This window comes from Xenopus laevis, chromosome 5L (genome assembly GCF_017654675.1).
Source record: "Xenopus laevis strain J_2021 chromosome 5L, Xenopus_laevis_v10.1, whole genome shotgun sequence".
In the NCBI taxonomy this organism is placed as follows: domain Eukaryota; kingdom Metazoa; phylum Chordata; class Amphibia; order Anura; family Pipidae; genus Xenopus; species Xenopus laevis.
The window spans coordinates 1999506-2104115 of record NC_054379.1 but is presented as its reverse complement, the minus strand read 5'-3'; the positions used below and the strand labels follow the sequence as shown (position 1 = coordinate 2104115).

General features: G+C 39.0%; 3 protein-coding genes across 4 annotated transcripts in view; 2 read left to right on the top strand and 1 right to left on the bottom strand.

Moving 5' to 3' along the window:
• The window catches only part of chgb.L (chromogranin B L homeolog), a 34798-nt gene extending 12149 nt beyond the window's left edge, over positions 1 to 22649 (top strand). Inside the window, exons 2-5 of the mRNA XM_018262496.2 lie at positions 10075 to 10124; positions 16444 to 16537; positions 19489 to 21155; positions 22238 to 22649. Coding sequence (XP_018117985.1) covers positions 10075 to 10124; positions 16444 to 16537; positions 19489 to 21155; positions 22238 to 22321 — 1895 coding nt within the window. The 3' untranslated portion in view covers positions 22322 to 22649. The remainder of the gene's footprint in view (positions 1 to 10074; positions 10125 to 16443; positions 16538 to 19488; positions 21156 to 22237) is intronic.
• A 3258-nt stretch (positions 22650 to 25907) lies between these two features.
• trmt6.L (tRNA methyltransferase 6 L homeolog) lies at positions 25908 to 59858 on the bottom strand. The gene is given in 11 exon segments (NM_001096672.1): positions 25908 to 26252; positions 27595 to 27681; positions 29043 to 29145; positions 31918 to 32003; positions 42009 to 42373; positions 45958 to 46082; positions 47661 to 47744; positions 49076 to 49167; positions 54302 to 54411; positions 55514 to 55638; positions 59685 to 59858. Coding segments are annotated over 11 exon segments (1449 nt in total). The 5' UTR covers positions 59789 to 59858; the 3' UTR covers positions 25908 to 26084.
• A 245-nt stretch (positions 59859 to 60103) lies between these two features.
• mcm8.L (minichromosome maintenance 8 homologous recombination repair factor L homeolog) lies at positions 60104 to 97370 on the top strand. Of its 2 annotated transcripts, none has more exons than XM_041562313.1 (19): positions 60104 to 60237; positions 62185 to 62353; positions 67626 to 67712; positions 69627 to 69709; positions 71633 to 71779; positions 72988 to 73091; positions 73181 to 73379; positions 75092 to 75177; positions 80638 to 80789; positions 82417 to 82615; positions 83839 to 83869; positions 84064 to 84204; positions 86221 to 86362; positions 88073 to 88268; positions 89975 to 90191; positions 92050 to 92259; positions 93486 to 93562; positions 95120 to 95309; positions 97003 to 97370. In XM_041562313.1, the coding sequence occupies exons 2-19, from the start codon at positions 62218 to 62220 to the stop codon at positions 97093 to 97095; spliced, it is 2490 nt and encodes an 829-aa protein (XP_041418247.1). In that variant the 5' UTR covers positions 60104 to 60237; positions 62185 to 62217; the 3' UTR covers positions 97096 to 97370.
• The last annotated feature ends 7240 nt before the right edge of the window (positions 97371 to 104610 follow it).

The window sequence follows — 104610 nt, the reverse complement described above, 5'->3', positions numbered from 1 at the left end:
AGCTGCTGCTGTGACAGAGAACACACGTCCCCCCATCCCCTGACACCCCCAGTTTAACACTCTCCACTGGTATTTTATGAATGTTTATTTCAAGCACAAATACAAACATTTATTTTCATGACGCCGTCCCTTTAAAGGGTGATTCCGAGGTTATTTAAGGAAAATGTATCAGAAAAATCCAGAAAAAGCCTCGGAGGTTGAATTTGGGAAGAGGCGTTGGAAGCGAAGCTTTACTGCTCGTTACAGACGCAATGTATTGTGGGAAATGATTTAGCAATTAGCAGAGAAATTCCCTGGGAACAAACGCTCGGAGCAAATAAAAACCAGAATAAAAACAACGAAATAAAACTGAAATATTTCCAGCGTTTTTCTCTTTTCTACATGAGACGAAAGCTCTGCCCCCCCCCACGCTGTTATTTCTTATCATTTGTACAGGGGGGGCAATGTCCCTCCATTGCACTTTTATTGCTTTTCTCTATTTCCAAATAACAACCCCCCCCCTGAAACTGTTCCTTCTGAATCTCCTGCAAATGAATCTTATTTCACCCTCCCGACTCCATTCATTAAAGTTCAAGAGACAAGTCATTCCTGATAATGGGACTGGGGGGGGGGTGCCCATAATAAATTAGACACTGAAAGCAGCCCCCCCTCACTCTTAATACAAGTAGGGGCTTCTCAGTCTCTTATACTCAACACACTTGTTTTGCAGAGGGAAATGTGGGGGTACATTCAGGGTTAGACGGGGCCAGTGGGACACCAGGAAAAAAACCTGGGGGACCCCCCTACAGACCCAAATCCACTTCTGTTGGGCAACTGTGGGCTCTGATCCCGCACCCCCCCAAGCAGCCCCCTGATGGGCCTCAGACACCCCAGTCCAACATTGCCCATAGCAGGGAGTGGGATTCACCTTCTACCTCCCATTACAACCCCTAGGGGCAGATTTATCAAAAGTCAAGGTAAAAATTTTAATTACAAAAATTCGAATTTTGAGCTATTTTTTGTGTACTTCAACTAGGGAATAGTCCAAATTCGATTCAAATTTGAAAAAAAATCCAAAATACCAAATATCAAAATGTATCATGTACTGCCTCTTTAAAAATTCAGCTTCGCCCATTCGCCATCTAAAACCTGCCGAATTGCTGTTTTAGCCTATGGGAGACCTCCTAGGCCCTATTTGGAGGGAAAAATTCAATCAAATTCTCTATTACTTCGATTTATACGATTCAAATTCAGCCAAATATAGAACTGTTCGATCAAAAATGGACCTATTCAACCAAAAAAAACCCTTAAACTTAGACTTAATTTCGGTTGGTCGTTTTGAATTCAAAGTCTTTCAAATTCAACCCTTGATAAATATGCTCCCTAATGTTGGGCACTCTTCATTTTATACAATGAACATCTATAGCGTAACTAGGCAGCGTTTGTGATAAAACAATGTAGAAAATGTAGATGTAACAATGTAGTCACATTTCCTAATGAACTGCCTGTCCGGTCACGCGGGAGCTGACAATTTCATTAAGTGCCGCGTAACAGGGTGTTGTCTGCTCCTGCACATGATACAAACTGGCCCAGAGGGGAGGCAGAGAGAGAACACACACATTCTGTTTGTTTTACCTTTATATTTCTACTGATGTCACAATAGAAACCTGTCAGTTTCCTGCCAAATTAAATGAGTTGTTCACATTTGAGTTAACTGTTAGTCTGATGTAGAGAGGGATATTTTGAGACAATTTGTAATTGGTTTTCATTTTTTATTATTTGTGGTTTTTGAGTTATTTAGCTTTTTATTCAGCAATTCTCCAGTTTGCAATTTCAGCCATTAGGTTGCTAGGATCCAAATTCCCCTAGCAACCATGCATTGATTTGAATAAGAGACTGGAATATGAATAGGAGAGGCCTGAATAGAAAGAGGAGGAATAAAAAGTAGCAATAACAATACATTTGTAGCCGTACAGAGCATTTGTTTTTTAGATGGGGTCAGTGACCCCCATTTGCAAAGAGTCAGAAGAGAAGGCAGCATTGTTTCCCGGAATTCCAGTGTCACTGTGGTTGCAAAGGGGCTTTATGTAATTGAACTGCACCCATACCTCCCAACATTTGAAAAAATAGAAAGAGGGACAAAAAGATTTTGACCACACCCATTTTATAGCCACACCCCTAAATACCATGTCCATTTTTATGGCCACACCCCTAAATACCATGTCCATTTTTATGGCCACACCCCTAAATACCATGTCCATTTTTATGGCCACACCCATAAATACCATGTCCATTTTATAGCCACACCCCTAAATACCATGTCCATTTTATAGCCACACCCCTAAATACCATGTCCATTTTTATGGCCACGCCCCTATATACCATGTCCATTTTACAAAATTTGTCTGGCTATGAAACATTTGAACACATTTCTTGAGGATTTAGGATCAGGTTTTATGTGTTTTTACAGTTTTGGTAATAAAGGTGAAATTGCTCTTTAAGCTGCTCCGTTCTCAGTTCCCCCAGGAGACCTGCTTATCTTATTGGTTACAATTGTATCTCAGTGCAGCTGCTGAGTATTCTGGGCTCTCTGACAAAAGCCTCTTATTTATTTACATTTCAGAAACTTTGTATCTTTTTTTACTCAAGTTTTTTTTATTTGAAAAAAAAATTGTTGTTCTTGATTTCAATAGCATAGCGAAAAACGTGATCACGTTAATTCATGGAAGAAAACTTGAACACAATGACAATCACATTCTTCCATTTAATTTGCCTGTTTTTTTAAAAAAAAACTCAAGAAATAAATGACATGGGGGTGTATTTACTAAAACTTGAATTTATTTAATTTTTTAATTAAACATTAAAGTCCCATCCACGAATTGAACTCCTTTATCAAAGAATCCGCTCGGAAAATTTGGTGCGGGAAAAGCCTCGACAAAATCGTGCGACAATTTGAATGGCACGCGTTTTTTGAATTTGACACTCAAATCGTATGACTTTTTCACCCAAAAACCTTGGCTTTTTTTGGATTATCAAACAAAAAGCAGCGCAGATGACGATGACAAGAAACAAATTGTAGAAGGGACGTCTGCCATTGACTATGACCTCCACAGGTTTGACACGGAGTATTTTTGGATTCAGATTTTTAGCAGCTTGGGGGTATAATAAATCTCTTAAAATTCAAGTTTTCCCCATAAAAACTCAAGCTTGATAAACAGGCCCCTGAATGTTGCAAATACTCCTCTCATTGGGTTTAGCTGCGGAATACTTTCATTTGAACGTTCCGATTGATAAATTCAGACTTGTGTTTTTTTCACTGCGATTTACTCAAATAGCAGAAAACCAGCCAAACCAGAGTGTTTTAAGGGCAAATCAACCATTTATGAACCTCTTGTGTAAAATAAATGTATTTCTCCGTGAGCGGCCATGACACCTTTGTAGCACAGCCCCCTGTTTTAGTCACATGACTTCATGGGAAATAAATTGAATTCATTGACTTGAGGTTGAGGTTCGTTCAGGAGGTTCTCCCATGTGTCTTGTGTCTATTGAGAACATTGAATTATTGAGAAACAAACCCCACATATTTGCATCCAATATAAAATGGTACATACAGTAATTGTAGAATTCTACTTGTGCCACTTTCACTAAAAATTTCGCAGAAGTGATTGAGTAATGAAAGGTTCCAGGATTTAATAATACGACGGGGGTCGGAGCTGAAGGCCGGCGGCACATTGACATTTCGGGGCCAATTCACCGAGCTCGAGTGAAGGATTCGAAGTAAAAAAACGTCGAATTTCGAGTAGTTTTTTGTGCTCCTCGACTATCGAATTGGCGTAAATAGATTGATTCGAATAGATCGAGCGCAAAACCGCTGCGACTATTCGCCCATTCGATAGTCGAAGTACTGGATTGAGCGCAAAAACGCTGCGACTATTCACCATTCGATAGTCGAAGTACTGTCTCTTTTAAAAATACTTCGACTGCCTACTTCGCCACCTAAAACCTACCGAATTGCTTTAAAAGCCTGTGGGAAAGTCCCATAGGCTTGTTTTCCAAGTTTTTGATCGAATAAAAATCCTTCGAGCGAATATTTGATCGAGCGCCTATTGGCCTGGTGAATATTCGCCAATTCGACTATTCGCCAGCGCGTAAATTCGCCCAAATTGCCTATTTGATTCTATTTGGTTCTATTCCCCAGTCGAATTTCGAGGGATTTAACCCCTCGAAATTCGACCCTTGATGAATTTGCCCCTAAGACAAATTAAACCTCAGTGACTATTGTGACCCACGTTATTTTATTCTCTCTGTGATTCTCACCAGGTCACTTCTCCTGCCCCAATGGAATGTACTATTTAGTCTTTATTCAATAGTCGTCTCTCGTAGGCAAGAGGGAAATACATTCCTATTAGTGGAAACATATTTGTGGGGATAAGGGAAATACTGTGTGTTATTCACTTGATGAAACATAAATGTAGAGAAATGGATATATTCTACTTTATTTACTTTCTCTGTATGAGAAGCTTTTTTTTTGGCCCTATTAAAGGAGAACTAAACCTTAACAAGGAAGTAGCCTCGAACATTAATTTTTAAAACTCTGTACCAACCCCGACAACTAATGCCCTTTAGCAGTAAAGATCTGTGTCTCCAAAGATGCCCCAGTAGCTCCCCATCTTCTTTTCTGCTGATTCACTGATTCACATGCTCTGTGCTGCTGTCACTTACTGAGCTTAGGGACCCACTCACAATATACAGTACACATAGAATAGAAATGTCACAATATAAGGCTGATTAGTAATTAATACACATAATTACTACATGGCAGCACAGAAACCAGTGCAATTAGCATCAGAATTGAATAATCTGCAAACCTGTAGCATCAGCTTATATTACAGACTAAACTTAACTTCTCAACTGCCACCCAGAGCATACTGAGCATGTGCAGTGTCACTGACACCCCTAACAGATATCAAGATGGTGAACTCCTTTGCCTGAATCATTACTGTTATAGACATACTGAATAATTCAATAATAGTTCAATAAATAAAATATGCCATTTCTAGCTATCTTTGTTATTAGTGTTTAATAATCTGATTATAAGTAATAGTCATGACTCATGCGGAAGCACTGTCTGAATGGAGCATGGAGAGCTAATGCTATTATTAATATAATACTAATTATAGCTAAATATAATATACTGGGGCCGGGTGATGTCAGAACTACTGGAACTGTAATACACTGCTCAGAGACTGCTCAGCAGGAAGTGACTTTATCTTAAACCAGATTGACTGGGAAAAGGGTGTTGTGACGAGGAGGTGTTTAAGCTGAGATATGTTTTATATGTCAGACAAGGACAAGGAAAAGCTAATACTGAACAGAGAAAATAAAGACTTGATTGGCTTAACAGTGATTTTGGCACAGGACAACATCTCCAGCGTAAAGGAGTTGTTCATCTTTATTTATTTATTCATCAAAGGTCAAGTTCTGTTTTCTAGAAAACTCGGTTTCACAAAAAAACTGGAAAAAAACCCTAACATTTTTCTAGATTTATTATGCCCCAAAGCTGCTAAAAGCCCAAATCTGAAAATACTCCAGCTAAAACCTTAACCCCCTTGATTAACTTTTAGGATGATATAGAGAGTGATTTTCTGAGACAATTTGCAATGGTTTTTTTGTTTTTTATTGTGGTTTTTGAGTTATTACCCTAGCGACCGTGCAATAGAAATGATGTCTTGTCTACAAACTGAGAAAACTGTTAAGAAAAAAACCAAGGTTGATGTGGGAGAGGCAAGAGATACCAGGAAAACAGTTGGAAGGAACATTGGCTCAGAGACAAGTGGGAAAGTAGAGAAATGAGGAGCCGGAAGCCGTGAAAAGCTCGGGAGGGAATTATCACAATGTTTTGTTTCCCAGGAAACCGTTATTATTATTATTATTATTATTATAAGGGTCAAGTTATCCCCCTGTCGATTCAAACGGCTTTGAACATTATTTTATCTCAACTTCCTTAATTGTAAGATTCCATCTTGTAATGTTTATGTCTAGAGCTTGGACTTCTCAGTGATCCCGTGATATTCGGAGATAAAGGGCAAGAGCACTCGCTGGATGGCGGCACATTTACTAAAGAGCAAATTGTGTTTTTCTGATGAATTTTCGGCTAAAAAGACACTTTGCAGCAACAATTATTAAAAGTTGAGCAAAACACACTTCACTAGAGCAGGGCCGGAACTAGGGGTAGGCAGAGTATGCATGTGCCAAGGGCACAAGGTTGGGGGGGCGCCCGGCACGTACCTTTAACTTCTGCCTACCCCAGTCTGGTCTTAAAGGACAAGGAAAGGCAAAATTCTCCCTTCATTTACTGCTGTGGATAGGAATTGTCAGACAGTCCCTAACTGCTCTGCAGGGAAACAATCATACTTATGGACAGCAGGGGGAGCCCCCGCCTTACTTCCCAGCCATGCAGAACTCAAGCAGCTTTGTTTATAACGATCCCTAAGCCGCCCAGACCACACTGAGCATGTGCACAGTCTTGGTCTTGCAAAGATGTATAACTAAGTTACAAGATGGTGACCCCCTGTGGCCAACTTTGAAAGCATAAATTATTTGTTTGATTAGACTTGTGGTGCAGTAAGTTCATGTTTATGTTTAGTATAAAAAATACAGCATTTCTGGCCTTATTCTATTTTACACTTTCCTTGTCCTTTAAGTCCTGTTTTTTGTGCACATGCGCATGCCTAAGTGAGGGTGGCGTGTGCTGCGATGTCTCCTTCAGCATGCATGCGCCCATCAGCGCACATGCGCCATTACACGGCTGTCAGCGTTGACGCGCCAGCTGAGTGAAGGGGGTGATGCGGTTGGGTTGCCCGAGGCGCCCGGCTGGTTTGTCCCGGTCCTGCACTAGAGAATTACATTGTCGCTTGTTTTGCCAGGGAAATTTTCTACAGTGAACGATCATAAATCCACTAATTTATCAAAGTGTGAAAATTTCAATTCGTTACTCTTTTCACCAAAATCTATTTCTCCAGATTCTGACAAATGAATACAATCAAGCTCCACCCTCAACATTATTATGTCCTGTTTCCCAAAAAGTCCTAAGCAAAAGGCAAAACGCTGGTGTTTTTTCATATTTAAAGTGGGATTCTGTTTACAAGTTGTAACTCTTACAAATTCCTTATTTACACTTTTGTTATGAAATGTTCTCGTCAGTGATTAGGGTTTCCACCTGGCAATATATCTAATAATAAAGAACATCCGAGACGTAATGAGCATTTTCGTAAATATGTTTATTCATCATGAAATTACGTCTGAAATGTTATTTCATGGTGGAGGCTTCCAAAACGAAAATTTGCACGTAAGTAAATGTGCCCCATGGTGTCAGGTAGAAAGTGGGTTTGGGTCGGAGGAACCCATCCGGTTTTTATCCAGGTGTCCCGCCGGTCCAGTCTGAGACTTTCAGCGCTGTTATGATACATCACATAGCGGTTGCATCTTGCACGCAGGTAAGGGATCTGTTATCCAGAATAATTGACCACTGGTCGTAAGAATGGGATTTTTTTAAATTAGACTTCAGATTCAGTTTGGCCAACTTGGTCAAATTGTTTGTGGTGGATTCTGTATTCAGCCAAATCCTGATATTTTGTATCCTTATCTGAACAATTTATGTGTAACTTCCTAATGTATTGCCCATGATGAATACTTGTCACTGACCTAACAGAATATATGCTGTGCCTTTCCAGCTTTCATTTGTATTTGGCCTGACGAAGGGGCCTTGTTGCTCTGAAAGCTTGCAATCTATATTTATTGATAGCCAATATAGGAATCACTTCTACAGTATTTTGTATTTGTTTGTTTTTGTTTGTTATTCTTGCTACTGGTAAACACAGTACCACCGTTTTTATTTTTTTGTTTTGTGCACCCTTGGGGAAATACGAAGAAAAAAAACGAAACTTTAGTGCCTTTCCGAACTGTTTAACTGACAGATTTCATGGAATCCGGAGACAAAATGAAAAGGATGAAAATAATAAGATGCTGTAGTAGTTCCATTGTTACTGGTTTTCCAATCGATTAGAGTGAAAGAGTTGTTGATATGGGAAATAACAAAGGACAGGGGGAATGTGCTGGATCATAAGAGAGAATGAGCAGAAACCAGAGAAATATACGAGCCCATCAGTCAACATGTGAGATTGTGGCAGGGAAGTCTCAGCAAATAATTCAATCTCCTCAGATAATGAAAAGAGGTCTCTGGGAACAGGGGCCGAGAATGGGAAAATCAAGAGCATGGAGACGTCACGGATACAGTTTGATTTAAACAATCCTCTGAGCTTGTATTTCAACAGACAGAGACAAACATAGAGACAAACACAGGGAGAAGCACAAAGAGAACAGAGACAAACACAGAAAGAAACAGAGACAAACACATGGAAAACACAGAGACAAACATAGAGAAACAGAGACAAACATAGAGAAACACAGAGACAAACACAGGGAGAAACAGAGACAAACACATGGAAAACACAGGGACAATCATAGAGAAACACAGAAACAAACACAGAGAAACACAGAGACAAACATAGAGAAACAGAAACGAACACATGGAAAACACAGAGACAATCATAGAGAAACAGAGACAAACAGAGAAACACAGGGAGAAGCACAGAGACAAACACAGGGAGAAGCACAGAGACAAACACAGGGAGAAACAGAAACGAACACATGGAAAACACAGAGACAATCATAGAGAAGCAGAGACAAACATAGAGAAACACAGAGACAAACACAGGGAGAAGCACAGAGACAAACACAGGGAGAAACAGAAACGAACACATGGAAAACACAGAGACAATCATAGAGAAACAGAGACAAACATAGAGAAACACAGGGAGAAGCACAGAGACAAACACAGGAAGAAGCACAGAGACAAACACTGCTGCAGGTCAGGGATTGTACAGGAAGAAAACAAGACAAAAACAACAGATAAATTGGCCTCCATCTATTGGGACATCCCTTCCAGGCGGACATTGAATATATTGAATATGTATATTACCTTATACCTTTACATTTGTTCACCTTTAAAGGAGAAACAAACCCTTAATATAAAAAAAACCTACCCTACATAGACCCTCCTCCCCGGCCTAGCTGCTACCCTGGGCAAATGCCCCTTTCTCTTTACTTACCCCTCGGTGCAGATTCAGGCATCGGAGTCCATGGGCGCCATCTTCAGCCGCTTCAGTAATCTTTGAAATGAAACCGGCACTTCTGCAATTTTCGTGAGTTTCAGCGCATGCGCACTTGCTGCGAAAATTGCTCCAACTGCGCATGTGCCACTCCGTCTGTCTCATTCCGAAGATTACTGAAGCGGCTGAAGATGGCGCCCGTGAACTCCGCTGGACAGAATCTGCACCGAGGGCTAAGTAAAGAGACAGGGGCATTTGCCAGGGGTAGCAGCTAGTCTGGGGGGGAGGAAGGAGCGGGGTCTATGTAGCGTAGGGGGGTATGGTTTATTTCATTAAGGGTTTGTTTCTCCTTTAAATGTAAACAACCCCTTTAAGTTTGCCTCCATGATTTTTGCCCTAAACAGATCACATGTGCATGGTGCCTAATGCAGTGTCATTTGCTTAAATCAAAATGCAACATTTCCCCCCACAATTCCAACAAAATTGCAAGTCTGTCTGTTCCTATTGGTGCAGCCCATAATGAGAAGCCCACAATTACCTCTACCCCAGAGGCGGCAAGATCTCCGCTGTTCCTCTGCACCAATAGGATCTGCGGGTGCAATGGCTGTTGGTGCCAAAAGTGCGGGTGCAAATATCTGAATGGGATCACTATGCACAACTGCACCCACTTTATATGACACTTATAATATATCAGCACAATTGCAGCTGACGTCTTACATATCCCTTATGTGGCCATTGCTTATTCTCTATAGAGAAGGTGCTGCCTCTCAGTATTAACATTAATATCAATTGTATGATTGGGAAATAGCAGGTTACTTGTATAAACATTGCCACTACATTCTATGCAAATGTCTAAAACACAAAGAATAAATGTTCCCTTAATTCTGCCCATAGAGTAACATTGTGTTTCCTTTTCCCCCCACAGTGTGTGCCGCAGCCCCCCTGGATAAAGGAGAGGAGCACCCCGAGGAGTTGGTACGTCCTCACATCTTCTTTCTCTCGCTTTTATTTAGAACTTCAAAATATTGATTTCAATTTACTGTGGTTATTGGATTTGTGTCTCCTTGTTCTGCAGAGGATTTCATTCTGGTTCATTGGAAAGAAGCAGATTATTTTTACTCCAAAACGTTAATTCTAGTTCTCCTAGTTGTAAGTCTCTATATCCAGAGTTAATGAGCTCCTCTCAGCCCTTTCCATTCTCCATTCTTCTCTGCTCTTTAACTGATTCCTTTTCTAGCAGATTTATTTGTTGAATTGCCAGTGTGGGCCCTTTATTAGTCTGGGCTCCTTCTACCAACGCCGATGTATAAAAGGCTTAATGTGAATGTAAATACAAGTTAGAACGGTCCTGCTCTTGTACACTGTCCCTTTGTTTAATATGAGGAACTGAGACGGACATTTGTCTTGTTTTAATTGAGAAAAAAAATCTGTGGTTTTGTCATTAAACTGGATAAACAGAGAAATTGAAAGTGGTTTCTGTTTCCAACATCCTGGTTCTTGCAAGTAATTGTGGGAGGAGAAAAAGGCCATTTATCAGATTTCCATTGTACAGATCCCCCTGCAGAAGAGGTAAAGCTATAGTACAGGGTATTTTGTTGATCCGGTGAAATCACTTTTGGGGAAGGTAACAAAATGCCTTAAAATGCCCAATGGGCAATAGCATTCGGGGCATTAAGTCAACCATGGTTAAATTGCTGATTGCACATTAATGAAATTGCTGCTCATTTAAATCATTGGATCACATACAAATACTTGCCAGTGTGTTTTTGTGCTATTTGATGTTATTTTAATGATGTCAGCGGTTGCCACCCTTTGTCCAGCTCAGTACTAGCCAATGATCTATGGGGTGGGACCAAGAGGGGGTGGGGCTATGCAGTAGAGGGGCAGAGCAATGGTGTAAATGGGGGTGTGGCATAAAGGGGGCAGGTCATGGTGAGTAGGCAGGGTTACACAGGTGTTGGGGTCAGTGGAATAGAGAGGGTACAAGAAGCCACAGATTGGGGCAGATAGGAGACGACTAGAGATTCCACATTTTAAAATGTATATTGGTCTCTGCTTTGGCAGGTATTGTACTGGCTGGTCAGATGAAATACCAACAAGGTGGAATCCCTAAATGACTGTTACTGTTCTCTGGGCTAATGTTTCTGTCTCTAGAAAAAACTGTAGAGAACTGATTAACTTACCAGGAGGAGACTTAGTAATATAGTAACATGGGAAGTGAGGTTGAAAAAAGACACACGTCCATCAAGTCCAACCGTAAGTCTATATATAACCTGCCAAGATAGGGCAGAAGTGGCAGTTAAGGGCCAGTGGGAACATCCTGAAGAAGAGACCAGAAAAATTCCTATCCGGAGTAGGGCAGAGGGGCATAAAGCGTATGTAGGGCAGAGGGGCATAAAGCGTATGTAGGGCTGCTAGGACTGGAAGGTGGTGGAAGGTCCTGGAAAGGGATGTGTCTATGGCAACTTGCATTGTATTTTTCACTAGTGGAAAACTTTACATGGCTGTGATGTGTCTGTCTGAAAAATGAATGTGTATAAAACAACGATGTGATAGCCTGTAGGAATGTGAGTATAAAATGCCCTGCTAATAAATCACATCTTCTTTTACGAATTGGTTTAGACTCCTGAACTTTAAGTGTAAGCTCTAGGGATTAGTCTTACAAGGGGGCCTATTTAGAGTCCTGCCAGTTTTAGTATTACTGTGTGCAACTCCTTTACAGAGGTTTTGGGAATGGGGTATAAAAAGTTTTGACTTTCAGGTCAGTTTGAGCCCGTAAGGCCCCCATACACAGGCCGATAAAAGCGGCCAACGGGCCGAGTCGGCAGCTTATTGGCCCATTTGTGGGACCATACGACGGGTGTCCCCAATCAATATGTGGCCAAAGGTCGGGCAGATGCCGATCAGGCAGGTTAAAAAATCCCGTTGGATTGCGGCCGCAACTTTTTGTTGATGTGGTCCAGAGATCTGACCGCCCGTTTGGCCTCCATTCTGGTCCAATATCGCCCACTTCAATGTGGGCATATTGGGGAGAGACCCCCTGTGTATGGCCACCTTAAGCGCCTTTGCACCCATCTACCCAGTAGTTTGTACATTGCGTGTATTTGTGCAACAACAGGCTGAACTGGAACAAGGTGCAAGGAGTGTGTATAGGCAATTAGGCATTTGGTACCTTTGTCATTGTGTGAGTGTTAACAAGTGCCGAGGACTCACACACAGTAACTGGACCAAGCCCTCGTCTATCTTTATATCAGGACTAGAATATTTGATTAACGGCTCTTGTAAATTTTCCCAAACTTCATTTCCTGGCTCCTAAAAGCTGAGATTAGCAATAACCCACTTTAGCTGATAATAACTCGCTCAGGCTTCTTTCCAATTAATTATGGAAACGTTATTAGGCATATGCCTTCATTAGCATTTTATCAGTCCGTTCCATCGTTAATACTCCTGCCAATTAGATAATTCAATTGAAAAAGCCAGGCTTCATGAAATCTAGAGAATATATATTCTCAGTTATATTCCCAAAGTGGGATATGGGGGTGCTTATGGATAATCCTTAAACCATATCAAGATAATATTGATTGTATAATTTATAAATATATATATAGTGATTGCTTTTATACATAACATATAGATGGCATCTACTGGCCAGCTGTTTGGCAGAAAGGATCTCATTGGTTGCTATGGGTTACTAGACCTGGGAAACTCCCTGGTTTTTACAGTGAGTGAGTGGTTTGGAGTCTATTAAAGGAACCATCTTTAAGACTAACAACCTGTTTTCTTTTAGTTCAGTTGCATTGCAAGTAGAACCCTAATCATAATAGTTTCATGGGCTGGTTATTATAGATTGTTCTAGTTTTATTTCAGCAGGCCACTCAAAACTAAGCCTTTCCTGTAGGTGAAAGGAAACAAAATATAACCATTACTAGTACCGGAGTTACTAGTCCTTATTCTGTAGGAAAAGAGAAATGAAGAATTTCAGCACTTTCCTCTTGACTATTTACCTACTCCCATTCTTAGAAATCCTTCTCAACCTTTGCCACTAACTCTTGGGCATATAAAATGGCACAAAAGGAGAGGAGCACTTTTTGGAAACCATGTGATGAATTTTTGTATTCTTTGTTTTTTGGTTCTGAAGGAATGCTGAACATAGAACCAAAGGCAATACATAGAAGAGGGGGATAAACAAGACTAGGGCTGGAGAGAGTTGAGTAAGAGTAAGAGTTGAGTATGAGTAAGAAGCAACACTAACAAGGCAGAAGAAAGTCTCTCGAACAAGGAAAGAACAAGATTCAATGAGAAATGGTGCCCAAGAGGCAACCAGAGAAACACTGTGTAATCTTTGTGTAATCGGTGCTTTACATTGGACATTATGGACAGTTCCTCAGGTGCCCAAGCTTTTCTTACCTTCCCAATCACCAATTCTTGAGACAATATTTGCCTTCCTGTGCATAATGTAACAGCCCTTGCTGGTGCAGAGAACGTCATTGGTAATACAGGTATAGGATCTATTAGATGGAATTCTTGGGGTTTTCCATCATTTGGATCTCCATAACTTGTCTACTAAATTATCATTATTTGCTTTAAATTATATAATTTTATTAATATAATGCGGAAACCTGTTAATCAGAAAGCTACAAATCACGGGAAGGCCGACTCCCATAGACTCCATTTTAATCAAAAAATGAACACTTTTAAAACTGATTTCCTTTTTCTCTGTAATAATAAAATAGCAGCTTGTTCTAAGATATGAATATGTATCACAGGCAAAACAATCCTGTGAAGTTTATGCATTGTTTAGATTATTTTTTAGGAGACCAGGCATGCAGATCCGAATGAAAGAAATTCCACTTATCCAGAAAACCTGAGAATTTTGGATAAAAGGTCCCATTCCTGTATTTGTTTCATTCTGAGCTTTCTGGAAAACCATTTTCCAAATAAGGAAATCCGTGCCTCTATAGTAGAACCCCCATTTTAATGGTATGGGAATCACTATCCAGAAACCCATTATACAGAAAGCTCCAAATTATGGTATGCCCATTCTCCCATAGAGGAAAAATTCAGACTCTCTCCATTCATTTCCATGGGTTTTTTAAAGGTGTATTTATCAAAGGATGAATGTGAAAGTTCACTATTTTATAAATACACCTTTAAAAATCCCATAGAAATGAATGGAGAGAGTCGGTATTTGACACTAGCTGGCTGTGGCATCTTAAACTTCACTCTTTGATAAATATACCCCATAGATAATAATCCAAATTTTTAAAAAATAATTTCCTTTTTCCGTGTAAAAATAAACTAAGATATAATTAATCCTTATTGCAGGCAAAACCAGCCTATTGGGTGATTTTCTAGTAGACTTAAGATATGAAGATCCGTTATCTGGGAATCCCCAGGTCCCAAGCATTCTGGATAACCTGTCCCCTAACCAGCCTATTGGCTTTATTTCATGTTTATATGATTTTCTAGTAGACTTAAGACCTGGTATGAAGATCCAAATTACAGAAAAATCCATTATCCAGAAAGCCCCAGGTCCCGAGCATTCTCGATAACAGGTCCCATACCTCTACCTTGTACTTGATCCCAACTAAGATATAATTAATCCTTATTTAAGCAAAACCAGACTATTGGGTTTATTTGATGTTTATATGATTTTCTAGTAGACTTAAGGAATGAAGAAAAATTACAGAAAGATCTATTATCCAAAAAACCTCAGGTCCTGAGCAGTCTGGATAACAGGTCCCATATCTGTATATAATGGTGGGACCACAAGAAAAGGGATACTTTTGGGGAAACATAAAATCAGGGGATGAAACCTTGAAGTTCCACTGTTTGGGGCATCTTTTTTGTGGAACCCACTGCCCTCCAGCTGCTGACTCATTCCAAGCCGCACCATCTCTTGCTTCTGACTCATTTGAGAAGCAAATATATTTCTCTGAATGGATTGTGTATGAATCATGGAGAGGGACAATCTATGTGCAACTTCTTGAGCGGATTAGCATTGATTGGGCACCATGATCTGTGATGGATGAAACTGGTTTATAGGATACTAACTGATTGGCATTGAGGTTCTTATTCTCCAGGGACAATGGATTGATGGTCACAGCTCACATTCTATTTGATGGCTACAGCAGGATGGTTGGTTATTATTAGCACTTTAAGCCAAGATTATGGGTCAGAATGAATCACATTACTGTGTTGTATCCAGATCATATTGAAGCCCAGCGTGAGGAATGGAAATGTTAATTAATAGCACAGAGGGGTGGAAGGAAGGGGCTGGAAACAGAACGACTCCTGGAAATAAAACCAAATCAAGATGAAAGTGACAACATTGTGGCCAATTGCCCGGCCTGCTTTTAGAAGACACAAAGATCTGTTTTCTGTAAATGTTCAGATTATGACAAGTCATTGGCAGAGAGTGATCTATATATAAAAGGTTTTGTTTTTTCGTTGCAGGTTCTGAATATAATGTATTTCCCTATCATTTCTACCTTGGCATTTTTATTGTTGTTAATGTTGATTAGGAGCAATGCACCAAATTGTGATACTGCTGCAATCAGACAGACACCCAAGTGTAACCATTGAGCAAGTAGAGTATACAATAATACATACATTGGTTTGTATTCCTTCTCTCTGTTGTAGGCTTGGAATAACGTTACACTGAGTTAGTATGGGGGAATTAATAAAAGCTACATGACATATATAAATGTATTAGGGCAAAGGCTCTACTGGGCCCTTCACCATAGCATCAGCAGAAAGATCCACATCTCTGGCGAAGTCCCCAAATGAGCTTATCTTGCATGAAAACATTTCACATCCCTGGATGTAATAATCCCATTTTAATAGGGGCCTGTACCGATATGTCTGGAAATGGCCAAATCTAGGTGACCATGTGGTCTTCGCAAAAAGGCATTTTCCAGCCTACCCAATACTTACCTGGTCAATTCTATTTCTTAGCCAGATATTGGTCAGACAAGTCCTATAAACTTTTGAGGTGGTCCTAAAATGACAGCCTATAGTGGTTGGTGCATTGTTGTAAACGTTGTCAGGACAAGGATGGCTCATGCTACCTTCTGTTTTATCAGCTATAGGCTATGTTAAAAGTAATTTGCTATGGGGGTTAATGTGCTGGTCCTTCTAGACCAACAGGCCACAAGTAGAGCTAATTTTATTGGATAAGTTGAAGAAGACATTTGTGGCATTTTATGAATAGTAAAACCAGAGTTTCCTATATATAATATAGGTCCATAAATATAGGTCCATAAAGTGAGTTTCTACCTCTTGTTTTTTACAGGTAACACGGTGTATAGTGGAAGTGCTCTCCAATGCTTTGGCAAAACCTAATGCACCACCAATCGACCCAGAATGCAGAGAAATCCTGAAGAAAAGTAAGTTTACAGTGTAGTTTAGCTCTACATGGGAGTGCAGGTCTTGGGTCTTTACTCATTTGTGTGTGATGGTGCTGGGTGCAGTTCTTCTGATGGTATGATACATGAGCACCAACAAGGGGATTGTCCTGGAGCATTAGAGTAGGGTATTAAGGTCAGCCTTCATTGTGCATCACATGGCAAATATTAGTTTTTTTTAACGGAAGGAGAACATGACAATGGGTTGACCCTGTTCATATAGATGACCAGAAACTTTAGGACCTCTTCTCAAGCAATATAATCAGGCAGTTATGTAATAGGAAGGGGGTATTATTGAGAATCGACAAACATAAACCAGTGACACAATTTCTGGGAAAATTTTCCTTGTTGTGTCGGTTTACTCAATTCCACTTCACATTTTTCAAAAAAAAGAATTGTGTAGGGGTAATGATACCAAGAAGCACAGAAAAACTGCTGCTCAAGTGTCCTTTAATCACCACACGACATGTTTCGAGCTTAAAGGCTCTTTTTCAAGTGTGAGCAGCAGTTTTTCTGTGCTTCTTGGTATCATTACCCCTACACAATTCTTTTTTCCTGATTTAAGCTCTGGATGGGAGCAAGGGTGTAAGATACCTGAAATTCATTCGACTAAGGGCGATATTACACCAGTTTCTTTCAAACATTTTTCAAACCCGGCTACTGTATATTTCCAGAATGTGGGTATTAACAATGTGGGAAAGAAAGAAAGAAAGAATTGCCATATCTGTAAATTTAGGTGGAAGCTGCTTAATTTGGATCCAACATGAGTATATTTTAGGGCAATCTCACACATTGTAGGTAAAATTGCCTCTTGGCTGACCACATCTCCAACAATTATCAGTGGGATTGGGGTACACTTTGTACATTTTGGACACTTTGCTTGTATAAGAGCCGCTGCTTCATACATAAATTAAATAATGTAATAAATTCGGCAAAAAAAAGAAGTTGAGTTCAGCTAAATTCAGATATTGTACAAAAAGAATCTTTGACCTGGCATGCTGACATTCTGGAATTCTTGTGATCTAGGTTGTCACAATGTAGTTTGTAACATAAATAGCAATGTCCAGGGGTTACTGACAAGCCTATCACTGGTTTTATATCCCCCCAAAAGTCAAGACTGAAGTGATCCTGCACAGAGGACATCATTTCTATGGGGCATCACAACTTATGTGACATTCTTATGGTTCTTCTTACTCCTTTCCCTTTCAGAGACCCTCTTTAGTTTATAGTGCAGGACTCCAATGTTCTCCTTGGTCCTAAGGCTGAATTCACACTGAGCTGGGAGACGGGGCAAGGCTCTGATTGGCTTACAGATCTCCAGCCCACCTCTTCACCAATTCACAAAAAGGAATAAGTCTGACACTGGAAACCAAATAGGGGATTAGGAATGGTTTGCAGAAATGTGAAGGAGAAAGAATCGTGAGTCCAGGTTCAAACTGTTCAATAGCCTGAGGTTTTTTGCACTTTGCCCAATGTAGGTCAAATCTGGCGCCCAGTGATAAATGGCACACACCTAAATTCAATGTGTTTAAGTCAGTTTGTCTCCACCTGAAGAACAGACAACATCTCTTCAGTGCTTATATTAAAAGCTAAGTCCACCTTGGTATGAACTATTAGTAGAGATGCCCTGGATTGACCAATTTAGGATTCAGCCGAATCGTGAATCCTTTGTGAAAGATTTGGCCGCATACTGAACTGAATCTGAATCCTAAATTGCATATGTAAATTAGGGAAATGAGGGGGAAAGAAAATTTTGACTTCCTTGTGATGAAAAGTCACATGAATTTTATTGATTCAGTTTAGCCAGGCACTTGAATTTGGCCAAATACTGCTGGAAAAGACTGAATCTTGGCCGAATCCCAAATCGAATCCTGGTTTCAATGCAAAACTAACTATTAGTACCAAGTACAGTAATATCTCAAGATATCATTAGTCTTTATTTTTATTCTTTATGTTTTTGAAATGACTTTTAATATTTTGGTTTGCAGCTCTCCAATTAGGAATGTAAATCTAGGCTTGGACGATTGTTGGGAGTCAATGACCCCTGGCAACGTGTAGTATTGTAAAATTTAGAGCAGGGAGAGTCTTGTACTTAAAGTTAACCGTTCATTTGAGCTGAACTGTTCATTTGACTCTGGATACCTTGTCTGAAGGAAAGATGAATTTCCAATTAGCAAAGTTATTGTCTTTGCAATTTATCTCTTATTCTCCAATGGAGTCAGTCAGATTTTCTGGCATTGAAAGCCCCATAGGATCTTTGAGAGACTCCAGAGTCTCCTTAGATACCGTGACGACTGCGTCTCCACTTCTCCTTCATTAGAGCATTTGAGCTATGATTTATGTTACGTGTGCCTACAATTGGTTTAAGTTGGAGCATCAATTATTCATGGAGGCCAGATAATGAAATGGTTTTTACACAGAACGTTAATACTTTTCAGATTCAGAGACAATGCATTTTAATCTAATGATCGATGGAGCATCAGTCATAAAAATGATTAATGAAGCTTCAGCCCTCAAATAAAACATAATCTGGAAATAAAAAGCTATGCCTGAGAGAACTCAAACAACTAGGAGGTAATGAAAAATAAGTGGGATTATTAACGCGTGCAGATACTTGTATGGCTTGCCCTTTACAGAGCAGTAGGGTAGAAATATCAATGTCATTATTTATAGTCATAGCAATCTCCTGACAGGTAAAACTTAACACCTCGAAAGAAGGAGTTGACCTGCCCAGAGGATGTCTGTTCTATGGGGTTTGCTATGCTTGGATAACTAATAGTATAGTTATTAGACACAAGCACAGATGGTATCATCAGTCTGGCTAAGCAAGGAAGAACATGAAAACACATGGGTAGATGGATATATAGTGGGTTTGAGAATAGCATGGATCATTATTAGCTTTGTGTCTTACATTTTAAGTATTTCTTCCTCAGGCAGCAGACACAATCAGGATGAAAAGGATAATGATGTGAAGCAATATGAAACCAGAAACCTGAAGAATGTGGCCATTACGGATGGTCACCATCATAAAACCAGTGAAGAAGCCAAACCAGAAAATCAGGAAACCAAATTTCCAGAGGAAGAAAAGAAATGGCACCACACAGAGAATGAAAGTCAAGAAGAAAATGAGAAAAGAGAGACAAACAATGAAGAAGACACTGGGCATTCCAAAGAAAGAGACTTTATAGATGAGGCATTAGAACGAATACATCACAAAGAGCACATTCAAAGCGAAGAAGTAAGTAAAGAAGATAGAGAACAAGCCGAAACTTCAAATGAAAATAGGCACGATATTACTGATGAGAAAGTACATGAAGCAGCCAAAGGTTTAGAAGAGGCTTCTGAGGAAAATTCAAGACATTCAGAAGACATTATGAAGACACATCATGACAATTCGAAAGAACACGTTACACAACCTGAGAAACATCATCTGAGCCATTCCTACGAAGAATCCAAAGAATCTGATGAAAGTGAAGGTGAAGAGGAGAGACGTTACAAACCAAATCATGACATGTTTGGACAAAGATTTCTTGGTTATGAGGAAAAGAGGAGTCACCATACAAAGCAAATAGATTCCAGTGAACGAACTGAGGGTGAAGAGAAAAGACATAACACTCTAAATGCTTTCGAAGATCGTGTGAAGAAGAATCATTATGAAGCCAAAGGCCACAATGACATTCAGAGTTCAGAAGAATCAAAGGAGAAGATTCATTTGCACAGAGGAAGTGAAGAGGTAAGAGACCAAAGTTATGACAGTGAAGACAACAGTAAAGAATATAAAAGACATCCCAATACAGAAGAGGAAAGGCATTATGAGGAAAAGAAGCGTTGGCCAATAGAAAAAAGTGAGGAAGACAAGTTGAATTATGAACATAGCCAAGAGGACAGTGAAGAAAATATTGAGAAGCGGCATGCCAAAGACAGGAAACTAAAGGAAGAACTCTTTGAGAAACTGAGACGCCATCTGCTAGAAGGTTCAGATGAACAACCATATACCCATGAAAGAAAAGCAGAAGACAAGAAACGTTATGTGAGTGAAGCAATGGCTGAAGTGAAAAGAAACTACCCAGAGCAAGACGAGGAGAAAATAAATCAGCATTACAATGATGAACGGAGAAGCCATCGCTATGGCAACAATAAAGATGATTTTGAGGAGTCAAATAACTTTGACAATCAAAAATACAAACGTCACCACCCTGAATATGAGAGAAGAATAAACCGTTATGGCTTCCCAGATGAGATCAAATGGAAAAACCGGTTTTACGATAAGGAGGACGACCAAACCTACGACAGTGAGGAAGAAAACAAGAACAACTTGCAAAACAAAAATGTCTTTCCAGAGTTCAGTGACTACGACTGGTGGGGGAAAAAGCAGCTGCTGGACGGTACGAATCATGGATATGCCGAGAAAAGGAGTTCTCCCAAAATGCACAAGTTTGACATGAAGAGACAGTACGACAGAATGGACGAGCTTGCCCAACTTCTGAATTACAAGAAGAAATCTGTGGAGTTTCCAGACTTTTATGACTCTGAAGAGATAAAGAAGAGGAATCTTAATGACAGGGGAAGTCTTGGTCAGAGGCCCTTAACGGAAGAAGAGGTAGATATTCACTTTACAGATAAAGTAGATTCATCTCAATTGCTCTTCATAAAATAGGTTTGACTGCCGTATTGCACTTCCACAACTTTGTTACCCAAACATTATATATTTACAGAGTAACACCTGAAGATTTTGAATTAAATTTAATAATGTTTGCTAACAAAATGTATTTATACACCATAAAAAGGAACATGGCCAAAGGCTGAATACTTTTACTTAACGAGGGTACTTTAACTTCTCTTACCCCTTCTCAACCTAATTGTGATTGTTTCTGTGCTTTGTTGCTCTTCAAGTCCTACCACCTCAAAAATATTTTTGTCTAAAATTATACACATGTATGGCACCAAAACCTTCTCGGATATTAAAGGACCATCAATTTTTTTTTTTTTTTTTTTAAATTTGTTAGTATACAACGAAAAAAACCCACAAAGACATATTAAACTTTTAAATTGTAAGTCTTTATTAAGAAATAACTTACCGAAACTCGGCTTGCACTCCTCTTCAGAAAAGGCGATTCATCATGCGGTAATCGATTTCTCTTCCCTGACTTCCTTATATGAGATAGCCAGGGAGGAGAAATAGAGTGCCGCATGATTGATTGATTGTCGCCGTTTTGCCTTTTCTGAAGAGGAGCGGAAGCGGAGTAAGTTATTTCTTAATAGCAATTTAAAAGTTTAATGAGTCTTTGTGTTTTTTTGTGTTCTATACTAACGAGTTTTATTTAAAAAATTGATGTTAGTGATCCTTTAAGAACTTGAACTTCCTGCAGCTCCCGTCTTAAAATATCCTTGTTCTTTCCATGATTATGATGTCTGGAAAGAAACAAGTTCTGGATAAAATGTTCATTTTATTTCCTATAAACAAATTTGCTTCCTGAAAACTTTTGGCCTCATGAGGTTTCATAGACAGAGAAGGGGTGAATATTTAATCCCATATATATAGGGAATAGAGTACCCCTTTTATAGTATTGTTACTAAGGAGTTTCACCAAGGAACATGGCCAACGGCTGAGCACTTTTACACATTGAAGGTACTTAGACTCTTTTTTTATACTTAACAATAATGTATTTTCTTGTTTTTCAGGAAAAAGATCTAGAAAATCTGGCAATTATGGACCTGGAGCTGCAAAAGATAGCGGAGAAGCTGAGCAACAGCCGGCAAGGCTGAACTATAAAGGAACTCTGTAAAATCCCTGTAGCCGGAAACTAAGCTGTAGTTCAGAAACATTCCCAGATTTTTTCGTCACTGCCTCTTTAAACAGAAACCCCCTCACTTAGTCGATACATACAGAATGGAATTCACTGTCCGGTTATGTTACTGTTGAGGAAGCTGTTTGGAGTATAATCTATGCTACTAATATCAAGTGAGCATGAAATCTAGCATCAATTCATATCTGTTCAAGAGACATTTTAATGCTTGTGGATATTTTTGTGGTATTGTACGTTAATACATTTCTTGTTAAGGATTTGAAATAATAAAAAGCAAATAAATCTTGGCCAATGCAGTCCTTCATTTTATTCCGGTTGATATACAGTACAGGTATAGGGTCCGTTATTCAGAAAGCCCTGAATTACAGAAAGGACATCCTGCGTAGACTCCAGTTTAATTAAATATTTACATTTTTAAAAATGATTTCCTTTTTCTCTGTAGTAATAAAACAGTACCTTGTACTTTATCCTAAGATATTATGAATCTTTATTGGAGCCAAAACAATCCTTCTGGGTTTAAATAATGTTTAAATGATTTTTGAGAAGACTTAAGATATGGAGATCCGATCCTTATCCGGAAAAACCCCAGGTCCCGAGCATTCGGAATAACAGATCCCATACCTGTATTTAAAGATATTTCTAGCACAAGGAAGCCTATGGGGACAGATTTAGTGAAGGCTGAGAAATGAGGGGTCATATACAAAGACCCCAGACAGAACTTCAAGTTGGACTTTTTAGGCCGAGCTCAGCATCAGTGGTTACAGCCGAGCCCTGTCCATTCTGCCTGCCCTATGGTAACTACAGGGTTCCATTGTGGCCATAATTGCTACAGGTAGGGTGCAGGGGATGCCTAGGTGCCCCCACCATCCCTCATGAACACAACTGACTAATGCAGTCACCATTGTATTGATGGTGGGGCCCAAGATCTCTGTCCTCCAAAACAGAGCACAGAAACTTGCAGCAATTCATTTTGGATGGAATGCAGGGTGCCCATTGCAAAAGAAAATGGTGGATTGCACCTGTTTTTACCACTTTGCACCCTGACTTCCACTTCCTAAATGACCCCCATTGCACTTAAAATGGTCTCGTAAGTGAAAAATGTAGAGTTAATGCTCTTGGTATAGGTGTACACTGTATACAGGGCCGCCATCAGGGGGGGACAGGGGGGACAAGCGTACCGGGCCCGGGCATGAAGGGGGGCCCGGCAGCGCTGCATTTTTTTTAAGATCCGGGCCCCCCTTACGAGCGCCCGAGCCGTACGTCTTGCCTCTTCAGTGCCGAATGCGGAAGTGCCGAAAAGCCGAAGCCGATGCGACGAAAAGACCCGAAGTCACGGAAAAAGCCGAAGTCCCGAAGTCACGAAGCGCCGAAAAGACCCGAAGTCACGAAAACAGCCGAAGCCGAAGTCCTGAAGCGGTGAAAAGACCCGAAGTCACGAAAGGAGGCGAAGTTGAAGTACTGAAGCCATGAGTTCAATTCTACTGAACACCAGTTTGTGTTTTTTTTTTTTTAATCCCCTGGCCACCAATGTATTATTTTAATATTCTATAGGCCCCTGCCACCAATCTTTTTTTAAAACTTTTGTTTTTGGGGCCCCAATTTTTTTTTTAACTCGTAAGGGGCCCCTTGCCACCATTGTTTTTTTTTGGGTTTTTTTTTTAAAAAAAAATTAATTTTCTTTTTGGTGGCCCCAAATTTTTTTAACTTGTAAGGGGGCCCCTGCCACCAGTTTTTTTTTTTTTTCAAAAAAAAATTATTTTTTTTTTAAATTTTTTTTGGGGCCCCAATTTGTTTTTAACTTGTAAGGGGGCCCCTGCCACCATTTTTTTTTTTTTCAAAAAAATTTTTTTTTCTCCAAATTTTTTTTTTGGGGCCCCAATTTGTTTTTAACTTATAAGGGGGCCCCTGCCGCCAATGTTTTTTTTTTTTTTCAAAAAAAAATTAATTTTTTTTCAAATTTTTTTTGGGGCCCCAATTTGTTTTTAACTTAGAAGGGGGCCCCTGCCACCAATGTTTGTTTATTTTTTAGTTTTTTTTACATTTTTTTTTTGTTGGGGCCCCAAGTTTTTTTTAACAGGGGGCCCCTGCCACCAATGTTTTTTTAAAAAAAAAAATGTTAATTTTTTTTTTTTTGGGGCCCCAATTTTTTTTATAAGGGGGCCCTGACCATCAATAGCTTTTTACAACTTGTGTGGGGGGGGGTTACTTTTTTAGCGCTGATGTCTGTGTGGTCTTTTAACTGCGATGTGGACGGGATATGGGGCGGAGCTTGGTCGTCAGTGTGGGCGGGGCCCAGGGGGCCCCAAAAATTTTGTTGTACGGGGCCCCGTGATTTCTAATGGCGGCCCTGACTGTATATACTGGTTTCCCTATTATTTACTATTTATTTAGGGTAAGTATTGCAATTATTTCTCCTAAGCTGTCTTTGAGGAACACAATTTCCCACCCCTTTTACCCAAGTCCACTGAGGTTTGTTTTGTTTTAAGTTATGAGCCATTCTCTGTTACCAGTTCATTCAGCCCTGAGATTAATGCATAAATAAAAAAAAAAGAAATAAAATTGTTGTTAAAAGTTCTGTCTGGAAGGGAAACTTGGACTGGCTACATCAATTACTATTAGAGTCACTGGTAATCCCATCGGGTCCAATATGCATAAAACCAGCACATTTTCTGTTCTACATAAAAATGGCTTCACTTATTGAAAGTGTATACATATGCAAAGACCCTCGACCAAATGATGGAGCCACTCGTTAGCACTCACCCAAGTTGGGCGCCTGATGTACGAAGCATTAATGGCTGCAATTCAAGTGATCCGATTAAAGGAAGGTCTGAGCAGGAGCAGATACTCAAGAGTAACAGTAAGAAAACTCAGTTTGTGCTCAGAGTAACGGCAGCAGAGCATTATAGAGTAATCCATCTGAAAGCAGTTTCTAACATCTGGAAAGATATGGAGCTATTCTCATTTTAATAAAATGATTATGGCTTTAAGGTTTGTGATATCAAATGTGAACCTTCTCCTTCAGTTGAGAGAAGCACATGGAGATGTGAAATTCACAAGAGCTGCAGGGCAGAAAGGTTGACACCCTTGGTTTTTAAAAGATTTGGTGCTCCTAAATCTAGACCCAGTAATCCCTTGGTAGCACCAAACATTCAAAAGCTCCCTCTATCAACACAGGTGATACGAATCCATCAAGAACTAGAACAGAACTCCTTTTAGTGCGGATTATACTGGACTCTCCATCCACCAGAAACAATAAGCGATCATCTGGGGCAACAAGTGTGACCACCAGAAAATATCATATAATGTGCCTTTACTCCCAATACCAGTGTTTGGTATTTCTTGATATAAAAAAACAGAAATATGAAAGCAATAAGCATGGAATCCATTAGTCATATCTACACAGCCCAATGAGGATCTTGGAACAGATCGCAGGCTCAGTGCCCTTATCTTTGGCCGTTATGCTGAACAATTAATTCCATTGAGATTTACAAATGATTGAAAATAGCACAGTTGTTGTTAAACGAGAAACGAAAAAGCCTCTACTGTGACGGTAACAGTTTATTTTTATGAACACAAATGAAAGCCAAATGCTTGATTATGTGACATGTAAATGTCAACTGAAATATAGATCTATACATAGTTTAATGTACAAAGAAACAAGTGAACCGTTGGCTCTGCAGAAATGACTCCGGGAGACCATGATGGGACCAGTCGTACTAACGTTAACTCTCCTCTTCCTCAACTTTCATTTTTTTGGCTGCAGGTTCTTCACTCTTCTCTTGAGTGTTGATATTTGGCTTTGCAGGATCCATTGCTACTGTGGTTCCATGAAGTATGTACCCTCCTCCACCGCTCATCACCAGCTTGGGGTGACTTCTGCCTGGCAAAACCTAATGAAAAGAAACCATTACTATTGGTGAGAAAAACAAAGAAATATCCTGTGGAACCTTAGAAGACCAAGTGGTTAACATGTAGATAGAGTTAGAGGAACCTGCAGCCAGAACTGCAAAAGCTCATTTTCTCCTCCTTCATGTTAAACAATAGAACTGATCAGATAAACATCATAAGATGCTTCCAGCTGCAAGGAAATTAACTTTTACTTTGAGGGACAAAGGCATAAATTATTTGACACACTTTCCAGCAATGAAACTATCCATATTAACGTATTTTTGGCTCTGAGGAAGCTCACATTAGGGGATTGAAACGCTGGGACTAACCCAATAAATATCTTTATTTATGCTCTGCAAATCCTAAAATTGTGGTGGGACTTGTTTTTGTAAAAGGACTTCTCCTTACCTGTGACATGCTCCATGTCTACCAAATGCAATGGCCCTGGTGTTACCATGAAAGTAACGTTGAACAAATAAATGGAGCATTTGCAGGACAAATGGTGAAAAAATGGATAACATATATATACAGTATATATTATATATACAGGTATTGGACCTCTTATCCGGAATTCTTCAGACCTAGGGTTTTCCAGATAATGTATCTTTCTCTGTAGTTTGGATTTTCAGTTCTATAATTTGGTTCCTTAAATCTACTAGAAAATCATATAAACATGAAATAAAGCCAATAGGCTGGTTTTGCCTCCAATAAGGATTAATTATATCTTAGTTGGGATCAAGTACAAGTTACTGTTTTATTATTACAGGTATGGGACCTGTTACCCAGAATGCTTGGGACCAGGGGTTTTCTGGATAACAGATCTTTCCATAATTTGGATCTTCATACCTAAAGTCTACTAGAAAATCATATAAACATGAAATAAAGCCAATAGGCTGGTTTTGCCTCCAATAAGGATTAATTATATCTTAGTTGGGATCAAGTACAAGTTTTATTATTACACAGAAATCAGTTTGGATTATTTGGATAAAATGGCGTCTATAGGAGATGGTTTTCACGGTTTTCACCCAGACAGACCCGATTTTGAACGACTGTGTGGGTTAAAACTGCCTGCCCAGTTGTCCAAATTAGGAAAACTGGGCAGCATTCCCCAAGATTGACGCGACGATCGACCAATCGCTGATCTCCACATCACAGCCCTGATATCATCGGACCACCCCCGACATTATTGGCCCATACCCACTGCCTCCCCCTCCCAAAGTTACCATGGACCCCCTCTTGTAAAATATAAGGATTATTATTATAAGTTACTGAGGAGTTTTTCTACAGGTCATGGAACTCGGAGGTGACCTCTAATATCCTCACTTTAATTATTCTGCTAATTACCTGGTAATTGCGTAGCCAGGTCTCAGTCAGTTTCAGATTAACGACGCCTCCTTTTTCTCGCAGTTTTGTATAACATTCAATTAGAGGCTGGAAAGACACAGACAGAAGATGAATGGACAGGACACAACAAGTACATGTAATTGCACAATTGTGTTGAATTCAATGGGTAAAAATGAAGAAGAGTAAAGTCCAGTCATTACTACTAATTGTATCATTTCAATAACATCCCACGTGTCCTGTGGCACAAACAGACTGCGGCTGACGGATCATTAGGCCGAGAGTAAAACACTGGCGAATCATCAGTCTGTAGTTCTACATCACCGGCACATTTACACTGAACTTTATCATTAACTCACTGCTGCACTGGAGCTTAGAAACAACAGGCCCGGAACACAAACGCACATGTACAGAAGGGTCACTTTCATCAGAAACACATTCACCTGCTTTTGGGGGGAGTCCAGAGCACCCACAAACTCTCTCCTCTCCCTAGTGCTGCAAATAGCGGTGCTACCTCTGAGCCACCACAAAGACCTTAATATTTCTAGGAGACAAATGCGTCTGATAATCCAGAAAGGACATGTAAACCCCCTCCACAAAAATGTAATCAGTGAACAGCCCCTTTCAAATCTTTAGATACCTGCCACTCTGGTTGTTAAAAGGTTTACAGTAAGACAGAAACATCTCCTTAATAACTTAGAATGCCTTCTCCTCCTCTAACCCACTCTGCTCCTCCCTCAGGAATTTGCTTTGGTTGTTGGCTCATGAGCATGCTCAGTTCTTCTCAGCTCAGATGACTAAACATACCCTCCAGTCTAACAGCCAATGAAGAGATAACATTGCTGGTTCCCATTGAAACTCTAGCTGTCTGTTTTTCTCTTAACCACCTCTACTGAGCTCAGCTTAACTATTACAGTGATCAACCCCAGCAGAACTTTTTATCAAAGTATATTGTGAATGTGTAACCTGCATTGTGCATTGCATGAACTTTACAGCATACATGTTACTGATGATGTGTAAGAGGCAAAATGGCCGCCGGGTGAAAGCTGCTATTTGTTTTAGGAAAATGTGATCGTGTTGGCAAATAGAGGGGGTATTTGCAGTACAAATGATCTGACTTGGGTGGGGAATATATGCCCAATTTATATACATGTAGGAAAATGTAGACTTTACATGCCCTTTAAATATGTGAATATATTACTATTACAGAAGTCATATAATAACCAGAAGTCCTATAATAACCAGAAGTCGTATAATAACCAGAAGTCCTATAATAAACATTAGTCCTATAATAAACATTAGTCCTATAATAAACATTAGTCCTAAAATAAACATTAGTCCTATAATAAACAGAAGTCCTATAATAAACAGAAGTCCTATAATAAACATTAGTCCTATAATAAACATTAGTCCTATAATAAACATTAGTCCTAAAATAAAGTCATACAGACCTCTCGGTACTGACAATAAACTACAAAAGGCCTGGAAGGAGCGAGGAATTCCAACAAGGAGAGCATCAGAGGAGTGGGAAGGAATCGGGAGGCAACAATTAATCTGCAAAAGAAAATCAATATTAAATAATGTTTGCCATCATGTTCTGTCAAGTATGAGGTTTGCTTTGTACTGCTACAACTGTGGATAGAATGTTTTGGAATTTGATTCCGTCAGGTCATGTGATCAATATTAATATTGCGATATAGATATATATATATCTATATCTATATTGGCCAAGCCTTCAGGATTTACTATCCCCCTATGAGCAATTACCCCCTCCCCCCTATCAGTTTGAAAAAATTAAAGGGGTGGTTCACCTTTAAGTTAACTGTTAGGATGTTTTGGCTAATTCTAACCAACTTTTTAATTGCACTTCATTTTTTCTTTTATAGCTTAATTATTTGCCGCCTTCTGACCCTTTCCAGCTTTCAAGTGGGGGTCACTGACCCCATCTAAAAAACAAATGCTCTGTAAGGCTACAAATGTATTGTTATTGTTACTTTTTATTACTGATCTTTATATTCAGGCCTCTCCTATTCATATTCCAGACTCTCATTCAAATCAGTGCATGGTTGCTAGGGGAATTTGGATCCTAGCAACCAGACTGCTGAAATTACAAACTGGAGAGCTGCTGAATAAAAAGCTAAATAACTCAAAAAAACAAATTATAAAAAAGGAAAACCAACTGCAAATTGTCTCAGAATATCCCTCTCTACATCATACTAACAGTTAATTTAAAGGTGAACACCCCCTTTAAAGGACAAAGTATGCCTAAATTACTGGAGGATTTGCCCCATAATACCGGTCTTGCTGGGCTTTCGCTCTTAAGACTTGAGTGAGCATAATAGAGTAACGTTTTAGATTTCATATTATTTCACATGTGCAAGACTAATTTCTATGTCTGAGAGAGAGAGAGAGAGAGAGAGAGAGAGAGAGAGAGAGAGAGAGAGAGAGAAGAAGATTTTTTTCAACTGCTTTTCATTTTTAACAATTGTTCTGAAATCTCAGTGTAAAGTTGAATGCGTGAGCCTGTGATGTGTGAGTGCGGCAGCTCAGGGATCTTTATTTGTAGCAAATTATCTGAAAGCAACTGAACTGAACAAAGTGCTGGAAGGAGAAAACCCCCTTGAACTCTATTACTTTCCCAGAAACACAGGATTTCTAAATTCAGGTATAAAGTCCCCCAAACAGACGGTCACAATAATGAGCCCTCAGTAACAACAGATTTTCAGGAGTCAATGGAAAGATTTAACCAAAACCTTCTTTTCACTATATGGTCTTCAGTTGTCATGGAGACACTCCCCCCCCCCAATGATGCTCTATGCAATCCATCTCTATTTATAGTGAATAAAGTAGCCCCTCTTGTAAATTATAAGGATATTATAAGTTACCGCAGAGTTTCATGACCATATAAAAACACGAGGCCAAAATTACACAAAAAAACTTGTGCTCACCACTAATTTATAAAACCATTAGGCGGGGGTGCAATGAGGCTGTGACCACAAAATTCATATAGACAAATACAAGATCCTCTGCACTCAACCCATTATCAATATATTTAAGACAGAGACATTTTGTGCTACTGCTACTGAAAAATGCCTTACCCTTTAAACAACACAGGGATTGTTTGTCCATATATTGCAATATATTTAATAATAAAACTCATCCCATATCTGGCCAGTCCTACGCTCAATTTTATCTGATTCATTAAGAATTCTATTGCTTCATTATACATTTTACACAGGGACTAAGTTTTACCTGAAACTTACTTGCTGCTTTCAAAGTAAAACTCCCAAACTTGGCTGCCCTTTTATTAGACACCAGTGGGATCACCTGACTATAGCTGGGAAGGGTGGGAGCTACAACATGGAGCTGGTCACTGCTCCTGTATAACTATAACAAACAAGGGAAACTTGTGCTCACCACTCATTTTTAAAATCAATGAGTCAAAGCAGGTGATTATTTTTGAATTCCAGGCTTGGAGGCAAATTTTGGTGCATAAAAACCAGTTGTACTGCCAAACAGAGTCTCCTGTAGCTGCCAGGCCATCTAGGGGCTACCAATAGCCAATCACAGCCCTTATCTGACATCCTCGTGGACTTTTCCATGCTTGTGTTGCTAAAGTACGATATGAACAGCACCACAATTGTAATTGAAGTTAAAATGCCTTTATTGCTCAAGTGACGGGCATTACCGCAACGTTTCAGGCCTCATTTGGCCCTTTTTCAAGCCACATGCTTGTGTTGCTCTCCAACTATTTATTACATTTAAATGTGGCTCACGGGTAAAAGAAAATAGGTTGGGGACCCCTGATGTAGAGGCACCTGTATGGGCAATGCTGGGTGTGGCTGTAATAGCCAATTTCAATCATCAAATGGGGTGTCAATATATCGTTGGCCGTTCTTGAAGCCAATTTATCTATTTGCAAGTTAGAATTGACTTCCTTTCGTTATGTTTCGCTGCCACTGACCTTGCCTATATAATAATAATCCAGAGTAAACTCAATATTATCAACAAACATCACTTTCCTTTATTCTCCTGCAAAAGACGAGAAGTAATGGCTGTGCATCCCATGTAACCAGCCCCATATGTTCATCCATTTCCCCCACTTCACTGGGATGAAACAAGAACAGGAAAAAACGACAATGAATTGTTTTATCAGTTACTTATAATCTCCATTAGAAACACAATGATTTTCTGAAATATAGTCATTAAAATGATAAGTAGGTAAAATAATTGATTTGGCAGCAAATGTGAATTTATAGTTTGGTAGAGGCAAAACGTGTGCCAGTGGCCAATCAGTCAGGTGCATTTCTGGCCCTTCAAACTCACCCATCAGCGTTTTTATTCTGCAACAGAGCGGCTGCTTCCGATTCTTTTCTCCTTTTCTCATCTTGTTTCCGCTTTCTTTCCAGAGCCTGAAACACAAACGTGGCCCATGGAATTAAAGGAGCAAAGATTTCCCGGGTCTGGTAGAGCCAATGGTCTTCCACAATAACCCCTCCAAATGAAAACCCAGCCCCATACACACACCCTCCATACGCTGACATAAATGATATATACCCATATCTATACTACAGCTACATCATTGTTTGTTGCCAATCTTACTTTTGTAACAAACCACATTAGAGTGCACAAGCGTTTTTTTCTGGAACCTTTTTTCTGCTTTGGGGTTCCCAATAAAACATTATTTGATTCCTTTCAAGTCTCATTGGTGTTGTGCGAATCTGCCATGTTTTGCTTTGAGTCGAATTGTGTTGGTGTCAATGAGAAGGCCAAATCCCATGTATTATTTGGCTACACGGCTACACACATGCCCTACATTGTTATAGAACCTCCTATCTACTAGACGAAAACTGCTTTTTCAATAGAAAAACAAAACTCCCATTTTGGCAGTTTCTTAAAACTTGTCTGTGATTTTTGACATTAGGTACAAAATGTCAATTTTTTCTTCCGCTAAACTTTTATCCTTCTTATGTGTAGATCAAGATAAAGAGGTGCTCAAATGTTAGCTCTGCTGCACTTAAAGAGCTTTCATCACATATCCACAAAAATAGTAACAAATGGCACACTCACTTCAATGCTTCTACTTCAATTCAAATCGTGTTCTTTTTATTTCGGTGAGATCAATAAGCAAACGTTTCGGGGTCAAACCCCTTCATCAAGTGCTCCTTACAAACAGTGTGATTGAAAACATTTAAAGGGTAGGGTCTTGTATGACCACACCCCTTCGTGATTAGATAACATTGGTTACACCTTTGATGTCCATTAACATTGTGTTTGTGTATTCTTTGTTACATTTTCCACCATCAAAAGGATACAAAGTGCCTCTGTAATAAATAGTGTAAAAAACTTCATACCGCAATCCTTCTTGTAGTGTTCATTGTATCGATATTTATCTAGACTGTGGGATAAAATTTATAATATAAAATAAAACTTTCATATTATAAAAACATAAAATCACGTGTTCTTAGTTACAATCAAAGGCTGGACATATATCAATAAAAACAAGAGTAGCTCAGTTCCTCATTTAATCCCATGGGTGTAAGGGTATTTAGTCTTTCAATCCACAGGACCTCCTGTTGTAAAAGTAATCTATCCTTATTTCCACCCCGTCTAGGGAACTTCACGACCTGTAATACCTGCCATCTTAGTTGTTTACTGTTATGGCCAAAAGTTTTAAAGTGTCTGCTCACTGGAGTGACATATTTCATCTTATCTAAATCGCAATTATCAATTGCCCTCCTGTGTTCCCCAATCCTTAACTTAATTTGTCTTTTTGTTTTCCCCACATATGCCTTACCACAGGGGCATTTAAGCATATAAATCACCCCTGTTGTGTTGCATGTAGCAAAATCTTTTAACTTAATTTCAAATCCTTTAGAGGGATGGTTTATTTTATTGCCCTTTATTATGCTATTGCAACACTGGCAAGACAAACATGGGTATGTACCTTTCTGCGGTGCGCCAAAAAATGTTGGTTGACGGTCGTCATTTTCTATCATATCCGTCTTAGTCAATTGGTCACCCAGATTTCTAGCCCGTTTATATGAAAATAAGGGATTCTCTTTGAATAAATTCCCATATAGTTTGTCTTTCCTCAAAATCTCCCAATGTCTATGGACAATTGTTTTAATTTTTTGGGAATGTAAATTATAATTTGAGACCAACGGTATTTTTTGAAATTTACGTGTTTTATTCTCTTTTGGGGCAACCAAAAGAAGGTTAGATCTATCTATACTCATAGCTCTCTCCATATTCTGTCTCAAATCTTTTTGCAGATAACCTCTCTCAATAAACCTTTTTTCCATTTCCAACATTCTTTTCTGACACACCTGATTATCTGAGACAATTCGTCTTATCCTAAGAAACTGACTATATGGGAGCCCTTTACTGACATTCCTTGGGTGAAAACTTGTACACATCAACAAATTATTCCTATCCGTTTCCTTACGGAATAAATCTGTGCTTAAACCATTAGACTGTTTCGTAACCAATACATCCAAAAAACTTATACTCTCTTCATCATAAGTTAATGTAAATTTAATTGTTGGATGTAATAAATTGATTTTCTGACCCATTTCAATCAACTCTTCTTTGCTTCCATGCCACGTAAAAAATATGTCATCCACATATCTATAGTAATTCTTTATGTTCACACTATAGGCTTGTTCAAAAAATACCATTATCTCAATAAATGAGACAAATATGTTGGCATAGCTCGGGGCTACATTACTGCCCATACTCGTGCCTTGTTTTTGTAAAAAATAGGTCTTATCAAAACGGAAGTAATTTTTACTCAATACAAATCGTAAAAGTTCTATCAGAAAAATTACCAACTGTGTGTCATAACCATATTGATATAAAGCTTCCTCAATATACATAATTCCTTCGGCGTGTGGAATACTCGTGTATAGGGACTGAATATCCGCTGTACACAGGTAAGTACATGTCTCAAAATCAGATATTGTCGAGATTTTATTTAAAAAGTCGGTTGTGTCTTTTAAGCAGGATTTTATCTCTTGCACCAAAGGTTGCAATTGTTTGTCTAAATAAATGCTTAATGGTTGCAGTACTGAATTAATGCTGGAAACAATTGGACGCCCGGGTGGTTTCTGTAAATTTTTGGCAAGAGATAAAACACTGGTGTCATAGGATGATCTGTTGTTAAAAAATCTTTTATGTTTTTGTCAATTATCCCATTCCTATAGGCTTCCACAACGTAATTGTCTATCTCTTTCTTTAATGAGAGGGTCGGGTCATTATCCAACTCTATATAATAATGTGCATTGTCATTCAATTGTTTAAAAGCTTCCTCCATGTAATCCGCTTTATTCATTATGACCGTTGCCCCCCCCTTATCTGCCTTTTTGATAATTATCTCCTTGTTATCTTTTAACTCACATAATGCCTTATGTTCCTCCTGTGTTAGATTATAATTTTTCTTAGGTAAACGTTTCCAATCTAATGCTTCTACATCTTGTAAAACCATTTGCATAAAAACATTCAAATTCTCACTTGTAATGTCAGGATCAAACGTTACGTTTCTTTTCTTAACAATGGGCAATGCAACTGCTATATCTTTCGAATCTTTGAAATGCATTTTCAATCTCAGAGTCCTAATGAATCGCATAAAGTCCACCTTAAAACGAAAAAAATCACCCTTGACTGCTGGCACATATCCAAGTCCCTTGTTAATTAAGGCAATTTGTACATTTGTAAGAGAATAGTCAGAGATATTTACCACAAGATGTTCTGATATATCTGGCTCTCCCTGGGATGTCAGTTCTTTTTCTTGGGCCGCGTGGTTCTTTTCATGGCTGGCGTTGCAAGCGCGTCTCTTACCTCTCCTGACTCTTTTCCGCGTTCTGGAGCCGAACCTGCAGAGATGTTCCCTGGGCCTCCGCCTAAAAAACGATCTCCGCGTTGTTCTTGCGCCTGGTTCCAATGCTCGTGGTTCCTTCTCCCTTGGCACCGCTCCTCTGCCGAGTCCAGGCTGCTCTCTCCTGTGTCAGAGGTGACGTCACTTGCCTGATTTTCGTTTTAAGGTGGACTTTATGCGATTCATTAGGACTCTGAGATTGAAAATGCATTTCAAAGATTCGAAAGATATAGCAGTTGCATTGCCCATTGTTAAGAAAAGAAACGTAACGTTTGATCCTGACATTACAAGTGAGAATTTGAATGTTTTTATGCAAATGGTTTTACAAGATGTAGAAGCATTAGATTGGAAACGTTTACCTAAGAAAAATTATAATCTAACACAGGAGGAACATAAGGCATTATGTGAGTTAAAAGATAACAAGGAGATAATTATCAAAAAGGCAGATAAGGGGGGGGCAACGGTCATAATGAATAAAGCGGATTACATGGAGGAAGCTTTTAAACAATTGAATGACAATGCACATTATTATATAGAGTTGGATAATGACCCGACCCTCTCATTAAAGAAAGAGATAGACAATTACGTTGTGGAAGCCTATAGGAATGGGATAATTGACAAAAACATAAAAGATTTTTTAACAACAGATCATCCTATGACACCAGTGTTTTATCTCTTGCCAAAAATTTACAGAAACCACCCGGGCGTCCAATTGTTTCCAGCATTAATTCAGTACTGCAACCATTAAGCATTTATTTAGACAAACAATTGCAACCTTTGGTGCAAGAGATAAAATCCTGCTTAAAAGACACAACCGACTTTTTAAATAAAATCTCGACAATATCTGATTTTGAGACATGTACTTACCTGTGTACAGCGGATATTCAGTCCCTATACACGAGTATTCCACACGCCGAAGGAATTATGTATATTGAGGAAGCTTTATATCAATATGGTTATGACACACAGTTGGTAATTTTTCTGATAGAACTTTTACGATTTGTATTGAGTAAAAATTACTTCCGTTTTGATAAGACCTATTTTTTACAAAAACAAGGCACGAGTATGGGCAGTAATGTAGCCCCGAGCTATGCCAACATATTTGTCTCATTTATTGAGATAATGGTATTTTTTGAACAAGCCTATAGTGTGAACATAAAGAATTACTATAGATATGTGGATGACATATTTTTTACGTGGCATGGAAGCAAAGAAGAGTTGATTGAAATGGGTCAGAAAATCAATTTATTACATCCAACAATTAAATTTACATTAACTTATGATGAAGAGAGTATAAGTTTTTTGGATGTATTGGTTACGAAACAGTCTAATGGTTTAAGCACAGATTTATTCCGTAAGGAAACGGATAGGAATAATTTGTTGATGTGTACAAGTTTTCACCCAAGGAATGTCAGTAAAGGGCTCCCATATAGTCAGTTTCTTAGGATAAGACGAATTGTCTCAGATAATCAGGTGTGTCAGAAAAGAATGTTGGAAATGGAAAAAAGGTTTATTGAGAGAGGTTATCTGCAAAAAGATTTGAGACAGAATATGGAGAGAGCTATGAGTATAGATAGATCTAACCTTCTTTTGGTTGCCCCAAAAGAGAATAAAACACGTAAATTTCAAAAAATACCGTTGGTCTCAAATTATAATTTACATTCCCAAAAAATTAAAACAATTGTCCATAGACATTGGGAGATTTTGAGGAAAGACAAACTATATGGGAATTTATTCAAAGAGAATCCCTTATTTTCATATAAACGGGCTAGAAATCTGGGTGACCAATTGACTAAGACGGATATGATAGAAAATGACGACCGTCAACCAACATTTTTTGGCGCACCGCAGAAAGGTACATACCCATGTTTGTCTTGCCAGTGTTGCAATAGCATAATAAAGGGCAATAAAATAAACCATCCCTCTAAAGGATTTGAAATTAAGTTAAAAGATTTTGCTACATGCAACACAACAGGGGTGATTTATATGCTTAAATGCCCCTGTGGTAAGGCATATGTGGGGAAAACAAAAAGACAAATTAAGTTAAGGATTGGGGAACACAGGAGGGCAATTGATAATTGCGATTTAGATAAGATGAAATATGTCACTCCAGTGAGCAGACACTTTAAAACTTTTGGCCATAACAGTAAACAACTAAGATGGCAGGTATTACAGGTCGTGAAGTTCCCTAGACGGGGTGGAAATAAGGATAGATTACTTTTACAACAGGAGGTCCTGTGGATTGAAAGACTAAATACCCTTACACCCATGGGATTAAATGAGGAACTGAGCTACTCTTGTTTTTATTGATATATGTCCAGCCTTTGATTGTAACTAAGAACACGTGATTTTATGTTTTTATAATATGAAAGTTTTATTTTATATTATAAATTTTATCCCACAGTCTAGATAAATATCGATACAATGAACACTACAAGAAGGATTGCGGTATGAAGTTTTTTACACTATTTATTACAGAGGCACTTTGTATCCTTTTGATGGTGGAAAATGTAACAAAGAATACACAAACACAATGTTAATGGACATCAAAGGTGTAACCAATGTTATCTAATCACGAAGGGGTGTGGTCATACAAGACCCTACCCTTTAAATGTTTTCAATCACACTGTTTGTAAGGAGCACTTGATGAAGGGGTTTGACCCCGAAACGTTTGCTTATTGATCTCACCGAAATAAAAAGAACACGATTTGAATTGAAGTAGAAGCATTGAAGTGAGTGTGCCATTTGTTACTATTTTTGTGGATTTTTGACATTACCCTGGTCGACTGGTAATGGTGTCTACTACTAACTACCATCTATAGTGTATATATTACTAATAGCTCACAAACACAACTACTGATAATTCTCACCAGCAACAGATAATTTGTGGGGGCTCAAATCCCATGGCTTAATGTGGAACGAGAGGGGAGGGATAATGTACCCTAGACAAAAATCTAAACTGACTGCATGGCGTATTTTTGGCGCCATTCTGTAAAACTTTACACTGACGGTGAAGTCGTACAGTGCAAATAAAATCGCTCATCAATAGCTATAATCAGAATACAGTTGGGATCAACATATAGGGGCCTAGTTATCATTACAGAGTAAGAAACACTGGCTTATCAAGCTCTGCATTGATGTTCAACGGTCACTTTAAAGGATAAGTAAACTTTAAATGTAAGTGAGTGTAAAATTGATGAGGGGGCTATTCTAAGCACTTTTACAATGTACATTCATTGTTTATTTATTTTCAATTCCAAGATATTAAGGGATACATGTACTGTTAATATGAATGAATTGTGTTACAACAGCGCCACCTGCTGGTCAGTTTCCCACCAGTCTGACCAGCAAGTAGTCAAGGAAGTTGTCAGGAGAAAGAAAGAGGCTGATGTTCTTCTGCTTAGGAAAGATGTGAGAAAGGTTTCTAATTTTATTCCTAAGCAGAAGAACATCAGCCTCTTTCTTTCTCCTGACAACTTCCTTGACTACTTGCTGGTCAGACTGGTGGGAAACTGACCAGCAGGTGGCGCTGTTGTAACACAATTCATTCATATTAACAGTACATGTATCTCTTAATATCTTGGAATTAAAAATAAATAAATAAATAAATAACCAATATACATTGCAAAAGTGCTTAGAATAGCCCTCTCATCAATTTTATATTCACTTATTTTAAGGTATCCTTTAAAATCTGGTGTAAATGGTAACAGCTGCTTAAAAATGTGATGTGAAAATACAGTGTATTTAGTTCCATATTGTGCATTGTGGGGCTTATGGCAATAGAACAGACTATGAGACTCACTATCTCATTATAAAACCTACAGCAGCAGTGAGATCAGATTTAGTTCTTTTACTCACAAACTCCAATTGAATATACATTAGCTAAGGGCCACTGAAAGAGCAACGTTCTGATATCTTCTGATATCTTTCTTTTTCAATATTTATTATCCAGGGTTCATTGTCGGCCTGTGGAACAGCAGCATCAGAGTATTAAAGATGAAGAGATAACATCCAGTCTAATCAAAGCCTTGTTTGAAGAGAAATTGGATTAAAAAAAGTCTTATCTGATACAGTAAGCCGCCTCTATCTGTAGCAATTAATATTTTAAATCTCTTTACTTTCTCTTCCAATGGGAACATATTGACACGGATACTTTTTAGTTCATTTATTATGAAAGAGACATATTTATATAATTTAAAGGGCGAGAAAAGTCTAAACTGAATAACGTTCAGCTTGAAAAGCGAATCAATAGCTCCTGATAAGTTATTTCTGTCTGCTAATAATTCCCTGTAAATTCTCATAGAATCGTTTTCTATTCTGTAACTTGGGAGGAGTCACTTCAACTGTTTCTCCCCGTCCCTTCCATCAGGCTCAGGCTTGGGGCATGTGCAGATCCTAAAGCCTCCAGGCTGCACGTGACCAGTAAAAGCCGGCTTTGTTAATAGGTGGTTACATCAGTGTCCCTTAAAGGAGAAGAAAAGCTATGGAAGCAGTTTATTGCCAATAGAGTAGCCACAATAGTTAAAAGCGCTAGAAACGTTCTCTGTTTGTTTAGGAGAGCAGCCGAGTCTCTCCCTGCTCACTCATAGCTCTGGGCTCAGATTACAGCAGGGAGGGAGAGAGGAACAAACTGAGCATGCTCAAGCCCTAGCCCTGGAGGTTTAAGCTGAAAACAGTTAGTCTGATACAGAAGCCCATGAGTACACAATAGAAGGAAAGAAATGTGCTGTTTGACAGAGGACTCAGAGCAGCATTACTTTGAGGGGTTACTGGTGTATTTATATAGACCTTTCTGATAAACCTTACTTACTTTTAGCCTTTCCTTCTCCTTTAGAGGCCCACCCACTCTACACCTTACATTACCAGATCCAAGATGGAGGTAGCATTACACTTATAAAGCAATTAGTTACAAGTTCCGATACACTTCTCCTGCAGCTTTCACATGAATGAGCAGGGTTATGGGTTAGAATGTTACAGTCAGAGAGCTGCTGAAGATGCTGGGTTGTAAAGCAGCCCTATGGCACGGGAACATTTAATTAAGATGTTTAAAGTGGAACAATCGCAAAAGTTAAAATTTAGTATATGCTTTATCATACTGAAATAAGAAACTTTATAAATACAATCAATTAAATATTCTGCATCGTTTCTGAAATAATCAAGTTTATCTTCACTATTCCTCTCTCAGTATCTGTTTCTCTTCATTCTGTCTTCATGCAGCAGTTGGGTGTCAGATATTCACTGACAGTTACATCCAATATATCTTATAGGGGGGGCTCCTTTTGCCTAGAAGATGTATTAGAGGTCACTCTATTAAACTCACCAGACATCATGTCTCTCTACATGCAGGATTTGTGCAAAAGGCAGTTATTTTGTTACATTTTGTTTGTACTGGAATCAGTTATTTGAGTGAGTTCTAATTCATCTGCTAGGAGGTTGGGTGTTAGATATTAATTGACAGTTAGATCCAATATATATTATAGGGGCTCCTTTCCTAGCAGATGTATTAGAGCACACTCTATTAAACTCACCAGACATCATGGGGCAAATTCACTAAGAATCGAAGTTGCGCCAGGCGCAACTTCGCCGCTCTTCGCCAGGGGAATTTTCGCCAGCGCTCCGCAAATTCACTAAAATGCGAAGTTGCGCACAGGGGTAGCGAAAGGTTGCGGAGTTGCGCTAGCGTTGTTTCGCTATATAAAGCAAAGTTTCGCTAGCGAAGGCTAATTTGCATACGGCGCGAAATTCAAATTTCAATGGAGGAATACGTATCTGCACTACAAATGCCTAGAAAACCTTCAAATCTGCAAATAAAAATTTTATTTTGCCCTACACATGTGCCCACTGTATAGTTAAGTTGCCATGAGTCAGGAAAAGTAGGGGGGAGGAAGGGGAGCCCCAAAAAATTTTCAATCTTTTTCAGGCTATCACCCATCATGTAGAAAACATGCCAGCGTTTTTTGGGACTTAGAAAAAATTTTTGACTTTTTTTGAAACAATCCCTATCTACTCTATTGTGCTTCGCCAGGTCTGAGGTGGCGAAGGAAGTCTAGCGAAAAAGGTAGTGTTCGCTACACTGCGCAAGTTAGTGAATTTGCGTAGTTTCGTCGCTAGCAAAGATTCGCCTGGCGTAAGGGTGCGAAGTAACACTAGCGAAACTACGCCAGCGTTCGTTAGTGAATTTGCGCAGTAGCGAAAATGCCAAACGCTAGCGAATTAACGCTAGCGTTCGGCGCTTCGCGCCTTTGTGAATTTGCCCCCATGTTTTTCCACATGCAGGATTTGTGGAAAAGGCAGTTATTTTGTTACATTTTGTTTGTACTGGAATCCGTTATTTGAGTGAGCTCTAATTCATCTGCTAGGAAAGGAGCCCCCCTATAAGATATATTGGATCATTCATCGGACACTCAACTGCTGCATTAAGACAGAATGAAGAGAAACAGATGTTCCTAAGGACTATAGTTGCCATTTAAAAGGAGTTCTTATCACCCACATTCAGCAGCTCCCCAGTACTCAAGTACTCAACATGTGTATTTAAACTTACCAACTGTTTCTTTTCCTGTTTCTGGGCCTCCTCTTGGCTTAATGGTCCCTCTCCACTGACCTCCATGGCCTCCAGTTGCCCCTGTGTATTAGTGTCTGTGACAGTTTCACATTCGGGGGCAGAGTTGGAGTCCTCCCCGTTGTCTCGACTCTGCTCCTGGGTTTCACTGATCTCATTGTTCCCCAGTGCCGGGTTCTGTTCCGAGGAGCTGCTACGACAGGAGTAGGTCCCAGTCAGGAGACTCTCCACTTTGTTCAGTGGGAACTCACATAAACCTTTGTAGAAGGACTTTGGAAATCCAAACGAATCAGTTGCTGCTCTGACGGGGCCCCCGCCTGAGTACATCTGTACAACTGAGCCCAATCCTGAGACAGAAAGAGAAAGAATTCGTTTAGAAGGGTTACAAGTTGATACAAAAAACATTGGCAAATGCTGAAACGCTTCTTTGTCCCTATTTCCCTATACTTAAAGGACCGATAACATAAAAAAAAATTTTAAGTTCATTATTATAGAACGAAAGAAAAAAAACACAATGAACACAATGACAAATTAAACTTTTAAATCGCTAAGTCTTTATTAAGAAATAAATTACCGAAACTCTGCCTGCGCTCCTCTTCATAAAGTGATCGGGTGATCCATCGTGCAGTGCTCCATTTCTCCTCCCTGCCTTCCTTATAGGAGATAGCCAGGGAGGAGAAATCGTGCGCCGCATGATGGATCGTCACCCTGTCGCCTTTTCTGAAGAGGAGCGCAATCAGAGTTTTGGTAAGTTATTTCTTAATAAAGAGTTAGTGATTTAAAAGATTCATTTGTCTTTGTGTTTTTTTTTGTTCTATAATAATGATTTTTTTTTGATGATACTGGTCCTTTAAAGCCTCTACATATCCAGACACATTTGGCAATTCCAAAGAAGTTACAGTGGGGCTCATTTATAAACACCGGGCAAATTGGCTCCTGGGCAGTAACCCATGGCAACCAATCAGATGCTTTCAGTGTTCAACCTGCAGCTGACTGAAAAAAGCTCATCACTGATTGGTTGCTATGGGTTACTGCCCAGGTGCAAATTTGCCCAGTGTTTATAAATGAGCCCCAGTGTGTGTGGAAGTGGAAAAGGTTCATACAGGCTGAAAACTAGGGATGAAACGAATACACGATTCAGCCTTTTTCAGCAGAATTCAGATGAATCTTTGTCTAACTAACCTGGCCTAACTGAATCCAAATTGGCATATTTAAATTAGGGTCGTGAATTCAGCCGAAGCTCCTGACATTGTGGGTACAAGGGGTGTTTAGTAGGGATGCACTGAAGAGGAGTATCAGTCGTTGCTGATACCAGTACCGGAATTCATGCTTTGGCTGCCTATGGTAATGGTATAAAGTGCAAGCTGTGTGTCTGCTGGAAGCTGAACTTGTAACAATCAGAAGCCCAGAACCCAATCACATACTGTATATACCACTGGCAGAACTCTGTACCCAACATTAGCAACTCTCTATGTCCCACATCTGCTCTTTCTCCTCATCCCTCACCCACTGCTCTACATTCATTTATTAAACACATTCATTTATTAAACACATTCATTTATTAAACACATTCATGTATGAAACACTAGGCTGGTGCGCGTGGATAAAAACATAACCCTCCAGCTGTCAGTATGTGGATTATCAAATGCATTGACTTAGCAGAACAAGGTCATGAGACAAGTCTTCATTGTGGGATATTCATTGCTTTACAGGTGAATGTAAATATTGATGCCTCTGCTCTGCCCTAACCTTCCACCCGTTGGGAGCAGGGGATGATCGATCTAATGAAGAGGGGTGTTTCATTACATGGGAAGGGATTGTGCCTGGGGTTAAGTGACAAACACCGATCTGGACAAGTCCTGTGCTATTGAAAGATAGACAGTGAGTAAAACATGGGACCCTGCTGCCCTTCATCTGCAGTTTTATTTAAAGGAGAACTAAAGAAGTAGGTAAAGATGTTGTACATGATGTTTTGTGCTTGTGTACCAGCCCAAGGCAACCACAGCCCTTTAGCAGTAAAGATCTGTGTCTCCAAAGATGCCCCAGTAGCTCCCCATCTTCTTTTCTGCTGATTCACTGATTCACATGCTCTGTGCTGCTGTCACTTACTGAGCTTAGGGAGCCACTCACAATATACAGTACACATAGAATAGAAATGTCACAATATAAGGCTGATTAGTAATTAATACACATAATTACTACATGGCAGCACAGAAACCAGTGCAATTAGCATCAGAATTGAATAATCAGCAAACCTGTAGCATCAGCTTATATTACAGCCAGGGAAGCTCATTTTCTGCTGGATAATTAGTGACGAGCCCTAAGCTTAGCTTCTCAACAGCCAATCAGAGCCCACTGAGCATGTGAGTGTCACAGACACTTTCCAAGATGGTGACCCCCTGTGACAAGTTTGAAGTCCTGGATCATTGCTGCTATTGACAAGCTCAAACTTTAGCCTCGTGCAATAAGTTCACTATATAAAATAGGCCTTTTTTAAATGCATTACCAAACGGGAACTGAATAGACATAGATGGCTGTCATAATCTATCTAGATATTATATAGAAATGCAAATATGAGTAAGTACTTGTATAACAGATTTGACTGCAATGTTATATATATTTTGCCTAATTTTATACTTTTTTTTTTTTTGCTAGTGACAGCCATAGTGTATTCTTCAAAGATAAAAAAAAATAAATAAAGCATTTTTAGACATATTCATTTTTAGGGTTTAGTTCTCCTTTAAACTTACCGATATTGACAGATAATGGTACAAGCAAACAAAAGTACCTGCTATTATTATCATCTTGATACTAGTGGCCAGTAATAGATTAAAAAAAACAAACAAAAAACACTCCTGACAGGGACCAAGAGAGATTGCACATATGACTGATCTCCACTTAGGCGTCAATACACCCTGAATTACCCCAGGCACCATTGCATTAAACAGCTCATAATAAGCATTTCAACAAAAAACTATTATAAGTGCAGGGACATGACAGAGATAAAGTCAGTCTGGATTTCACTGGCTTTCTTCTCACTAATGAATTTAATTCCCAGAACAAGAAGAAGGAGCTGCACTGACAGTTGCGTGAGGCTAAACCCTCCCAACTCCACTTCTTCTGCTTCTATAGGGGCCCCTAATTCATGAGGTGTCAGTGTGGCTGGACTGAAACTCAGCAGATCATTTATTATTAATGAATGGACACAGAGTGGGAGAGAAGAGGATTCATATAGGGAACAGTGTACATGCGTGTGTTTAACTACAGGGAAATCCATACAGACTCTCCTCATGGACAGCAAATGAACAGCCCGGCTTCATACACTGGCCCCATAAACTGGCCTCTTACACTGGCCCCATACACTGGCCTGTACAGTGGCCTCATAATCTGGCCCCATACACATTCACTGGCCTCATACATTGGCCCTGTACACTGGCGTCATACATGTACACTGGCCCGTACATTGGCCTCATAGGCCTCATACACTGGCCCCATAAACATACACTGGCCTCATACATTGGCCCTGTACACATATCACGTACAACGGCCTCGTACACTGGCCCCGTATACACATATCACGTACACTGGCCTCCTACATTGGCCCTTTAAACTGGCCCCATACACATACAGTGGCCTCGTACACTGGCCCCATACACATATCACATACACTGGCCCCATACACTGGCCCTGTACAGTGGCCTCGTACACTGGCCCCATACACACATATCAGGTACACTGGCCTCGTACGCTGAGCCCCAAACATATGTAACACTGAAGTATATAATAATGACAACGTTTCCTCTTGAACTTTTTCAAACGACCCAGGGATACAGAAACCATTCAGTTCTGCCATTGCTCCATTTCTGGATTGTGTTGCAGACAATAAGCAATAGCATAAAATATTTATATATAAAAACAGTTTGTGTCCGACCTCCCAGGCGTTCCATTACAGCTCCCAGGACCAGACCGGCACACGTCTCCATGACGATGACTTTACTGCGGGCATGAATATTGCCCAGCGTGAGCATCTGTGCCAGGGTATCATAGCGCAGCTGGCTGCAAAGAAACAAATCACTATGACAATATCACGCTGGAAAATCATTCTACAGTCTACTGAAAATTATTGGTATTTTATATCATAGAAAATTTCCCCCAGGAAATGAGAAAGTACAGAAACTAGATATTAAAGGGGAAGTAAAAGCAAAAATATTTTTTTTTTCTGGATAGAAGAAAATGTAATATTAGAAGTCAGTCTTTTATGCTTTTCCCCCCCACTCTGCTACATTGTTACAAAAGCAAGAAGCACCAGGACAAATAAGGAAAAGTTTGTAGCAACAATATCTGCTTTAGTGACGTGCGTGCAGGTTGGGTAAAACTCGACCCGGACCTGTAACCCGCGCCCGTCCGCATCCGACTTTCAGGTTTCCTTTTATAGACCCGTACCGACCTGCCCCGCCAATGATGTCATGAAAGGGGCGGGGCACGCAGGCGTGTGGCTATAGAGGTGGAAGCCAACATTTGAAGGTGGCAGGCGGGGAGAGCAGGAGAAGAGCTCAACACACACCCACCAGCCGCGAGGAAGAGGGCTAGGTCTGACCCGCGGGTATGGGGTCGCCCCGCACATCACTAATCTATTTGTCTCATCCAAGTATCTATGTGATCCGCTTACCCTTTTATAGGAATACCCATAACCACCCCATGACCAATAAGAGCACATTCCTCCCCTAGGACACAGGTTAAAAAGTTTCCCACAGCATACGTATATATACATTTAAATAGTTACACATATCCACCCATGTAGACTGTAAGCTCTATGGGCCAGGAACCTCCTTTACTCTGTCTTTTTAACACTTAGCTCTTAATCTTAATGTGTGTGTGTGTGTGTCAATTCTCCTTTGCTATTTCATACACACATGGAACTATAGTAAGGATTACAACTATGGAAGTGTTTTTGGTATAACCTTGGGGTTAATATATATATATATTTGGAATAGAGATGCTTCTGTCTACGGAACTGAAGTAGGTTCTACTATGCCAAAAACCTTCATGGAGGAGTTTTAATCCTGCCCCTTCCTTTGTTATGAAGCAAAGCTGGGGGACGACGACATATAGTCTATTTAAATAGAAGGGATGCACTAAATCCAGGAATGCGTTTGGGATTCAGCCGTCTTCAGCAGGATTCGGCCAATCCTGGAGTCTGGCCGAACCGAATCCTAATTTGCATATGGAAATCAGGAGAGGAAGGGAAATCATGTAACTTTTTGTCACAAAACAAGTAAAGAAATTTGTTCCCCACTTTTTCCCTTCCCGTCAGTAATTTGGATATGCAAATTAGGATTTGGATTTTGTTCTGTGAAATCTTTCATGAAGGATTCGGGCAAATTGGGAATAGTGCATCCGTACAAAATAGGCCCTGACATTCCAAGTAGACTGAGGCCCAAACAGCCCCCAGCAGCCCAATAAATAGTGAGTGTCTATGGGATCTTACAGCAGCCCTCATTGCAAGTCTGATTGAAGATCAATGCTTTTTATACTTCTTTATTTAGTAGCAGTTTTTGCTTAAACTATCCCTACAGCACAAAACGTCAGTGCAAGGCTGAAGAGAAAACGTATTTACACTTCTATAAAACGTACCAAATTTTGGCAGGCTCCCGGGCACAGTACATCATTGCCAGGATCCGTGTAGAGGGCTTTAAGATTGTAATCACTGCCTCGTATCTGTACAGAATCATACGTGGGACATTGTGTGTTAATGAAGAATTCATGCAAAAACAAATGGAAAACAGGACATTTTCTCCCATTACATGTTTCAAAACTAAAGTGCCATTTGTTCTGAGACTTATTAGTATTAGTATTCCGCTGCAGCCCTATATCAGTAATGCCCCAGGCCTTCACAGCACTTCCCCATCTTGGATTTTGTTAGGCATCTTTAGAGTGTCAGCGAGAGCGCACCTGTGCATCCAGCTCTGGGCAGCCATTAAGAAGCCAGGCTTAGGGAAATCCTCAAGCAGAAAGAGAGATTCGCCTATAACAGAAGCTACAGGGCTACTCATTCCGTTCTGATGCAGACCACACTGATTTCTGAGCTGCAATGTAAAGTGAATCTAAATTCTAAATAACCTGGTACACTGTTCCAATGCAGTCTATAGAAGAGATTTGCCTCCAACAATAAGTAAAAAGTGGTACAGGATCCCTTATCTGGAAACCCGATATCCAGAAAGCTCAGAATAACGGAATGGCTGTTTCCCATAGACTCCATTTTATCAAAATAATCCATAATCAAATTTTTAAAAATGGTTTCCTTTTTCTGTGTAATAATAAAACAGTAACTTGTACTTGATCCCAACTAAGATACAATTAATTCTTATTGGAGACAAAACCAGCCTATTGGCTTTATTTAATGTTTATATGGTTTTCTAATAGACTTAAGGTATGAAGATCCAAATTACGGAAATGTCATCTCCCATAGACTCCATTTTATCCAAATTTTGAAAAATTATTCCTTTTTCTGTGTAATAATAAAACAGTAGCTTGTACTTGATTCCAACTAAGATATAATTAAGCCTTATTGGAGGCAAAACCAACCTATTGGCTTTATTTCATGTTTACATGATTTTCTAGTAGACTTAAGGTGTGAAGATCCACATTACAGAAAGATCTGTTATCTGGAAACCCCCAGGTCCTGAGCATTCTGGATAACAGGTCCCATACCTGTAATAATAAAACAGAAGCTTGTACTTGATCCCAACTAAGATATAATTAATCCTTATTGGAGGCAAAACCAGCCTCTTGGCTTTATTTCATGTTTATATGATTTTCATTATTGGAGGCAAAACAACCCTACTGGGTTTAATTAATGTATACATGATTTTTTAAGTTATGGAGATGCAAATTACGGAAAGATCCCTTATCCGGAATATCCCAGGTCCGGAGCATTCTGGATAACAGGTCCCATACTTGTATATGTAAACATCAAATTGGGCTGTCATCCCTTGCCATTTCATTGGTATGAAACAAACGAACCCCCCGCTCCAAAAAAAAAAACCTACTTTTTCTTTTTTTTCTTTATATACTTCTCTTGGGCGAATTCTGTCTTGTCCCGAAACGTCGCGCTGTTCTCAATGAGCTGCTGAACGATTGCCTGGGACAAAATACATTTCATATGTTTATGTTTGTGCAACATGAGATCAGAATATCACAAATGACAATAAACGACCCTTCCTCTCACCCCTACAGAGATATTATCCCCCCTTCTCCCCAAAAATATCCATTTCACTTATAAAACAGCCATGGAGTTAAATTGCCTAGCTGAGCTTTCTTGTCTGAATCGAGTCGATTGTATGTGGCTACTAATAGTTTTATTACCTTCAGTGACGCAGGTAATAAATTCAATATGAGTGAAATCAATGTAAAGCCACAAGAAGCAATAAGTGATGTAAAGTTGTGTAACATGGGGAAGCCTCAATCACTGCGGCAATTTGTTAGGAAATCATCAGAGAGCAAAGAAGGGAACGAGATTATGGATTACAATGGTTACAATGAGAAATAATAAGTAGTCGAGAGACAGAAAACGAGAATGTCTGTATTGATCCAGTGTATGGGGTCAGACTGAAGGGCTGCTCGCAGTAGAAATACAAAAGCAATTTATCACTTTAAAAGCATCGGCCACAGGATCTCACTATAGAAGTGTAAATTGGGGTCTGGTGTTGCCCAACAGCATATTTAGCTTTAAGTCTGGATTTATTGTAGCAAAAGAAATAATTCTAGTTATGTGGAGTCAACTAAAAGCTGTGAGTCTGTACATATGCCTTCTACCATTTCACCATTAAAAGGGGCTTGTTCAGCTTTAAATTAACTCTTAGTAGGAAGTAGAGAGGGAGATTCTCAGACAATTTGTAATTAGTGTTAATTTTTTATTATCTGTGGTTTTTTACTTATTTAGCTTTTTATTCAGCAGCTCTCCAGTTTGTAAAGGCAGCAGTCTGGTTGCTAGGGTCCAAATTCCCCTAGCAACCATACACTGATTCAAACAAGAAACTGGAATCTGAAGAGGAAGCGGTCGGAGTAATAAAAAGTAGCAACAACAATACCTTTTTAGCATTACAGAGCATTTGTTTTTTTATATGGGGTCAGTGACCCATTTGAAAGCTGGAAAGAGTCCAAATATATAAATATCTATAAACAATAAAAAATGAAGGCCAATTGAAAAGTTGCACAGAATTAGCCATAGAACACACTTAGGGGCATATTTATCAAGGGTGGAATTTCGATTTAAAAAAAACTTATAAATTCAAACTCAAAAAGACCAACCGAAATTAAGTCAAAGTTCTTTTTTTTGGTTGAATAGGTCAGTTTTTGATTGAATAGGTCCATATTCGAATCTAATCGAAGGAATAGCACATTTGATCAAATTCGTTTCAAAGTTTTTCACAAAAAAAACTTTGATTTTTCCAAGTAGGTTCTAGGAGGGCCCCCATAGACTAAAACAGCAATTCAGCAGCTTTTAGATGGTGAATAGTCGAAGTCGAATTTTTAAAAAGAGACAGTACATGATAAATTTCGATAATTGAATTTTTACATTTTTTTTAAAATTCAAATCAAATTTGGACTATTCCCTAGTCGAAGTACACAAAAAATAGCTTGAAATTCGAATTTTTTCCATTTGAAAATTCACCCGACCTTTGATAAATCTGCCCCTAAAAGTTAACTTAAAGGTGAACCACGACTTAAACAAAAGGAGACGTGTATTAGCAGATGAGTGGGTACAGGCTGCCAATATTGGGCATATGAGAAGCTGTAATTCATAAAGAAGTACAGCGAAACCTCAATGTTAAGTCCCCTGATTTTAAGTTTTCCCAAATTTTACATTTTTTATTAGTTGGTCCCACCAATTTATAATGCATTTTAATGGGTGAATTTCCCTGATTTTAAGTAATGTTCAAAATTTTGTCCTGATGTTCCCAAAAACTGCTTTTTTCCCCTCTATACAGTCCTGCGCCAATCACTTATTGCTTTAGGTTGTGTATGTGACTGACACGTGCCCCCCCAATATTGTACAATGTTTAACCCTTGTTATTAACACACTAACGGGGGAATGGAATAAAAGTCGCTAAGAGCAAAACAATTCACACCAATAAGAATAAAAATGCACATCTCGCAATTAATATTGTGCCTTATACTGTTATTACTTTGCAAATTGTAATTGCGCACTCTTAAGAAGCGCTTGAAGGGGTCGTAATCTTTTGGAAAAAAACATAACGACTTTTTCAGTAAGAAGTTTTATTACATTGACTATAAACTATAAAATTTGCAAACGGTCTTCCACTGTCGGAAGTGGTCGCTAAGCAGTTTCCGGGTTGGCAAAACCGATATTAAATTTGCGCAAAGCAAAAAATGTTTGCATTGCGAATAGTTTTTCCGTTAACGACTTTTATTACATTGCCCCGTAAATATTGTATCTCAAAGTAATTTGCGGACTCCTGTACTTATATCCTTTCGGTACTTGAAGAAAAAGTTACTTTAACACATTTCCCTGATTTTACATTTTCCCGGATTTTACATAATTTTTTCTTGGTCCCTGGAAAAATGGAAAATGGGGGTTCCAATGTATGTAAATAAAAGTATAGGAATCCCAAGAACAAATGGCACTTTTATCAAACAGCACAATGCCCACTATTTATTCTGCATTCACTGAGCGGCACCTACATACCGTATGTTGGCCATGTTTTCATAGGCTGCCATTTGTGTGAGCATTTGTGTAAGCATTTGTGTAAGCACAGCTTATCACTTCAGACCCACAATTACTCACTCACACTCCAGTGGTATCGCTGCGGAGCGCCGTTCAAAGCAAAAACGGAGTCTGAATATTAGAACTAGAATACTGTCCCTATCAACGGTCAGTACTGACAATAATTCAAGTGTCTGCATCTGACATGGGAAGCACCGCATATTCCACATTGTCTTCATTTATATCCCGACAAAAAGCAGAGAAAGTCAATAAGAGCCTTTTCCCCTTCTCACACCAATATGTTAAGATGAATGAATCGAGCTGAACCCTTCAAGTGACAGCAAGGGGCCGATTCATCAAGGGTCGAATATCGAGGGTTAATTAACCCTCAATATTCGACTGGGAATTAAAATCCTTTGACTATCGAAGTCGAAGGATTTTAGTGCAAATAGAATAATCCTTCGATCGAACGATTAAATCCTTTGAATCGAACGATTCGAAGGATTTTAATCCAACGATCGAAGGATTGGATTATCCTTCGACCAAAAAAACTTAGAAAAAGCCTATGGTGACCTTCCCCATAGGCTAACATTGACTTCGGTAGCTTTTAGATGGCGAACTAGGGGGTAGAAGTTTTTTCTTAAAGAGACAGTACTTCGACTATCGAATAGTCGAGCGATTTTTAGCTCGAATCCTTCAATTCGAAGTCGTAGTCGAAGGTCGAAGTAGCCCATTCGATGGTCGAAGTAGCCCAAAAAACACTTCGAAACTCGAAGTTTTTTTACTTCGAATCCTTCACTCGAGCTTGGTGAATTGGCCCCCAAGTGTTACACGAAACAGCAACGGACTTTCAGCATAAAGCAAATATGAAATGCTGATTATTGCTATGGCAATCTTTAATGGGTGCTTCACCTTTCAGTTATATTTTAGTATGTTATTGAATGGCTAATTCTAAGCAACTTCTCAAATGGCCTTTATAGTTTTTCAACTATTTGCCTTCTTCCTTTACAGATTTAGGGTAGAACTATACAGGCGATTTTCGTTGCACATCCATCTGTTCTGACGCGATGCGAGGGTGCGGTAGGCTTCATGTCGGATGCACCAAATCTAATGTAAATAATTCTAATGTCGCGCATACAAGCTGATTGCATCTGACACGACTGTCGGATGAAGACGCAACAGCAGCGTTCATATCAGACAGTCGTTTCGGATGCAATCAGCTTGTATGCGCGACATTAGAATTATTTACATTAGATTTGGTGCATCCGACATGATGACTGCGCTTCTTCGCATCGGAAAAAATGGTCGCGCAATGAAAATCGCCCATGTAGTTCTACCCTTAGATGGGGATTTAGATGGGGTAACTTACCCTATCTAAAAAAAACAAATGCTCTGTAAGGCTACAAATGTATTATTATTGTTACTTGTAATTGCTCATCTTTCTATTCAGGTCTGTACTATTCATATTCCAGTCTCTTATTCAAATCAATGCATGGTTGCTAGGGGAATTTGGATCCTAGTAACTTTATTGCTGAAATTACAAACTGGAATGTTGCAGAATAAAAAGCTAAATAACTCAAAAAACACAAACAATAAAAATGAAAACCAATTGCAAATTGTCTCAGAAGATTCGGCCTTATACCAAACCGAATCCGAACCCTAATTTGCATATGTAAATTAGCAGGGAAAGGGAAAAAGAACAACTTGCATAGCACACGGTTAAGAGATTATTGAAATCACGGTTTGTGTGATGAAAAGTCTCGATTTTTTGGATTCGGATCCGGTTCGGCCTGACACTTGGATCCGAACAAATCTTGCTGAAAAAGGCCTAATCCGAACTGCAAACAAAATCCTGGATTTGGTGAATCCCTAATTTGTAGCCTTACAGATCATTTGTTTATAGATAGGGTCAGTGACCTCCATTCAGGTCTGGACTGGGAGTCAAAATAGGCCCTGACATTCCGAGTACAGAGAGGCCCAATTAGCTCCCACCAGCCCACTAAATAGTGACTTTCTATGGCATCTTATGGCAGCTCCTCTGGCATTTGCCAGAACCCACAGATTGCCAGTCTGGGCCTGCCCCCATTTGAAAACTGAAAAGGGCCAGAAGAAGAAGGAAAAAAATTCAAAAACTATTAAATAAAAAAAAAAATGAACACAGACTGAAAAGTTGTTTAGAATTACCTTTTTATTGTCATTTTATAACATACTAAAAGTTAACTTAAAGGCACACCAACCCGTTTAAGTGCCAGCCAGTTGCATGTGAAGGTGCAACACACAAAGGCACCAATGTGCCCTATACCTTACAGAGTCCATTAAAGCCTGTGGAACCAACAGACTGTTAAAAGAAACAAGCTTAAAGAACCGTTGGAAAGTATATTTGTCCCGTCTGAAGATTTTATCTGACAATGATCAACAGGATTATGTAAGAAAAGGATTTAAATTAACAATAGGGGTGGGACATATACAACAAGAGAAAATGAAATGCCCAAAAATGGAGTAATAAGATAAATAGGGAGAGGTCGTGGGATGGAGACACAGAACTTACCTCCCCTTTAATGCCTTTTTCCTTTAACGCTTCAATGTCGTCCCTAGTGAGCTTCTGAGATTTCCCATCATCCACTATATTGCGGTTGTCAGCCCCTGCTTCTTTCTGCTCTACAAGACAAATCAAACCAAGCGAAAAGCTTACAGCAAGTTGACATTCTTATCATTTCTTTAACTAGTTCAGCAAAGCTTAGATAATGAGTAACGGAACGTTCCCTGGCTGTTTTATTTCATTTTTAACTATCTGCTTAAAGGGGATGTTCACCTTTAAAGAGATACGGACACCAGAAATTAAACAATTTTTTACATCTATCATAATATTGCCTTTGAAAGCAACTTAGAATTTTGCCATAAAGTATTTGCCTGATTACCTGTCTGATCCCCCATGTTCCTGTATGAGGGGGCTGCCATATTTGTGCAGCAGGAGTCCGTTAGCATTAGAAACTCTAACTGACAGGCTGAGATGGGACAATCAGGTTTGCAAAATAGTCAGGTTTAGGAACATCAACGAACAATTACTTACAAAAACAAACCTCTCAGCAAAAAACAATCAACATGACCTAGAGGTAACTTTTAATGTACATTCATATTTTAAAATGTATTTTTTTAGTGTATCACTTTTAATTAACTGTTAGTATGATGTAGAAAGGGATGTTCTTCTATTTTTTATTATTTGTGGTTTTTGACTTATTTAGCTTTTTATTCAGCAGCTCTCCAGTTTGTAATTTCAGCAGTCTGGTTGCTAGGGTTTGAATTCCCTTTGGGACAAATAGCTGCATTATACTAAATTATTTTGAGATGCATGTTGCAGAATTGCTGAGCATTACTAAATTATCTAAAAATGCACACAGAAAATCTGTGGAGTTGCTGCTCTACAAGCTTTGCAGCGCTAAAAATGAAATATAATGGTTTCCCACTAAATTATTGGGTATGTATATAACAGCTAACTATATATATTTGCATATGCAAATTAAGGGTACGGAGGGAAATCGCATGACTTTTTGTCACAAAACAAGGAAGTAAAAAAAATGTCCCCTTCCCACCCCTAATTTGCATATGCAAAGTAGGGTTCGGATTCGCTTCGGTATTCGCCGAATCTTTCACAAAGGATTCGAGGGTTCGACCCGAATCCAAAACAGTGGATTCTGTGCATCCCTATCTATCTATATATATTATTTCCTCCCATTGCCTAGTTGATCTGATAAAAAGGTACCTGTAGCTGTCACTTGTGCCGTCTTAGTTTGAAGATTTCCCCCACTGCAGATCTCAAATGTGGTCCCATAATGTTTGCCAATGACATTGTCCAGGTATATCCACTGCTTCTCAAATATAATTTTTCTGTAAAATGAAAATGAAAGATATGGCAGAATGTGAATGTTCCGTTAGCATACAGAGGGGTACCTCAAATCAAAGTTTACAAAGATACACAGAAAAAGAAAAACCAGAAGAGAGAGAAATCCCAGAACTGTGACAAAGCTGTCCCTTTTACTACCATAATTTAATCAAATTTTAGGATATCTGATAATGTGCTTAGAACTTGTAGGAGTTCATGTAGTTCAGTCAATGGCAGAGGTCCCTTTAACCATTTAAAGATGTTCATGATCATCATCATCATTTATTTATATAGCGCTGTCAAGATACGCAGTGCTTTACTGCAGTTATAGCAAACAGGGAATAAATGGTGGATAACAGACAAGGATTACAGAGTACAATAGGGTTTACAAACTAAAAGGTTAGGGTACAATTGAGACATTAGGATTATATAAACACTTTGTCATTTTTGATACAGCAATGATTAATTAAGGTACATCGAATAGGCCTCTTTAAACAGATGGGTCTTTAAGGAGCGCTTGAAAGTTTGGAAAGAAAGAGAAAGTCTGACAGCTTGTGGCAGAGAGTTCCAGAGAAAAGCAGAAGCCTGAGAGAAGTCTTGTAGGTGAGAATGGGCAGAAGTGATGAGAGAGAAGTGAGGGAAGATCAGAAGCAGAGAGAAGGTTGTGTGAAGGAGAGTATTTGGAGATTAGAGATGAAATATAGGGAGGGGTTTCATTATTAAGGGCCTTGAATGTGAGTGTAAGTAATTTGAATTTGATTCTAGAGGAGATTGGGAGCCAGTGAAGGGACATACATATGGGAGCAGCTGATGTTGAGCGGTGAGATAGATGAATGAGTCTAGCGGCCGCATTCAGAACAGATTGGAGTTGTGAAAGGTGACTTGTTGGAATACCTGTGAGGAGTAAGTTGCAGTAATCAAGGCGGGAGATGATGAGAGACTGAATCAGTGTTTTAGTTGATTCTGAACTGAGATAGGGTCGTATTCGAGCAATGTTGCGCAGTTGAATACAACAAGATTTTGCAAGTGTTTGAATGTTGGTGAAAAAGACAGATGAGAGTCTAAGATGACTCCTAGGCAGCCTGTGTGGTGGAATGAAAGGTGGTGTTGTTTACGGTGAGTGATATCTGAGGGACAGGGGAAGATCTTGGAGGAAATATAATGAGTTCTGTTTTAGAAAGGTTCAGTTTCAGGTGTGACATTCAGGAGGAGACAGCAGAGAGACAGTCTGTGACTTGGGAAAGGACAGAATTAGAAAGATCAGGAGTAGACAAGTAGAGTTGGGTGTCATCAGCATAAAGGTGATACTGAAGTCCAAATGACTGAATGAGTTTTCCTAGTGAAGTTGTATAGAGCGAGAACAGCAGGGGGCCAAGAACAGAGCCTTGAGGAACTCCAACAGAGAGTGGGAAAGTAGTAGAAGTAGAGTTAGAGAAGGAAACTTTAAAGTTTGAGTGTTTTTCGGTTGGTTTCGCTCGAAAACTCAATTAAAGCGATTTGAGTTCCTTTCAGCCAAAAATTCTATCAATTAGAGTTTTCAGGTTGTTAACCTAAAATTCATTGATCCAAGTTTTTTACATTCGAGTTTTTTCTTAAAATAATAAACCATTCGAGTTGTGAGTTCAATCGAGGTCTACAAAAAGCTCACATAGCTCTAAAAGTCGACCTTTGATAAGTGCTATATGAATAAAAATATATATGCAGTGCAGTGCTCCTGTCCCTTTAATTGGTGGTCTGCCCATTGAAAGGGTATCGGCAGCGGAGAGGGAAGGGGAGAGGGTGCGGAAAGGGGAGATGTTGTGGGAAAGGGAAGAGGGTATGGGAGGGGGAGAGGGTATAGAAAGAGATGCCGACTGAGCAGATAGTGACAGAGCATTTTACCCAGCATGCTTGAGGATTAAAGAGTAACAATAAAATGGCCCATCCGTTAGTGGCACATTGTATTAATAATATTGGTAGAAATCTAACCACCATACCAGTACCAGCTCACTTTCACCAGGCAAAACACTAGATCAGTCAGCTCAAATTCCAAATCATTGATAAAGTTGAAGATCCCAGAAGAGGGGGGTGACAGACTTGTCCAATTAAAACAAAGGGAAATATTTTGGATTTACAAATTAGAAACGCTTTGGCCACAGTCTCTTAATAGGGATAATACTGTATCTTTATTCATACATATGTACGTAGTCAGTCTTGCGATTGTCTTTTAGCCTTGCTTTTGATGCTTATGGGTTAAATAAATCGCCTATATTCACACAGTCATTTTTCAGGAGAGCTTCTGGATTTTTCTAACATTGACTACTGTCCCTGCAAGGAAGGGGATTTCTGCTTGAGCCCCCAGCACTTTGAACAAGTGGAAATTGCACAGGTAAAGAACTCCATTAACGTGCAGAGATATTAATAATGTGATGGTGCTAATGTTCAGGTGTGTGTCACAGGTACAGGCTTGAGTGGGGCAGGTGAATGATCAGTGTATGTATAGGTGTGTATAAGAGAGTATAGGTGTGTATATGAGTGTATACAAGTGTATAGGTGTGTATACGAGTGTATAGGTGTGGATATGAGTGTATAGGTGTGGATATGAGTGTATAGGTGTGGATATGAGTGTATAGGTGTGGATATGAGTGTATAGGTGTGTATATGAGTGTATAGGTGTGTAAAAGAGAGTATATGAGTGTGAGTGAGTGAGTGTGTGTGAATGTGTGAGTGAGTGTGTGAGTGAGTATGTAAGTGTGAGCGAGTATGAGTGTGAGTGTGCGGGTGTGTGAGTATGAGTGCGTGAGTATGAGTGCGTGAGTATGAGTGTGTGAGTATGAGTGTATACGAGTGTGTATAAGAGTGTATAGGAGCATATGTGTGTGTATAAGAACGTATAAGAGTGTATAGGAGGGTGTATAAGAGTGTATAGGAGGGTGTATAAGAGTGTATAGGAGGGTGTATAAGAGTGTATAGGAGGGTGTATAAGAGTGTATAGGAGAGTATATAAGAGAGTATGAGAGACTATATAAGAGAGTATAGGAGAGTATGAGAGAGTATGAGAGAGTATAGGAGAGTATGAGAGTGTATAGGAGAGTGTAAAGGAGAGTATGAGAGTGTAAAGGAGAGTATGAGAGTGTAGAGGAGAGTATGAGAGTGTAGAGGAGAGTATGAGAGTGTAGAGGAGAGTATGAGAGTGTAGAGGAGAGTATGAGAGTGTAGAGGAAAGTATGAGAGTGTAGAGGAGAGTATGAGAGTGTAGAGGAGAGTATGAGAGTGTAGAGGAGAGTATGAGAGTGTAGAGGAGAGTATAAGAGTGTAGAGGAGAGTATAAGAGTGTAGAGGAGAGTATAAGAGTGTAGAGGAGAGTATAAGAGTATAAGAGGAGAGTATAAGAGTATAAGAGGAGAGTATAAGAGTATAAGAGGAGAGTATAAGAGGAGAGTATAAGAGGAGAGTATAAGAGGAGAGTATAAGAGGAGAGTGTATGAGTGTGTGTATGAGTGTGTGTATGAGTGTGTGTATGAGTGTGTGTATGAGTGTGTGTATGAGTGTGTGTATGAGTGTGTGTATGAGAGTATACAAGTGTATACAAGTGTATATGTGTGTGTATAAGAGAGTATAAGAGTGTATAGGAGCATATGTATGTATACAGGTACGTATAAAAGTGTATAGGTGTGTATAAGAGAATATAGGAGTGTATAGGAGTGTATAGGAGAGTATAAGAGAGTATAAGAGAGTATAAGAGAGTATAAGAGAGTATAAGAGAGTATAAGAGAGTATAAGAGAGTATAAGAGAGTATAAGAGAGTATAAGAGAGTATAAGAGAGTATAAGAGAGTATAGGTGTGTGTATAGGTGTGTGTATAGGTGTGTGTATAGGTGTGTGTATAGGTGTGTGTATAGGTGTGTGTATAGGTGTGTGTATAGGCGTGTGTATAGGCGTGTGTATAGGCGTGTGTATAGGCGTGTGTATAGGCGTGTGTAAGAGTGTATAGGAGAGAGTGTATAGGAGAGAGTGTATAGGAGAGAGTGTATAGGAGAGTATAGGAGACAGCAGGCAGTTCTCTACTCACTTCCTCCTCTGCACTTGCACAGCTTTGTACACTTCCTGCCTCTTCAGTACCACACAATCTCCGTCACTTATGAGCCGGCCGGAGCCGCTGTCAGTCTCCTCCATGTTTCCCCGGAATCCCCGCCGCTGCCGCACATACGAGCGATCCCTCCTACAGCTCCGGCTTCAACCCACGTGTTGCCCCCACTGCTTCCGGGTCCCATGCGTCAGACCATAGCAATCAACTACTGAGAGAACCCAGCACATTGTGCGTTCGGCGCTCTACTCTTGTCTCTGGATTCTACTCCTGCCGCTGACTAGAAGTTACTTGGTTAAGAAGGCGCCAGTGATTCTTTTGCTGTGGGAGGCGATGGCCTTAGAAAGATGTCAAATTAAATATCTGAAGGGGTTTGTGACACAACAGCAATGACGCTACTCCATGAAATGTCTGTGCCGCTTCTCAGCTGCTGTTACTATGGGAACCGCTTGTGGCAGTGGGCGGAAGTGACGTAATCGCGCGGGAGTTTGGAGTTGGTACAGAGTCAAGTGAGGGAGGAAGTGACTGGAGGGAGCCGGTAGGTGATGTTATTGTGAGGCTTATATGTATCACACAGGACTATTGGTTTATTGTATAATGATTAAACCCTCTTCTTCTGACTCCTTACAGCTTTCTAATGGGGGTCACTGACCCCATCTATAAACAAATACTCTGTAAGTCTACAAATGTATTGTTATTGTTACTTTTTATTCCTCAGCTTTCTATTCCGGCCTCTCCTATTCATATTCCAGTCTCTTATTCATATCAGTGCATGGTTGCTAGGGGAATTTGGACCCTAGCAACCAGATGGCTGAGACTGCAAACTGGAGAGCTGCTGAATAAAAAGCTAAATAAGTCAAAAACCACAAATAAGAAAAAATGAAAACCAATTACAAATTGTCTCAGAAAATCCCTCTCTACGTCATACTAACAGTTAATTTAAAGGTGAACAACCCCTTTAACACTTGTAAGCTTCTAAATATCCGTGTAATGTCTGCGCCAATTGTAACTCATAAATATAATGTTAGATATTGTTCCTTTGCTCTTCTGTAAAACTGCCAACTAAAAGATTTAATAAAGGTACTTTACTGCCGTTCAGATCTCTTATACAAATAAAATGTCCCCTTTATTGAAAGTACAATGTTTAACATTACAAGAACATTACTTTTCTCTGACATGAGAAATCCTCTTATAAAATACTCAAATACAGACATTTATAAAAGAAGGGGGAGTTCACTTTTAAACTCTTAGTGTGTGTATATATATATATGTATGTATATTTTTATTTGTATAGCGCTCCTCGAGGGCAAAGCTCTGTACAACAAAACAATAAATTAGTAGTAACAAACAAGGGGTCATTGGAATAAAAAGTAACAATAAGTGCATTATTAGAAATACAATTCACATAAATATAAAATATAGTTACAATACAGATGAAGTGCTCAGTGTCAAGGAAACAAAAGGCTAGAGGACCCTACCCCGTAGAGCTTACAGTCTAAATGGGAGGGTAACATACAGATACAATTCAGAGGGGTATTAAGGTGCTGTGAGTTACAGTTTGTTACACTGTTATATAAGTGCCAGTTCAGGTGTTATCCAGGTGCTCCCAGAGGGAGTCTTTGAGTTTTGTTATAAAAACACTGAAGGAGGATTCTCTCCTGAGAGATTCAGGAATGACATTCCAAATATAAGGAGTCACAAGAGAGAAGGGTTTGATACGGGAAACAGCAGTAGTAGTGGGGGTACAACCAAGCGGTTGCTCTGAGAGGAGCGGAGGTTTCGGGCAGGAACATATAGAGAGACAAGAGATGAGATGTAGTTAGATTCAGAGGAATGAAGGGAAGGTTAAGAGGAGGAGTTTATAAGTTATTCTTTGTTTTATAGGAAGCCATGATAAGGACTTCAGCAGCGGAGGGGCCTGTACCTTTTGGATGAGAGGAGGAGAATTCTGGCAGCAGTGTTTAATACAGACAGTAGAGGGGAGAGATGGGAGTTAGGGAGGCCAGTTAGTAGAAGGTTACAGTAATCTAGTCGGGATATGATGAGAGCATGCATGAGCGTTTTGGCCATAGCAGGTGAAAGGAAGGGACGAATTTTGGAAATATTGCTTAAGAAAAAGTGACAGGTTTTGACAGTGGTGTTAAAGGAGAATTCAACCTGTGGGGAAAAAACCTGTAGACCCCCCTCCCTCCTCCATCCAGGCTAACTACCCCCAGGGAAATGCCCCATATTCCATATTTACCTATCGCCCCAGATTTTTCCAGCGGAGTTGCACGCATCCATATTCCTCTCTAAGCTGACTGAGAGATCAGCAATTTCCAGGTAATTCCGCGCATGCGCAGATGTCGCATTCCGGCAAACTGCTCCAACTGCGCACGCACAGAATTACCCTATCACTGTCTACATCATGCTAAATGTCAATTTTGTGGGGAAATCAAAGGTGAAGTTACCCCTGAAGGTTATAAGTTATCTTGTTTTATTCTAGTTGCAGTTCCTGTGCAATGTATGACATCTTGTAATGAGTCAGGGCTGGAGAGGAGGATGGAGAGGAGGAGGAGGAGGCAATCCATATGCAGGAGCTTGGAGAGGTCGGCCATGGAGAGGAAGGGGTCAGGGTGGAACCTGGAGCAGAAACAATGGAAGAGATCCTGTTTGTAAGTTTGATATCTTAATAAACTGACCGTTATTATCTTTGTGTGTTTCAAGGGTACTCTTATGGACAGAAATGGGTATTCTTTTGGCCTCCAGACATTGACCTACAACTGCAAAGATCCCACTAACTATTGTAGCCTAATAAGTTCTGGAGGGCCGTGCTTGTTCTAAAGCAGTTTTACTTAATTGATAGACTTTCAGTAACACCGTTCTAACCCCTGATCATCGAATGCTTAATAAAACAAAAATCAGTTAAAGGGGAACTATTGTGAAAATGAAAATGTAATATAAACTTCATCATACTAAAATAAGAAACTTTATAAATATAATCAATTAAATATTCTGCATCATTTCTAAAATAATCAAGTTTATCTCCACTATTCCTCTCTCAGCATCTGTTTCTGCTCCTTTTGCCTAGAAGATGTATTAGAGGTCACTTTATTAAAATCACCAGCATCATGTCTCTCTACATGCAGGATTTGTGCAAAAGGCAGTTATTTTGTTACATTTTGTTTGTACTGGAATCAGTTATTTGAGTGAGCTCTAATTCATCTGCTAGGCAAAAGGAGCCCCCCCCATAAGATATATTGGATCTAACTGTCAATGATTATCTGACACCCAACTGCATGGAAGAGAAACAGATGCTGAGAGAGGGATGATGAACAAAAACTTGAATATTACAGATAGATGAAGACTATTTTATTGATTTTATTTACAAAGTTTCTTATTTCAGTATGCTGAAGCTTATATTAAAATTTAATTTTTGCCATAGTTCCCCTTTAATGTCTCAGATGTCATGGATAAAATTGTAAATCTGAACATTTTAGGGCTGCCGAGTGCATAGGTATCTGTACAGCCCCACGTATGTGCAGGGTGGCCAGAAATAGTAAATGTTGAGTTGATTGTACTCACATGATGATTATTATATAAAGCACACTCTATTTCCATATAGCAGCTGAATCTCAAGTGTAAGCCTGCTGGATAAGCAATGTGCTGTATGTATTATTATTAATAGTAAGACTTGTTTAGAAAGCATCAACATATTCTGCAGTGCTGTACGCTAGATTAGTTATATTGAATATAATGATTAAATACAAATATTGAAGAGGTTCTAAAATGTGCATTAGAACCTCAAACCACTCTGAATTACTTTAAAGAGCACAGCACATAAAGGAATGTAGCAGATGAATTAGAGCTCACTCAAATAACTGATTCCAGTATAAACAAAATCTAACAAAATAACTGCCTTTTGCACAAATCCTGCATGTAGAGAGACATGATGTCTGGTGAGTTTAATAGAGTGACCTCTAATACATCTCCTAGGCAAAAGGAGCCCCCCTATAAGATATATTGGATCTAACTGTCAATTAATATCTAACACCCAACCTCCTAGCAGATGAATTAGAGCTCACTCAAATAACTGATTCCAGTACAAACAAAATGTAACAAAATAACTGCCTTTTGCACAAATCCTGCATGTAGAGAGACATGATGTCTCGTGAGTTTAATAGAGTGACCTCTAATACATCTTCTAGGCAAAAGGAGCCCCCCTATAAGATATATTGGATCTAACTGTCAATGAATATCTGACACCCAACTGAAACAAGGCAGTTATTTTGTTAGATTTTGTTTGTACTGGAATCAGTTATTTGAGTGAGTTCTAATTCATCTGTTAGGAAAGGAGCCCCCCTATAAGATATTTTGGATCATGTCTGACACCCAACTGCTGCATTAAAACAAAATGAAGAGAAACAGATGCTGAGAGAGGAATAGTGAAGATAAACTTGATTATATCAGAAACGATACATCATTTTTAATTGGTTGTATTTAGAAAACTTCTTATTTCAGTTTGATGAAGCTTCTATTAAATTTCCATTTTTCACCTTTAACTACCATGCAGCTGCCAGCCGTCCATTAATTAACTGCCGCTTGTGACATACTCAATAATAATATCAAAGTGGCCCATGCAGAACTGAAGGCAATTTCAAACATCAAGGGCCAGTTTGTGTTAGAGAGTAAGTCAATCAAACAAGACTGTTTTCAGTTTGTGTGATGTGTAAATTTGGGTGAAGCTGCAGCTGTCAAATACAAATTTCAATAACAGGAGACAAAAGCAGTAAAGTAAATGCTAGCAAAGAGACAAGTTTTACTATTACTGGATTAAAGGGGCAGTATACCCAGTTCAATAAATATGGCTTGTGCTGAATACACTTTTTGTTTTAATTAATTGGACTAAACAGGTTAAAGATTAAAATTTCGGGCCAGGTGCAGGCACACACAGCAGATTTCGGTGCTGAATGTAAACTCTTGTCTTGGACTTTCCTGTATTTTTCATTAGTCTTAGACTTTCCTGTATTTTTACTGAGCAAGTGGAGGAGGCAGACTCCCCCAGTCCACAGAAAAGCCCACTGTATAATAAGCTTCTCCTTATCTGAAGCCCTGACTGTGGCTTGGAGACATTAGGGTCTGGTTTATACAGAGCTCATTATTGAGTAAGTGTACTCATTATGGCTAGAAATAACCAGAACAAAAACACAGGTAACAAAGCAATAATCCATTAGTGCTTTATTATAGAAACAATAGGAGAATAAGGATTTGTTTCAATAAAAAAATAAGCAGAACATATTTTACAACACAAGTCCTATATATATATATATATATATATATATATATATATATATATATATATATATATATATATATATATATATATATATATATAGACAAATGCTTCACCGGCACTCACCCTCAGTAAATCGAATCCCGGGTGCTCCTCAGAGGAGAACAAAGAGATGCAATTAGGAGCACTCACGGTTGTAGTGATAAAGGTATGTCTTTTTATTGGAGTGTTACAAACTACCCCACATCAACGCGTTTCGGTTCTCTCAGAACCGTCGTCATGATATATATATATATATATATATATATATATATATATATATATATATATATATATATATATATATATATATATATATATATATATATATATATATATTATGACAGCAACATTTTTATAGATCCCCACACACTTATTTTTTGCAGTTTGGGAGCTTACCCCTTTTATTATATCACCAATAGTATGGATTTAATGATACTGTTAGTCATATAATAAAAGGGGTAAGCTCCCCAACTGAGTGTGTGCGGATCCGTGAAAAGTTTGCTGTTGCTAAAGGACCAAGCCAGGTCAACGGAGGGCCAGCACCACAAGTGCAGCACGTGTGAATTGCAGGAGTGCGATGCATTTATTACATTAGTATAATAAATATTGAGGAAGGGTCTCCAAATAGTAAGTGATAACTCACCACTCTCAGCACGGGAAGCGGATAAACAGAAAATTCTTTGAAGCAGGTACACAATATTCCACCAGGCATTTAAATCAAAGTGAAGTAGTTTATTGTACCCACAGCCTCACGCGTTTTGTGTTACAAACACTTAGGGGGGCGATTCACTAACTTCGAGTGAAGGATTCGATGTAAAAAAACGTCGAATTTTTGTGCTCCTCGACTATCGAATTGGCGTAAATTCGCCTGAGTAGAATGATTCGAATAGATTGAGTGCAAAAACGCTGCGACTATTCGCCATTCGATAGTCGAAGTACTGGATCGAGCGCAAAAACGCTGCGACTATTCGCCCATTCGATAGTCGAAGTACTGTCTCTTTTAAAAATCATTCGACTGCCTACTTCGCCACCTAAAACCTACCGAATTGCTTTAAAAGCCTATGGGAAAGTCCCATAGGCTTGTTTTCCAAGTTTTTGATCGAAAAAGGCATTCGATCGAATGAAAATCCTTCGAGCGAATATTCGATCGAGCGCCTATTCACCTGGCGAATAGTCGCCAATTCGACTATTCACCAGCGCGTAAATTGGCCCGAATTGCCTATTCGATTCTATTCGATTCTATTCCCCAGTCGAATTTCGAGGGATTTAACCCCTCGAAATTCGACCCTTGATGAATTTGCCCCTAAGTCATAGGCTCATTTACATTAACCTATAGATATTGTGCCCATCTTGAACATAAGTTCATACACTTAGAAACAGACAAGATGATTTTGTAGCTCTTCTTCCCCTTTGAACTACATAAACCACAAGTAAAGTTGGCCTTACACATTCAGATCCACTTGTTTGGTGAGGTTGCCAAACAAACACATCTGGACTTGATTTGGCCACCTACGTGCTGAGTAAAATTGGGCTGATCCCATTGTTAGTCCTGTACTTAGAAGTCTATACCTTATTACTCTGTGCTGCCCGTGGTATATACTATGCATATTCATGTATTTCTGTAGCTAATATTTGATCTCTTACCTTTTTTTATGCTTCTGCTCAAAAAATGTATATATAGGTATGGGATCTGTTATCCAGAATGTTCGGGACCTGAGGTTTTCTGGATAACAGATCTTTCCTTAATTTGGATCTTCATACCTTAAAGGGGACCCGTCACCCAAAAAAATTATTCAAAATCCTATTTTATCACATTAGTCAAGCAAAATGAACTTTAATTACACTATATAAATTATTTGAATCTTGTTTCCTTCAGTCTGGGAATTCAAAATTATAGCAAGCAGGCAGCAGCCATTTTGTGGACACTGTTATTAAGACAAGCCTTGTATCATCTCAGAATCTTGTTTGTGCACCAGAATGGGGGACCCGGTGTCCATCCCCATGTCCTGGTTACACAATTAAATGATGAAGAGAATGGGGGAATGTGGGGAGAGCAGCGACATCTAGGAAGTGCTAAATGGAAAGTGAAAGTAATTGTCTGCCCCGCCTCTATGCCCATGGCATAGAGGAGGGGCAGGCAATATTTGATTGACAGCTGATATTTTTAAATGAGTTTACAACAGCTATGAATGCTTTAATAAAACAATGAAATTGGATTTCATGTTTAATTTGAAAAGGACTTTTATTATACAGATTTTTGTGTCTGGTGACAGGTCCACTTTAAGTCTACTAGAAAATCACGTAAACATGAAATAAACCCAACAGGCAGGTTTTGCTTCCAATAAGGATTAATTATATCTTAGTTGGGATCATGTACAAACGACTGTTTTATTATTACACAGAAAAGGGAAATCATTATTTAACATTTGGATTATTTGATTATAATGGAGTCTATGTGAGTTGGCCTTTCTGTAATTCGGAGATTTCTGGATAACTGGTCCCGGATAACGGGTAAATAATGGATTTTTTTTATGTGTGTAAAGGAAATATTTGGAGGGTTGGAGTATACACAGTTTTTTATACTATGTTATTTTTTTTGTTTCATTTTGTAGGTTTTGCTCCCCCTAAGCCGCAGCTAACACAGACTACACTAGATAAATACATCCCCTACAAAGGCTGGAAGCTTTATTTTTCTGAAGGTACCAAAGAAAATGGGAAACTTGATTCATGTGTGCGATGTATGAGAACTGTGACAGTATTGATAGCTCTGATGAAGGACATCAACTGATTATTTCCATCTAGGGCAAGAAAAGGAATCATTCTTTTATTTACAGTTTGATATCAATCATTCTCTCTGCTTTATTGTATTTGATTGCCTGCCCCATCTAGAGCAGGGAAGTCTTTTTCAATTTGCTGTCTGATGTCAGATAGTTGATCGTTTCTCTAATATTTGAAGAAAACACTTTTCTGTCCATTTCTCTGTGAATGTGATGTTAAAGTAACAGGCATTAAAAAAGGGATTTGGTCATTTTTGAAATTGGTTACGTCATTCACGGTCCATCGACCTCTGCAGTATGACAGGATTGCCATTCCACATATCCTTAAAGGGATACTGTCATGGGGAAACATATTTTTTCCAAACGCGTCAATTAATAATGCTGCTCCAGCAGACTTCTGCACTGAAATCCAATTCTCAAAAGAGCAAACATATTTTTTATATTCAATTTTGAAATCTGACATGGGGCTAGACATATTGTCAGTTTCCCAGCTGCCCCCCAGTCATGTGATTTGTGCCTGCACTTTAGGATGGAACTACTTTCTGGCAGGCTGTTATTTCTCCTACTTAATGTAACTGAATCAGTCTCAATGGGACCTGGATTTTACTATTGAGTGTTGTTCTTAGATCTACCAGGCAGCTGTGTGAGGGAGCTGCTATCTGGTTACCTTCCCATTGTTCTGTTGTTAGGCTTCTGGGGGGGGGTGATATCAGTCCAACTTGCAGTACAGCAGTAAAGAGTGACTGAAGTTTATCAGAGCACAAGTCTCATGACTGGGGGCAGCTGGGAAACTGACAATATGTCTAGCCCCATGTCAGATTTCAAAATTGAATATAAAAAAAATCTGTTTGCTCTTTTGAAAAAATTGATTTCAGTGCAAAAAAAACATGTTTCCCATGACAGTGTCCCTTTAAACTATTTTGCTATTACAGTTTATCACTAATCTATGACTCTTGCCTATGAATTATGGTTGCAGTATTCCCTGATACCAAACATACAGTTATGGGACCTGTAATCCAGAATGCTCGGGACCTGGTGTTTTCCAGATAATGGATCTTTCTGTAATTTGGATTTTCATACCTTAAGTCTACTAGAAAATCATGCAAACATTAAATAAACCCAAATAGGCTGGTTTTGCCTCCAATAAGGATTAATTATATTTTTTTAGGATCAAATCAAGCTACTGTTTTATTATTACACAGAAAAAGGAAATCATATTTAAAAATGTGCTTTATTTGGATAAAATGGAGTCTATGGGAGTCAGCCTTTCAGAATTTGGAGCTTTCTGGATAACGGGTTTCCGGATAACAGATTCCATACCTCTTAAAGGAGAATGAAAGCTCCAAGACAGTTTATTGCCAACAGATTAGCCACAATAGTGCAAGCTAGAACGTTATATTTATTCTGCAGAATGCTTTACCATACCTGAGTTAACAGCGCTAGACACTGTCTTTGTTTGTTTAGGATAGCAGCTGCCATATTAGCTTGGTGTGACATCACTTCCTGCCTGAGTATCTCCCTGCTCACTCATAGCTCTGGGCTCAGATTACAGCAGTGAGGAGAGGAACAAACTGAGCATGCTCAAGCCCTAGCCCTGGAGGTTTAAGCTGAAAACAGTTAGTCTGATACAGAAGCCCATGAGTACACAATAGAAGGAAAGAAATGTGCTGTTTGACAGAGGACTCAGAGCAACATTACTTTGAGGGGTTACTGGTGTATTTATATAGACCTTTCTGATAAACCTTACTTACTTTTAGCCTTTCCTTCTCCTTTAATAGATGTTTTCAGTAAGTCATTGTGGTTTTTGTGATTCCAGTTAACTTTTGGCATTTATAGCTTACAGTGACAACTCCCCATTTTTGGAGAAGGTTCGTGCCTTTGAGAAGTTTTTCAAAAAACAAATCGAACTTTATGACAAGGTAAGTAAACGCTGACATTTCATGTTCCAAGCCATTCACTGGTTGAAGCTTATATACCGGTATCCCAATTGCACGGTACTTGGTGTTTTCTGGATAAAGGATCTTTCTGTAATTTGGATCTCCATACCTTAATTCTGCTAAAAAAATAACTTAAATCTCAAACCCAATAGGCTGGTTTTGCCTCCAATAAGGATTAATTATATCTTAGTTGGGATCAAGTACAAGCGACTGTTTTATTATTACCCAGAAAAAATCAGTTTTAAAAATGTGAATTATTTGGATAAAATGAAGCCTATGGGAGATGGGCATTCCATAATTCAGAGCTTTTTGAATAACAGGTGTCTGGATAATCACAGGGCCCGTAAAACAAAATTGTCCCGGCCCACCCCACACCACAGTAAAAAGACCAAACAGACATCAGCACTAAAAATGGTAAACCCCCAACACACACACACACACCAGTTATAAAAAGCCATTGGTGGGCAGGACCCTATAAAATAAAAATAATAAATTGGCTCTAGGCCCCCACCCCATAAAACTTTATTTATTTATTTTTTTCTTAAAAAGCATTGGTGGTCAGGAGTAAAAAAAAAAAAACATTGGTGCCACGGCCCCTCATACAAGTTTAAAAAAAAGATTTGTGGCCATGGATACCCCCTACAAGTTAAAAAGAAATATTGGTGGTATGGGGCACCTTGTTTTTAATAAAATAAAAAAACACATTGGGTTGAGTGGGACTTACCTTAGGCTCCTTTCGTGGCTACGGTACTTTTTGGGGCTTTGTCTCCTTTTATGGCTTCAGGTCTTTTGGTGGCTTTAGGACTTCAACTTCGGTAATTTTCGTGGCTTCGGCTCTGTTTGTATATTCAGGAATTTGGGTCTTCGGGACTTTGGGTGTTCGGGTCTTCAGTGGTTAGGGACTTCAGCGGTTCAGCGTTGTCAAGGGAGGCCCGGCTAATTGGAAAAGCGCAGCATAGCTGGGCCCCCCTTTTGGCCGGGGCCCGGTATGACGGTACCCCCTGATGGCGGCCCTGGACAAACTTCACTTGATGTTTTTATGCTAAATTTTTGTCAGAAGTGGATATCACAGGGGACGATATGATAGACAATCTCAAATGAGAAAAAAAAATGTAAATGGCAATGGTATCCATTAAACTTTTATTCTGAACCAAGGCTGAAGGGGTTTAAAGAGATGCAGCGTGTGTCTTGGCTGAATAGAGTAATAATGACAATGAATATGCATTTTTTTATTCCAATTCCAGAAAATATTGACGTTTGATACTAAATTTAAGGGGTAGAAGGAAAATAGAGTGAATGGGAATGCCTGAAGATTTTAAAATGCCACAAACATATATGGTATTACAATACATCCTAATACAATAAAATGACAGCGCAGCTTAAACCTCAATATTGCTGTTATTTATTTATAGTGGTAATGTTCTATTGGCTTGGGCAAGGTGTTGGTGCTATCACACAGATCAATAAGGGCCTCTTTCACATACATGAATATGTACCGACTAAATTAGTTACTGTGTGTGTCTTTATAACCATAGAAACGGAGTAAGGATGAAAAACATCAACTCAAGTGTTTATCAATTTAGAACAAGGGCAGCATTGAGTTTGTCACCTTCAAATCACCCCTGTGTCTATAATATTTCAATATCACTGTCCCATGTATGTATTTTGTAGAACTTTTGAGAGCAGCAGCTGCTGTGTGTAAGTGCATACTTCTTGCAACACCCACTGCAGTGATACTGTAGTCTTTTCTCTGAAGCTAAGGGTCTAATATTGGGCATAACAAGTAACAAATCACAATGGTAGGGAAGTTCATGATAACAGTCTGACCAATGACCCCAGAGATACATTTCTATACTGCATGAAAAATGTGAAACTTTTGAACCTATCAGAAACTGTATTCCACAGGATGAGATTGAAAGAAAAGGAAGTATTCTTGTGGACTACAAAGAACTCCTGCAAGATGAAGACCTTTCTGTGTCCATCCCATTGTCCTCAGAGCTTAAAGACATGCCTGAAAAAATACTGGAGTGTATGGGTCTAGCTATACATCAGGTATTGTTTGTATCCCCTTTCTCTGTAAAGTGTTGTGGGAGCCGATGTCCCTAGATAAATAATAATAATAATCGTATACATAAGATGAATTCCAGTTCATATACAGCTTGTTAACAAGAAATTCCAATTCAATTACTGGGGTTCAGCTCCCAAAAACCTCATGATGTCATTATTTAGGGATGTACCAGGATTTCGGTTTGGGATTCGGCCAGGATTCTGCCTTTTTCAGCAGGATTCGTATTCTGCTGAATCCTTGTGCCTGGCCGAGCCAAATCCAAATCCTAAATTAGGGGGCAGAGGAATCATGTGACTTTTCGTCACAAAATAAGGAAGTAAAAAATGTTTCCACTTTTTCCTTTCCCATATTCAAATTCGGATCTGGTTCGGTATTTGGCCGAATCTTTCACAAAGGATTTGGGGATTCGGTCGAATCAATATCATTTTTAGTATATACCGTATATACTCGAGTATAAGCCGAGTTTTTTAGCATCCAAAATGTGCTGAAAAAGTCTACCTCAGCTTATACTCGAGTCAGTGGGAAGTAGCTGAGATTGCAGTCACTTAATCATTCCTATACCAACAGTTCACTTGGGGAGAGACTGCAATATCACACAGCGCCCTCTGTTGGTTATTCAAAAGATTAACAGTGATATTGATATCACACAGCACCCTCTGTTGGTTATATGAAGGATTAACAGTGACTGCAATATCACACAGCGCCCTCTGTTGGTTATATGAAGGATTAACAGTGATGGCAATATCACACAGCGCCCTCTGCACATGGTAGTGGGACAGTGGGACAATGCACACAGTAATCCATTTAACAATTCTCTGTCACCATCAACTTTGCAAAGAAGTCCGGTTGATCGCTGGGGGGGTCGCTTTGGCGGAATGTGCGCTGCTGGGAGACAGGGCTGTAGTTGTGTCTAGGCTTATACTCGAGTCAATACGTTTTCGTAGGTAAAATTAGGTACCTCGGCTTATACTCGGGTCGGCTTATACTCGAGTATATACGGTACTTTGAAGATATCCAGGTGGCTACACAAAACAAAAGTGCCAAAATAAGTTACTGTTATTAATGGTTTTATTGATTTCTCTCTGTAGCCAATAAATATATATTTCTAATTTTATTATAGCACATTTTACGATTTCTTTCTGGCTGCAATTATAACTGTTTAACTAACACATTTCTTTATTAAATGAATCAGGTATTAACAAAAGATCTTGAGACACATGCAGCAGATCTGCAGCAGCAGGAGGGCCTCAGAACAGAGGAAGCTCCTATAGTTAATGTGCCCTTCATTCACGCCAGGTACTAATGCCACCCCGTAACACTCACTAAATCTCACTTCAGCTTCACTTGGAAAGGTCACGACTTCAAAGTATTTTATTTTGTTTCAGGGTATTTAATTACGATACACTGACATCTCTAAAAAATCTCAGGGCAAGTTTGTACGGCAAATATGTTGCTTTGCGTGGGACGGTGGTTCGCGTCGGTAACATCAAGCCGTTGTGCACTAAAATGGCTTTTTCCTGCAACATGTGCGGCGACATTCAGTGTTTTCCTCTTCCTGATGGAAAGTACACTGTGCCAACAAAGGTAACTGTATTTTTAAGTTTTATCTACTTAAATAGTATTTTATTGTTAATAGAAAACAGTTATGTAGTACATTGGAGGCACTAACTAAAGACTAAACAGTTTGTGGTTTGGTGGTGAACACTTATTTACTATTTGGGATTTATCACAGGTCGAATGTTTTTTTTTTTTACCTCGAATGAACTCGAAATTCAAATAGTATATTATTTAAGAAAAAATTTGAATATCTAAAACGAACAAATATTACCAACCCCAAAAACTCGAATCAAATCAGAATAAACTTGAATCGAGATTTTTCTCTGAAAAAGACCTCAAACGTCAGGAAGGCTATTAACATCTCCAAATGGGTCACTGGACCTCTGCCATTTACTTCTACATGAAGTCGACAGGTTATAAGTGGCGAATAGTCGAATTCGAGTTGTTCCCAGGGTCCTGGTATGATAAATCTCAAATTCGAGTTTGGATTATTCCCAATTCAAATTTGTGAGCTTTGACCAAAATCAAACTCTAAAATTCCAATTCAGATTTACAATTCGAATCTTAAAGGGGTAATTCACCTTTATGGTGACTTTTATTATGTTATAGAACGGACAATTCTATGTAACCTTTCAATTGGTTTTCATTATTTATTTTTTATAGTTATTTGCCTTTATCTTTGGCCTCTTTGCAGCTTTCAAATGAGCGTCGCTGAGTCTCTTCTAAAAAAACAAATGCTCTGTAAGGCTACAAATGTATTGTTATTGTTACTTTTTATTCCTCATCTTTCTATTCAGGCCTCTCCTATTCATATTCCAGTCTCTTATTCAAATCAATGCATGGTTGCTAGGGGAATTTGGGCCCTAGTTACCACATTGCTTAACATGCAAATTGAAGAGCTGCTGAATAAAAAGCTAAATAAGTCAAAAACCTTCAATAATAAAAAATGAAAACCAATTGCAAATTGTCTCAGAATATACCTCTCTACATCCTACTAACAGTTATCTCAAAGGTGAACAACCCCTTTAATAAATCTGCCCCTAAGAGGCCCATTTATCAAAGGTCGAATTTTAAATTCACGTGAGTTTTTAAAAACTCCCCTAAACACCCATAAATTCAAAATTCGACCAATCGGAATTTATTAATAAAATCACATTTTTAAATACAGATGAATTAAATATATCTGAAAATTCGAATCAAATTCAATTCGAGTTTTTTTCTCCGAAAAAAACTCGAATGTCAGGAATGCTGCAAATAGCTCCAAATCGATCCCTGGACTTCTCCCATTGACTCAGACAGCAATTCAGCAGGTTTTAGGTGGCGAATAGTCGATTACGAATTTTTAAAGGGCCAGAGTATGATAAACTTCGAACATCAAATTCAAATTTTTAAAAAAAACTCAAATCAAATTTGAATAACTCCCTAGTAGAATTTGACAGTTTTGACCATAAAAAAATTCGAATAGTGTATCCGTGTAATGGTTGCATCTTTTCAGAAATCTGGATATGTTTAGGGGCCAACCAAATGCTGGGCCCATCCAATAACTACCAAAAGTCTGGAAAACCTCTAGACTGTATCTAGCACACTACTGTGTATATATATATATATATATATATATATATATATATATATATATATATATATATATATATATATATATATATATATATATATATATATATATATCAGAGTGAATGTAATTTCAGTGTGTGAATCACATCATGGCTTTAATGTTGCAGTGCCCTGTGCCAGAATGTCGGGGTCGCTCATTTACTGCAAACAGAAGTTCCCCGCTCACAGTAACTGTGGACTGGCAAACCATCAAGTAAGTTATTTATGAATTTTATATATATATATATTTGAACATTATATATATATATATATATTTATATTTATATATATATATTTATATATATATATATATATATATATATATATATATATATATATATATATATACGGTATATATATATATATATATATATATATATATATATATATATATAATATTATTCTATGAAATTGCAGTGCGGGTACTTTTTGAAACATTATATATATATATACTAGACATTAAGCCCGTTAAATTAACGGGCGCTAGAACATATGTAGAAAATTCGCCAGAGACGGTCCGTGGGGCACATGCGCAGTAGCGCAATCCCACGGACACAGGGACTGGACGCAGAGACACTTCAACTTTATTATATAGGATATATACAGAATTTTGGTTCTGTACATGACCACAATGAAGTTTAAATGAAACAACTCAGCAAGTGAAAGTTGCAGTTCAACTGCATCTGTTTGTTTGTGGCCTTTCTGTCCCACTGAAAAAGTGAAATGCAGCTCAATTGGCTTCACATCAGCTGAATATTCCACTTCTTTGCTTTAATAAACTCCTGGGTTGCTTTGGCTCTATGTTTTGGCTCATTATGAGACGCCTCCCAATCAATTTGACTGCATTTAGCTAAATTTGAGCAGACAGTATAGGGCATATTTATCAAAGGTCGAATTTCGAATTGATAAAACTAATTCTAATTCAAAAATACCAACCGAAATTAAGTCAAAGTTTTTTTTGGTTGAATAGGTCTGTTTTCAATCGAATAGGTCCATATTCGGCCGAATTTGAATCGAAGGAATATCGCATTCGATCTAATTAGATTCAAAGTTTTTCCCCCAAAAAAACTTGGATTTTTCAAAGTCCACCAATTGACTCCAAATAGGTTCTAGGAGGTCCCCCATAGGCTAAAACAGCAATTCGGCAGGTTTTAGATGGCGAATGGTCGAAGTCGAATTTTTAAACAGACCTAACATGATGAATTTCGATATTTTTTTTCTAATTCAAATCGAATTTGAACTATTCCCTAGTTGAAGTACACAAACAATAGCTCGGAATTCGAATTTTTTTAATTCAAAAATTCACCGCAACCTTTGATAAATCTGGGAATTGCCCACTCCTGCCCATGAAATACTCTTTGAGTCAATTACTTTTGAGCCCCTGAAATGAAGTGATCGTGTTAAAAAAAGACTTTAGTTTGTCACATTTTTATACAATCTTTTTGTTCAACCCACTGAATTAAAGCTTAAAGTCTGCAGTTCAACTGCATCTGAGTTGTTTCATTTAAACTTCATTGTGGTCATGTACAGAACCAGAATTAGAAAATAAAGTTGTCTGTCCAAATATTTATAGACCTAACTGTGTGTGTGTGTGTGTGTGTGTGTGTGTATATATATATATATATATAGATAGATATATATATATATATATATATATATATATATATATATATATATATATATATATATATATATATATATATATATATACATTTGTATGTACACCTGTGTATGAATATCACAATACAGCACAAACACATACCGTATATACTCGAGTATAAGCCGTCCTGAGTATAAGCCGAGGTACCTAATTTTACCTCCAAAAATTGGGAAAGCTTATTGACTCGAGTATAAGCCTAGGGTGAGAAATGCAGCAGCTTCTGGTAAGTTTCAATCAAAAAATTTAGGGTTTCTGCTCCCATTGGAGGTGCCGGCGTCTCGTTTTTTGGATGCCGGTGACTATTCTTGGACGCTGACTACTATTCTTAGGCGCCGGCGACTATTCTCAGGCGCCGGCGACTATTCTCAGGCGCCGGCGACTATTCTCAGACGCCGGAGACTATTCTCAGACGCCGGAGACTATTCTCAGACGCCGGAGACTATTCTCAGACGCCGGAGACTATTCTCAGACGCCGGAGACTATTCTCAGACGCCGGAGACTATTCTCAGACGCCGGAGACTATTCTCAGACGCCGGCGACTATTTTTAGACGCCGGCGACTATTCTTAGGCGTCAGTGACCGGTTTTGCACTTAACCCGAGTATAGGCCGAGGTAGAGTTTTTCAGCATATTTTGGGGGCTGAAAAACTCGGCTTATACTCGAGTATATACGGTATCCTTTATCTAATCCACCTACACCTGTATCTCAGGTCTGCCCCCAGATCAAAGTCTTTGTTGTAAAACCCCAAGAACAAAGGACCCGTGCGTTTGTTCTGATGCAGCTGCACTTTCATTTGTTGCCTGTTAATAGCAGTTACAGTGAACACAACAATGATAAAAGTAAAACGCCGCATTATTTCCATATTGAGATGATATGAAATGTAAGTCCCAGTGAAAGGGGGTCCGTGCCCTACATCTGCCCACTGAATAGCTGAATATGATGTTTTGTGATGTATTCACTGAAATGCTTCATCCTTTTGGAATCCACATTAGATTAGATAATAACACAGTGAAACTATAGAATTTATGTATATTAATTGGTTATTATGTTGAGGTAACCACAATATGAACAGATGATTCTCTCTCTCTTGGTGTTGTGATCAGGTTTTTACAGGTGAATGAATTGGATTTGCTCAACCTGAACCTCACCCGCCTGCTCCCAATAACTGTCAGTAGTGCAGTGGGGTTTGATGGCTCCATCTCTTGCTCCTTCACTTCCTCTCCCAGACAGATATAGGGGCTGCCAACTCTGCTATGTCTGTTATCTTGTTCTATATGGAGCAGGCTGCATTCAGGGACATTTCTGCTGCACTTCATGAGAGGGGTGTGAGGCCTCTTCAGCAGACCCAGGCTCCTTTAAATGTTTTTGCTGATCTGTGTAGGATATAGCAACCATTCTTTGTTGTTCACATACTTTAGTGCTTGTACTGTGAGGTTTTTGTATCGATTCACATAACATGGGGATAAAAAGACTGCTAATATTTTACAGCCAGTATAGACAACTTGCCAACATTTGCTTCTTTTTAATATCCAGTCTGTCCTGTGCTTGAATGGCTGCCCCATGGCTACACAGCAGCTTGTTTATATAAACTATAGTAGTACTTATCTGTTATCTACTCTGTATCCTGTGCTTGAATGGCTGCCCCATGGCTACACAGCAGCTTGTTTATATAAACTATAGTAGTACTTATCTGTTATCTACTGTGTATCCTGTGCTTGAATGGCTGCCCCCACGGCTACACAGCAGCTTGTTTATATAAACTATAGTAGTACTTATCTGTTATCTACTGTGTATCCTGTGCTTGAATGGCCGCCCCCATGACTACACAGCAGCTTGTTTATATAAACTATAGTAGTACTTATCTGTTATCTACTGTGTATCCTGTGCTTGAATGGCCGCCCCATGGCTACACAGCAGTTTGTTTATATAAACTATAGTAGTACTTATCTGTTATCTACTGTGTATCCTGTGCTTGAATGGCTGCCCCCATGGCTACACAGCAGCTTGTTTATATAAACTATAGTAGTACTTATCTGTTATCTACTGTGTATCCTGTGCTTGAATGGCTGCCCCCATGGCTACACAGCAGCTTGTTTATATAAACTATAGTAGTACTTATCTGTTATCTACTGTGTATCCTGTGCTTGAATGGCTGCCCCCATGGCTACACAGCAGCTTGTTTATATAAACTATAGTAGTACTTATCTGTTATCTACTGTGTATCCTGTGCTTGAATGGCTGCCCCCATGGCTACACAGCAGCTTGTTTATATAAACTATAGTAGTACTTATCTGTTATCTACTGTGTATCCTGTGCTTGAATGGCTGCCCCCACGGCTACACAGCAGCTTGTTTATATAAACTATAGTAGTACTTATCTGTTATCTACTGTGTATCCTGTGCTTGAATGGCCGCCCCCATGACTACACAGCAGCTTGTTTATATAAACTATAGTAGTACTTATCTGTTATCTACTGTGTATCCTGTGCTTGAATGGCCGCCCCATGGCTACACAGCAGTTTGTTTATATAAACTATAGTAGTACTTATCTGTTATCTACTGTGTATCCTGTGCTTGAATGGCCGCCCCATGGCTACACAGCAGTTTGTTTATATAAACTATAGTAGTACTTATCTGTTATCTACTGTGTATCCTGTGCTTGAATGGCTGCCCCCATGGCTACACAGCAGCTTGTTTATATAAACTATAGTAGTACTTATCTGTTATCTACTGTGTATCCTGTGCTTGAATGGCTGCCCCCATGGCTACACAGCAGCTTGTTTATATAAACTATAGTAGTACTTATCTGTTATCTACTGTGTATCCTGTGCTTGAATGGCTGCCCCCATGGCTACACAGCAGCTTGTTTATATAAACTATAGTAGTACTTATCTGTTATCTACTGTGTATCCTGTGCTTGAATGGCTGCCCCCATGGCTACACAGCAGCTTGTTTATATAAACTATAGTAGTACTTATCTGTTATCTACTGTGTATCCTGTGCTTGAATGGCTGCCCCCACGGCTACACAGCAGCTTGTTTATATAAACTATAGTAGTACTTATCTGTTATCTACTGTGTATCCTGTGCTTGAATGGCCGCCCCCATGACTACACAGCAGCTTGTTTATATAAACTATAGTAGTACTTATCTGTTATCTACTGTGTATCCTGTGCTTGAATGGCCGCCCCATGGCTACACAGCAGTTTGTTTATATAAACTATAGTAGTACTTATCTGTTATCTACTGTGTATCCTGTGCTTGAATGGCTGCCCCCATGGCTACACAGCAGCTTGTTTATATAAACTATAGTAGTAATTATCTGTTATCTACTGTGTATCCTGTGCTTGAATGGCTGCCCCCATGGCTACACAGCAGCTTGTTTATATAAACTATAGTAGTACTTATCTGTTATCTACTGTGTATCCTGTGCTTGAATGGCTGCCCCCATGGCTACACAGCAGCTTGTTTATATAAACTATAGTAGTACTTATCTGTTATCTACTGTGTATCCTGTGCTTGAATGGCTGCCCCCATGGCTACACAGCAGCTTGTTTATATAAACTATAGTAGTACTTATCTGTTATCTACTGTGTATCCTGTGCTTGAATGGCCGCCCCCATGACTACACAGCAGCTTGTTTATATAAACTATAGTAGTACTTATCTGTTATCTACTGTGTACCCTGTGCTTGAAAAGTTGCTTCAGACTCCGACTCCACAGCTCTGCGATTGTTACTGACCAGTCTGTGCAGAGATCGCAGCAATTGGCTATGAAGGATCAAACACTTATTGTAGTTGTAGCTGCTGTAGATTCCCAAATTGGTTGAGAAGGATCAGGCAACCTTCAGTCTACACCTGGACTTGTCTCAGGCTTTTTTGGCATTTCCCACTTCATTCTTTGAAAACAACTGATTAGATGGTGACTGCATTCAGCGCCTGTTCACCTACAACAGATGATGTTATGTGTTAAAAAATGAATGAATATTAATGTATGCCTTGTATTTGTTGGAACAGAGTCCAGGAGCTAATGTCGGATGATCAGCGAGAGGCAGGTCGGATTCCAAGAACCGTTGAGTGTGAATTAATTCAGGATCTGGTAGACAGCTGTGTTCCTGGCGACATGATTACTGTAACAGGCATTGTCAAAGTATCAAATACAAGAGACGGTATGTAGGGGTCAGGTTGATTACTATTTAAAGTGCCTGCAAATAACTAGTTACAACTACATTGTGCAATTAAAAGTCTGTAGTGCCTTACAAAGCTGTAAGACTTCAAACTATTAGGAATACATTAACAATTATGTATTCTAGAGATATATAGATCATTAGAAGGAAGGGATGTGCTAGTTCAGAGAACCTTCGTTTAACAGTTATTAGTATTCTTGGACTACAATAGAAGAGAACAATCAGCTAGGATTTATGCTGCATAAAACATATTTACAAAGGAGCAAATTAGAATATCTGGCTGGCTCATCCAAGACAGTAAGGAGCAGATTTATTAAGGGTGGAATTGAAAATGAGAATTTTCGTTTTTTGTTTTTTTATGGTCAAAACTGTCAAATTCGACTAGGGAGTTTTCGAAACTCAAGTCGAGTTTTTTAAAAAAATTCAAATTTGATTTTAGAGATTTATCATACTCTCGCCCTTTAAGAATTCGAAGTTGACTATTCACCACCTAAAACCTGCTGAATTACTGTTTAAGTCAGTGGGAGAGGTCCAGGGATCAATTTGGTGATGTTTGTAGCCTTCCTGACATTAAAGTTTTTTTCGGAGAAAAGTTGGGTCGAATCCGTTTCGAGTCGGTAAAATGTGTCCGAGCTTTACATATTCGATTTTAATAATAAATATTCGAATATTCAAATTTCAAGTAAAATTTAATTTGTGAGTTAAAAAAAAACTTGTATGAATTCAAAATTCAACCCGTGATAAATGTGCCTCTAAATATTGTTACCCTCAGAGGCACATTTATCAAAGGTCAAATTTATGTGAGTTTTTTAAAACTCTCCTAAACTCCCATAAATTTGACATTTGACCAATCGAAATGTATTATTAAAATCAAATTCTTTAAATGCGGACTATTTGAAACAACCCGAAAATTCGAATCGAATTTGATCAAACTCAATTCTAGCTTTTTCTTCAAAAACAAAAACTTGAATGTCAGGAAGACTGCAAACATCTCTAAATTGATCCCTGGACCTCTCCCATTGACTTAAACAGCAATTTGGCAAGTTTTAGGTGGGTTGAATTTAAGTTCTTAAAGGGCCAGAGTATGAAAAAAATACATCTTTGAATAACTCCCCTACTCGAATTTGACGGTTTTGAAAAAAAAAAATCTAAAATTCTAATTTTCAATTCAACCCTTCATATCAAATATTATGGTCCTGATTGGTGAAACTCACTGGGATATAAAAGGCTCTTTCGTGGTGTATGATTTAAACTGAAATTCCAAGACCATGTACAAGGTAGTAAAGGTGGCCATAGACGCAAAGATCCGCTCGTTTGGCGACATCACCAAACGAGCGGATCTTTCCCCGATATGCCATTAACGAGCATGGCTGAACGATCCGATTACGATGTGCCATGGGCTCCGGCGGGTCAAAATCAAACCTGTCCAATAGACCAAACGACCGATCTCCGCCGGACGAAAGATGTCGGGACTCTCCACACACGATCCGAAAATCGTACGAATCCTCAATTAGGATCTGTCCCTCTATGGCCAGCTTAAAGGTTTATTAGTCAGGGAGCCAATACAAGCAGCAGAACAATACTTATGCAAGTGATTCCATTCTTTCAGGTGGCTTTAAGAATAAAAATAACAAATGCATGTTCCTTCTGTACATCGAGGCCAATTCTGTCAGTAACAGCAAAGGACAAAAAGGCAAAAGTACAGAAGATAGTGGCAATCATGGAGCCTCTATGGATTTTTCTCTCAAAGACCTCTATGCTATCCAGGAAATTCAGTCCCAAGAAAATCTCTTTCAGTTAATAGTCAAGTGAGTATTGTACCGCTGCTAGAGTAGACTGAGAAACAGGCAAAATATACAGCACAGGTATGGGATCTCTGTCTTGGAAACCCGCTATCCATAAAGCTCCAAATTAGGGAAAGGCCATCGCTCATAGAGTCTATTTTAAGCAAATCATTCTACTCCTTTCAATCCCTTTTTGTCTGTCATAATAAACCAGTAGCTTATATTTGATGATAACTAAGCTGCAGGAGTCCATATTGGTGGTAAAACAATCCTATTGGGTTTAATTCATGTTTAAATATTGATTTAAATTACAGGCGAAAAAAGTCTGAATTTCAGATTATAGATCCCATACCTGGATATTGCTACATATTTCTTGTCTTGGTTCAGATATTCCGTGTAGACTAATGCTGGAATGTAAAAAAATAACGTTTTCTAAAAATTTATGTTAAAACAAAGATGCTTATTTTTATCCACCAAAGCTGATATTTCAACTTAAAGGAGAAGGAAAGGTTAAAATTAAGTGAGGTTTATCAGAAAGATCTATAAATACACCAGTAACCCCTCAAAGTAATGCTGCTCTGAGTCCTCTGTCAAACAGCACATTTCTTTCCTTCTATTGTGTACTCATGGGCTTCTGTATCAGACTAACTGTTTTCAGCTTAAACCTCCAGGGCTAGGGCTTGAGCATGCTCAGTTTGCTCCTCTCCCCCTCCCTGCTGTAATCTGAGCACAGAGCTATGAGTGAGCAGGGAGAGACTCAGGCAGGAAGTGATGTCACACCAAGCTAATACTTCAGCTGCTACCCTAAACAAACAGAGAGTGTCTAGCCAGGGGTCCCCAACCGCCGGGCTGCGGCCCAGTCACGGGCTGCGCACAGTCTTCAACTGGGCCGCCATATTGGACGCCAGCGCTTCAGAATTGGACGCTGACCCCTCCCGATTCCCTCCCCCGGTCCACCGTTCCCCGGGCCAAAAAAGGTTGAGGATCCCTGGTCTATAGATTTTTACTCAGGTTTGGTAAAACATTCTGCAGAATAAATATCGTTTTATAACTTGCACTATTTTGGCTAATCTATTGGCAATAAACTACCTCCGTATCTTTCCTTCTCCTTTAAACTGCAGGACTCCCTAATTACTGAAAAAAAACAGTAGTTATGATTTACAAAGACACAGTGTATACAAGGTAGTCTGCCCTAAACATTTTAAGACACAAAATAGCACAGAATAATATGTATTTTCTTGTTTCAGCTCACTTTGTCCTACAATATATGGACATGAGGTAAGCCCTCACACCTCCACAGTACTTTCCATTACTTTTTGTAAATGTCCAACGTTCTACTTCTACATATGTCTCTGAAAAGTATACAGCTGTGAAAGAAAGAGTGTGTCCCTTTTTGTGTGTGTAAACTAAATGGAATCTATATTTGTGTAAACTCTGTCCATTTGTGAAAGTGACAACATGTTTTATTTCAGTTGGTCAAAGCCGGACTGTCACTGGCACTTTTTGGGGGCTGCCAGAAGTACGCAGATGATAAAAACAGGATTCCCATCCGAGGAGATCCTCATATACTTGTGGTAGGAGACCCTGGTTTAGGGAAAAGTCAGATGTTGCAAGTATGTATTTGTTTTCTCATATTTATACATATTGCAAGTGGATTCTAACAAAATGGTTACTCTTCAGCAAAACAATATTCCTGGTGTGTGTGTGTATGTATATATATATATATATATATATATATATATATATATATATATATATATAATATAAAAAAAACAGCAACATGGAGATATGTCGTGAAATGCTTGAAAGTGTATTAAACGTTACTTGAACAGCCGATGTGATGTTTTGGTCCACACAGGGACCTTTCTCAAGGCAACCATGCATATACTCCACACTTGTGTGTATATATATATATCTATATATATATACCCATAAACCCATCAACAGGAAGTGACATCAATACCATAAAGTGACTGTTGCAAATAATTAGTACAATGGTGCTGTGAAATGTTACAAAGTGACAAAGCGCAATATGCATTAAAAATATACTAATGTTATACCGTGTGCATTTATTTCCACTGATATTATAAAAACAAGTGCAATTGTGCTATTAAGCAGACATAATATATATACATATAATATATGCATAATATACATATGTTTCATAAAGTGCATCTATAATTGATAACTTTAAAAGCATACATGTAGAATAATAAAATAATTCAGCCACACAAACTGGTCAAATCACTTATTTATACCTGATTTGCAATTTACTCTTATGGCTATTGGGGGGCCCCCAGTGTATTGCGATCTATTCTGCACCATTGATCAACACAGGGTTATAGCAAGCCACATATGGTATACTACTTACACAGCAACATATAAGCAGTACGTACCATAGATAATTCAAGATATATAGTGAATAAAGTACCCCCTCTTGTAAAATATAAGGATATTATAAGTTACCGAGGAGATTCATGACCATATAAAAGTACAAGGCCGAAGGCCGAGTTATACAGGTCATGGAACTCCGAGGTAACTTCTAATATCCTCATATTTTGCAACAGGGGGTCCTTTATTTATTATAATACACAAATTTCAGTGAGTCATGTGACAGAAATGACATCAGAACTCACCGTTTATAACTGATGACATCAGAACTCACCGTTTATAAGGATATAATTTACAAGATATTCATGGCTTTTGTGTATTATATATATATATATACACAAAAGCCATGAATATCTTGTAAATTATATCCTTATAAACGGTGAGTTCTGATGTCATCAGTTATAAATGGTGAGTAGTGATGTCATTTCTGTCACATGACTCACTGAAATTTGTGTATTATAATAAATAAAGGCCCCCCTGTTGCAAAATATGAGGATATTAGAAGTTAACTCGGAGTTCCATGACCTGTATAACTCTGCCTTCGGCCTCGTACTTTTATATGGTCATGAAACTCCTCTGTAACTTATAATATCCTTATATTTTACAAGAGGGGGTACTGTATTCACCATATACAGCCAAAAGTTTGCACTCCATTATACAAAGTTACAAGGCTGGGTGCAGGAGTCTGTAGGTTATAAAACATCATATTACACCGCACTCTCAGGTCTTTGGTGATGAACAAAGAAATATAAGTTTATTGAACCGACATTTTGGTCTCAACAGAGACCTTTATCAAGGTTCACCTTGATTATATATAACTCTCCCCATAAGCCCATATTAGGATCCAGCCGTTGGCCCGCAGACCAAGTGATCAGCCCAACGTGTGGGTGGCCATATTGGACTATGATCCATTTGCTTGGTAACCTTAACAATTGGATCTATTCGTGGATTGCCAGCGTTACTTTGCTACAAAAAAAGACTACAAACCACTTTATCCTTAAACTTTTCAAATCCGTTATCAGATTGTTTCAAAGTAATGCACGAAAAATCCTCAAAATAATGATCCTGTAAGAAAGGAGCAACCCAGGACGCTTTATTGTCGGTATTATCACTTTCTTTCCATGAGAAATGTAAGTGATTAAAACATGTATTGTCCTCTCATATACTGGTAGTGAGTATGTTCAAGAAAAGAAAGTCCATATCTTGTGATGTCATTGACCAGAACATATGGTTTGCAGGCAGTGTGCAACGTGGCTCCTCGTGGTGTTTATGTTTGTGGAAACACTACCACCACCTCCGGACTGACCGTCACCTTATCCAGAGACACTACAACTGGAGACTTTGGCTTGGAAGCCGGGGCACTCGTCCTCGGAGATCAAGGTTAAACAGATTAAACCATATCCTTTGTTGTGACACCTTTCAAAAAATGGGGTTAATCCAGGAATGAAAATTCCCAATAGTCTCAAAGCCAAATTGCCAAGTGTCACAGCAACCAAGTTCCGCATTGCAATTGCAAAATGAACAGAGTTGCGTGAGTGTTTGTTAAAGGAAAACTATACCCCCCAAACAATGTAGGTCTCTATAAAAAGATATTGCATAAAACAGCTCATATGTAAAACCCTGCTTCATGTAAATAAACCATTTTAATAATAATATACTTTTCTAGTAGTATGTGCCATTGGGTAATCATAAATAGAAAATTGCCATTTTAAAAAAATAAGGGCCGCCCCCTGGGACCATAGCATTCACTGTGCACACAAACAAAATAACAAACCATACATGTTAGGTCACATGAGCCAATTAACAGACAGAGTTTTGTCTTTTGCTTCCACACTTCTTCCTGTTACAGTTAGAGCTGCAGTATTTCTGGTCAGGTGATCTCTTCCTGTTACAGTTAGAGCTGCAGTATTTCTGGTCAGGTGATCTCTTCCTGTTACAGTTAGAGCTGCAGTATTTCTGGTCAGGTGATCTCTTCCTGTTACAGTTAGAGCTGCAGTATTTCTGGTCAGGTGATCTCTTCCTGTTACAGTTAGAGCTGCAGTATTTCTGGTCAGGTGATCTCTTCCTGTTACAGTTAGAGCTGCAGTATTTCTGGTCAGGTGATCTCTTCCTGTTACAGTTAGAGCTGCAGTATTTCTGGTCAGGTGATCTCTTCCTGTTACAGTTAGAGCTGCAGTATTTCTGGTCAGGTGATCTCTTCATTACAAAATGGTGGCTCAAGGCAAGAGATGTAAAAAGGCATTATTTACTTAAAGGACAAGGAAAAGCAAAAAAATAAAATCCAATTTTTACTTCCTTTAATGAAAAAGAAACCTATCTCCAATATACTTTAATTAAAAAACGTGTGCTGTTTTTATAAGAAACCTGACTGTATGCAGTGAAATTCTCCCTTCATTTACTGCTGTGGATAGGAATTGTCAGACGGTCCCTAACTGCTCTGCAGGGAAACAATCCTACTTATGTACAGCAGGGGGAGCCCCCGCCTTACTTCCCAGCCATGCAGAACTCAAGCAGCTTTGTTTATGACGATCCCTAAGCAGCCCAGATCACACTGAGCATGTGCACAGTCTTGGTCTTGCAAAGATGTATAACAAAGTTACAAGATGGTGACCCCCAGTGGCCAACTTTGAAAGCTTGATTTGATTCATCCCTAGTTCTGCCAAGAATAATGCTCACTGTCTGGCCCTTCTTCTGGGTAAAATGCACATAGATGCTTTGTGGACAGAAAACATTTAGGGGGTTATGTAATAAAAAGCACTGAGTTTGCCCAGGTGCAGTAACCCATAGCGAAGGTAGAATTACTGGGCACCTGTTTAAAAGCAGAGATCCTATTGGTTGCTATGGGTTACTGCTCCTGGGCAAACATAGTGCTTTTTATTACATATTGGGGTTAGTACTCCTTGGGGTTAGTACTCCAAATGACATTTCATTTCAGTTTCTAGGTGGCTGTTAAACCTGAGAAATGGCCAAGTGAAATGTCTTTTATTTTGACCAATGGTCCTGAGTCTTCCCTTCAACCCCAAACAAATTCTTATAAATCTTTTTAATAAATGAGTGTCATTACTACCTGATCTGATGGTTTTTTTTTAGGTATCTGTGGAATAGATGAGTTTGATAAGATGGGGAACCAGCACCAGGCATTACTGGAAGCGATGGAACAGCAGAGCATTAGTTTGGCTAAAGCTGGAATTGTGTGCAGCCTCCCGGCCAGGACATCCATCATCGCTGCTGCTAACCCTGTTGGGGGGCACTATAACAAAGGAAAAACCGTGTCTGAGAATTTAAAGTGAGTGCCTTTTAATCAAGTTTCTTCTGTAGAACTCGCCTTCTGGGAGTTTAGGGAGTTATTTCCTCTTTCTTTCATTTATTGGGAGTTGAAAGGCTTTCAGTCCTCCCGGCATATTGATTCAGAACAATGAATTCAAGAGATCATTCAAGAGGCTGTTTTGTGTTCTAGTGCCGCTGTTGGCATCTCTCTCATTGGATGATATTGCTTTTTTTAAAGGAGAAGGAAAGGTTAAAACTAAATAAGCCTTATCAGAAAGGTCCACCTAAATACACCAGTAACCCCACAAAGTAATGCTGCTCTGAGTCCTCTGTCAAACATCACATTTCTTTCCTTCTATTGTGTACTCATGGGCTTCTGTATCAGACTAACTGTTTTCAGCTTAAACCTCCAGGGCTAGGGCTTGAGCATGCTCAGTTTGTTCCTCTCCCCTCCCTGCTGTAATCTGAGCCCAGAGCTATGAGTGAGCAGGGAGAGACTCAGGCAGGAAGTGATGTCACACCAAGCTAAGATGGCAGCTGCTACCCTAAACAAACAGAGAGCTTCTAGAGCTGTTTACTCAGGTTTGGTAAAGCATTCTGCAGAATAAATTTAGGGGCCCATTTACTTAGCTCGAGTGAAGGAATAGAGGAAAAAAACTTTTCGAATTTCGAATGTTTTTTTTGGCTACTTCGACCATCAAATGGGCTACTTCGACCTTCAACTTCGAATCGAATGATTCGAACTAAAAATCATTCGACTATTCAACCATTCTATAGTCGAAGTACTGTCTCTTTAAAAAATTCTTCTACCCCCTAGTTCGCCACCTAAAACCTACCGAGGCCAATGTTAGTCTACAGGGAAGGTCCCCATAGGCTTCCTAACAATTTTCTGATCAAAAAGGAAAATCCTTCGATCGATGGATTAAAATCCTTCGAATTGTTCGATCGTAGGAATAGCGCTAAATGCTTCGACTTCGAAGTCAAAGGATTTACATTCGCCAGTCGAATATTGAGGGTTAATTAACCCTCGATATTCGACCCTATGTAAATCTGACCCATAGTGTTCTAGTTTGCACTGTTATGGATAATCTATTGGCAATAAAGTGGTTTGGTAGCTTTCCTTCTCCTTTAAGGGTTTGAACTCTGTACCTCGTTTGCACTTTTTTTTATTGGTAGCATCTCATTTACACACACAAGTCCTTGCTGGGCTACTTGATTCCTGCAACCCTCACTTGCCCTGTGTCCTGGGTGACATCAGAGCTTGCACTTCTTCCTTTCGGAGCCTGCAGTCTACAAGCTGCACATTAACCAGGTGGTGGGGTGACATTCTGGGGCTCAACTCAGCTGAAATGGTAACACTGAGGCAGGTTGTGGTGGTGATTAAGAACAAGATCACTGAGAAATCTTAATATTCTGCTGTTTGTAATTTTAGCAGTTCAAAATGGCCTTCTGTTAATGTGAAATATGTACCCGATGTTTTACTTGTCCTTATTTAATGTTAACTGCAGTTCTTAAATGAAGCAAATATCATTTTGTTTAGTGTTGCTGCAGAATCAATGGGAGGAACAGATTTCTATATTACAAATATAATATTCTGGATTCGTGTTTTGAATAAAATGATACTTTGAGAGGCATCTAGTGCTGATCATATACTAATACAGGTTACATTTCCTTCTCTCTCTCTTAATAATAATAATAAAAACCTATCATTTTGTTCTTTTACAGAATGGGAAGTGCTTTGCTTTCTCGTTTTGACTTAGTTTTCATTCTTGTCGATACCCCAAATGAAGACCATGATCACCTGCTGTCAGAGCATGTAATGGCGATGAGATCTGGGGCTAAGGAAATACAAAGTGTGGATATAACACGTATAAATACCCAGAACTCCAACACCTCCATTCTAGAGGTGCCCTCTGAAAGGCCCTTAGGGGAAAGACTGAAGGTAAGAGTCGATATTTGTATAAAGGATTATTGCTGTCAAGGTGCTGTGTATTTACTCAGTGCCTTCCAAAAGTAACTGCACCCTTTCCCAGTTCTCCCATCTTTCTCTATAACTAATACTGCAAATCCTTTTGATGCCGTCAAGTTATTGAAACTCAAATTAACTGTTGAAAGTGAGGCTGTGATATGTTAGAAAATGTGTAATCATATCGATTTATTTTATAAAATCCAAGAATTGGACAAGGGTCTAAATACACGGTCTATGTAATGTACACAAATGGCAATGCACTTTGGTCAGAGAACAGTTTCTATATATACTTAAATAATTCTCCAAAGCATGCTTATAAGCTAAAAAATATAGTTTATTACATCAAGGTATAAAAAAACATTAGAAAATCCCCTTAAAGCGCCTTAAGGGGATTTTCTAATGTTTTTTTAATACCTTGTTGTAATAAACTATATTTTTTAGCTTATAAGCATGCTTTGGAGAATTATTTAAGTATATATGGTTGTACCTCTGTGTGGTCACTAGAGGGCTCCGAGATGCTTAAGACTGATGTTTATTGACCTTTACAGAGAACAGTTGCTAATTGCAGCCAACACACTTGAATAAAGAAGGCTGAGTCAGGGCAACGATGATCGGGATATTGTCTGTAGGGAGGACACTTGATGTTTACAGACTCAGATTTGAAAATGGGAATTATATCATTAATATACAGTAGAACCCCCATTTTATGTTTTCCAGGGAACTAGGAAAAAATTAACTAAAATCAGGGAAAATGTAAAATGAGGGAAATGTGTTAAAATAACTTTTGTTCAAGTACTGAAATGATATAAGCGCAGGAGTGAGTTTTACTTTGAGATCCAATATTTAGTGTGTTAATAACAAGGGTTAATGTTACACTATGGGGGGCACGTGTCGGTCACATACACAAGCTAAAGCAATAAGTGATTGGTGCAGGACTGGATAAGGGGCAGACTCATTGCAATTCAACATTTACAGGCAAATATACATCTGCTTCATATTTTATACCTCTTTATTTCACAAATAATAACATTCATAGAGGAAAAAAGCAGGACAAAATTTTGATGTAAAATCAGGCAAATGCACCCAATGAAATGCATTATAAATTGGTGGCACCACAAATGTAAAATGCAGGAAAACTTAAAATCAGGGGACTTAAAGGAACAGTTCAGTGTGAAAATAAAAACTGGGTAAATAGATAGGATGTGCAAAATAAAAAATGTATCTAATATAGTTAGTTAGGCAAAAATGTAATGTATAAAGGCTGGAGTGAGTGGATGTGTAACATAATAGCCTGAACACTACTTCCTGCTTTTCAGCTCTCTAACTCTGAGTTAGTCAGTGACTATAAGGGGGGCCACATGGGACATAACTGTTCAGTGAGTTTGTAATTGATCCTCAGCATTCAGCTCAGATTCAAAAGCAACAGATATGACCCATGTGACCCCCCCTCAAGTCTCTGATTGGTTACTGCCTGGTAACCAATCAGTGTAAACCAAGAGAGCTGAAAAGCAGGAAGTAGTGTTGTGACTGACATGTTATACATCAAATCACTCCAGCCTTTATACATTACATTTTTGGCTAACTAACTATATTAGAAACATTTTTTATTTTGCACAGACTATTTATTTACCCAGTTTTTATTTTCACACTGAACAATTCCTTTAACATTGAGGTTTCATTGTATTTAATACATTTTATTTGAAGGGAATTGGAGTTGTACACTTGTGACTGTATATGTGGTCACTGATCCCCTTTAATGTAGTAGCCAAATAAAGACGACCAGTTTACAGGAGCTGATAACTGACATTTTCTCTATGATTTGTTTTCTTAGCTGAGGACTGGGGAACACTTTGATGCTCTACCTCACCAGCTATTAAGGAAATTTGTTGGCTACGCTCGCCAGTATGTCCATCCAAGTCTGTCTCCTGATGCAGCTCAGATTCTTCAGGACTTCTATCTTGAATTAAGGAAACAAAACCAAGGCATAGACAGTACTCCCATTACCACAAGACAACTGGAGTCTCTCATCAGACTGACAGAGGTACAGAACAGAGAGTTGGGGTGTGGGCAGGCCGGCTGATACCCGGTTTGGGTCGACCTCGCACGCTTCTTCGCAGGTGGTGGGTCCAGGTTGAGCTCTTCTCCTGCTCTCCCCGCTCGCCACCCTCAAATGACTGCTTCCGACTTCCGGGTTCGTCTTTTATAGACGTTGAGCCTGCTCGCCCCGCCCCTTTTGTGACGTCATCGGGCGGGTCTATAAAAGCAACCTGGAAGTGCGGATGCGGGCTAATGGAGGTTGGGGAAATCCCGACCCGCACATCACTAAAGCTGACGTCTCCGGCTGTTGTCAGCCTGTGTATTTCTGGAGGCTGAGAGTAGCAGATCTGCTCAGCTCTGGCCAGGGGTCGCCGACTCTCTAACTGATCTAAATTGATATATTTAGTTGATCCATTTGTTATCTTTGTCTCTGCTGAGTTTCATTACAGGCGGCTGTTAGAATTGATACAATAGTTACTAATATTCCAGAGATGCTGCTGAGAAATAGATCAACTAAATGTTGCAAAATTGTAACAGAATCTGCACCTGAATTACTGAGCTGTCAGACTCAAACATCTGAGACAGGGACTTTAAACTTAGATTTTGTAAAGAATAAAAGATGGGAAGTAAATTAAAAAAGTCTTTATTTCTCCCTGAAAACAATTGAACCGAAAAAAGTGTTTGGTGAACAACGCCTTCAAATTTCTATTTTGTAAAAACAGTAAAAAATAAAAGATGGCAAGCAATCGAAATGATTATTTCTGGTCTAAAAAGCATCTCAACTAAAAACAGTGTTTGGAGGGTGGACACCCCTGTAATCTTTATGTACCACTAAAGAATCCATGTTCAAGCATTAAAACATACAGTATCTTTTATTATACCTTAAAAACTGATCAACTGCCAGAAAACAAATTCTTATAGTACAGCTTATTGGCCTTATAATAGCCCTCACAATGTGATTGGATCTGAACTTTAATGACCAAAGATCTATATCTGTTGTGACTACAACCGAGCTGAGATGAACTTGGTGGCTATGGGTGATGATTAAAATGCTTGCACTCTCTAAGCACTGACGGATTTGCAGCTCAGTAGTCGGCGCTGGGGGTGTGTGTGTGTCTGTGTGTCAATCCTATAATGTGTGTGTCTGTGTGTCAATCCTATAATGTGTGTGTCTGTGTGTCAATCCTATAATGTGTGTATCGGCTTCATTCATTTGTGTTTTCTGCCAAGGCACGAGCAAGACTGGAGTTGAGAGAAAAGGCCACTAAAGAAGATGCTGAAGAGGTGGTTCAAATAATGAAGTACAGGTAATTTACGCCTCATTTCAGCTGTGAAATGTTTATTTTTTTTATATAAACCTTCTATAAATTCTTTTTCTATTTAAATACCTTCATAAAAACAATTGGACTTTACGCTGCTTCTGTATAAACAAACTTTACACGTGGCCTAGTACTACTTCCACGTGGCACCACAAAGTGCTAGAACTAGGGATGCACCAAATCCACTATTTTGGATTCAGCCGAACCCCCGAATCTTTCACGACAGATTCTGCTGAATACCAAACTGAATCTGAATCCTAATTTGCATATGCAAATTAGGGGTGGAAGGGGAAAACATTTTTTACTTCCTTGTTTTGTGACAAAAAGTCACACGATTTCCCTCCCCGCCCCTAATTTGCATATGCAAATTCGGATTTGGTTCGGCCAGGCAGGAGGATTCTGCTGAATCTGAATCCTGCAGAAAAAGGCTGAATCCTGGATTCAGTGCATCCCTACCTAGAACATACACACAAAATCTAACGGACACAGAACACTTGGGATAAAGTACGGTAAATGCTGTAGAGGATTTCTCTCTGATAACGTCTCATACAGGACTTGCAGCACAATCACTGGAGCTTTTGGCAGCAGCAGCAGCAGCAGTTTGTGGTGTGGCTCCCGCAGCAAATTCATTTAACAGTATTGATTGAATTTAGGGCCCCAATGGTATTTCTACACTTATGGGCCCCCATGGTTTGTCTCCTTTATACTTGTGCCCCTGGTAGCGGTAATTAGTGTTGTGAGTGAGCAGGAGTAACGAGTCCTTTAGTAGAACTGCAGGTAGGAATAGCAGCTCATACATGAGAAGACTGAAAGATTATATATAAAGAGGAAAGATCTGCAAATACAATGTCATTAAATGAGAACTAAACCCTAAAAATGAATGTGGCTAAAAATGGCCTATTTTCTATAGTGAACTTATTGCACGAGGCTAAAGTTTCAGCTTGTCAATAGCAGCAATGATCCAGGACTTCAAACTTGTCACAGGGGGTCACCATCTTGGAAAGTGTCTGTGACACTCACATGCTCAGTGGGCTCTGATTGGCTGTTGAGAAGCTAAGCTTAGGGCTCGTCACTAATTATCCAGCAGCAGAAAATGAGCTTCCCTGGCTGTAATATAAGCTGATGCTACAGGTTTGCTGATTATTCAATTCTGATGCTAATTGCACTGGTTTCTGTGCTGCCATGTAGTAATTATGTGTATTAATTACTAATCAGCCTTATATTGTGACATTTCTATTCTATGTGTACTGTATATTGTGAGTGGCTCCCTAAGCTCAGTAAGTGACAGCAGCACAGAGCATGTGAATCAGTGAATCAGCAGAAAAGAAGATGGGGAGCTACTGGGGCATCTTTGGAGACACAGATCTTTACTGCTAAAGGGCTGTGGTTGCCTTGGGCTGGTACACAAGCACAAAACATCATGTACAACATTTCTACCTACTTCTTTAGTTAGGCTTTAGTTCTCCTTTAAATCATTTGTGACTATATGTCTGTCCGTGTACACGTTAAATTGATCATTATTATTATTATTATTCCGATTCGTAGCCTGCTGGGCACCTTCTCTGATGAGTTTGGAAAGCTGGACTTTCAGCGCTCACAACACGGTTCAGGAATGAGCAATCGATCAAAAGCAAAAAAGTTTGTATCCGCCCTCAATAAAGTCGCCGAACAAACCTACAACAATCTGTTTGAGTTTCAGCAACTTCGCCAAATCGCCAGAGAATTACAAATACAGGTTTGTATAATGGTGCCGCGTACATTCAGGTTGTCCAGGGAACGGAGCTTTAATGTTTAGTTGTAGCCAGTCAAATAAAATATAAATAGATTTATGTTGTGTGCAATTGTTTTCATCCTGTTCTAACAAGCGACTTATGTGGAATCCATTAATTACCTGCCTCTTATCCCACGAAGGAGCTGCAGGAATATATTTAAAAGGGGCAGAATCCCTATTATATAAAATAATCTGGCCATTTGCAATTAGGGCTGACAATGAGGAAGAAGGTCACATGACTGAAGGAATCAATAAAGTGACGTTTATATTGTTCATATCATGAAGGTGCAAGGGCTGAAGTGTCTCCTGATGTCTCTCTCTTGTTAGACTGAGAAATAGAACCGAGCAGGGACACATCAAGAGACACTTCAGGTTACACATGTGTCATGTTAAACATCTCGTATAATTCAAATCTTAAAAGGGAACTATCGCTAAAGTTCAGCTTCCTCAGACTGAAATAAGAACCTTTCTAAATACAATCAATTAAATATTCTGCATTGTTTCTGAAATAATCAAGTTTATCGTCACTATTCCTCTCTCAGCATCTGTTTCTCTTCATTCTCTCTTCATGCAGCAGTTGGGTGTCAGACATTCACTATAACAAACAAGGGAAAGTTGTGCTCACCACTAATTTATAAAACCATTAGGCGGGGGTGCAATGAGGCTGTGACCACAAAATACATATAGTCAAATACAAGATCCTCTGCACTCAACCCATTATCAATATATTTAAGACAGAGACATTTTGTGCTACTGCTACTGAAAAATGCCTTACCCTTTAAACAACACAGGGATTGTTTGTCAGATATTCACTGACAGTTAGATCCAATATATTTTGCCTAGAAGATGTATTAGAGGTCACTCTATTAAACTCACCAGACATCATGTCTCTCTACATGCAGGATTTGTGCAAAAGGCAGTTATTTTGTTACATTTTGTTTGTACTGGAATCAGTTATTTGAGTGAGCTCTAATTCATCTGCTAGGAAAGGAGCCCCCCTATAAGATATATTGGATCTAACTGTCAATTAATATCTAACACCCAACCTCCTAGCAGATGAATTAGAGCTCACTCAAATAACTGATTCCAGTACAAACAAAATGTAACAAAATAACTGCCTTTTGCACAAATCCTGCATGTAGAGAGACATGATGTCTGGTGAGTTTAATAGAGTGACCTCTAATACATCTTCTAGGCAAAAGGAGCCCCCCTATAAGATATATTGGATGTAACTGTCAGTGAATATCTGACACCCAACTGCTGCATGAAGACAGAATGAAGAGAAACAGATGCTGAGAGAGTGAACATAAACTTGATTAGAAACAATGCAGAATATGTAATTGTACATCAAAGTTTCTTATTTCAGTGTGATGAAGCTTATGTTAAATTTTCGTATTAGTTCCCCTTTAATCTAAATGTGATAAATGCTCAGAAGAACAATACAATGACATTGTTATATGGGAGGGTATAAATCCCCTTCATTTATTTATGTCAATTTTGGTGTGAAAACCAGGCTCCACTGTCCAAATGTTGTGTCTGTACTTAGACTGGGGGAGGGGTATCATTTCAGTGTACCCCCCCATATACATTTATAATCCTGTGACCAATGGCAACATACTTTGCACTAAACTCTCTTTTCTTGTGATTTTTTATTCAGGTTATTGACTTTGAAGCTTTTATAGGCTCCTTAAATGACCAAGGGTATCTCCTGAAGAAGGGCCCCCGAGTCTTCCAGCTCCAGACCATGTGACCTGACTGAGTGTCACACACAACTGCCACAAACCCATCACTTTCCAACAAAAGGAAACCAACGTTGTTTGTTATTTACTTTGAATTGTTATTGCCCAAAATTCTGCTGATTTTCTGCACCTTATAATGTGATTTTACTTAGTAAGCAAATACATTCAGTAGGTTCTGTAGCTGAAATAAAATGGACGTAGAACCTTTACACATTCACTAAACTTACAGTTAAACTTGTATTGAAAAGTTTATTTTCATTGCATTAAAAGAAAGTTTTGCAATTCTGAAAAGCCTGTCCTTGTGTGCAATGGGATCCTACATCCTCTCTTTCTTCATGAAGGCTTAGTTCTCCTTTAACTTTTAGTATTTTATAGAATATCTGCTTTTTTGCAACTTTTATTTTTCCATCGTTTTTACATTGCAGGTATGAGACCTGTTATCCAGAATGCTCGGGACCTGGGGTTTTTCTGATAACAGATCTTTCCATAATTTGGATCTTCATACCTCAAGTCTACTAAAATATAATTTAAAGGAGAATTCAACCCTAAACTTAAAAAAACCCTACATAGACCCCTCCTCCCTCCAGCCCAAGTGTTACCCTGGGCAAATGCCCCCAATGTTTTACTTACCCCTCGGTGCAGATTCAGGCATCACAGTTCACAGGCGCCATCTTCAGCCGCTTTGGTAATCGTCAGAATGAGACCGGCGTTTCAGCAATTTTCGTGAGTTTCGGCGCATGTGCAGTTGTTGCCAAACAGAAAATTGGTCCAACTTCACATGAGCCGACACGCCGGTCACATTCCGAAGAGAAGAAGATGTCGCCTGTGAACTCCGATGCCTGAATCTGTACCGAGGGGCTCACATTAAAGCAGGAAGGGGAGGAGGGAGAGAGGAACAAACTGAGCATGCTCAAGCCCTAGCCCTGGAGGTTTAAGCTGAAAACAGTTAGTCTGATACAGAAGCCCATGAGTACACAATAGAAGGAAAGAAATGTGCTGTTTGACAGAGGACTCAGAGCAGCATTACTTTGAGGGGTTACTGGTGTATTTATATAGACCTTTCTGATAAACCTCACTTACTTTTAGCCTTTACTTCTCCTTTATACATGAAATAAACCCAATAGGCTGGTTTTGCTTTCAATAAGGTTTATCTTCGTTACAAGTTAGTACAAGCTACTGTTTTCTTACAGGCATGGGATCTGGTATCCAGAAAGCTCCAACTTATGTAAAGGCTGTCTCCCATAGACTCCATTATAATCAAATAATCCAAATATTTAAAAATGATTCCCTTTTTCTGTGTAATAATAAAACAGTCGCTTGTACTTGATCCCAACTAAGATATAATTAATCCTTATTGGAGGCAAAACCAGCCTATTGGCTTTATTTCATGTTTATATGATTTTCTAGTAGACTTAAGGTATGAAGATCCAAATTACAGAAAGATCCATTATCTGGAAACCCCAGGTCCAGAGCATTCTGGTTAACAGGTCCCATACCTGTAATAATAAAACATTCGCTTGTACTTGATCCCAACTAAGATATAATTAATCCTTATTGGAGGCAAAACCAACCTATTGGCTTTATTTCATGTTTATATGATTTTCTAGTAAATTAAAGGTATGAAGATCCAAATTACAGAAAGATCCCTTAACCAAAAAACTCCAGGTCCCATACCTGTACTTGATCCCAACTAAGATATAATTAATCCTTATTGGAGGCAAAACCAGCCTATTGGCTTTATTTCATGTTTATATGATTTTCTAGTAGACTTAAGGTATGAAGTTCCAAATTATGGAAAGATCCTATAAACGGAAATCCCCAGGTCCCAAGCATTCTTGAGATCCTACCAATCAGATGGCTGAAATTACAAAGTTACCCACTCACTGGCCCATTGGATACCACGTTAAATCTTGGTGGACTCTCCCATCACATCTCTTTTCTGTGGACGTTTCTCACTCATTTTCCTTCTGTGTTGGTTCTTGTGTGTTGGGCCCCAGGAACCAGAGCGACACTTGCACTTGTATCTGTCACTTGTATCTGTCACTTGTATCTGTCACTTCCATCTGTCACTCGACTGTATTTCTATTTATCTTCCTGCTGAATTATTCACTGCACGTTGTACGGAAAGAATCCCGACTTCATAAAAGTGTGGCTGAAACTCGGAGGCGAGTGGACTCGTTTATTTATTTCCCTGCACTTTGTGAGTCATTTATATAGTGAAGTGTCCAGAACTCACAACAACACAATTCAGAATTTTACCTTCTTCAAGAAAGGAAACATTTCACACGTCGCCATTTGAATTCTGGGGGATTTTTTTGCTTTCCAGAAGACAAATATTGTTCAGCAATTAGTACAAACATTTACACCACGAGTCGAGTGTAAAGAGACATTATTGTATCTAATAGCGGCAGAATCACAGCGGCTGATATAGGACAAGACTATTCTATACTGATCTGTCTCTATAGTGGGACATACACCATGAGATTTGATTGGATGGCCAGAACATGTCCAGAGACCAATATCAAACACACAGGATCATTTAAGCTTTATATCATTTATATCATTGTTCCGATGATGATTATTGGCCATTATGACTTCACATTTTTTGGCTCAAAACTGATCACCACCCTCATACCTGATAGTGGTCGTATAGAAAGGGCGTAGTTCCCCTTAAAATGAATGTTTAGCATGATGTAGACCACAGTATTCGGAGACAAATTGCAACGAATCCATTTGAGATTTTTGAAATATTCTGCAGCTCATGGAATTTAGTCTGCAATGTGGTTGCTAGGGCTTAATAATAATAGCAACTAGGCAGATGTTTGGAAATGGGAGTGGAAGATCTAAAGGAGAAGGTCTGAGAAGAAAGATGAGCAATGGAAAAATAAAATTCCAGTAATCTTGGTTGCCGGGGTCAGTGACTCCCCTGACAACTTGACTACAGAGAGGGAAGTCTGTGTCTCCGCTGTAGTGACCAAAACAAAGCCTTTTTCTTGTTACACTGAGCAGAGGTGAGAACACGGATGGATCCTCATGTCTCTCAGCAGGTGGAAGGGACTGATACCACCGATATATTTACTCCTCTATACGGAATGGAAATGGGAGAACTCACTTTGGGGGTCTCTAAAAACATGAGCTTGTGTTGGATGTAGATATGAGAAGATGGGGAGGTGAAGATGGTGGTGGCAGCTTAATGGGCAGAGATATTTGATCGTCATGGTGATAAGAAATAAAGTAGAGTTAGATGCCTCCATAAAAGGCTACCGCCCACTTCCCTTTAGGTAATAATCCAATTGAACCCAAACTTAAAAATACAGGCACTTCAACAATTTTAAGACTTTTTTCATTGAATCCCTTTTCAATAATACCGATCTACTTTCATCACATTCTTTCTTTATAATTTGTTTGGGGCCATAGTCACAGTGTCGGACAAGGATGCCAAAGGCCCACTTTCCAAACTATTATTCCTCCTCACTCAACCTCTTTATTCTCCTAGTCTCTTTTCTCTACATATGATACTCTATTCTTCCATTATAAAGCCTCTTTATTCCCTTGAAGACATAGGGAATGACCATGAAATAGGCCAAATGATTAGAAGCAAAAGGCCACTGATGCCTGGGCCCACCGGGAGTTTTCCTGGTATCCTTGTGGTCCAGTCCGACACTAACTGTCCCTTATAGTGGGCAATTTAGTGGGTCCAAAGAATGGATTCTTCCCTGACCTTAGTATTAGTTATTGATGAGTGGAGCAGACAGTGTCCTTGGTGGTCTCCACTACATAAAAACATATTAGCAAAGCAGTTACTTTTCATAAAGAAGCCCCATCAGCTGTTGCCTTTTAGTAGGTCATCCAAAGAGTCGTGCAGCCTCAGTAAAGGCCAAGTACAATTAGTTCTTACAAACGCACGGCATTATGTAAAAGTATAAGGCCAACTTGCCTCTCACATGAACAAAAATAAGTTATGTTAACCTAATTCACATCATTGGCTGAAATAGCCTTCAACTCTACCCTTCTGGGAGGCTTTTCCACTTGATGTTGGAACTGTGTGGATTTTGGGCAGCCGTGTCTGGTTCTTATTAGAGCTGCACTGAATCCAATATTTGTACAAATCTTTCACTGAGACTTCATCCAAACCCTAACATACATATGCAAATTGGGGGTAAGGAAGGGATTAAAATTGCAACTTCCTTGTTTGTGCAACAAATAGTCACGTGATTTTAAAAATGTGGTTCGGCCCGGCACTTGGATTCGGCCCGGCATTTTCATGCTTTTGTTGCTCTCCCAACTCTTTTTACATTTGAGTGTGGCTCATGTAAAAGGTTGTAGACCCCTGTCCTAGAGATTAGTGGTATAACTTTGGGGGCCCATCCCACTGCCAAACTTGTTGGTCGCCTGTGATGTGCAAACAATCATGGATGACTGATGGGTCTGCAACTTACACCAGTTGAGTTGAGGTCAGGGCTCTGTTGAGTGAGGTTCTTCCATTCTCATCTCAGTAAAACCATTCTGTACTGACCTGACTTTGTGCATGGGGGGCGCTACTGTGCTCAAACAGCAAAATACCTTTGCCGGGACACAAAGTAGGAAATGCAGAATATTATTTGTATGATGTGATGGCAGCAATGATGGCTACAGACTGAATGGCCAATTCCAATAATTAGATATGGTTGTCCATGAACCCAAATATTGTATATTCACCAAACTGGTTTTATCTGTCTATAGTCATCAGTAACATTACTCTCTGTACAGGATTGGATAGTAAGTGTTAATTGTACGATGGGATATTTAATTGGTAATCAAATGTTGGGTTTTGTAGGAGACAAGACGTGTATCATATTGATTAACCAGGTTATTTCTACAGGCCTTATACAGGAAGACAATACGACTATTCCAACTATCGATACTCCAGTCACTGAGCATAAAGGAGCCAATATTCTGACATAACTTGCTTCAGTTCTGAATGTTGTGCCGGGGGATCTGGAGGGCTCGTCATTCAGGGGTCGGCTGAATTCTGCTCTGTTAAAACTCACAAATGTGGTACGTTGTGTCGGGTGTAAGGTTGTAAAGTGTATTTCCTTCATGTTGTCAACCACAGTCTGGTTCTTGTCTCCCTCAGGTTGGTAAATAAGTTGATAAACTTTTCTTTTTTTTCCCTCCATTTGTTTGCACTAAAAATCCTGTGAGTGCCATCACTTTATACCTTATACACATAGTGACATACATAGTAATATAGTAAATTAGGTTGAAAAAAGACACGTCCATCAAGTTCAACCTTTTAGTTATTTTTTTCTAACTGCCAGTTGATCCAGAGGAAGGCAAAAAAAAAAACCCATCTGAAGTCTCTCCAATTTGCCTCAGAGGGGGGAAAAATTCCTTCCTGACTCCAAAATGTAATGGGACCAGTCCCTGGGTCAACTCAACCCGCCAAGGCAGTGTCCATGTATCAGTCCTACCTAAGTGAAAAAAGGGTATTTTCTTTGGGAGGAGAAAGACCACACCAGACTGATTTGAATTGCAACACATGGATGAGCTGCATTCTTTGTTTTTGTATATATATATATATATATATATATTGACAATTTGTAAATTTAGTAACAATCAGCAAGCGGACACAAGTCTCTCCCAAAACATTCTCCCTAATCGATGGCTCCTACATTGTCAAGTAAACACTGAGTTGCTGCACCTTGTAATGCCGTGTAATGTGCAATGTAAACATAAGCCTTGTACTGAGCTACAGTATACGACAGTATTAAATGCTCAAACCTGCTAATAAATATTCATCAGTCCTACTTCATTGTATTAGTCAAGCAGGAACATTATGAAATCACTGCAATGGGGATTATACATCATGTCGTCTTTTCTTATCACACATGATATTCTGCAGCTGATTCCTATGGACTTTAATAATGAAGGAGGTTTGAAAACTTTTTATTGGGAATGCAGACTAAATATTGAACTGCAACAATCACATAAATTTCTCTTTAAAAGTCTTCCTATCACTAAACATTTTAAAAAGAATGCTTTGTATATCCTCAACCCAGCTGCTTCCCTGTTTAAAGGGCACGTAAAGGCAAAAAAATAAAATACATTTTTTACTTTCTTTAATGAAATAGAAACCTATCTCCAATATACTTTAATTAAACAATGTGTATCCTTTGTATAAGAAACCTGAGTGTATGCAGTGACATTCTCCCTTCATTTACTGCTGTGGATAGGAATTGTCAGACGGTCCCTAACTGCTCTGCAGGGAAACAATCATAGTTATGAACAGCAGGGGGAGCCCCCACCTTACTTCCCAGCCATGCAGAACTCAAGCAGCTTTGTTTGTTTCCCTGTAGAGCAGTCGGCGACTGTGTAGAGATTTGTATTGGATTTTATTTTTGCCTTTACATCCCCTTTACTGTTTCCAACTCCAGCTGCAGGGACAAAGATCATGGAGCCAGATTTAAACAGATAAACTGGGATTCTATTTGGAGGATTATTTTGCTGCAGCCACTGGTTCTGCAGAGTTGGAGAAAGTTTGTATTAAACAATACAAAAACTATAAAATCCACATTAGATTACATGACAACACAGGACCCAGTGCAGTCTGTATATTCTGATTATTAATCAGTCTTGTTGTATCGGCTTCTGGCAGATATTATTTGTCTTGTGCTGTTTTGATCATTTATGACGATCCCTAAGCAGCCCAGACCCCACTGAGCATGTGCACAGTCTTGGTCTTGCAAAGATGTATAACAAAGTTACAAGATGGTGACCCCCTGTGGACAACTTTGAAAGCAGAAATCATTTGTTTGATTAGACTTGTGGTGCAGTAAGTTCATGTTTATGTTTAGTATATAAAATACAGCATTTCTAGCCTTATTCTATTTTACACTTTACTTCCCCTTTAAATCTTGTCAGTTATGGCTGCCTCGAAAATCAAATATAAATAAAAAAAAAAAGCACCCACTGTAGATGTGGTAAATGTAGTGCTATTCTGGGTAATGTTTATAGACTGTACCTCCAACAGCCCAAGCACCATTACAACTCATCTGCCTCATTTATAAACAGCCACAGTAAGAAATCTCCTAATCTATGGGTTGCAGTGTTGCTTTATGGTCTGTGGTTATTGAAACCAATAAGCCTAAATAATAATTGCTCAAGCAACATCATCCAGCATTACAATAGCCTTCCCCAAGGAGCTCCTGCCATGGGACTTGGTTAATAACTCACCTCTGGCAGTTGACCTTTGTAGACATCAATATGCAGATATAGTAAATGATAAACAATATAATAGTATAATAATACAGCGGTACTGACCAGTATTCATTTTCCTGGGCCATGTCATTAGTCTGGAGTGAGGCTTCTTGCTTTTGCTTTACAGACTTCTGAGCGGGAAGTGAAAAGAGAAAAACTGCTTCCCCATAATCTGCTGTAGCCCAGCCCATACACTTTTAGACTTCTTAAAGAGATACTGACACCTGAAATTAAACTTTTTTTTACATCTATTATAATATTGGCTTTGCAAGCTACTTCTAACTTTG

Coding starts and splice junctions, on each gene's coding strand:
- mcm8.L (XM_041562313.1), top strand. CDS start 62,218: ATGAGTCAGGGCTGGAGAGGAGGATGGAGAGGAGGAGGAGGAGGCAAT. Junction 75,178..80,637: donor GTGGACTGGCAAACCATCAA/GTAAGTTATTTA, acceptor TTGTTGGAACAG/AGTCCAGGAGCTAATGTCGG. Junction 80,790..82,416: donor AGTATCAAATACAAGAGACG/GTATGTAGGGGT, acceptor CCATTCTTTCAG/GTGGCTTTAAGAATAAAAAT.